General features: G+C 33.1%; 8 protein-coding genes and 2 long non-coding RNA genes across 13 annotated transcripts; 7 read left to right on the plus strand and 3 right to left on the minus strand.

Moving 5' to 3' along the window:
• Window positions 1-7527: 7527 nt before the first annotated feature.
• Window positions 7528-13543, plus strand: LOC107494955 (UDP-glucuronate 4-epimerase 3-like). The gene is made up of 3 exons (XM_021125224.2): window positions 7528-7590; window positions 11963-12513; window positions 12630-13543. Exons 1-3 carry the CDS (start codon window positions 7528-7530, stop codon window positions 13384-13386), a joined length of 1371 nt encoding a protein of 456 aa, XP_020980883.2. The 3' UTR covers window positions 13387-13543.
• A 9898-nt stretch (window positions 13544-23441) lies between these two features.
• On the plus strand, window positions 23442-25341 carry LOC107495081 (uncharacterized). The gene is made up of 2 exons (XM_016116151.3): window positions 23442-24384; window positions 24938-25341. Exons 1-2 carry the CDS (start codon window positions 23570-23572, stop codon window positions 24939-24941), a joined length of 819 nt encoding a protein of 272 aa, XP_015971637.1. The 5' UTR covers window positions 23442-23569; the 3' UTR covers window positions 24942-25341.
• A 528-nt stretch (window positions 25342-25869) lies between these two features.
• Window positions 25870-28417, plus strand: LOC107494954 (B3 domain-containing transcription factor VRN1-like). Its single transcript, XM_016115997.1, has 4 exons — window positions 25870-25977; window positions 26889-27237; window positions 27320-27471; window positions 28154-28417. The coding sequence occupies exons 1-4, from the start codon at window positions 25870-25872 to the stop codon at window positions 28415-28417; spliced, it is 873 nt and encodes a 290-aa protein (XP_015971483.1).
• Window positions 28418-29970: 1553 nt separating this feature from the next.
• Window positions 29971-35556, plus strand: LOC107495090 (uncharacterized). Of its 2 annotated transcripts, none has more exons than XM_016116163.3 (3): window positions 29971-30264; window positions 32655-32725; window positions 35148-35556. In XM_016116163.3, exons 1-3 carry the CDS (start codon window positions 30052-30054, stop codon window positions 35182-35184), a joined length of 321 nt encoding a protein of 106 aa, XP_015971649.1. In that variant the 5' UTR covers window positions 29971-30051; the 3' UTR covers window positions 35185-35556. The 2 variants fall into 2 exon arrangements, with proteins under 2 accessions (XP_015971649.1, XP_015971647.1); XM_016116161.3 differs by having other exon boundaries at window positions 32655-32721; window positions 35127-35556.
• Window positions 35557-36144: 588 nt separating this feature from the next.
• On the minus strand, window positions 36145-37650 carry LOC107495103 (hydroquinone glucosyltransferase-like). Its single transcript, XM_016116187.3, has one exon. It carries the CDS (start codon window positions 37614-37616, stop codon window positions 36189-36191), a length of 1428 nt encoding a protein of 475 aa, XP_015971673.1. The 5' UTR covers window positions 37617-37650; the 3' UTR covers window positions 36145-36188.
• Window positions 37651-58857: 21207 nt separating this feature from the next.
• LOC107494983 (uncharacterized) lies at window positions 58858-60101 on the plus strand. Its single transcript, XR_002364293.2, has 3 exons — window positions 58858-58971; window positions 59191-59226; window positions 60027-60101. It is a non-coding gene; the product is annotated as an uncharacterized LOC107494983 (long non-coding RNA).
• A 9918-nt stretch (window positions 60102-70019) lies between these two features.
• On the minus strand, window positions 70020-72473 carry LOC107495110 (uncharacterized). Of its 3 annotated transcripts, none has more exons than XM_016116198.3 (6): window positions 72267-72473; window positions 72070-72103; window positions 70929-71245; window positions 70690-70848; window positions 70421-70529; window positions 70020-70336 (listed from the first exon to the last, which is right to left on the minus strand). In XM_016116198.3, exons 1-6 carry the CDS (start codon window positions 72345-72347, stop codon window positions 70140-70142), a joined length of 897 nt encoding a protein of 298 aa, XP_015971684.3. In that variant the 5' UTR covers window positions 72348-72473; the 3' UTR covers window positions 70020-70139. The 3 variants fall into 3 exon arrangements, with proteins under 3 accessions (XP_015971684.3, XP_052118598.1, XP_052118597.1); XM_052262638.1 differs by having other exon boundaries at window positions 72057-72103; window positions 72267-72365; XM_052262637.1 differs by lacking the exons at window positions 72070-72103; window positions 72267-72473 and having other exon boundaries at window positions 70929-71773.
• A 2274-nt stretch (window positions 72474-74747) lies between these two features.
• On the plus strand, window positions 74748-76426 carry LOC107494966 (uncharacterized). The gene is made up of 2 exons (XR_002364294.2): window positions 74748-75139; window positions 76000-76426. It is a non-coding gene; the product is annotated as an uncharacterized LOC107494966 (long non-coding RNA).
• A 466-nt stretch (window positions 76427-76892) lies between these two features.
• LOC107494965 (uncharacterized) lies at window positions 76893-78137 on the minus strand. The gene is made up of 2 exons (XM_016116009.3): window positions 77488-78137; window positions 76893-77344 (listed from the first exon to the last, which is right to left on the minus strand). Exons 1-2 carry the CDS (start codon window positions 77659-77661, stop codon window positions 77120-77122), a joined length of 399 nt encoding a protein of 132 aa, XP_015971495.1. The 5' UTR covers window positions 77662-78137; the 3' UTR covers window positions 76893-77119.
• Window positions 78138-96329: 18192 nt separating this feature from the next.
• On the plus strand, window positions 96330-98119 carry LOC107495096 (hydroquinone glucosyltransferase). The gene has a single exon (XM_016116174.3). It carries the CDS (start codon window positions 96439-96441, stop codon window positions 97864-97866), a length of 1428 nt encoding a protein of 475 aa, XP_015971660.1. The 5' UTR covers window positions 96330-96438; the 3' UTR covers window positions 97867-98119.
• Window positions 98120-110141: the final 12022 nt, after the last annotated feature.

Below are 110141 nucleotides of genomic sequence, written 5' to 3' on the forward strand. Positions count from 1 at the left end.
AAAGTTGTATTATTTGATTAAATAATTCAAAAAATATAGTTTTTTTATACATAAAAATGAAAATTAAAATAATGATGATAACAAATATTTTTTAAAATGGTGGTGGAAGGTCAATAGTTTTGGGAAATATTGTGTAAAAATAACAATGGAAGGCTAGTGCCTCTAACAGATGGAATATTGCGTAGAAATAGTGGTGATGACCAGTATTTTCACACAAAAAATAGAAAACATTCTCACAGAGCCAAGAATGAAAATAAATCTTTTTATTTTGAAGTCAATTTTTTTTAGAAAAGTGATAGAATGACTCGAGAATGAGAAGTCATATATTTCTACTTCTTCATAAAGTTGTGAATTAACCTTTTTGAAAAGTTAAAAAAAAATTTTAAATGGTGCCAAACACGCGTATTATGACTTTTTATAATTCAAAAGTAAAAAAAAATAGCTTCTGTTTTCCAAACGAACTTTTTGAACTTGCACTTTGGGACTCGTACTAGTCATTAAGACGCTTTCCGTTCATCAAAATCCTGAAAATGAATCGTTTTATATTTATTAAAAAAAATAAAAACACCCTCCCCTTCTTCTTTCCCAACCCGAGGCTCTTCCATTTTTCCTTCTCCTTCTCCTTTCCCAACTTAAGGTTCTTTCCCTTTTCCTCCTCCTTTCTCTTTTTCTTCTCCTTTTCCTTCATGAAAAGTTGGAGAACTCATGAAGAAATGAAAGAACCAGAAAGCTGTCAAGCCGACCTCTTCGCACTTAAACGACCATAACTTGAGCTACAGAGGTCCAAATGATACGGTTACAGTTGGGTTAGAAAGCTAACATCCGGGGCTTCGAAACGATATAAGATTTGCCATAGTTGCTATAAGTCTGGTGGCGCGCACGCGCATAGTACGCGCACGCGCCGTTGCTGCCACCTAGTCCACTTGAAGCAAAACGTGGCCAGCGATTTTAGAAGCCTTGTGGGCCCAATCCAACTCATTTTCTGATGCTATTTAACCCAAGGAATGAAGAGGGAAACACAAGTTAGTTACCATTAGTCATAGTTTAGTTTTAGAAGTAGTTAGAACTAGTTTCTAGAGAGAGAAGCTCTCACTTCTCTCTAGAATTAGGATTAGGATTAGGTTTAGTTCTTAGATCTAGATTTAGATTCATCTTCTTCTACTTCTATCTTCTCAATTCCTTGTGGTCACATTCATTCTTCTCCTATTCTTTTGGTGTAATCTCTTTTATGTTGTTCCGTTCCTCTTGGCCTAGGTAGAGTAATTAGTGACTCTTGAGCTATCTAATCCTTTTGTTGATTGATAATTAGAAGTTGCTAATTGATTTGAATACCTCTAAAGCTAGTCTTTCCTTTAGGAGTTGATTAGGACTTGAGGAATCAAATTGATTCATCCACTTGACTTTCCTCCATGGTTAGAGGTTGACTAAGTGGGAGCAATGGACAATTTGCCATCACAATTGAGGAGGATAACTAGGATAGGACTTCTAGTTCTCATATCTTGCCAAGAGCTTTGCTAGTTATTCGTTTATTTTCTTTGCCATTTATATTTCTTGTCTAAAATCTTAAAAAACCCCAAATATAACTCACAACCAATAACAAGACACTTTATTGTAAATCCTAGGGAGAACGACCCGAGGTTTAAATACTTCGGTTATTAACTTTAGGGGTTTGTACTTGTGACAAACAAATTTTTGTATGAAAGGATTATTGCTTGGTTTAGAAACTATACTTTACAACGAGATTTCATTAGTGAAATTCTAAACCATCAAAAATCCAATCGTCAATGAGGCCGAAGGGAAAGGACGGGCCAGCGGCGCAGGGTGGTGGCAGTGGTGGCTGGTCTTGTGCGAAGGGGAGGAGAAAAACATTGAGAAGAAGAATAGGAGGAAAAGCGAAGAAGAAGGAGTCGTGGGGTGGCCTCTGGGGTTGCTAGCGGCTGGTAGCTTGGAAAGGAACAACAGAAGAAAACGTCGCAGCGGTTTGGGTTCGACGACGACGCCAGAGTGGTGGCAGCCGACAGCGAGCTTGTGGAGAAAAAGGGGCTGGCTTCGGTGGTCTTATGGGTTGTGCCGGTGGTCCGCAACAAAGAAGCCAAGGAACAAAGAATAAGGGGGAAAGAAGAAAAATAGGAAGGGAAATAGAAGGACCGGAAGGGGAGGCTCTGGTTTTTTTTTAATACAAAACGACATCGTTTTAGTATTTCGATGAATGGAAAGTGTCTTAAGGACTAGTGTGAGTCCCGGAGAGCAAGTTCAAAGAAGAAATTGGATAACTATTAATTTCAGGGATCACTTTGAGGCTCGAATGTAACTTCAGGAACCACTTTGAGGCTTAACTCCAATTTCAGTATTTGAAATAAAAATAATTAAATTAATTTGGATAATATTATAGACAATAACAGTAATAAGAATCCAGCTATCCAAAGTCATACATTACTAACATCATGCAAGAAATATGGGTAGTGTAAGTCAAATATCCCCGAATCAGAGAAACAGAGAATAAATGATATAAATGTCAATCCAAAGTAATAAGTGCTCAACGAATACTCAAAGAACGTATAAAATGGAAACTTTTGAAATAGCTAACACATCATTATCATCTCTGCAACATACGTTATTGACTTAAGTTTCAGAGTGGTATTGTATGTTGTCCACTCGGCTTGGTCTGTGAACAATCAACGTCAGGATCTCGGATTCTCTTCAGTACGTATCCTAAAACAAGTACGAACATTGGTGCTATCTGTAGGGATCCCTAAAATTGTTTCGTAACATGGTTGAACACAAGATGATCCAATTAACCAATAATCCAAATATTTCGCTCAAAGAAACGCTTCATGGGAATGGTCATGAAACCGATCCTAATTCCGTCGAGGATCACCAAGTGCCCCTAGGTTTCGAGCATAACTCTGGGGAACATCGAATCGTCGGCTTGGGACCACAATATTATGACCATGCGATGCAAGAGATGTGCCAGAAAATGCAAGAGATGCGGAAAATACAAAATAAGATGGAGTTAGAGCATAAGTTGGAGGAGCGTTCGTAGTCCCGAAGAACTCGATCTCACAGCCGTACGACCCGAGATCAGCCACGTAGTCGAGAAAGAGTGAGCCTGGAAAGGTTCCAAGGTCACTAGTGTGAGGATGATTACCTTCAAGCTCGGAAAAAATCTCCTTACTATGAAGAAGTGCATGGCGGTCATGACAGGAGAGGGAGGTATAACTCCCAATCTGCCCAATCAAAAAGATACGGACTACTAAACAGGAGTCCGAGCCCTATGTTGGGAATAAATAGTATGACCATAATCTAATCAATCATGTGTCAAATAAATTGTTATTGTTATTATATTAAAATGTTAATTTAATAAGTGGCATTATGCACCTTTAACTCATAACCCAATATTTCTATTCTCAATCCTAGTTCATTAGCCCTTTCAAATGCAATGAATGAATGTGTTGCTCCCAAATCAAATAAAGTATTTAAAATTCTACCAGCTACTTCACAGTTATCTCTGATCAAGGTCTCGGATCTCTTGGCACCTACTGCAGAAGTGGTGTACACTCTCTCTGGCTGCTGCACTCTACCAGTCTCATACTTCTTCTTCTCTGGGCAATTCCAGGCCAAGTGCCCGGGTAATCCGCAGAAGAAACACACTCCCAGTCCTACTCTGCACGGGACCCCTGGGTGATGCTTCCTGCACTTCTGACAGCTTAGATCACTCTGTGACTGCTTTTCAAACATTCTGCCCTGATTAGCATTGTGATTCGGCCTCTTGAAACTGCCTTGACCTTGATTCTGCTGTGGAACAAAACCTCCACGCTTAAAGTTCCTTCCTCTTGGTGCAAAGTTCCTTCCCTGAGCCCTCTAGAATGGCATCCTCAGACTTTTTGCCGCCTTCCTTACACGCTCCTCAGTCACCCTACTCTTATTCACGAGTTCCGAAAACACTATAATCTCCATCGGTGTAACGGAGCTCAGAATATCACTCTGAAGGCCTCCCTCGTACTTAATGCATTTCCATTCAGCGAAATCCTCAGGCGCACCTTGGCAAATGTGAGAAAATCGATACAGTTCTTTGAATCTGTTAGTATACTCAGCATTAGTCATTTGGCCTTATTTTAATTGAAGCAATTCAAGTTCTTTGGCATTTCTGACTGAGTTTGGAAAATACTTTCTATAAAATTTTGTGCGAAACACTTCCCAAGAGATTACAACACCGTTTGGTTGCAGGATACGTCGTGTTTCCTGCCACCAGTACTGGGCCTTGCCTTACAGCTGATACGTCCCGAATTTGACCCATTGCTCCTTGGGAACCTACTGAGCCTGCAGTATCCGCTCCATCGCCTGAATCCAGTTATCCACCTCAGTGGGGTTTGAGGTTCTCCTGAAGGTCAGAAGGTGAACCTTCAGGAAAGAGGCAAGCGTTATTGGACCCTCATTGCCATTATTTCCATTGTTCTCATGGTTCATTTGGTTACCCAGCGCTTCGGCTGTCGCCTGCATAGCCGCAGCCATGTTTCCCAAGGCAACTCTACAGGGTTGTTCCCTGTCAATTCAGGATTAGCATTTTCTATAATACCTCTGTCTTGCTCGCAACCGCTCTGCGAGTCAACATCTGGTTCCTATACACACCAAACAAGTGATATCAAGTTGATCAGTCTCAATATCGCAAGTCCAGTGCTTCAAGTCCCAAATGCATGCTCATGAACGTTTATGCCACATATATCAATCAGATATCCTAATAGCACATAGACACATACACAGAGAATACACAGAAGCATAGTCAGTCCGTCCCTCAGGCTCTACAGGAACGAACTGCTCAGATACCATAATGTAACACCCTACCACATAGAGCTTTACGCTTAAGCCGTAAAATAGAGGTGGTGTGGTATTACGACCTCTAAAATAAAAAGTATATATATAATAATATTGAAAATGATACAGTATACGAGGAGCCTTGAAAAATGGACAAAGCGGAATCGCAAAATAAAATGCAAAATGCTTGGGAAACAAGATTACTTGCGTGCAAAGAAAACTAAGATTCATAAGCATAAATAAACAGAAAGTAGGAATAGATGGTCAAGAATACAAAATAACAAGCTCCTAACTCAGTCTGCGAAGCTAAGGCTGACCGGATAATATTTACATATAAAATATACAACCTTTAACCCATAACGTATGTTTAAAAACCCTAGTTCTCCCCAAAATATCCATTTCGCTGCAGAACTCTAAACGCCTACCGGGGTACCTCTCGACCTACATTTGAAAAACAACAACATAGTATGGGATGAGAACCTGGAGGTTCTCAGTATGGTAAAGGTGCCACGCGCCTAAGATATAAGGTCCTGGGAATGCCAGAGGCAATCCTAGAATGCCGACACTCAGATTTTAAAGCTTAAAGGACTAAAACAGAAACCTATAAACGAGTGGTCTTCTAAGGATATTTAAGCCTAGCTTAAAACTTAACCTTAACACTAAGTCTTTCCACCTTTCCTCCATTCCTCCATCTCCGGTAAATTGGCATAAACATACAAGTAGACAAAGACAAAACACGGGTAGAATACAAGTAATACAGATAGCAAGTATAACAATTAGCATATTATAATCAGTTAGGCATTCCCAATTAGTGCACAACAAGCAAAGCAAATAATATGCATATGATGTATGTCTGTTCTATAGCTGATGAGTCTCATCTGTCAGTTATCAAGCCAACCTGACAAGTCCGGCTTCTAAACCCTGAACTGTCCCCGGTCGCGCATCCCCATGAGTCTATGCATAGCTTTTTCTCTTATCATTCATAATTCATATATATATATATATATATATTTAACTTTATTCAATGGGGGGGTCAACCTTTCCAGGAATTTATAAATGTCCGGTCACCTCTTACGATGTAGGATCAACAGAGTATCGAGTCTCAACATGGAACACGTGGTGACCAGTCACGGTACTTTACCCAGTAAAACTCGTATCTCAGATAATTGAGTGCATAAGCCAATAAATATTCACAATCATTTGCAAACATTGCATATTCATATCATCAAAGTCATAGCACCAAATGCACTCTAAGTATTCACATTTCTTTATATAATTCATCAATTTTCCAACTTTACTTCACCCCAAGTTACCACCATTTCCTAGCTTCATCTTATTACTAGGCTTCCTACTATAATCTAGGGCTAAAAAAAGTAAAAACAGAGGTTTAGAGGCTCAAATTATGTTTTAAAACATAAAAACTCATTCGCAGAAAACAGGGGCATCGCGTATGCAAGCACCTTGCTTGCGTATGCAAGGACTGATTTTTCCTTGCTTGCATACGCATCCCCTTGCTCGCGTACGTGAGATATCCAATCCGAATGGGTATGTCGCGTCGCGTGCAAATGGTTGCGTCCCCTTAAAATCCTTTGCTCGCGTACGCATGCACCACCCCGCGTATGCGAAACGTCCAACCCCAATGGAATGGCTGCGTCGCGTGTTGTGGTCCGTGGTCGCATACGCGAGTTATGCAGAATCAAAAAAATGTTTAAGTTGCAGAATTTCACCTTTTAGGACCAAACATCCGACGCACATAATTTTTTTGTTTGAAAACATTTTCCATCCGTTCTTCAAACGGCGTAAACTTAACGGACCCAATTTTTATATGAAATAAGTTTGAAATAATTTGGGAGTCTAGAAGCCAAATTATAGCTCGTCAAAGTTCGGCCAAAAATCCGTTTTACACAAGACTTTCAAACCTCAATTTTTACCAAAACATGATTTTCACCCAAAAATTCCAAAGTTCTACACAATATTAAAATAATCTAAATTACCTTCTCCACATCCTCATTCTTTCCATAGCATACAACAAATCATTTCAACCACTCCAATCTAACAATCCATATCCAAAATAGCATTAACCATCAATGAAACAATAATAATGATTCATATGCATAACTCTTCACTACAACATCTTCAACCACAAGCATTAACCATCAACCCATTCTCATACTCATTCAACATCCTTCACAAATTTTACTAAGCATTAAGCACAATCAAGCATTCCAACCTATCTTATGGTCATCTAACCTAACTTTTCACAGAACATTATATATTAAATACGAGAAACCTAAACCATACCATGGCCTATTTCCACATATTTTCCAAGGCAACCCACTTAGGCGAAAAGCAAGCCCACAAGCCTTCAACACCACAATTTAGCTTCCCAAGCTTCCAACCAAGCCTCTAATGTTTTCAATTTTGCTTCTTATCACATATATACATATACCTAGGACAACTTTTGCATATACATACCCAAATTTAATCTCCAACACACAAAGTCAAATAATTGAATAGAGTTAATGATCTTTACTATACCCACGGACCAAATGAACCAGGCCCAACAAGTCTCGCAAGCTAAATCGAACCTAAAGAATCCAAATCAACAAAATCTCAACATATATACTCACAATTTTTGAAATTCAAGGGGATAGAGAAACTGGAGTGAGAGTGTGGCATATCTATAAAATTGTTCTGATAATTTCTTAGAGTTCGATGCGGTGGTCGCGTGGCCGCAAACGGTGCGACGATCAGAACTCGGAGCGGAAAGTTATGGAGGTTTGTTTGAATGTTAGGATTGGAACCCTTCTTTTCTCTCCCACTTGGGTTATTTTAGCGTTCTTGTCTGAATGGGAAAGAAGAGGGACATTTTCTTTAAATTTTTTGGGCTTGAAAGGATCGGGCCCAATTCAACCGGTTCAGTCCATTCGACTCAATCTTGGGCCAATTTTTTTAAAATTAGTGTCAAAATTTTTATTTTAATTAGCTCTGTCTTATTTTACTATAAAATTTATATTTCTAATTTTCTTTATTAAAATTTGAATTATTAATTAATTATTCGCTAATTTTACGGGGTTTACACATATCGGGAGATATCGAATTCGATAATAATATTGTTAACTGAACTCTATTTTTAAATTAAAAATATCAATTAATCAAATTAATATATATATATGTTTTGTCGATTTTTAGCAAATCGATAGTGGTTTGATATCTAATGGTCTGGGAGCGAAACCTACTCCTCTGTGCGAGTACCAACTTTTAAAAGTACATCAAAACGTCTCCGATTAGACAAATTATTGAAAATAAAAAACAAGAGAAATTTATGAACTAATAAATAAGATTCAAAAATTAAAGTTTTCAAAGAAAAAAAACTAAGTATATGGCAAATGAAAAAGTTTGTATCAGAATTAGAAAGAAACAATAAAAATGCCTTTAAAGAGATCAAAAGACTATTAAAATCATGTTAAAATGCAAAAGGATAAATTCAAACAAAGGAAATGAAGAACATTTAACAGATAAGATTAATTAGAATGTTAAGTGTACACATAAAATAAATTGAAAGAAATAGGAAGGTGAAAGAAATCCTACAGAAAATATAACTCGAGTGCAAACTCAGGAATTTTCTGAGATGTGAAAGTGCAAGAGTATTATTTTTTGAGTAAAAGTTTCAACCCCCATTCACTAAAATTTCCTAGTATTTATAGGTTAATCTTACATAACTTCCCATTAATTTACAATTAATTACAATTAAATTCGGCATTTCAAATTTGAAATGCAGTCTCTCTTTGTAACCGTTCCCGCCGCGTTATTGTAGGCAGCGTTTGGTTTGAGAGACATAGACACTGAGACATAGACACAGTGGTACACAGTGATACATGTTTGCTGTTTGGTTTGGTGAGACACAGATTTTCGAAGGACACGAGAGGATACGGATGGATACGGAGACATTAAATTTGTGTACCTCCAATTTGGTGAGACATTAAGACACAACTTGTGAGACACTAATTTTTTACTCTTTTACCCTTATTGAAATTTTAAAATTTGTCCTCTTATCTCCCTAAACCTTTCTTTTTTTTCTCTTCCTCTTTTAGATTTTATAACTAAATTTATCTTTCTATTTTTCTTCAAAAAAAAATTATACATTTAATTTTTTATTTATTTAAATTTTGATAACTTTAGTTTTTATTTTTTTCAAAAAAATATATATTTAATATTTGAATGATAATTTAAGATGATATTAGAAGAAATAAAAAATATTAAAAGAAATAAAAATTCAATGGTGATGACATGTAGTGTTTGGGATAATGGATGTACAGTAATAATAGTAAAACTTGTGGTAGAATGAAGGATAATTCAGTCTTTTTAAAATATGTGTCTTGTTCTTTATTTTTACCAAACACAATACATAGACACAAATATTTTCTGTCCATGTCTTTAATGTCTATGTCTTTGTGTCTATGTCTCATCATATACATCAACCAAACGGAGCCTATATTCTCCGTAATCTCCTCGTGCAATAAAAACTATTAACTTCCCATTTCTACAACTAATCGATCAGCTCTTTCGAAAGCTTTGCTCAATTCTTCAAATCGAATCTTCTATTCGATTTGGCTCACTCGATCAACAACACAATCGAAATACACATCAGCACCGATTACCTCCAACTTCAGGTTTACAAGCATATCATTTCGAGAAACCATACTCAACTCATTTCGATTTAACTCCCTGTTATCGAAAAATATTTTTCGATCAACAATATATAATTTTCATTACTTATAAATTACTAGAATTATAATTTTAATTAGGTAAAATATTACATCATAAAAAAATATATATGTAAGAATATGAATTTAATTGAATTTAAATAGTTATAAAATTGTCTCATTTAATAGCCAACACTTAAAACAGAATTTTAAAAGATCTTGGACTTTAACTTTATAGTGATTGTTCTCCCAAAATTTTGTAGCTCGTTCATTACATTAGTATTCCTATTGAAAGTCAACTAATCGACAAAGACTATCTATAATTATGAAGGTTTTATTCGGTGGAGAATTTTAACTAGTAGAAGGCCGAGTGAAATAGTACTAAATAAAGCGTTGTAGAGTGTAACTATCGGAATACTAGCTGGACTCTCTCACTACAAAACTTACTTAGTTTTTCTAAGATCTTATAACTTATTGCATTAGTGTTTTCATTGAGAATCAGTCAACCAAAAAAGATTACCTGTAAAGTATATATTATGAACCTTTTGAGACTAATAGCACTTGAAAAGAGCAAATGTTGTAAAAAAATTAACGAAAATTGTAAAAAATTGAAAAAAAAAAAAACAAAACTTAAGAGAAGAAAAAAAAAAAAAGAAGATTTAAAGATAAGTTGCCGCTTCTCTAGTTACAACTTACAAAACCTAAAAACAAACGTAAAACTAAACTAATGAGTGAATGTCTCTATTTTCTCTGCTTCTTAGCCCTTTTTTCCCCTTTAGCTCAAGCCCTTGAATGGACCAAAGGCACCCAAAAACACTAATTCACGTTCCAAGTTAATGTAATTTGCAATACTTGATCTGCGTATACAAAACACACTCGCATATGCGGTGGTATACTCACTGTTTTATTTGGACAAATGCATATCACTTTTGAAACTCTGTTTCTTAGTTTTCCAATAGCACTAGAACCGTCTAGTTTGGATCTATATAGTTCATATTATGATCCAATTAGTGTATAAAATTCAAGATTTGACAGCATTAGAAATACTCATTACACTAATTTTTTATTGTGAGTTTTCACCTACAATTATTGAGAATTAAAAAATGTGAGCAACATAAAAATTGTAGAGATCAAGTTCTCATTTCTAATGATTCCATGTTTGCTTCAATTCAATTACTATAACTCTTTATGATAGATCACTCTTATTTTAAGTAATACCTTACGTTTCAATATTTTTTATGGGTATATTAAATCGATTATACTCAAATTAAAAGTAAAATCTGTATAATTTATGAATTATCGCAATTACATGAGAGAATACAAAACTAATTTAAATTATACGAAAAGTAAAATAACTTTATTTAAATTAAATAAATGTATATTAAAAAGATGTAAAATAGAGATTAATTTTAGAAATGGCCATTCATGTAAATAATTATTTATTAAAAAGATGTTCTAGGACATGGAAAGGACTATGGTTTTAAATTAGTAAAGACCAATTTATATTTTATATGCCCAAAATAATCTAAACTAAATTATAGTAGTACTAAAACTCCCCAAGATGGCATAGTACATCAATGAAACTATTTCCCCTGAATATATACATTATCAGAAGTTATGTTATGCCCAAACAAAGTGTCACATTTTAATGGTGGAGAAAGAGAGATCCTCTTATGGAAAGGCCTAAAAAAGTTACCATTTACTTAAAGACAGTCATTATTTATTATGCTCTTCTAATTACAAACTTAAACTCTCTTCCCCTCAATGAAAACAACTTTTCTCCCACACATTATTAATTTATTATATCCTCAAATAAAAAGGATAATGCAAACTATTGGAACTCCCAACTTCAAGGCCTTACATCCAATCAATTTAGCTTTATTTTAGATAAAAGAGAAATATTAGACTTCTTTTACTATTGAACTTCCATTTCCAGCAAGCAAACATGTCTTCTTTTTTTCTTTCTTCTTTCTTCCAGGCAAATATCAAAAGGATACACATACAATAATTGGAAACAAAATTTTGTTTTTTTAAATCAAATTATTATAAGCCTTTTGATTCACCACTAACCAAATGCTTCAAACTTTCTTTTTTCTATCTAAGCAATATAGGCAGTCTTTCCAAATTTTTAAATTCTTTGGTTTGAGAAACCATAAACCCAAAAGAGTGGCCTTATAACAACCTTAATTAACAGCCAAGAAACAAGAAGATTTCCATATATAACACTGAGAAAGTTCTCTTTCATTCCTTTGATCCTTTCACCATCCTCACCGTGAACATCATTCCATAATGCCCAAGTATAGTGATACTTAATTTTCTGAAATAACAATGCACTATTTCTGAAACAAACGTGGTAATAAATTCTTAAGGAAAGTGCTCTATCTTCACAATTTGTGAGTAATTCAATTTCATATTCTCTATCATTGTAATAAAAATCGTTGAAGAAAGTTGAGATGGATAGCACCCCGTCCACACCTGGGAAGTTCAAGATGGAGAAAGGTTCATATTTTCATAGGCCTCGGTGGCACACTTCCTTAGCCAAGCTCACATTTTGGTCCTTTGTGTTCTTGGGTCTAATGTTCATCTTCTTCTTTACAACCCCATCAATACCATCACCATCATCGCTTCCTACAGACCATTCACGCAGGTCCCTAAGGACCTATAACAATTTCGGTGCCGCATGGGAGAAGAGGGTTCGTTCTTCTGCAAGAATTAGGTCCCCGAATGGGGTGTCTGTGCTTGTAACTGGTGCTGCAGGTTTTGTTGGAACCCATGTCTCTGCTGCACTCAAACGTAGGGGTGATGGAGTTCTTGGCCTTGACAACTTCAATGATTATTATGATCCCTCGCTAAAACGTGCACGCCAAGCTCTCTTAGAGCGTACTGGGGTCTTCATTGTTGAAGGAGACATTAATGATGTTGACCTTCTCAAGAAACTCTTTGAGATTGTGGCTTTCACCCATGTAATGCATTTAGCTGCTCAAGCTGGTGTCAGGTATTGTTTGTTTTATACCCTAATTAGAGACTTATGTGTTCCTATGAAAAAAGGTATTGTTTTTTGACAACTCTTGAAGCTTTTAGAGAACTAATATGCATCAATATTTGACATAGGTATGCGATGGAAAACCCCGGTTCATATGTTCATAGCAACATTGCAGGTTTTGTGAATTTGCTTGAGGTTTGTAAATCTATGAATCCACAACCTGCTATAGTATGGGCATCTTCAAGCTCAGTATACGGATTGAATACCAAAGTTCCATTTTCCGAAAGGGATAGAACTGACCAACCTGCAAGCTTGTATGCTGCAACTAAGAAAGCAGGTGAAGAAATCGCTCACACATATAATCACATCTATGGACTTTCCTTAACAGGCTTGAGGTTCTTCACTGTTTATGGCCCTTGGGGAAGACCTGATATGGCCTACTTCTTTTTCACAAGGGATATCTTGAAGGGCAAGTCAATTCCGATCTTCGAAGCGGCAAATCATGGAACGGTTGCTAGAGATTTCACTTATATTGATGACATTGTGAGGGGTTGTTTGGGAGCATTGGATACTGCAGAGAAGAGTACTGGTAGTGGAGGGAAGAAAACCGGACCGGCTCAGTTGAGGGTGTTCAATTTAGGGAATACTTCGCCGGTGCCGGTTTCGGAACTTGTGAGCATTTTGGAGAGGCTCTTGAAAGTTAAGGCAGAGAGAAACATAATGAAGTTGCCAAGAAATGGTGATGTTCAGTTTACTCATGCAAACATTAGTTATGCTCAGTCAGAGTTTGGTTATAAACCAAAAACGGATTTGCAGAATGGTTTAAAGAAATTTGTTCAATGGTACATCAATTACTATTCTGATGGCAAGAAGGCTGATCAGTGAATGATTTTGTGGTAGGATCGTAGGAGGGTAAATTTGGGAGAACAATAAACAGTCAACATGCATCTTGAGATATAATTGTTTGATTTTCTATGTGAATTTTTTGACTGATTTTTATTGTAGCCTACTATAATTCTTGTGGTTGTACTTTGGCATTTCTGTTCTGTTGCTTGTTCAATGTGCTCTTCATATGTGACAAAGATGGCTTATGAGGAGGTTCATTGTTTCCTGCATTGAGGAAGTCTTGTTCATGCTTGGAGACTAACTATTGCCTTGGCACCTAGTATCAAATAGGAAGAATCACATTCTTCTCTTTAGTCTTTTCCCTAAATGTAATTATTCTTGCAACATTAGAAAATGTAGCATTCATTGAAAGTGTATATGCTTTTTGTTTGTTGTCACTAGAACAGTATATGCTGATTTCAGGCCATGTAATATTTTGACAAATTTAAATTTTAGTTTACATAAGTTTACAACTTCAGTTTGATTGATATTGAAAATTTTAATATATATATGATGCATATTAGTGGTTTAGAGAATGAGAGTTGAATCTAGGCCTCTTTTAATTTTTCTTGAGTAATCTTAGAATTGAATGGAATTTTTGAATTATGTAGAGTTACTTCGGAAGAAAAGTAGGAGATATTTTTATTTTGTCTCTTGTAAAAAGAAGCATTCAGAACAAAATTGTGTGCAAGTTATATAGCTGTGAAATCTAGCTGGACAGAATAATTAGGAGATTATTTTGTTTTAGAGTAAACAACCAATCCGGTCCCTGTCCAATTTTCATAAGGACAAAGCGATCCCTGTCCCAAAAAAAAGGTACGTCCCGGCCCCTGTCTTTGCATTCCGTGAGACATAGCGGTCCTTATGTGCCTTCCGGCGTTGAAAACAACCGGAATAAGCATACGTGTCACTTAACGGTGATGAGTTGGCTGCCAAGTGTCCTTGAAGTGCCAAGCTGTCAATTAAAAAATGGACAGGGGTCGATCTGTCCCTTTCGAAAAAATAAAAACGCTGTCATTTTGTGTGGGATGGGAAGTTCAAATGCTGCGCTGCTTCACTATCTACTTTGAAAATGTATCACTGCGTTCGACTGTAAACCCTAGAACAGCATGGTTCATAGTGAAGAACATGGGTCGACATCAAATCGGCGAAGTGGGAGAGATGAAAACGAATCAAGTTGGAGTTTGAATGTTACTGGGAGTGTAGGATCAAGGTGGAAGAAGAAGTGGGTTGCCCCAGAGTGTAATTGTGAAATTTATGCAATTTTGTTCATGTCTGGAACCTATATGAATCCAAACAGACTATTCTTTCGATGCCCATATTTCAAGGTAGGTTTATTAACAATTAAAATTTTGTTCACTTTGTTTCTCATTGATGGTCATACTTCAAGGTAGGTTTATCAAGAATTAAAATTATGTTCATTCTGTTTTTCAATAGATTCATAATAAAGAATATTATTTTGTAGACTCCAACACCTCATTGCAAATACTTTTATTGGCTTGATGATTATGTTGCATCATTCAATGAGGATGCTGCGAAGACTCTTTTGTTCGGAGGTTTGAAGCTGAATCAGAATCATAAAGAAGATCATTCTTCTGCAGATGATAACAAAGTTAGGGAGCTAGAGGAAAGATTGGTTGGCTTAGAAATTGATTTGAAGAAAGCTAGATTGAATTTTAGTCAAATTAGATGCAGTAGTGTTGGATGTGTTATGTTGGCATTTGTTACTGGAATTGTAGTTAGAAACCTGTTTAGTGGTGTAGTTTAGAGAGATCAAATGTTACTTCTGGAATACTGTGAAACATGGTGATCTTGGTTGTTAAGTTGGTTAGGGTATGACATTTGTTGCTATTGATCACTTTTGATGAATGAATATAAATATAATTAAGCTGGTTTTGTTTTTATATGTTCGTTTATTCAATTTTAAAGACTGCAGTAGTATACATGATTTTGTAATAAAATAAGGCATTATAAATTTGTTGAACAAAGTAAGAAGTCATCTGTTGAAAATTGAAACTTAAGACATGATACCATAATAATAGAATAAGGGAATCATCATAACAGCCCTTAATAATATAATTATCCAAAAGAGTATTCAACCAACTATATCACTGGTTGCATGTCTTAGCATCTAATTATATAATAACAAAAGCAAGGGCAACACAAGGTCCCTAATCAACATAGTTGTCGTAGCAAGTAATCTGATAACCAAAATAAACAGTGCCCACAAGTTATTGTTCAAATTATCTTTTCTTCCTAGTTCCAAACTTTTAAACTATATCAACTACTCAATTCTTGTCAGGAGGCCTAATCCCTGGAGTGGGGATGAACTTAAAAAGTCTTGATGCAGTTCCTGATGTTGCTGCAGCCATGGTCTCAGCTGATAGTCCTGTTGATACACCTTGGTTCGTTGGAGTAGTGGGTCTCACAATTGGTTGCTTCTCCCTAAAGCATGGTGCAGTGTTGGTGTTGAATTTTGTTGCAGGCTATCATCAGAGAAGATCATAGGAAAGGTCATAATTAAATTAAATAGAGATTACTAATTTAACTTAGGACCATGTTTTACCTCATCTGCTTGGGGTGCAGACTGGGAGACATTAATTTTCTCTCCTTGACCATGGTTCACTGATTGTCCTGTTGCAGATGTTTTGGGAAACTTCTTTTTGTTCTTTTTTGCCTTAGCCTATCATAAATGGTAACTGTTAGGATAACAAATAAAATAGTGTTATGCCAAATAAAGACCCTAAATTAGCATAAACTCACAGCAGTATCTAATGTAGTTTCTTCAGCATTGGCAGTTGACTTGTTCTGTCCTGTTTGCTGAACCTGTTTAATTGTCAAATCACAAGATTGAAACACAAGAAGGCTCAACTAATTAGGACACTTAACTCCTTAACTATATATATAAGACAGTTAGCATATTAAATATATTTTGAAAGTGAGTCATCACTTGTTGGATTATACCTGCTGAGTGTTAGTTTGGCTTGACTCTACAAATTGCAAAGGCACTTTCTTTGTCCTTCTCTCTTTCTTTGTCATAGGTTTCCAATTCGGGTCTTGAGGTGCATTGGTACAAGTCTTGTAGTAGTGTCCTAGCTTACCACACTTAGAGAAAGTGACCTGAAAGGTTTTTCTACATTTGTTTGGATTCATCTCTTTCTCAACCGGGTCTGATCTTCTCTTCATCTTTGGCCTATGAGCAGCTCTTTTGATTGGAGGAGAAAGAGTCTTAGCAGCATCCAATTGTACCCAGTACTCTTCATTATTAACCGATTTGATGCAATGTGAGTATGTAGCTCTTACTGCTTCCATTGTCAGCCACTTATGCACAAAATTTTCAGGCCTAAGGCCCATCTTAGACATGGCTGCCACTGCATGTCTACAAGGCATACCTATAGACATGAATTCAATTTACCACATACAATCAATCCTTTGTAACAAATATACAATTTTACAAGTACAAAATAGTATTCAAAACAAGTTTACCAGTTAGCTACCATAGGTTGCATGTGCATGTTCTTTCTTCAAGATTAACCCTAACCTTGTGATTTCGACAGTGCACTTCAAAAAGAACTCTCTTACTATCTCCAGCCCAGATAGCTTTCCATTTTTGGCTTTTTGGCTTAATGAAGTCGTCCAGTCTTTTTTGCTGCACTGGAGCTAAAGTGCTAACATGTTTCTCTAGCTTCTTTTTGTGTGCTGCCATCTTTCGCATTAGATAACATCTTAAGTCCTCGCACATTGTCAGTATTGGCTTACCCCTGTATGCCACTATCTTAGCGTTCCAAACTTCGCACATATTATTGGTGATATTGTCAACCTTGGGTCCAGGACTAAAAAATGCCTTTGACCAAACAGCTGGATCAAACCTATCAAGATATTCCCAAACTTTTTGTTTGTTGTCACTAGAACAGTTATATATATATATATGATGCATATTAGTGGTTTAGAGAATGAGAGTTGAATCTAGGCCTCTTTTAATTTTTCTTGAGTAATCTTAGAATTGAATGGAATTTTTGAATTATGTAGAGTTACTTTGGAAGAAAAGTAGGAGATATTTTTATTTTGTCTCTTGTAAAAAGAAGCATTCAGAACAAAATTGTGTGCAAGTTATATAGCTGTGAAATCTAGCTGGACAGAATAATTAGGAGATTATTTTGTTTTATCCCTAAGGTATAAAACTAGAAACAGAGAAGAGACGGAGAAGTGACACAACCATATATCCTGGTTCGTCTACTCAGTGTAATGTAGCTTACATCCAGTCTTCATCACAACAATGACGGAATTTCACTATCTTTGAACAAGATTACATTCACCAATTTTTCTAAAATTCTACCCAATCCTATATGGGACAAACTCAACTTCTACCCAAGCCAGATTTGACTAGAAACTCACCTTAACTTTCAATTGCAAAGTGCTCACCCAACTTATAAGAGAATCTTCTCAGGATCATGAAAACAAAACAGAAATACATATAAAAAATTCCTGAAATAAGCATTGGCTTTTTTCCAAGTCTAACTCTCTCTACTTTTTTTCACTCAATGGTTTTTTCTTACATTTCTCACTGTAATGTCTTTTATCATTGAAACAAAGAAAGATTAAACTGAAAAAACATAATATTCAATAAGAACCATAGAAGAGAAGAATAAATAGCTCTGTAAGCTATGAGAACCTAAATTTTGTGCTCTCACTCCTTGAATCAATATCTAACCGTTCACCCCTTTAATACCAGCTGTCAAGGAATTGTTACCTACGGTTCACCATAGATTTTGCGGATGGCATTTATGATAGAATTTCAATAAATAATGAAAGGAGTTGGAGTTGAGAGGGATGTTGTGGAACTGTATTAGGGAAACTACCCGCCACAGGTTTGAACAAAAGATGAATAGACTAAAAAAGAAAAATGAAGAGGCATAGGCATACTTGTGTTGTACATGGGGTGTCACTGTCTTTTTCATTCAAATTAGCCATGTTTTGATTTTGGGATTGAAAAGAACAATTTTATTTGCACGACAACTGTAGCAGAACTAACAGCGAGATACGAACCTGATGATGAAGTTTAAAGTTAGCTTCATAGATTTAGGCAAAATTGCTAATATCTCATAACGTACTCAATTGATCTCCCTATCTAAAGGTCTATGCATGCAGACCATTCACTATTTAGGATAAGGTCTGTTTGCAGCGGGATCTTTCATATGTTTAGGAATTTCTGACTATTGGACTTGGTCAATGTTAAACAAATCTCTTTCCGAGCGTTTAAAGATTGATGATTATCAATCTTATTGATGCCTTGTCATATGTGAATTTCGAGAATACTTGATTGCTTTCTTCAAATTATTACCCGACTAAAACAAAAGTCAGTTGTATGGATATGCAAATTTAGCGTTAAATAGTTATGATTATTTATTAGAATACAAAAAAGCTAAGTGGCTAATGTATATACAGACAAATATCTCAGAAAGTAATAAGGTTAGATGAATAGCTATCACTATTGTAATGGAACATCTACTACATCCAAGGTTACCTTGTTTGAAAAATTAGGACATGTAGATAATGATATAATGAAATTATTTAAGGTTTTCTTAAGATAGATATCAAATTGTTGAAGTTAATTATAATAATTATGTTTTAACTGAATTATGTTAATTATATTTGGTGAGCCCTAATTTGTTGGCTAATCACTAGGATTGATCAATTAAAATTAAATTTGGTCCACCCCATTACAGTATTAATTTTCATAACACTAATTAGCCTTCCTTTTTTTATCAGGCATGACGATGGCACTGAAATTTTTCTTTCAATTCATCTAAACGGAAAGCATGCATTAAGTAAGTTCTAACAAATTAGTTGCACCAATCAACTAATACTATACTTATCGCACTAATGTTAACCGCGGTTACTATCTAGTTGTGTTTCCTCCCATTTATTTACACATCTAATGCACTCCGCCTATAAATAACTTCAGACTTTTATATCGATAGGTAGAAGAATAGATGAAACTTAGGGTGTGGCTGATCAGAAAAAAGATAGCTGCCATGATAACACATTTTTTCTATTTTCCACAAATGATTTGGCTATCCATTGGCACATTAATAAAGAGCATTCACTATTTAGTCTAAGATCATTGTTGATCATGAAATCAAATGTTGAGGCATTCATTGGTCTAATGCTTAGCCAATGTGCAACGAATATCCTGCAAAGATTTTTAAAATCAACATATCACACTGTTGTGAGCTTTCTTATTCTCGATGTTAAAAAACAACACACATCTTGAATCTGGAAAAAATTTGTATATCTGGAAAAATAGAGTCTATTATTATTAGTATACAACAGTAGACTTTATGAAAAAATATTCCAATACAAAGCAACATTGGACAACTGGATAGATAAAGCAACGTTATTTCAGAAAATAATAAAATTATATTAAAACGTAAATGGATAAAAATTACATCACACTCAGGAAATGTTTGTTAACTATAGGAATGGAACTTTTACTACTTTCAAATTGTGCCATGTTGTAAGAAGAAAATTGATAATTAGTTCCTAAAATTATTTAATGGAATTGAAAATTTTATCTTATTTACATGATTTGATCAATTGATTTAGGCATTAGTCTTATTCACTATAATTTGGGTTTATATAAAACTAATGAGGTTTTAACTTGTTAAACTTCAGTGCTAACTGGATTAGGTGTTTTGTTTCTACATATTAGTTAAAATTCATTTGGCATTTATATAGTCATGCAGATCATTTTATATTAGACATGTATCAGGCTCTGTTTGTGCTTTCAAGTATGAAATAAAAACCCTGTTAATGGTAGTATGACGTCTAGATCTTATAAATCTATAGACATTGTTGATAATTCATACTTGCTATTAGTATTGACAAAGTCTTAATTCATGTGTTTAATCCATAACAATAAATATTGTAATACTACCAAAAAATACAAATAATTTGTCCATTAAGACATACATTAATACTCAAAATGTTGGCAGATATAAATTAGTACTGGTTAATACATTATATAACCAAAAGACAAATCATCATGTGTAATATCCCAACTATACTCAGATATTAGTTAGGATTAATTATCATATTCAACGGTTTGCATCTTTTGCCTCTTCTTGTCATCCTTTTAGCTTAACTTGTTAGTAGAGAGTTGAAAATCTTTTTCACTGTCAATGTTTAATGGCACTGCATATTTTACCCATTGGGAGCTCTCCTAGTTGGGATCTTGCACTTGAGGCTTGTGATAGAATCCTTCTCAACATCCTATGGAATACACAAGTGTATATTGTGTTAGTTGATAATAAACCAATTATCTCTAGATGTGCTTGCTTGTGATCATTATAAACTTTATATACACACCACAGAGCATTGGAAATTATTATCAGACTTGAGATTAGCCACAACAACTGAAACATCTATTAAATTGTTGATCCCATTCTCCTACATAGAGGCACACTATAATCCTTCTTAAAAATTGTAGGCAATTTATGAGTTGAATGATTGTTAGTTTATACAACGATAGATATAGAAGATACGTACAATTAAGACATTAGAAGGATTGCTGATGAATTCTGTAGGGCAATTTTTTATCGTCACATATTTTCATAATAGTGTAAACCTGGTCATACTTGTTGGATTTGGCTGTTTTAACATTAATTTTAAAGAGTAACTTCTTGTCCATTATGTAATCAAGGGTTGGGGGATAACCTTCCCTTTTCAAACACTGCAAATTTTAAAGAATGAACAAATCACAATTTGTGTATACGCACAAAAAAAATCCAAAAATTTAATATCTAAAAGGGACATATGCTGAACAAACATCTTCATCTTTGATTTCTTCAGCTTACCTCCCTATAAGCTGTGTTGTTTCCCTATCCCACATTAGCATAGTTATATTTCCTGTTCCATCGTAGGCCATAATTTCAACCTTATACTTATTATAAAATATGTAATACCATTTGTAAAAAAAAAATTCCTCATAATAAATTCTCCTGTTGAATAGTTCAACAGACTAATAAAATAGGGTCAATGCTTTACAATTCATGCAAGTAATTTAATGTTAATTAAACTGCATCTGAAATGTATCTGACCAATAAAATAAAGGCATCCAAATTAACTCTTGTCTCACACCTAAGAGATGCATTGCCATATGTGTGACCACACTTGGAACATTTATATCAATTTTCAATCGGGGTTTCTACTTTCTTTGGACACTTCCTATACAATTTGTAAAACCAATCGTTGTTGTCAATATTGATAGAGATAATGGTTCCACCAATCTTTATGGGACCTTTCTGCATCAAGCTTAGGTAAGTATCAAACCACCATTGTTAAGTTCAGTGAATGCCAAATACACTTAGTTATTAGTAAAAGTGTTAGCTAACTGGACCTCTGTGGAATTGAGTGCGTCCTCTATTGATTTCACTACGACACCAGATTGCACACCATGACCAGAGACCTGACTAATCCTAACCGAATTAGACCTTACACTGCCAAAAAAGCTGCATATTCACTCCATTAAACAACGTTATTAATGGGAACACAACAGAAAAAAAGTGCTTCTTATTGACTATTACACAAACCTATTCTGAAAATCATGTACCTCTTTCATGTCAGGATTAACACGTATTTTAGAGACATCAAAGTGGCTTTGAATCGATACCTTCTTTAAAAACAGAGACAATAAGAATCAGTTTTGTCTAGTAAACATGGCTTTATCACATACCAACTTTAGTAAACAAACCACTTTTACTAATGAAGTGGGTTAGGAATTCTAGCATGTTGATGCATACCATTCCATCGGCTGTGTTTAAAGAACTGCAACACTACTATTAGTGGTTTAATCCTGTCATATTCAAGATGGAGAAGTATGTGGTCGACCATGTCACCAAACAACACACAATCAAAATTGTTGTTACTACGTAACACAACACCCATATTTAAGAGGCTTACTCTAGGTCTGCTATCACAACCATCATATGTTTTGTCTCCTTTCCCTTACTAGTGATTATATCCCTTGGGTCTTTCCCAACAACCTCCTCTAAGATGTCTAACGAACAATGAATGATACCAAATTAGTCACAATTTCGAAGATACTCGAAAGGATGGTTACTATCTAAAGAAACATACAAAGTGGTTGCTCACCCAATAGCTAAGAATCATCAAGCTTTTCAGCAGCAAGAAGTTTTGGGATAGACTTCAAGCAGAAGGGTTCGAGTGAATAACTTGGATTTTCCACACGAACAACAACAGTTCTGTGGAAAAAATCAAAGTCCATCGATTTATTGTTGTTTTAATTTTTTTCATCTTGTCTACAGCTATAAAGTACTTATAGTGTATATTTTAAACTTCTCAAAAAACTCTTCCACTTCTTGAATAAATCTTTGTTGATTGATGCTTGGATCCTTCTTCCTTAGAAAAAAAATTCATTTCCTATAAGAATCTCATTTATCAATTACGAATTGAAATGAAGTAAATAAAGTTAAATAACTTACCTCAATATCTTAAAGCACTATCTCTATGTTATTAACTTCCTTTTGATTGTAATTGTTTAGATTTTTTCATATATGAACAACATGTACCTTAAATTTTCATTCAATCTTCTTGGCATTGACTTCCATTAGCATATCATACTCTTTAGACATTTTTACACAAATTTAAAAAAAATTGGATTGCTCTGTGTTTATTAGTGAGGAAACATTCTGCTATCTTTTATACTATTATTTGAAATCTTTGATTTATATGCATTGAGGAACCGCTAAATTGGTCTATTATTCTACATATTTACTCATTTTATTATGTTTTATTAGGTTATCAGATATTATTTAATTACGAGATATACTTATCTAACAAAAAATGATCCACAAAATCTTTTATTATTGAATATTTTTTTCATATATTTTCTTACTTTTACCTATAAAATAAATAATAATAAATTACACTTTATCTTCTAAAATTAAATTCAAAATTTAAAAAATTCAAATCCCAATTTTTATGTGTTCATCTCATTTTATTGTTATTAATTTCATAACTCAATCACCCACCCCGCAGGGAGCGGGTCTCTTGCTAGTTACATGAGCAAATTACAAAAACTATCGGGGCACTGCCACTTGGTTATTTTCGATCCCTCCCAGGCTCCGACTTCTTTGACCGAAAGCTCGTCAGTTCTGAATCCATGGAAGCCCTTCCCACGGTTCACAACAGCCACCAATCTCTCTGCTCTTCATTTCACTACTCTTCTCCCTCCCCAACACAATCCACCTGTTGTTCTCTCCTTCGCACACCACTTTCTCCGCCATCATCATCATCGCCTCCATCTTCTTCTATCAGAGCCTCTTCTTCCTCTCATTCTAATTCTTTACCGTCACCTCCTTCCCCCGACCCTCCTCAACAAAATTTCCAATACTTAGTTCCCTCCCTCGCGACGGTAACTGCAGCATCTGCGTTTCTGTTTCTAGGGTTTTGTCGAAACGGTTTCGTCAACAGGCCAGTAACACTAACGACCACGCTCTCCTCGATCGAAACAATTCCGGAATCGTTGGATTTGGATGGCAAGAACTATCTTGATGAGATCTTTGGTGGCAAGCCGTACCACGTTCAATCCACTCTGCACTTGAAGCTGAAGGAGAGAATCCCCGTTGTTCATGGCTTCAACAAAGCAAAGACCGATGACGACGATGCCTGGCAAGTACTGAAGGCGCATGTGTTTAGCTGCAGCGAGCAGTTGGAGATGGTGAGGGTTGGATTCGAGGAGATATTGGACAGGGATTTAAGCAAGGCGAGTCAAGATTGTGTTCTTGAGTATCTGGAGAAACTTGACAAGTACATAGGCATGTTGAAGGGTATTAAGTTGGCCATGGAGAAGTGTGAGAGAGAGAATGGAAATGTCAAGTATTATCTTAGGTTGTGGAGCAAGCTCGTTGAGGAAATTAGGGTCTTCGAGGGAAACATGGTTGGTGCTTTGAAGCAGCTCAAGGAACTTGAGCAAGAGTAAGAACAATTTCTTCCAAGGCTCATAGCTATTTACCATTTGTGGTTTTGTGTCCTATTTCAAATGCAAAGTATTGGTTTATTAAATATTAACTATTGTAATTAGAAGCACTAAGCCTCTAGGACTCGTCTTGAGGGATTTGGATAGTACGCATGAGTATCTAGGTTGAAATTTCATAGCCCTAGTTAAGAATTAGAACTGAATTAGAAGCTCTTTGAGTAAGCATGGGCAAGCATATATATATATATATATATAGTTAAGAACTGAATTGATGTACTAGTAATTTGGTCCTAGAGGTTTTATAATGCAGCATCTTGGTGGTTATAATATGCCTTATTACTTTTGCTTTGGGTTTAATTTTGCTTGGATTGTTAAGTTAGTTAATTCAGGCATAGGCTTTTGAGAACTTAGCTTTGCCATAGTTGATGAGATTTGCCAATTATGCATTTCTTGAAATTGGTATGCCTTTATAGATTCAAAATAATTTGCTCCATGTTTCTGATCTTGACATTTTGAGGAGTGTATGAAGCAGATTACTCATTGTTATTGCAGATGATCTGGGACCACTTTTCATAGCTTTTTTCGTTTCTCGGCAACTCGGTTGTGCTGTGACTAGTTGATAGATGAATCATTCCTTACTAGGAACCCTATGAAATCCATGTGGAATTTTTTCGCAATAGAAATCTAGGTGAAGCATTTTTCTGGTTTTTTATTCGCTTGTAATGAAATCTCAAGCACAGAATCAACTTCTGTGTAAGTGAATTTGTCACTTTAATTTCCTATGGATAATAGTGTTTGGAGTTGTGTATTAATTAAATTAGTTAGTTTGTTATTTGGGTCAGTTAGTAGTTTAGTCCTAGCAGGAAGGTTAGTTTTCCATGTAAATATACAGAGTTTCTGGAATGTTGGAATATCAATAAGAGTTTACATTTCTCTCATTCACTATTTTATCTGAATCTCTATTCCTTGATAAATAGCTATATCCTTTTTCTTTTACATTTGTATTGCAGCATTTAACGGCTTTAATCCTTTATGGCCTTATTACAGGTTGTTCAATAGAGTTTAAGTGTACAATATCCATTTATTAGTTGACAATGTTAATATTACTAATCAATTCAGTTTTCAAAACCTTGGAATTAGATAATGGGATTCTATATTCATGATAAATTAATTTCATAATAAACCTCATTGCTGAGATTTTTAATAAATTTTATGAAATTAATATACAAATTGGAAAGTGAAAGACAATATGTAGGTGAAAGTCAAAAACTTGTTTTAAGGCATTATTATATTCAATGACCATATAATGTTATTGCGGTTAATAACATCTAGTTTCTTGTAACTTAATGTTTCAGGAGTTATATTGATTAAATTTTATAACTCGTTACAACTTTAAAGTATCATATACGAAACCCTTTTTCGTTTGATATTTGGGTTACAACTAAGAAGCTTAGATTCATCAATTGTGTTGCTAATAATTCAAAATGGCTTCTAAACTTTACAAAGATGCCTCCAATGGTGATGAGGCAACAACAAAGCCTGTTCACTTCTTCAAGATCCTGCTCCCGAGCACCATTTTAGATGGAAAAATTGTAAGCAAGTCTATTAGGTAGCGTTTGTTTTGAATTATTGAGACAGAGAGACTAAGAAATTGAAACTCAATATCATGTTTGTTGGTTCAAAGACTGATACTAAAATTTCTGTTTGTCTCTAAAATTTCAGTATTTTAGTACTTCCGAAAAGTGAGAATACAGGGGACTAAAATTTTTAGAGATGAAGACTGAAATTTTAATAACATTTTATACCTAAAATACTTTCATTTTAATTAATTAATTTCAATTTTACCCTTTGTACAAATTAAATTAGAATTTCATTTTTGTTTCAATTTCTGTCTCCCACTTTGCACCAAATAGAATATTGAGATTTATTTTGATTTCTGTCTCTTAGTCTCTGTCTTTCAATCTCTGTCACCAAATGCTACATGGGATATTAAAAGAGAAACCAAGCTAATTTACAATTGTTTTTAGACAACATTATTTGATATCGTGCTCAAGTGCCTTATCACATTTTTGTTTTTTTGTTTTTTGTTTTGTTTTTAATCAAAAGTGGCATAATCTAACTTTTCTCTTTAGTTTTTACCTTTCCAATGTAGAACCAACACACTAGAACAGAACACGAACAAAATTATTAAACAATTTTAAATATAATACTACAAATCTTGTGGACGTTAATCTAATATATATAGTTTCTTGTCAAGATCAAATTCTATCAACTTTATACTCACTAGCATAATGCCACATATTCAATTCGTTTTTGACATTTTGCCTGGAATATAACACATTTGTAACTTAATGAAAAACTAGGCTAACCTAGTTTACCAATGTGTATTCCCTATCAAAATGTCAAGTGTTTTTGATAAAGTTATTGATGTATACAATTAAACTTGAGTTTATTAGAACACACTATATGATATATTCATATTTAATTTGAATCTATATGATAGATGATTCCTAGAAAGTTTGTAAGGGAATATGGAGAACGCTTGTCCAACAAAGTTGTTCTTAAGCTTCCAAATGGCACAGAATGGGAGGTATATTTGGAGAAACATGATGGAAGAATTTGGTTACAAAATGGTTGGAAAGAGTTTGTGGAGTATCACTCTCTACGGTTTGGGGATCTATTGGTTTTTAGATTTGATGGAACATCTCATTTTAATGTGTTCATATGTGATATGAGTGCCACGGAAATAGACTACCCCTTCAAGAATAAATATGGTAAAAGGGCCAACACTAGTGATGAGGAACTTCTTCCTCGTAAAACCAAGAGAACAAATGCAAACAACAAAGATGGGGGTACTTCTAATATTCAAGACAATTTAATTCTTAGATGAAATTTTTATAACTTCTTATGTTTAATTTGTTTCTTTTTTTCTAGGTAAGTTGAAGAATCCAAGGGAAGGAAAGATGTCCAATGACTTGCTTTCTAAAACTAAACCATCGGGTTTTGGAAAATTTGAAACTACAGAAGTTGCGAAAAATACTTCCTTCACGGTTATGATAAAACCAAACAGAGGATCATGTTGCATGGTATGTTTAATATTCTATACAGTAAACACTCGAATCAATGACTAAAAAATTTTAGTTTTTTTAAAAAAATTATAGTCGGATTACTCGGATAGATTAGTTCCTTCTTTACTTTCAGTTAAATTTTTAATATGTGTATGGATAAATAAGTTTTAACAAATTTTACTATAAAACAATTACATAAAGAGAAATTTTTGGAGATCAGTAACTTTTAATATTTTTTGCCATCATTTGACCAGCACAAATACTAAATTATTTTTAATAAATAAATTTTATTAATTCATGCATGCAAAATCTGAAAAATATGGACATAAATTATATTGATTCATATATGCAAATTCTGGTAAATATATGTGTAAATTATATACTTTTTATATGCAAAATTTCTGTAAATATATATACAAATTATTGCTGGTCAAGTACGAGTTAAAAATGATAATATTTGCTGGATGGTGACCTAGCATTGCTTTTAGATGAAAATAAATATACTCTAAGACAAAGTAGTCCATTTTCAAAACTGACTTTCAATTTTTTAGAATTTTTAATTTAGAGAATAAAATATTATTGAAAACCAAAGTGTTTGGTTGGAATTTTTTGAGAATGGATTTGGGTGTTTATTCTATAGTATAATAAACGTGTATCTAATCTCATAAACTAAACACAACTAAGTATGCATCTTATGTAGTGGTTACCGAGGGGCTCCTTAAAGGATTATATCAAACCTGGCAAGCAAACTGTTACATTGTTGGTTGGAGAAAGATCTTCAAAGGTTAGGTTGATCTATTACGAAAAACATTCTACCGGTTGCCTTACAGCAGGTTGGACAAGATTTGCAAGGGAATCTGATTTGGAAGTAGGGGATGCATGTTCCTTTGAATTACTAGCTAACCATTCTGAAGACATAGTCATGAAGGTTTCCATTTTTAAGCACTCCACTACTGAGCCATAATTGGGCATCAACCTATGTTTTTATCATGACAAGTACAAATAAATTCTACTCATTTTATCTTATCAAGCATGTGCTTATTATGGACAAAATTTTATACAATGCTAATATTATTTCATTAATTATGTCTTCTAAAATACCTGCAAATGTTTGTCAGTATTTAATTTTGAAATGAATAAGAAATTATTGAATTGAAATACAAAATTACTGAAACCATAACCATAACCATGATCTATATCCTCAAATCTCAAAGTTCTCAAAAATGACACTGAGGAGAATTCTATATGGCTCTCCAGTCTCTTACATTCTTCCTCAGCTCAACTTTGTCATTCGTCTCTTAGATTTGATTGAATTAATGACAAACCATATGAATTAAGTCAGCTTTTGTATCTATTTGTTAAAATCAATTCAAATTGTGTATAATATGATATAATATTATTATTTATTAAATTTAAGATAATATTTATATTATATTTAATTTTTTTAATTTAGATTTTTTGAAATAAATAAAATGATAAAATAAAAAATTAATCATTATTTAATTTATAGCTTTTATTGAGCTCTATTATATTAATTTAAAAGTGATTAATTCCCTCACTTTATTACTTCATAACTCTCTTATTTTAGAGGAATTTGATATTAATTTGTTATAACTTTTTTTAAAAAAAATTTTCATGTATTATTATTTAATAAATATTTTGTAATATAAAATTTATTTATTTATTTATCAACTTAAAATTATTTATATTTTTTAATAATAAATTCTCTTTAAAAAATTGAATAAACTAATCCAATCAAAATTACAATAAATTGGAATTAGATATGATTAAATTGAAAAATAAAGTCAAACAATAATGCAAATTAAAACAAATTATCTACTTTTGATTAGATTGATTTTCTTTCGAAACTAATCTAAACAGCAATATTATGCAAATATCTCACCATCTTTACTAATCATTTTGTATAGAATTAAGTAACATCTAAAATATTCTAATGTACCTATTAATCTATCATTTTATAAATTAAATTTGGATGATAATAAATTTGATTATAGCCAAAATAGCATGCTATATTAAAAAAATGATAATTTTTTCTCTTAAAGTTAACAAAATATCATTTTATAAATTATATATAATAAAAATTATTTAAAAAATTGTTACCAAATCTCTTCTATTTAAAATATTATAAATTTGTTTGTGTTTTTAAGTTGTTAAAAAAAGATTCTTTAATTTTTTTTATTTTTTGATGTGATTGGTTAAATTTTAGTAGTAAAAATAAAGTACTTGAAAAATTAAAAATATTCTTTTTAGAAGTTACAATTTATATTATTTTTTAAAAAGATTTTTTTATTAAAAAAATATTTTTAACGTAATAAATAAAGTAAAAACTCACCTACAGTTCTTTTTATGTGAATTTGCTAGTTGAAAATCTTTTTATATAAAATTTTTAAATATAAAATTATTTTTATTTAAAAAAAAATCTTTTCGCACAAGCTCGGATAAAAGGTAATGGATAAATAAATTGTGTTCTGGTCTAATTTGTCCAAATTTATTTTAAGCACTAATTTGGGAGTTCATTGAAAAGGAAGGCCCTATATGCTATGATGAGTTAGAGAAGCGAGAGAGGGAGTATAATCAATGGAGAACATTGGTAGCGGTGTGGAGTGGACACAATGGCTGTGGGGTGCGGCCACTGCTGCTCAACTCGGATGGGGTCTACGTTCCTACACTCAAGGCTTTACAGGCGATTCTCGCTTCATGCCTGTCAAGGCCTTCGCCGTCGCTTCTCTCTTCGTCGGCAGCGCCGCCTCCGCCTCCGTCCTCATCCTCCGATCTAACGGCATTCACAAGGTACTGCTGTCATGAATTCAAGATTCCTGTTTCTGTAGTAATATGCTGTGGTGGGTAATTTCATATGAATTATGTTGTGAGTTGAAGGTTTGAAGAGGGTTCCGTTGCTTCATGTTGGTTTTGGTTTTTATTTTGTTTATTTATTTATATGCTTTTTGTTGTAAATGTGGTATGTGTGATCATGTAATTTTGCAGAGTGAATTGTGATGGTTTGTAGTTTAGGGGTTTCTTATGATTGCAGAAATATTTCGTGCATAGAAGTAGGGTTTTTGTGTAACTGAATCTGGTTTCAATTGGGTTTCGTTGCTTCAAGACCCGAATAAGTGTGGATGGAAATGTAGTTTTATTAAATAAAACTTGATATGTTTATGTGATTAGGTAATTTGGTCGAGAATGAAGTGTTTGGCTACTTTGAGAACTCATTAGGTGCAGATGGAACTGGTTACGTTAGGCAGGTTAAAATTGAACCGGTTTCTTTGTTATATGGTGTTTGATTCCAAAACTTAAAACTCATTCAAAATTATTATGATCAATGGTTACCGACAATGAACAGTGGTGGTTAGTTGGTGGTGTGCAGTCACTGGTTGATGGAGGTATCATAAAGAGGTAAAATATATTAGAGAGAAATTAGTTTGTTGTAAGAACTAGTTGTAGGCTTAAATTGTTTCAAATGAAAACTAGTTCCATTCATTTGTGATGTTACTAAAGTAACTAAACAATAATTTAGAAAGAGCAAAGCCACAATGTACCTAGCTAGCTGGGTTCTGGTTACCAAATACCCCCTTATGAAATGGGTATGGGTTGTGTTTGAAGAAGGTTGATCAACAAAGAATATTGATATAGCTTAATTTGCAATGAAATGGATGGTATTGCTTGTAAAGTGTATGTGACCAAGATGCATGTGGTTTTGTATAGTGGAAGGAATGGGTATGTGATTCAGTAACTACGAAGAATGAATTGTTAGGGTGGTTTCTTGTTACATGTTTATGGTGATGGTGAGATGCTCTAATTCAAATTACAAAGAATGAGTTGTATTGATATATATATTATCAACTAGGAGATAGAATACATATTCTGTATTAAAATGTCAGAAAAGGGTTTGTTGATTGTAGGTTGAGTTGTGATTGAGTCAAATGTGTTATCAGGTAATCCTGCTGAGTGAAATACGAAACGGGCCTTAGTTTTTGTATATGGCCTTATTGGGTTCTAGACTTCTAGTGATGGAAGAAGCTGTGTTACTCAGGAATTCGAGTTAGCAAATATGATGTTTACAGTTACAGTGGGAGAAACTATGGTGTCAGAGTGTGTGTGCGTCTGTGTTCTTTTTTCCCCTTTATTATTATTATTATTATTTATTTTTTCTGAATATGAGCTTGAATAATTACTGTTACAAGTATTGAATTTGAAAACAATCCCTGACAACAGAGAGAAATTGTTGTGACTTTAGAAAATCTGCTTATATGATTTAGCTATTATACATGTTTGGTCCACTTTTGGCTTTATTAATAATCTTCCATGACATTCTTAGTTATGATATGCATTCTAGCAGCAGCAGCTCTCATCAAATTTATTCATTTTTTAGTGGCATCAGTTGCTAAATTACCAGTAGATGATTTTCAACAAAATCTATAAGAGGTACAAGATACTTTATATTTGCTTGATTGAAAAGACTCTAGAGACAAGTAAATTAATTAAGATTATATTCGATAGATCACTTTTATTATAGAGCTGGCTTGTTGCATTTGTTTCATTGGCCTAATGTTGCACACGACAAAGCTTGGTGCATGATAAAAGATGTGTGGTTGTTTGTTGGTGATTGGTAATCATATCGTTTTTGGTCTCTCTTCTTGTTCTCTAACCATGAATCATAATTGTCCATTAATTATTATAAAAATTTAGATAATCATTTTCTTTTTGAGATAACAATCAAATTGGTCCTCCAGTTTTCTTTTGATAATCAAATTGGTCTCTCATTTTTTAAACTAATCATGCTAGTCCCCCATTTTAAAATGTGAATTAAGTTGGCTAGTTAACGGTTTTAATGTAAAGCTGATGTGGAACGTTAATTGTCAATCTGATATGGCAGGAAAGGCATTCCAATCAGTTACCTAATGGCATGCCATGGTAGATTGGTAACTTAGAGACTAACTTGGTAATTGACGAAAGGACAAATTTGATTTAAGGTTTAAAACTTAGAGACTAACCTGATCAACTTAAAATAGAGGGACCAATTTGTTCATTGAGTGAAAACTGGAGGATCAATTTGATTATTAACTTTTTTTTTCCCACTTAACTGTGGTGCCTGCTTCTTTTAATGCTGGTTTTCAGTAAAATAAAATGTCTTCCTTCATCACGATTATGCCTATGACTCTTCATCACATTGACTATAGGTGGACGACCTCATTGAAGCTGGTGCAAATTTAAGAGCAAAACTTGGGTTGCCTCCACGTAAACAGGATAAGTAAGAATATGGTTCTAGCTTATGTAAAGAAATAATACTTGCAAATTGTTTTTTTTTTTTCGTCTTTTATTGGCAACCTTAATCATGTAGGAGAAGATGAGTATAAACATTGCATAGATGAGATCAAAATATTATTCAGGCATGCCTTAAACTCTTATCATGATTATAGACATAGTTACGATGAGTTTTATATACAGGATTATAATAGTTTTTAGGAAAAAAAATGTAATTAGTCTCTTTAAACATTGAGATAACTAGTAATTTGCCACAAAAAACTTAAAATTTATCTCAATTAGACACTAACAATACTCCATTCTAACAATGGCTCCAACAAACCGTTCCATTTAATTTTGTTAGGTCTAAACAGTGGTCCATGTAGTAAATTCTGAACTCTCCCCTTCGAGCTAGTTAATCAAACAAAAAAGACAGGAAGAGAAAAAATGAAGACCATCGTAACAAGAACACTTGCAAGTGTTCTTTCACACTAAGAAACCATATATGCCGCATAAGAATATTATATTTTGTCTATCTTGTATGCTTCGGAAGAAGAAAATCTACCTACTCCTAGCAGAACCCAACCTATACTGTTCCAAATAGAAATGATGCCTGGGTTTGATTTCAAACCTGGCTTACAAGTGGCTTTCTACTTCTTTCCGTCCCATTTGTCTACTTCGTTACTATTTTCCTTTGCAAAATCCCACCTATTAGCATCTAAGTGGTCTTCTGTTGGGATTTGGGACCCGTGGGGTGACTTGGGTGTATGGGTACAGTTTGGTCACTAAAGGAGGAAGTGAAAATGGATGTGGGTTATATATATTACAATGCATGACAAACTGGTGTGGCGACAAAGAGAGAATAGTTAACAGGAAAGTCAGACAAATATTAGAATAGGATTTGGGGAGAGTAAGCTGTTAGTGTGTGCACATTTTAATATTTTACTGTTTCTTGTATCAATTGACTAATCCCTACTTATTGTCTCGGTTTTATTCATTGGCTTAAGTTGTTTTAATTACTCACGGTTGAAGTCAATTCTCCACCTATATTAAAAATTAGATGTCTTGTTGAAATGATTTCTTCTACATTTATATTTAAGTCGATTTTTAAGACCAACACCCACTGAAGTTCAACTACATTTATTTGGAGAATCTATTATTAGTATTAAAAGATTTTTATTTTTTTATTTTTTAATGTAATAATTTAGATATGACATAATTTTGAAATATAGTAAAAATGTTTCAATGATATCTATTTTTTATATATATCTCAAATTTCAATTCGGGTATAAAGAAAGGAGAGAAGTTATGTCATTCTATGGTGTTTTTGCATCACGAGGTGAACCTTATCAGAAACAAGGAGGGAAGATTATTTAGGGAAGAAAGGTAGAGAAAAAATTAGAGAGAACGAGAGTAGAGGGTAGAGTGCGAGAGAAGAGAATGAGTGCATATTCATTATGAGGTTAAGTTCAATCAGATTACATTGTAGTGATGAGCTAATATACGAGGGAGAGAGTAACCAATTGATGCTGACTTGGTAAGAACTAACTAGTTATAAACTTAGTTACATGTAACAGACTTCACCCTTCTTCGAGCAGCTTCTAGTAGTTCCGCTGACCATAACCCTTTTTGGAATTCTCCGTTATGGTCCAAATTCACTGAATTCTTTCCTATCTTTCAGTTCTCAATGTTCTCATTTCTCAGAATTTTGTAGGATTTTGCACCATTTGTTCTATTCTACTCATAAATTACAAATAAGTTGTACAAATCCTCATTAATCCAATTTATTTTCTTTTTCAATCACTATGATCAAGGTCCTATTATCTTCTTGCACCAATATCAAATGTATTAACATAAGAACAAATTATTGATCCTCTAGTTTGGTCTAGCGAAATGTATTTCTACTAGTATTAATTAAATCCGTGATACTATATGACCAAGTTGATTCAATAGTTTATTGGCACAATAAAAACGAGTAGAAAAAAAAAAGACTTGGTTAAATGTGGTTACAAACATAATTTATTCATGTAACATTTATCTAATTTAATTTGGAAGTTAATTGCATGAATGGCTTGTTTTTTGCATTACCTTTACCTATATATAAATCCACCTTGGTTGGGACCAGGTAGGACTGGTACTCATACTCAGTATTGCACCGTAGAAGCACTGTTCTTGCAAGATAGAGAGGATATCAAAGACTTCTCATTTCTCCAAGAGGATACACAATTAAATTGTATTGTTTTAACTTTTATAAGTTTTATATTAGTACATCAAACATTCTTTGACATGATGCGACATATTTCAATTTTTTTTTTCATTCATAACAAGCTCAGAAGCTTATAAAAGCATTAGTCTTGTTTGTTCATTAGATTTTTATTCCTTATAGGACTTGGTTAAACTTAATAAATATAACATGTTTATTTGGTTAGGTATATGGATGATTCACGACAAAAGGCTAAGTCATGAGATACAACAATTAGTTGGTTAGGATTTCTTCTGGAGGCCATTGAAAAGTTCATGAGGTGATGGTTTTGAACCGTGGAGATTTTGCATCAACAATCATGAGTCGGAAACACACACATTGAATTGATGGACTCAGTCATGTAATTTCCAATTTAATTATATCAATGCTGTTTAATTAGTTATATTGTTAATTGTGTTGAATTGATAACATTAGTTTGTATTTGCATATCAAGTGTAATATATAATTATATATACCAGGCACAGGGAAAAACAGAAAATGTCGTCTGTTTCATCACAATGAATTGCTGCTGTCTTGGCGCATTATCTTGTATCGAATTTTCTGATAAGATTATAAAGAAAAGTAAAATAAAACCACATGTAATAAGTCATTTAAGATTTTTGGGATAAATTTGTCTTTATTCAAGACTAAATTAACTGGTTAACTTGAGCATTCAGACAAAAAAAAATCTTTGGTTGTTCAGAGAGAGGAGACAGAACACATTGTTTTTGTCTTAAGCTAATATTGATATGGATCATTAAGTGACAGCTGAGATGTTCATATAATTAGCCATTGTCATGAGCCACAAAATAATTTATTGAGGTGTTGAATGTTGTCATCTAGTATGCAACCAACTAATAATATATATTTTAAATGTATATTTTATATTTTAATATATATTTTATACTAATTTTAATATATACTTAATATAATTGAAGTAAAAAAAAAGAATAAAGAAAAAAGCCACTATAGCTGGCCCATATTAAATAATGAGAAATATTAAGAAGATAGTAGATTTGGTGATTTATAATCATCAATTAATTATTATTAATATTTTTAATAGTATAAAATTATATCTCATAATATAAAATTAATTTTTTTATTAATTAAATACTGACTAAATTTTAATAAAAATATTGATCCATATACTTAAACAATGTATAACATCCACATCAACCGAACCTTAAAAGGCTTTATTTTTGGGTGACCTTTTTGGGAAAAGGCTTTATTAATTATTATCTTCAATCCCACTAAAATTTTCCCACTTAGTAGCCAAGTGTGACAACGCATGCGTTGAAGAACCAGCATCTTTGTTCACTGCATCAGCAGCATAAGCTTTCAAATCCTCCATTCTTTTGCGCATTGCTTTACCTTCTTCCTGCTCCATTAGACACTTTATCACGTTTGAAACTTCCTCCTTTCCAACAACACCATCTTCTCCAACATTCGGCCTCACCGCCACTTTGAGTCCATCAACTAACAATACAGCATTCATCCTCTGCTCTGCAAAGAGTGGCCATGTGATTATTGGAACTCCCACTTGCACACTTTCCAACACCGAGTTCCAACCACAATGACTCAAAAACCCACCAACTGAATCGTGACTAAGGATTTGTACTTGGGGTGCCCATGATGGCAAAACCAAACCTTTCTCTTTGGTTCTTTCTAGAAACCCACTTGGTAAAAATTTCAAAGGATCCTCGTTCTTTTGGTTGTCTAAGTAAGCAGCACTCGATGAATCACTTGGTGCTCTAAGAACCCATAAAAATCTTTGACCACTCAATTCCAAACCGAAAGCTAGCTCATTGATTGCGCTTTGAGAGAGTGTTCCGCCGCTTCCGAAAGAAACATACAAAACAGAACTATGTGGCTGTTTATCCAACCATCTTAAACACTCTAATTCCTCATCACCATCATTGCTTGATGACCTTTTTTGTGTAATTGGTCCAACATCATAAAAGCTGAAGCAACTTTTCTCCCTTGCAAGTGCTTTCATAGCAGCTGATTCCAATTCCAAGAAGCTGTTGATTATGAATCCGTCTACATTACTGAATCCTTTGGAACGTTCTAGATAGAGTTTGTAAGCATCACTGGATCGATTTTGCATTGGAAATGGAAGATCACGCCCGAAAACTGGTACACAACCGGGTAAATAGATAGGATCTTTTAGGTCTTTGTACTCACCGGTAACTTGCTCATCAAGTTTTGGCAAATGCAAACACAATGAGAGAGCCATAACTGAAGAAGGGAAGTAAATGTAGGACAAGAAATTGAACTCCTTAGCGAATGAAAGTGCTTCGAAGGCGTAAGCATCTGCGATCAAAGCTGCAAGTGGTTCCCTTAAGGTGAGGGATTTAAGGGTGTCACGAATTGATGGGAGAGAGAGGGTAACGGTTTTTTGAATAAGAACTCCAGGGTATGCTCCTTGTGGCAAGTCTTGTTTGTTGATTGGAGGGAGAAGGATGGAGTGAATGTTTGAAGGAAGAGTTTGAAGGTAGGATTTGGTTGAATCTGGGTGTGGCCCAAGTGAGGGAATCATGCAAGTGACATGAAAATTTGGGTGAAGCTCCAAGAATCTTTTGGAGAACTCAAGTATTGGAACTAGGTGGGTTAAGCCAGGACTTGTAATAACAGCTATGCGCATTGTTTTTGCCATCAATTGGATTGTACGAGAAAAGCTATGGTTTTGATTTTGGTTGAGAATTGAGATATGTAAACTATATACGGAAACTTTTCCTTGTAGTAGTTGACTAGTTGTGTCCAACTTCCACGTTGTGAAATGATTTTCAATTAGGATTTTGCTAACTAGTATAAATTCTAAGCGTACTTTTCAAACTATAAAAATAGAAGAATAATTTAATTGAGAAAATTGTTACAACAAGGATAAAAATGGATGCTCATTGACGGTGGATCTGATTTTTTATAATGAAAAAAGTAAATTCTCGTGACAGCACAATTAATATAGTTTAAAAAGTTGAATTTATTTGCTTATAAAAGTATGGACGAGACAAATAGATTTTACACACACAATAACAAAAAACAAATACAATTCCCTCTCTCTTTACTTTTAATACTTCTTTCTATCTTTATATATATATACATTACAACAAATAATATTAATGTATATATATAAATCATTATTGAGCTAATTATATTAATGCTAGAGTCTTCTATTTATACATCTTTATTTTATATTTAATATATCTTTTATTTATTTTACAACACGTTATCAGCACGAGACTCTAATCAAATTTTTAGGAAATCTCAGGTAAAATTTTTTTATTATGTCGAAGCTCTCTCATCTTGAATTCAATGCTCTTGATATATCTGAAAACAATTATTTATCATGGATATTAGATGCTGAAATCCATCTTAATTCAATGGATCTTGGAGATACCATTAAGGCTGAAAATAATGCATCCCAGAAGGATAAAGCCAAAGCCATGATTTTTCTTCATCGTCATCTTGACGAAGGATTGAAAAATGAATATCTCACATTAAAAGATCCCGAAGATCTTTGGAAAGACCTTGAAGAAAGGTATAATTATCAGAAAACGGTGATATTTCCTCAAGCTCGATATGAATTGACGCACTTGCGTTTACAAGATTTTAAATCCATAAATGAATATAATTCTGCAATGTTTCGAATCACCTCACGAATGAAATTATGTGGGAAAAAGATCACTGATCATGATATGTTGGAGAAAACTTTCTCAACCTTCCATGCCTCGAATGTACTCCTGCAGCAGCAGTATCGAGAAAAAGAGTTTAAAAAATATTCTAAATTAATTTATTGCCTTCTTGTTGCTGAACGCAACAATGAGTTGCTATTGAAAAATCATGAAGCGCGCTCAGCTGGCGCCGCCCCATTTCCTGAAGTAAATGCGACAAATTACCCCAGAAGAGGTAAATGGCAAGGTTTTAATAACCAGAAAAATTATGGAAGGAAAAAGAATTATATTCAAAAGAGAGGATCTCACCAGAAGTGGGATAAAGAAAGAAATATCGGGCAGAATAAACCAACAGAGGATAAGTGTTTCCGTTGTGGTGGAAAGGGCCATTGGTCACGTACCTGTCGTACCCCAAGGCACCTAGTCGATCTTTACCAGGCATCTTTGAAAAAGGACGACAAGGAAAAAGAGTCGAATTTCGTTTCAAATGATGCTGAAAATTCCACCACTCATTATGATGTATCTGATTTCTCTGAGAATTCTGAAGGAAATATTGGTCATTTGATCAATGATGGAATAGTTTAATGTGTGAGATTGTTAAGCATTCATGTAAATAAATAATGTAAAGAACGTATTGTTAAGTTTTCTATGTATTTAAGTTTCAAATATGATGTATATAAATAATGAAATATTAATGTTTATAAATTTTAAAATCATTAAATATGTCATGTTTTAAAATAAAATTTTAGTATATGACATTATTTTTATGTGCAGTATTTCTTAGAAAAATAATTCCGATCAAGTATTCAATTCAACTGTACATGCTACTTATTTTATTATTATTTGTCTTTGAAGAGAATGGCAAGGATATGTAATGAAGATATATGCCTTGCGGACAGTGCAAGTTCGCACACTATTCTAAAAAATAATATATATTTTACCCATCTGGTGCCAAAAGAAGAATGTGTTAATACTATTATTGGCTCATGCAATGTGATAGAAGGCTCCGGAAGAGCTATAATTTTGTTTCCTGGAGGAACAAAATTCATAATAAATAATGCACTATTGTCTACCAAGTCTCGAAGAAACTTGTTGAGCTTTAAAGATATTCGCGAAATAGATATCATATTGAAACAATGAATGAGGAAAATCATGAGTATTTATGTATCACAGCTCATGATTTGAATAAAAAGGTTATATTAGAAAAGTTTCCCTCTCTTTCATCTGGGTTATATTATACCAAGATTAGTGCAATTGAATCACATGCCACTGTAAACCAGAAGTTTACTAGCCCAAATGAATTCATAACTTGGCACGACCGATTAGGTCATCTGGGAACAACCATGATGAGGAAAATTATTGAAAACTCTCATGGACATTCACTAAAGAACCAGAAGATTCTTAAATCTAGTGAATTTTGTTGTGCTGCATGTTCTCAGAAAAAGTTAATTTTAAGGCCATCACAAGTAAAGATTAGATTTGAGCCCCCTAAATTTCTGGAAAGGATTCAAGGTGATATATGTGGACCTATTCATCCACCATGTGAATCTTTTAGATATTTTATGGTCCTAATAGACGCATCTTCGAGATGGTCACATGTGTGCTTATTATCTTCTCGCAACATGGCGTTTGCGAGATTACTGGCTCAAATTATTCGATTAAAAGCACAATTTCCAGAAAATCTAATCAAAGCAATTTGTCTTGATAATGCTGGTGAATTTACTTCTCAAGCTTTTGATGCTTATTGTATGGCTAATGGAATGAGTGTTGAACATCCAGTAGCTTATGTTCACACACAAAATGGGTTAGCAGAATCACTTATTAAACGCCTCTAATTAATTGCTAGACCCTTACTTATAAGAACAAATCTCCCAACCTCGGTTTGGGGGCATGCTGTTTTACATGCCGCAGCACTTATTCGTTTGAGGCCAACGAGTTACCATCAGTTCTCTCCTATGCAATTAGCTTTTGGCCAGCAGCCAAATGTTTCCCATTTAAGAATATTTGGGTGTGTGATATATGTTCCCATTGCATCACCTAATCGCACCAAAATAGGACCTCAAAGAAAATTGGGGATATATGTTGGATATGATTCTCCCTCTATAGTGAGATATCTTGAGATACAAACTGGAGATGTATTTAAAGTCTGGTTTGCGGATTGTCATTTTGATGAATCAAAATTTCCAACATTAGGGGGGAGAGAATAAGCTTCCTGAAAAGGAGCTTAACTGGAATGCATCATCGTTGATACATTTAGATCCTCGATCAGGGCAATGTGAACTGGAAGTTCAAAAGATTATACATTTGCAAAGAATAGCAAATGATTTGCCTGATGCATTTTCTGATACAAAGAGGATAACTAAATCTTATATACCAGCAGAAAATACCCCAATTCAAATTGATGTCCCAGTAGGACAAGTAGCCATTGAAGCAAATTCACGCTAGAAGCGTGGCAGGCCTGTTGGTTCCAAAGACAAAAATCCTCGAAAGAGAAAAGAGGTAAATAATATTCCTATTGAAAAAGACATAGTAGAGACACCTGTAGTTGTCCAAAATTCTGATATAGTGTTAACGCCAGAAGACGTTCAGGTACCTGAAAATTGTGAAAATGACGAGATCTCGATAAATTATGTCTTTACAGGAGGAAAATGGGACCGAAATAAGATAACTGTCAATGAAATATTTGCATATAATGTGGCATTGAATATCATGCATGAAAATAAGGATCTTGAGCCAAGATTAGTCGAAGAATGTCGACAAAGGAATGATTGACCAAAATGGAAAGAAACCATGAAGGCTGAATTAGACTCACTTGCAAAACGTGAAGTCTTTGGACCTGTAGTTCGTACACCTGAAGATGTAAAACTTGTTGGATACCGATGGGTATTTGTGAGAAAACGAAATGAGAAAAATGAAGTTGTGCGCTATAAAGCCCGACTTGTGGCACAAGGTTTTTCACAAAGGCCCGGTATAGATTATGAAGAAACGTATTCCCCTGTAGTGGATGCGATAACATCGCGTTATTTGATCAGTTTATCTGCATATCATAAACTGCATATGCATTTAATGGATGTGGTAACAGCCTATTTATACGGCTCATTAGATTGGGATATCTATATGAAAGTCCCTGAAGAACTAAAGATATCTAGACCATTCAATGAATATTCGCAAGGGTTATACTCAGTCAAATTGCAAATATCTTTATATGGTCTAAAGCAATCTGGACGAATGTGGTATAATCGTCTTACTGAGTATCTGGCCAAAAACGGATTCAATAATGATGATATCTGCCCATGTGTTTTCATAAAGAAAACTACATCTGGGTTCATTATAACTGCTGTGTACGTTGATGATTTAAATATCATTGGGACTCCTGAAGATATTCCAACAATTATAAAAACTCTAAAAGAAGAGTTTGAGATGAAAAATCTTGGAAGAACTAAATTTTGTCTCGGCCTGCAGATTGAGCATATAAAAAATGGGATCTTTATTCATCAAACAACATACACAGAAAAGATCTTGAAGAGATTTTATATGGATAAGTCATATCCCTTGAGTACCCCAATGATCGTAAGATCTTTGGATGTGGAGAAGGATCAATTCCATCCTAAAGAAGAAAATGAAGATATCATTGGTCCTAAAGTAGCATATCTTAGTGCCATTGGAGCGCTACTGTATCTTGCTAATAATAAACGACCTGATATATCATTTGCTGTGAATTTACTAGCAAGATATAGTTTCTCTCTAACCAGAAGACATTAGAGTGGAATCAAACAGATCTTTCGATATCTTCATGGAACGGTTGATATGTGATTGTTTTATCCCTATGAATCCAAGTCACAATTAGTTGGCTATGCAGATGTTGGATACTTGTCTGATCCACATAAAGGGAGATCTCAAATAGGACACCTGTTCACATATGGTGGTACAGCTATATCATGGAGGTCCACAAAACAGACGATAGCAGCAACCTCTTCTAATCATGCTGAAATACTAGCGATTCATGAAGCTAGTCGCGAGTATTTTTGGCTAAGGAGCCTGATTCAATATATTCTGTCGTCATGTGGATTGATTGATCATAAGATAGCTCCAACTGTCATGTTTGAAGATAATACAACATGCATTGCTCAACTTAAAGGCGGATACATCAAAGGTGATAGAATAAAATATATTTCTTCCAAATTCTTCTTCTCTCATGATCTTCAAAATCAAGGGACAATTGATGTCCAACAGATCTGCTCAAGTGACAATCTGGCATATTTATTTACAAAGTCACTCACAAAATCCTCTTTTGAAAGATTGGTACATGAGATTGGAATGCGCCGATTTCGAGACATTAAATGATGTCGGCATAAGGGGGAGACTGTACTCTTTTTCCCTTGGTCAGGTTTTTTCCCATTGAGTTTTTCTTGACAAGGTTTTTAATGAGACAGTCCCCATCACAAAGGATATTGTACTCTTTTTTCTTCACTAAGGTTTTTTTTCTCACTGGATTTTTCTTTAGTAAGGTTTTAATGAGGCATATTTCTAAATGAGCATCCAAGGGGGAGTGTTACAACAAGGATAATGATGGATGCTCATTGATGGTGGATCTGATTTCCTATGTTGAAAGAAGCAAATTCTCATGACAGCACAATTAATATAGTTTGAAAAATTGAATTTATTTGCCTATAAAAGCATGGACGAGGCAAATAGATTTTACACACACAGTAACAAAAAATAAATGCAATTCTCTCTTTACTTTTAATACTTCTTTTCATCTTTATATATATATTACAACAAATAATATTAATGTATATATATAAATTATTATTGAACTAATTATATTAATGTTATAGTCTTTTTATTTATACATCTTTATTTTATATTTAATATATCTTTTATTTATTTTACAACAAAAATAATACTCTTAAATTTCTAATAATATAAAGTTAACTTTTTTCTAATTAAGTTAGCAAAACCTTCTTTTCCTCTAAATATTTTTTGTACATGGGGGATACCGTTCATCGAATATAATGCAGATGCGGAATGAGCATCAGGAAACACTCTTTATTCTTTCATTGTTTATTTTATTGAAGAAATTAAACTTTCAAAGAGACAGTTGCGCAATGACGTAGCGCAATGACGTAACGCAATACGCACCTGAGCTGTTTTGATCTTGAATTTTCACAGGCCATGTAAAACAAGCTAGATTGATTTTCTCATCTAATATATTTGACATAAAAAATGCTACATGAATACCCAATATCCACTAAAACATGACTTATTATACTGATAAATTATCAAAAATGCATTCGAATAATTTTATTTTTAACAAAAAAATAAAAAATAATATTTTTTTAAGGACAAACGAAATTTTTATTTAATAAATCATTTATATATTTAAGCTAAAATTTTATAAAAATAATTAGATAATTATTTAAAAAATACATACAAAAAATTGAATAAAAATTTGATCTTTATATTTTTTTTTATTTTTTAAAAGTATTATTAGTTGTTGACAAAAAAATCACAAAAAATATATATTTAGCAAAAAATCATCAAATTTTAAGAATAAAAATATTTCATTTTTTAAACTATATTTACAAAAAATTTAATCAAAATTCAATCTCTAAAGTATTATTTTGAGAAAACATATTTAATGTTGGATATTTTTATTACATTTTAAAATTATTTGAGAATTTTTTTTATACCAAAATTCGAATGCATTTTTATCAACAACAAAATTATTCGAGTACATTTTTGTGATTTATCCTACTGTATATTTTATACATTTATATACATTATTTCATATCTGTTTGATAAAGAGTCATCAAAATAATTAAAAAATATATAGAAAAATATAGGGATTTATACTTATTTAAATTTGAAAAAAAAATAATTAATAATATACTTGTCCTATTACAATTTATAACATTATTTACATAAATATCCTAATTTTATTATTAGTAAATCACACTAAGATCTTGCCAATCAACTATAGTTTAAATGATATAGTCTCTTTATATTCATCTAAAAATTGCAGGTTCGAGTTTCACTCCTAACTTTAGAAAAAAAAATCACACTAAGATCGAATAAATTAAATTTTCATAATTTGTTCTAATTTATTACTAAAATTATTACTAAATAAGATATAAAAAAATTTCAATATCTTGTCTAGTCCCTATTCTTAAAACTAAATACAATCTTTGATGCAATTTAGATGTTATTTAATAAATATGCAATTACTACTGCAATTTACGCGTACTAAAAATGGAATATTTATATAAATAATATTGTAATAGGATAAATATATTATTAAATAATTTTTTTAGTAATAAGTAAATTCCTAAAATATATTAATTTTTTTCATTAACATAATTAAATTTTGCATGGAGGGAAAAACAACAATTGTCTTTTTTTTTTTACTTTTATTCATGTAATATGATTTTTTTAAAGATAGTAAGTTATATTTCATTAGTTATTGAAAAATGAAATACAAAGATGTCCAAAAGTATGATAGCATAATAAAATATGAAAATTTTCCAAAATAATACACGGAAGGTATTCATCTAACGGTGCATGGTCGAAAAAAGAAGAAAAATCTTAAAGAAGAAAGAATGATAGATCAAATTGAATTAAGCTAAGAGTTTGCATAATGGAGATGACGAACTAAACTGGGAGTTCTCTAGATTTCACGGAGCAACTTGACAGAGCTTGCTAGAATGGCAGACGGTATTAAAGTAGAACCTTCAAAATTTAACTGGTTGCGAGTTTTCTAGCAGTTCTAGCAAATGATGGCAAGCAATTGAAGATTACGGTCAGCATTTTTCAACGGGTTAAGCATCTCTGTTGATGCAGTCTACCATGTCCAAAAGTCGTTAGGACTCTGAGGAGGAAGATAGTCACGAAAATAACTCTGAGACCATACGCCTTTAATTTTAGAGCAATCAATCAAACAATGAGTGACTGTTTCTATTGCTTCATGACAGCAGGGGCATATTAGAGATATAGATGGGATGCGGTGATGAATCTGAGCAAGTACCGAAAGCCGGCCATGGAGAGCTTTCTAGATAAATAGCTTAATTTTGTGAGGCAAGTTCAACTTCCATAGATCAATTCACGACTTTTTTTGCTGTATATAATTAGAGCAAAACTCCAAAGGCGGATGGTAAAATAAATAGCCAATTCTGTAACCTGAAAATGTATCATATTACTTGGATTTGTTTAAATCCCATTGCAATTTGTCCCTACTCTGCTGAATTTTAACTGACAAAATTTTGTCTGCAACGTCTTGGAAAAATAATTCTTGAATAAGATTCTAATTCCAATTTCTATCTTCAGTAATTAGATCTTTAACTCTTGGAACCAACTCAGAAATAGCCTGTCTATTTGGCATGTCAGAAATCATTAAAGGATATGGAGGAGGCAGCTAAGGATCCTCAAAGGTTCGGATATTCTCTCTAGTACCCACAGCCCAATTAAGACCTATTTCAATAATCTTTCGACCTTCCAGTATGCTCCTCTATCCCCAAGAAGGTAAGACTCCAATTTCTGTCGTTATAGCATTACCATTGCTAAAGTATTTACCTCTTAGGATTTTGGATAATAGGGAAGTAGGCTGTGTTAAGAATCGCCAAAACTGTTTGCCTAAAAGTGACAGATTTTGGATTATAAGATCTTTAAATCCAAGGCCTCCTTCTCTTCATAGGCGAGTCATACTGTCCCAGCTAATCCAAGCCATCCGCCTTTCAGAATCTTTTTGTCCCCACCAGATCTGAAAAAGTAGAAAGTGAATTTCCAAAATTAATCCATCAAGCAACTTAAAGCAAGACAATGTATAAATAGGAATATCTTCTCCCACTACCTTAAGCAACACCTGTCTACCACCTGACGATAGAAGATTGCGCTTCCACCCTTGGATTCTTTTCTGAACCTTCTCTTTGATCATACTAAAAGAAGTCTTTTTCGATTTAAAGACTGTAGAAGGCAAACCAAGGTATCTATCTTGAGCCCCAATATGATTAATGTTCATAGAGTTAGCCAGTAGTATACGAGTAGTGGAGGGAGTGTTGTGGCTAAAGAATACAGCAGATTTATTAAGATTTACCCTCTGGCCACTGATGCTTTCATAAGAATTCAATAAATGCAGGATGTTTGAACATGCTTCAGGATTAGCTTTACAGAATAAGATGGAATCATCAGCAAAGAGGAGGTGGTTGACCTTGGGACATCGCCTACGTATCTGAAGACCCTGAATTAGTCTGTTTTGTTCTACCTTATGTAGCAAGAAGGAGAGACATTCTGCACAGAAAAGAAAAAGATAGGGAGATAGAGGATCTCCTTGTCAAATACCTCTATTTGGTTTGAAGAAATCATAGGGTTGTCCTTCCACAATGACAGAATAAGAAACATTTGTCACTAATTCTCGAATCCACATGATCCACCGGGAGTCAAAACCAAACTTCACCAATATAAACCAAAGAAAGTGCCATTCCACCCTATCATATGCCTTACGCATATATAATTTTAGCGCCATTTCATTTTTGAGTCCTTTTTTTTTGTTCTTCAAGTAATGCATACACTCATGAGCAATTAGAATATTATCAGAGATTAATCCGCCTTTAATAAAAGCACTCTGCGTAGGGCTAATTAGTCTATTCATCATACCCTGAAGTCTATGTACAAGTACTTTAGAAATAATCTTGTAAAAGACTTAGGATAGGCTTATTGGTCTTACCTGAGTCATATCTTTAACATCAGAAATCTTGGGAATAATACAGATCTGAGTGTGGTTAAAATCCTTCAAAATTCTATCCCCCGAAAAGAAGCTTTTAAATGCTCGAAACACATCACCACTAAGTATGTTTCAGAAGCTTTGAAAAAATTTTGCTGTCATACCATCATCTTCTGGAGCACTTTGAGGATGAATGCTAAATGTTGCACATTTCACTTCTTCCATAGTCACTGGTCTTTGAAGCCTACGGTTCATGTGAGTTGTAACCTTAGGTTCAAAATCAGTAAACAGAAGTTCAGGGTTCTCATGACAAGTGGAGGAGACGATGTCCTTGAAATAAGATTCAGCTACAGAAGCAATATCAGTATTTGAAGTAGCCATTTCACCATCATTGCCAGTTAGTTGCCAAATTTTATTCCTTCGAGTTCCATTTCTAAATTTCTAATGGAAGAAAGCTGTATTTTGATCACTGAATTTGAGCCATTTGACTCTAAACTTATCTTTCCAATAAGATTCCCAAATTTGCAATGCTTTTTCAAGTTTGTCCTTTATTTCTAAAATGATGTCGCTTCTGATGAGCGGATATTTTATACACTTTTTGGCTTCATTCTCATATTATTTTAGTTATGTTTTGCTTAAGTTCTATTATATTTTCATAGGTTTTAGTGTAAAATTCATGTTTTTATATTCTACTTTACGTTTGCGTGTTTTCATATTATTTCAGATAATTTTTGGCTGAAATTGAGAAGTTTTGGCAAAGTCCGATTCAGAGGCAAGGAAAGTATAGCAGATATTGTGAGATTCTGATCTCTATACATTTAAACGTGCATTTCTAGAGCTATAGAGGTCCAAATGACGCGTTCTCAACGATGTTAGAAAGCTACTTCTAGAGCTTTCCAGCAATATGTAATAATCTATACTTTGCTCTGAAAATGAAGGCCCAAAGCTGGCGTTCAACGCCAGTTACCAACCCTATTCCTGGCATTGGACGCCCAAAAGGGAGCAGCTAGCGCCCAAAAAGGAGTCCAAAGTTGGCATCCAACGCCCGAGAGGGAGTACCAACTCGTGGCTTCATCCCAAGCTTAGCCTAAACACTCACCAAGTAGGCCCGAAAAGTGAATTTTCACACTACAAGACTAGTTTATCTTATTTTTGTAAACCCTAGCTATTAGACTAGTATTTAAGGAGGAGATCACCCTGTTTAGGATCTTCTTCCCCCACTTTTACTTTTAAACATTATTGTACAGTGTGAGCAATTGAACCTGTTAGGTTAAGGTTAGGAGCTCTCCTATTTCTTATGGATTAATAATATCATTGTTCTATTTCAACCTATGCTTGATTCTATTCTAAGATGTATCTTCGTTTTTCATCCTAATGAATTGGGAGTGTAACTTGACCGTCATCCCTATTCTACATGGGTTCTTACGAGTCCTTGACGGGATAGTATTGAACCACAAGCTTGATTATACATCTCTTAGACGGCTAATCCACGACTTTGTTGGGAACTTGGAGACATCAGTTCAGCCGAGGTATGGGGCGGTTAGAGCCTTTGTGGTATAGGCTAGAATCATGACGTAGCATTCTCTGATCCGGAAGATCCAACCTTGTCTGTGGCATTTTGAGTAAGATCACCAAGGAAATGGACTGTAGGAGCTTCACCCCCATTCAGATTGCATGACCACTGACTTGGCATTTGATCTGAAGCAGAGGAGATTAATGACCATTGACCTGACATTAATCACTTACAGCCTATCATGGAATGATTATTAGAAGTTAAAGTAGAAAGTGAGAAAAATTGATCCAAAAGGAGGAAGCATCTCCGAAACCTCAACCATTCTCTTATCATTGATTTCACACCTATCCAGTAACACTTTATTTATTCTGTTTTTATGCGCTTTTAACAACAACTATATTTTCTATCTGCCTGACTAAGATCTACAAAATAGACATTGCTTGCTCAATCCGACAATCTCCGTGGGATTCGACCCTCACTCACCTGAGGTATTAGTTGGACGACCCGGTGCACTTGCCGGTCTATCTGTGCGAAACTTTCGGAGTTCAATTTTGCACACCAACTTTTTGGCGCCATTACCGGGGATTGTTCGAGATTGACAAAATACCGGACTATCTTGTTTCTTAGATTAGGTACTTGTTATGGTTTATTTGCTCTTTTATTTGTGTTTCTTGTTTTCTTTGTTAAAAACTTTTCAAAACTTTTTCTTTTCTTTAGTAATCTTTTTCTTTTGTTTGAGTCTTGTGTCACTCTTTAAGTTTGGGGTCTTTTTGAGCCTTTTCTTTTCTTTTCTAAATTTTCGAAAATTAGAGTCTTTGGTTTCAAATTTCTTAAGTTTGGTGTCTTTTTGTGTTTCTTGGTTTTTCTTTCTTTTAGTTTTTCGAAAATTGTTCTTGGTGTTCTTCCTTGTATTCAAAATTGTTCTTGTTATTTTTCTCATTTGATTTTAAAAATTTTAAGTTTGGTGTCTTGTAGTGTTTTTCTTTTAAAATTTTTTAAATTAGTGTCCTTGATCTTCAAAACTTTTAATTTTGGTACCTTTTCTTGGTTTTGGTTGATTTTTCCTTTCTTGATTTTTTGAATATTGTTCTTGTTTTTCTTTCTTGGTGTTCGAATTGTTCTTGGTCCTTTTCTTTGTTTGATCTTAAAATTTTTAAATTTGGTGTCTTTTTGTGTTTGTCCTCCAAAAATTTCGAAAATTTTGTCCTTGGATTTCAAAAAAATTTTAAGTTTGGTGTCTTTTAGTGTTTGCCTTTTTAATTTTTCAAATTTCAAACTTTAAAATAAAATCTTTTCAAATCTTTTTCAAATTTGTATCATATCTTTCTTTTTAAATTTCAAAACTTTCTTTATCTTAAATCTTTTAAACTTGATTTTCAAAAATCTTTAAATTTTTAAATCTTATCTTTCTTAATCTTTTTTAATCTTTTAAACTTTTAGTGTTTGTAACAGCAACATTGGAACCACTATGGATCTAGAGGAAGAGGCACAACCAAGAATAACCTTAGGATCTTATATAACCACCACTCCTGACTTCTATGGAAGCAACATTAGCATACCTCCTATTGGAGTAGCTCATTTTGAGCTCAACCCACAGTTAATCACTCTAGTGCAGCAAAACTGTCAGTTTCAGGGACTTTCACAAGAGGAGCCCACAGAATTTCTTGCTGAATTCCTGCAGATAGCTGACACAGTAAGAACTAGCGCAGTAGACCAGGATGTCTACAGGATATTGCTCTTTCCATTTACTGTAAAAGGTCAAGCAAAGAGGTGGTTGGATACTCAATCCAAATTAAGCTTGAACACATGGAATAAGCAGGTGGAAAAGTTTTTGAATAGATACTTTCCTCCAAGGAAGCTAACCCAGCTAAGACTGGACATTCAAGGCTTTAAACAAGATGATAATGAGTCTCTTTATGAAGCATGGGGGAGGTACAGGATGATGCTACAGAAATGCCCTACTGAAATATTTTCAGAATGGGTAAAGCTAGACATCTTCTATTACGCACTCATAGATATGGCTAAGAGGTCCTTAGACCATTCTGCTGGTGGTTCAATACACATGAAAAAGACAATTGAGAAAGCTCAAGAACTCATTAAGATAGTCGCCAGCAACCAGCATTTATACTCATCTGGTGAGACTTCAATGAAAGGAGAGGTTAAGACAGTGACTACTGTATCTAACCCTCCAGAACAGAATGAGTCTTTAACTCAGCAGCTACACTCCCTTGCACAACAAATGTTGAAATTGCAAGAGATGTTGCAAGAAACCCGAGCCTCTAACAAGAATATAAAGGCACAGTTGAGTCAAGCTAGACAGTACTTGTCTGAACAGATAATAGAAGAGTGTGAAGCTCTTCAATTTAGGAGTACCTTGAACACCCAGCCTTAAAACAGTAAGAGGGAGGGAGAAGAGCTGGCAGAAGCTGAACAAGCTGTAGTTCAAGGCAACCAAGGCGTCCAACGCCCAGAAGGGGGGAGCTAGGGCGTCCAACGCCCAATAGGGGGTAGCCCAGGCGTCCAACGCCTAGAAGGGGACAGCCCAGGCGTCCAATGCCAGTCCAAGGGAGGCCAGACACGTGTAAGTACTGAGAATACCTTTCATAAGCAAGCTGGTAGCCCTTCTATAGGCACCATAGACACTCACCTTGTACCACTCATAGCCCTTGAATACAAGGCCAAGTTATCATACCCTCAAAGACTCTAGAAAGTAGAAAAGGATAGGCAATTTGCCAAATTCTTAGAAGCTTTCAAGAAGCTGGAGATCAAAATCCCCTTTGCAGAGGCTCTTGAAAAAATGCCTTCGTATGCTAAGTTTATGAAGGAAATATTAAATAATAAGAGGGATTAGAGGGAAGTAGAAATAGTGGTGCTTACTCAGGAGTGCAGTGTAGTCATTCAGAGGAACCTTTCTCAGAAATTGCAGAGACCTTCTAACACTCTTCCCAGAGACACATAGTTGAATCCAAGAGAAAAGTGTCTGGCCCTCATTAGTACCAAGGAGGATGAGTCTAAGGTGGTACACACTATTAAGGAACTAGATAAAGAAGAGACTCAAGAAGAGGTTGGAAGCACACTGTTACACACCCCTCTTATGGAAAGAAAGCCTGTAGTATCACACCCTCAGATGCCCCAAAAGGAGACCAAGGACGAGCACTGCTCACAATCCTTGGAAGACTCTAAAAAAATGCAAATCAATATTCTTTTTGCTGAGGTTTTGGAGCAATGGTCTATCTCTACTGGAAGAAAACTCTGTGATGTTGAGAGAGGCGAATTGGTGTTGAGGTTACAGAAGGATTACATGATTATCAAGGGCCTGAAACCTCCACTACCCCCTGACAAAGGAAGTACTTTCATACAGAGTACAATACTGAAGCCTCCTCCCTTGGTGAAAACTCATACAGTTTTTTCAGACATCAAACCTAAGTTTGGTGTTGGGCGGTCACCACCCACCATGAAAGAAGGTCCCAAGAGGAAGATGCATAGGGGATGGAGAAACAATACAACCCCTACCCTAACAAGCAAGAAGAATCAAGCTGATCACACTAAAAGAAAGCTTGTTAGGAGAAATTCAAATCTGAGGGCACTAATCTCCTCCTCTTTGCCATGGATTCATTTTTGTTAACCACTGGAAGAAGAGGAAGAAAGTCAACAATCAAGGAACTTGCCTCCGCTTCCCTCACCTCATATGTCACTTATGCAATTCAGCCGGAATTGTCATAGAAGGAGACATCCCCATTGAGGAGGAAAAGCCCATCACTAAAAGAAGGATGGAGCATGTTAGAGAGCCGGCACATGGACCACAACAAGAGCATGTAGAGCCGCCTCAACAAGAAATTCCTGAGATACCTCAAAGGATGTACTTTTCTCCCCAAAATGATTGGGACCAACTGAGCACTTCTCTAGGAGAACTAAGCTCAAACGTGGAGCAACTGAGGTTGGAACATCAAGACCAAGCCACTATCCTCCATGAAATAAGAGAAGATCAAATAGCTATGAAGGAAGAGCAACAGAGGCAAGGGCGAGACATAGAGGAGCTTAAATGCTCTATTGGACCACTAGAGAGAGTAGTAGCCGCCGTCACTAAGGTGGTCCCATTCCCTTAATCCCCTTTCCAATGTTATTTTTCTGTTATGTTTTATGTTTGTTTCCTATTTCTAGTGCATGATCATCTTCATTTGTGTCTTAAAGCTACGAATTACTCCATATATATCTCACCTTGTTTAAAAGAAAATTTTACTTGAAAAAGAATAGGGAGATACTTGAATTTTGAGTTATATCATAAAAAATAGTTCAATTATCTTGATGTGGTGGCATTGCTTTTACTTTTTGAATGCATAAATAAACAGTGCATATTTGATGTTGGAGTTAAGAATGTTGGCTCTTAAAAGAATGATGAAAAAGGATAAGTATTATTGGTAATCTGAAAAATCCAAAAAAAAAATTGATTCTTGAAGCAAGAAAAAGCAGCAAAAAAAAGAAAAATGCAAAAAAAAGAGAGAAAAAGAAAAAGCCAATAGCTCTTTAAACCAAAAGGCAAGAGCAAAAAGCCAATAGCTCTTTAAACTAAAAGACAAGAGCAAGGGTCTAAGGCTTTGAGCATCAATGGTTAGGAGGGTCAAAAGAAACAAAATCTTGGCCTAAAAAGTTCAAATGAGCTGCTTCCCTAACTACATGCTTGTGGTGTGAAGGTGTCAAGTGAAAAGCTTGAGACTGAGCAGTTAAAATCGTGATCCAAAGCAAAAAGAATGTGCCTAAGAACTTTGGACACCACTGTCTGGGAATTCTAACAAAGCTGAATTACAATCCGAAAGGATTCACCCAGTTAAGTGTCTGTGGCGTTTATGTATCCAGTGGTAATACTGAAAAACAAAGCACTTAGGGTCACGGCCACGACTCAAAAAAAGCTATGTTCAAGAATAAAAAAGAACTAAACTAGGAGATTCAATAGTATCATCTGGATTCTGAGTTCCTAAATATGCCAATTATTCTGAGCTTCAAAGGAAAGTGAGATGTCAAAACTATTCAGAAGTGAATAGTTACTAGTCCCGCTCATCTAATTGAAACTGAGCTTCATTGAAAACTCTGGGATTTATTGTTCCTTCTCTTCTTTTTAATCCTACTTTGTTTTTGGTTGCTTGGGGACAAGCAACAGTTTAAGTTTGGTGTTCTGATGAGCGGATATTTTATACACTTTTTGCCATCATTTTCATATTGCTTTAGTTATGTTTTGCTTAAGTTCTATTATATTTTCATAGGTTTTAGTGAAAATTTCATATTTTTGCATTCTATTTTGAGTTTGCATGTTTTCATATGATTTCAGGTCATTTTTGGCTAAAATTGAGGAGTTTTGGTAAAGTCCGATTCAGAGGCAAGGAAAGTGTAGCAGATGCTGTCAGATTCTGACCTCTGTGCATTCAAACGCGCATTTCTGGAGCTACAGAAATCCAAATGACACGTTCTCAACAGCGTTGGAAATTTAACTTCCAGATATTTTGAGCAATATATAATAGTCTATTCTTTGCTCTGGAAATAAAGGCCTAAAACTGGCGTTCAACGCCAGCTACCGACCCCATTCCTAGTGTTAGACGCCCAAAAGGGAGCAGCTGGCACCCAACGCCCAAAAAGGAGTCCAAAGATGGCGTCCAATGCCCCAGAGGGAGTAGCAACTCTTGGATTCATCCCAAACTCAGCCCAAACACTCACCAAGTGGGCCCGAAAAGTGAATTTTCACACTACAAGACTAGTTTATCTTATTTCTGTAAACCCTATCTATTAGCCTAGTATTTAAGGAGGAGATCACCTTTGTTTAGGATCTTCTTCCCCTACTTTTACTTTCGAACATTATTGTACAGAATGAGCAACTAAACCTCCTAGGTTAAGGTTAGGAGCTCTGCTGATTCTTATAGATTAATAATATCAGTGTCCTATATGCTTGATTCTAGTCTAAGATGTATCTTCGTTTTTCATCCTAATGAATTGGGAGTGTAACTTGACCGTCATCCCTATTCTACATGGGTTCTTACGAGTCCTTGACGGGATAGTATTGAGCCACAAGCTTGATTATACATCTCTTAGACGGCTAATCCACAACTTCGTTGGGGAGTTGGAGACATCAGTTCAGCCGAGGTACGGGGCAATTAGGGCCTTTGTGGTATAGGCTAGAATCGTGAAGCAATATTCTCTGATCCGGAAGATCCGATCTTGTCTGTGGTATTTTGAGCAGGATCACCAAGGAAAATGGACTGCAGGAGCTTCACCCCAGTTCAGATTGGATGACCACTGACCTGGCGTTTGATCTGAAGCAGAGGAGATTAATAACCACTGACCTGGCATTAATCACTTACAGCTTGCCATGGAATGCATCATCATAAGTTAAAGTAGAGAGTGAGAAAAGTTGATCCAAAAAGAGGAAGCATCTCCGAAGCCTCAACCATTTTCTTATCATTGATTTCACACCTATCCATAACACTTTATTTATTCTGATTTTATGCGCTTTTTACAATAACTATATTTTCTATCCGCCTGACTAAGATCTACAAGGTAGCTATTGTTTACTCAATCTGACAATCTCCGTGGGATTCGAGGCTCACTCACCTGAGGTATTACTTGGGCGACCTGGTGCACTTGCCGGTCTATCTGTGTGAAACTTGCGGAGTTCAATTTCGCGCACCAGCCTCCATGAATTCCTGTTAAATGGAGTTCCTCTAATTCAAACTGTAGTAAATCAATTTCCACCTTTGAATTAGATCTGTGTTCTTGCTGCCATCTGACAATCTTATGCTGGCAATGCTTTATTTTTTGAGCTAGGATATACATGGCTGAACCATCAATCTATTCGTGCCAAACCTCTCTAACAATATGCCTTATTTCATCATTGGAACACCATCTTTCTTGGAATTTGAATCGTTGTTTAGATCTCTCAATTCTCGGATTAGAGTCTAAGAGAAGGGGGGAGTGATCTGACCCTGATTCTGATAGTCTAAGAACCGATGCATTGGGATAGAGTTGCTGCCAATCAACTCCTACTAGGAATCGGTCCAGTCTTTCCTATATCAACTCATCACCACTCCGCCTATTAGACCAAGTGAATAGTCTTCCGACCATACCAATATCAATAAGGAAATTATCATCAATAAAACTGTTAAAAGTTTCAATAGAAGAAAGAGATTTAACACCCCCACCTAAAATCACCCATTAACACAACCTTACCATCGAACTGTTAGGTGACTGAAGTTAATTCAGCAAATTGAGCCATTCTATGTTGATCATTTGAACTGAGATATATAAACACCTAGAACACCATAGGGATCATTAGAACCAACTGTCAGAACTAATACCGCAATGAAGAATCTACCATAATATAAAATCTGAACAATACAACCATCCCTCCATGCCATTGCCAAACCCCTAGATAATCTATCCGGATCCACAATAAACCATTTCTTGAAAACCACAAAATCTTAGTTTTTCTTCCACTTGTGGAGATTGATTTTTTGTTTCACAGATAAAACCAACCTCACAGATAAATCCTTTAAGATTGTGAATTGTCAGAGATCTCACCAAACTAATGATAAAATATGATTATTAAGGATAAAGTAGGCTATTTTATGCTTAATCAAGAGCATCAGTTTTATCAAAATTTTACTATCTTCACATTTATTACCAATTTCACTCTAAGAACCTCAATATAAGTCACTTAAGGATTAGGAATTATAATCTTGAAGCTTTAAGGATTTGGTTGGTGATTTTGGACTCCTAGATTGTGATCAAAGTTTGGTATTGAAGTAGCGTTTTAATTCAAAATTGTTTAGCAGGTTTGTCAAAAGATCTTAGGACCCCAACTTGCCAAAACTGATGAAACTTAATGTGTGTTAAGTTGTTGGTGATAGCATGATGAATATCAAGGAAATGAATTTTTTTAATAATTGAAAGAGTAAAGTGTGATCTCTAATTTTTTAAAATTTTAATTTTTTTATATTTTTTTTTAGTCTCACTTATAAAACTAATTGTGAGAAATCACATTTTACTCTCTCAATTGTTAAAAAATTAAGAGGATTCATTTTCAAATATCAATAATTTGAATCGAAATTATGCTTCAAAGTGGTCCATAAAATTACACTCGAGACTCAAAGTAGTCCCTAAAGTTAATAGTTACCCATTTTTGTCCCTAAAATTACACTCCGATACCCAGAGTCGTCCTTCAGGCACATTCCGTCCACCTGACGCCACCAAAAACTGACATGGATTAGTAAACTTTTTTAGTGCAATTTGGTTCCTAAATCAAAATTAAAAACTCTAACCTTCAATTTAAAGATTACTCTCTGCAGTACCCTTCTCTTCTCTCCTCTTTTCTTCTCTTCTCTGCATTACCCCCATTTTAAAAGTGGACTCGAATTTCCAAGAGAGCGCCTTGTAACGCAATTTGAGATGGACAATAGGTATAAGGATTTCTCATTGTTTGATGTTGATAAAGGAAGTAATAATGAAGTAGATGATGCTCACGAAACTTCTATTGGATCAGACTACTAAATGCATTAACAACTGAAATTCACAGATTTGATTCAAAAACTACATATTATTTGGTGTTGTTCCAATGTTTTTTTATCCAATTTCAATACAATTGCTGTTATCAAATGAAATCATAGTCACAATAAAAATCATGTGATTATGGTCCATTGAACAAGAAAAATTAAGCTATTTTTTTTATTAATCAATATATTAAATAAATTAAATTTTAAAATATATTAAAAGAAAACATAACTTTTAAACCTTAATTTACACGAAGCTCATCTCTTCTCACACAGTGTCTCTCTCGCCGCCTCCCTCACTCTCCGACGAGTCCTGGTCGGCACCGTTCTTGTCGACCCCATTTTCGTCGGTGTCATCTCTCCTCCTCGAATCTTTATCCTTGTTTGCCCCCTCGTTGCGTTCTTCGTCTGCTCGTTAAGTCATTGTCGCAGATCGTTGCATTCCTGTCCAGATCCGTCGTTGCTCGCATCACGTCATTCTTTTCTCAGCGCCGCCTCCTGTGTTAAATTTTTCTCCGGTAACAACAGTAGTCTTTCAGTTAAGCAAATTTTTTCCTTCAGTCATGGTACTTTATCTTCGTATCTCTGATTTTGATTTCTCACTATAATTTCAGAGAATTTCTCACTATTTTGATTTTGATTTTGATTTAGTTTTATCTATTAGGATATTTAATTAAGTCTCTCTAATCTGTTATTGTTTATCTATTTCTCTGTCTTTTTGTCTATTATGTGCTTTAATTTCAAATTATTAAATTTGTCACGGATCATTGCATCACCGTTCAGATCCAACGTTGCTCATCGTCCGAATCCTCCAATGAAGCTGACAGGTATATAATTTTTTATTTTGTACTATTTTTATTGTTTTTCGCTTTTGGCACTCTTTTTAAATTATTTGCATTATGAAGACCAAGTAGTATATAATTTCAAATTTTTTGTGTTTATGATTATGTTTTTGTGTTTTTGTGTTTTTTGGTTGAATTGAACTAATAGGTTCACCGTCTTCGTCGAAGCGAAGCCATGGCGTTGGTGAGTTGTTCATTTCTTCTTATAATGTTCATCACTTGCTGATTAATTTGGTTTTAGTTTCAGTATTTTTTTTATTAGACTTTAAGATTAGGGTGTGTTTCTTTGGGGGTTAAATATGAAAATTTACATACAAAATTTATTTATGTTTTGTGCACAATGATTCAACTTATAGCATTCTTTGTTGATTAATAATTAATTGATATAATAAAGGACAAAAAGTTGAGATGCTAGATGGTGTTAACAATAGTTTATAAAGTTAAAACTGGTTTTCTTTATTTAATTCTACATACACATAAAATTAGTTTACCTCCCATTAAAAAAGTATAAAAATTTATGCACCACAAGTTTATTGCTATCGTCCAAAACAAGCAATTTCATCTAAATTTCCTTTATATATAAATTATTTAGTATTTAGTATATTACTAAATTTTCATTTGTCAGATTTTTTATTTGGGGGAAAATGCTCCGGATAAGCTGCTGCATTCAACTTTGCTAAGTTGGAAAATCTCAAAGTCCAGGGTGTTCAATTTCCCAGAAAGATTATGAAGTTAATTGTGAGTTTGTGATTAATAATATTTTATAGGTTATGTTTATGTTTTTTGAATAATAATATTTGTATTCGCTCTTTTTCACATAAAGGAAACTGACTCAGCCTTTTTTTCTATTGGATGAGGTTTAGGGTCTACGCCAAATAATACATATAAAATTTTTCTAAAAATAAATTTTGCACATTTTAACCACTTGTTCTATGTTGTCTTTTCTTATTGATGCAGTGATATTTGACTCTTGCAAGGAGAAAAAAAGAGATGGTAAGTCATATGATGAACATAACTCTACAGACACTATTTACTACTAAAGGCACTTTGTTAAAATATATTATAGATTAGATCAAATAGCATATATACAGTAAATATACATATATGGTTTTCACTAATCTCTTCTGTACCGTGTATACTAATTATAACTAGTGATAGCAATTGTAAGAATTCTTAGCTTTTTAAAAGGAAAAAAGAGAAGAGGGGAAAGGTTTTAAGAAATAGAAAGAAGTATCAGCATCTCTTTTTTTTTTTTCATGCTTATTTTTTTTCTGTGCACCACAAAAACTTGAGTGAAAACAGTATTTGTGGAGCTATTCTATTTGCATATGATTTCATTTACTTTGTTTATTTGTTTTACCTATTTATTTGTTTTTATGATTCCATATGCATTATTTATGATATTCGGTAATATGGTTTCTAATTTTTGAATATATAATTGTTCTAATATTTAAGATTTGAAAATTTAATTTACATTTTGTAAAAGTCTAAAGGGAAGTTAGGCAGTTTAATGCGTCCATTCAAATGGTTATTATAATTGATGTTAGTTCAGAACAATTGAAATTTTTAATTTATGCATGTTAACTATTTTTGAGGAGTAAATGTTTTTGTCTGGCTTCATTTATTCATTTGATTTATTCTTCTCTTGGAATTAGAAGTCAATTTTTTAAGAATTGGTAACTTGCAAGATATTTATTCTCTTAATACTTTTCAATACTTTCATGTATTTAATGAATATTATCTTTTAATGTTTTGTGTTATTTTTCATTTGATCTTAATATATTATTTTACAGCAAAAGCGATTGTCATTATTGCTGGATGATAATCCTGCGATCATAGAAAGACGTGATACTCTTGAAAGAGGCTCGAATTATATTGGAGTATATAATCTGAGATAGATGCAATTATTTAGTCTAAGTAGATATTAAATAGAGTAGAGTTATGTTATCTATGAATTATTTTTACCATGTTTTAGTCTAGATTATGGATTATGAATTTGATATATTTAGAAATTTTTAATATTTTAAATTCTATATTTTTATGTAGCCATTGTGAATGTTTTTGATATTTATTTGAAAAATTGATCTATGTTTGATTCTTTTTTAAATTTGTGGAAATATAATTATTTATGAAAATTAAGTTTTAATAGTGGTAAATGTGAAATTAATAAAAATTTATAATTATAAGATTAGGAATTGTGACCGATTTAACGACTGATTTAGATTTTTAGTTCAGAAATTAGAGAAAGATTTTAAATTTTCAAATAAGGCATCGATGACCAATTTAGCGACCAATTTCATCGGCAACTGATTCAGCGACCAAAAAGTTGGTCGCCATTTAGCGACTTAGTGACGGAAAATTTGGTCACCATTTAGCGACCGATTTAGTGATTGATATTCTTTGGTGAGGATTTTGTGGCCTTGTTCAAAAATTGGTCACTAACGGTTAGCGATCAAAGTTGGTCGCTATTTTCTAATTAGCGACCAAGGTTTTAGGACCACCAGAATCGGTTGCTAAATCGGTCACTATTTCTGTAATTTCTTATAGTGAAGCGAAAAATGCAGGAAGAACATTTTCAAAATACACACATTAATCGATGAAATTATGAAAAGTAAAGGAGAAAATTTTACTGGGTTTGATATTAGGGGACTTGATAGTTAGTATTTGCAGAAAGCATCACTCATCACTTGGAAGAAGGTAGAGAGAAAAATCGAGGGAGAGAAAGAAGAAAACATTTGGGAAATTTCTCTTTGAGAAGAGGAATTGTTTTAGAAAATTAGGAAAGTGAAAGTTAAAGAGGAGTTATTTAATTAATACTCAATGTAGCATTGATTGATACAAAGAGAAGAATCGATAACTTAGCGATTTGCAAGTTGAAAAAAAGTTATTTCTCCTTGCATGAAAGAAATTGAAAGGTTTCTTAGATATTTTTCACACTTAAAAATTAATAAGTAAAAATCATCTATTTTTGATCTCGTAAATTCGGATATTTCCGACAAAATTGTTAAGTCGAGAAATCTTTCCAATCTCTTAAGCTCGTATCCTTGGTACAAAGTACGAACAGATTTATTGTCGTTACTTCTTAGTGGCGTATTTATTTATTCTCGTGAGTAAATTAGAATAGAATAAGAAAAGATGTTAAGGCCACCACCCCAGCTAATGTATTATTCTAACTGAAAGAAAAAGGAAGATTGCTAAAAGCTAAGCAATACAGAACAGCAAGAACAGGTGATGAAGAAAACAAGAACTAGTAGCAAAAGGAAGAAAAAAGAATCTTGAAGAATTAATGGAGTAAATTTTATTGAATGATTGAAGAAAAATGTTTACAGAGTGAAAAGGAATTATATATCTAACCCTAACAAAAACTGATCCCTTTTTGTACATCCACACTTATTAACTATTCTTGAGAAGTATTAACTAATGGGCTGCTATTGATTCATTGGGCTGCAGTGGACTATTACTAGTTAGGCTTATCCTTTTTAGGCTGTTGCTCTCAATACCCCCTCCCCTCAAGCTCAAGTTGCTCCTTGGAACAACTCTGAGCTTGTCTTTGAGCCTCTCATAACTAGTTGCTGACAAAAGTTTTGTTAAAATGTCAGCAACTTGTTCAATTTTAGGAATATGTATACCTTGTAATGACTTTTTGTTGATCTTTTCTCGAACAACTTGAATATCTAACTGAAAATGCTTCATTTTGTCATGTAAGACTGGATTTGCAGTGAGCAAAACAGTGCTTAAATTATCACAAAATATTGATGGAATAGTAGTCAATGCAATCTTCAACTCAGACAGCAAATTCTTCACCCATGTTATCTCTGCTTCACAGGCTGCCAGGCTTCGAAATTCTGCCTCAGTTGAAGATCTACTTATAGTTGTTTGTTTCCTGCAAGACCAAGTAACCAAATTAGTTCCAAAGAAGACACAATAACCCAAAACAGACCTCCGATCCTGTAAATCTGCTGCCCAATCAGAATCAGAAAAACCATACAACCTATAGTCGTTGCATTCGTGTAAGAGCAAACCATATTCTTGTGTTCCTTGAAGGTATCTTAAAATCCTCTTCACAGCCTTCCAGTGAGCAAGTAAAGGGCTGTGCATGAATTGAGAAACCTTTCTCACAGCAAAACTTAGGTAAGGCCTAATGATGGTAACATATTGCAATGTACCTACAACAGATCTGAAGAGTTTCGAATCCTCAAATTGTTCTGAACTTGTAGACAGTAACTATAAAGAGGATATTATAGGAGTAGGCATAGCACTTGCTGTACTCATTCCTAATTTAGGTAGTAGGTCTTTATATATGTTTAGTTTGGGATAAATGAAGCTGTCCAGTTTCAGTTTTATGAACCTCAATACCAAGAAAATAGGATAACTCTCCCAAATCTTTTAGAGTAAAAATCTTGTTTAACTTTTGTACCATAACATCAATTTCATTCGAATCATTACCAGTGATGATAATGTCATCAACATAACATAGAATATAAATGACCTGATGAGAGCCATGTTTGATGAATAAAGATGTATCAAACTTAGTACTAACAAAGCCAAACCTGTTTAGAGTATTACTAAGCTTTAGAAACCATTCTCTCAGAGCCTGCTTGAGGCCATAATGGGCTTTATTTAATTTACACACTAAACTGTTAGAATCATGAGAGAAACCAGTAGGTTGATGCATATATATAGTTTCATGTAAATCACCATTAAAAAAAGCATTATTAAAATCCAATTGTCTTATAAACCAGTTTTTAGATAAAGCTATACTTAACACAATACGAATGGTGGCAGGTCTAATAAAAGGACTAAACACCTGTTCAAAATCAAAGCCTTCAGATTGGTGGAAGTCTTGAGCCACCAATCTGGTTTTGTACTTTTGTACGGTGCCACCGGAAAGCCTTTTTATAGTGAAGACCCATTTCGAGCCAATAATTTTGGCATTTTAAAGTTTTGGCACAAGTGTCCAAGTATGATTTCTGATTAAGGCATCATACTCCTCTTGCATAGCATTTTTCTAATGAGGAATAGCTAATGCAGCACTAGGTGTTTTAGGAGGTGTTTCATGTAAAACGTGTAAATCAACATTACTAATTAAAGTTTTGGGTTTGAAATTTTCGATTTTAGACCTGGTGAGCATGTGATGTTGATTTGGAGGTTTAGAAGATATAAGAGCATCTGCAGATTTAGGAACGAGTGCAGAATTATTATTATTATTATTATTATTATTATTATTATTATTATTATTATTATTATTATTATTATTAGAGTCAATAGGTGGAGGGCAGATTTGCATCCCAGAGACGGGAATATAATGTTGTGTTTTAATATCACAGTGTATGGAATTAGAATTAATAGGAATACTTGGATTATGACTACTAACATCTCTTGGAGTACGATTAGTATACTGAATATTCGAAATAGAAGAACTATGAGATGAAGAGCCTAAAACAGAACCTATACTATGGATAAAATGGTTAAAAGAACTAGATTTATCAAAATCTTTAGAGGAGTCATTCTAATCAGTTTTAACAAATAGTTCCTTGTAAGGAAAGGAGGTTTCATCAAATTGAACATATCTTGCGATATAAAGTTTACCATAAGTGAAAGGCATTTATAGCCTCTTGAGTTTGGGGCATAACCAAGAAAGACACATTTATGAGATCTAAAATCTAACTTTGTTTTGTTGTAAGGCCTCAAAAGAGGAAAACAACTACTACCAAAAACTCTTAGAGAAGTATAATCAGGGACATTGTTAAACAAGGTCTCGTAAGGAGATTTATTGTCCAAAATTGGAGTTGGGATGCGATTAATCAAGTGAGTAGCTGTTAAAACAGCCTCATCCTAGAAAATAAATGGCATAGAGGCTGTAGATAACATGGCAAGACTCATTTCAATGAGGTGCCTATATTTTCGCTCAGCCCTACCATTATCAGACTGAAAAGCTGTTATTTTGTGGTTTGTAATATTCTCCATTTGCTGTTTAAAGTATTTGAAAGCTAACAGAACTTGAGATTTAGAGACAAGTAAAAAAGGAAAAGTATACCGAGAATATACATCAATAAAGGTAATATAATAACGAAATTCTAAGTGTGATACAATGGATACTAGACCCCAAACATCAGAGTAAACAAGTTGGAGAGGTTCATTATAAACAGTAAGTGAGGAATTAAAAGGCAATTTATACATTTTAGCATGCATACAGTTTTCACACACCTCAGGAAACAAAGTATCTTTATTCTTATCCATGTCAATATTACAACTTGATAGAATTGTCAGTACAATTTTTTTGGCTGTGTGGCTAAGTCTTTTCAAAGAAACTTTGGAAGAAAGAAAAGCACAAGGTTGTAAAGAATTTAGAGAAAAATTAGGAACAGTAACATTGAAAAATTTGTAAATGCCACCCTGTCTATGTCCTTAAAGAAGCACTTTGTCAGTTTGCTAGCATTTAACAAAACACACATGAGCATAAAATTAAAAATAAACATCATTATCTTCAGCAAATTTGGAGACACTGATAAGATTTTTAGTGATTTCTGGAGAATAAATTAATTGTTGTAATATGAAATATCTATTAGAATCATAAGCATATAATAAAGAAGTACCAATTTTAGATATATGCAAACTTGAGCCATTCCCAATCTGAACTTGGTCAGGAACTGAGTAATCTGAAGATGTGATAAACAAAGATGAATCAGGAATAATGTGGTGGGAAGCACCAGTATCTGGGTACCACGAGGAGTTAGCAATAGATCTTGGAGCAGCTATGTAGGCAGTAGGATGATGAAAAGATGGAGGGGTGGTGGTGATGTAGTTGTAGTGGTACTCGCTTGTGACAGATTAGAAGAGTTTGGAGAATTGGTGAAGGAGGTAGAAGAGGGAGTCTGAGAATTTTGTGATGGAGGAGGTATATGCTAGTTGAATCTGTTGAAACAATTCCAAGCAATGTGACTAAATCGACCACATACCTAGCATTGTGGCCTATTCTGATTGAAAAAGGATCTGCCTCCTCGTGAAAACCTACCATCTCTACCTCTTCTTCCTCCAAAACCACGACCTGGATTGGAATTGGAAGGAAATGAACTCTGAGAGATATTAGCTTGAATCATAGATGTTGTGGATTTTCAGAATTTATCAAGCATATCATCAAAGGTTAAAATTTGAATTTCAACCTCACAAAGACTAAAAATTTGTCGCTTGGAATTGACAGTGTGAATTAAAACTTGATATTCTTCAGTCAATCCTTCAAAGTGCATCAACATGTTCTTCAATAGTTAAAGGATAGCCTAAAGCTGCTAAAGAATCTACAATCTCCTTAATCTTCAAAAATTATTCAGAAGCTGTTAAACCTTGCTTCTTGATAATCTTTATCTGTGCTTTGAGCTATTTGACACGATATGTGATAGATTCCTCAAAATGTTGTTCAATTCTGCCTCAAATTTCATGACTAAAAGAGCAACCAACCATTTTGGTTTTGAATACATGGTTTTGAATACAGGATCAATAGATGCCAAAAATTAAGACTGGAGATTATAATCATCTTGAAGCCACTGGGTATAAGCTGATGACTTGATTCCATTTTGTTGATCTTCAATCATAGTGAATCTGGGAGGAACACGATATTTATAGAGATGATTTTCCAAAAGTTGACCTCGAACTGTTGCCAATGCTTGTTGTTGCCAAGTTTTGTGATTTCTTTCTCCTAATTTATCACTAATCGGAATAAAGGGTTAGGAGTTGAACAACTGAGGTGGGAAAGAAAAGAAATTGAGATTCGCAAGAAGATTATTGTTATTGTTGGCAGAATTTTCAGGGTTTGAATTGTTGTTGTTATTGGTCCCAGGAGGTGAATTGTTAGATGAATATAGAGATGCATCCATAGTTGAGAAAAACCAGATGCTCATGATACCATGAAAGAAAAAGAAAGATTGCTAAAAGCTAAGTAATACAGAACAGCAAGAACAGGTGATGAAGAAAACAAGAACCAATAGCAAAAGGAAGAAAAAAGAATCTTAAAGAATTAATGGAGTAACTTTTATTGAATGAATGAAGAAAAATGTTTACAGAGTTAAAAGGAATTATATATCCAACCCTAACAAAAATTGATCCCTTTTTGTACATCCACATTTATTAACTATTCTTGAGAAGTATTAACTAATGGGCTGCTATTGATTCATTGGGCTGCAGTGGACTATTACTAGTTAGGCTTATCCTTTTTGGGCTGTTGCTCTCAATACTAACTTTAGTATGTAAGTAACAATATTGGAGATATTCTTTCTTAGGCTTGGTTTGGTAAAGCTTTTTAAAGAGGTGTTTGTGCTTTTTAAAAGCTCAAGCTCCTCATTTTATGTTTGGTAAATAAAAAAGATCATGTGTTGTGCTTGCAGCTTTTAAAAAATTAGGGTACTTTTGAAAGCATCTAAGGTAGAGTTTTTCAAAGTTGGCTTGTGCTTTTCAAAATTTAAAAGTCTAATATAACTTCATATGTTAACTAATTTTCAAATTTAATACTTGCATTTATGTCTATTATAGTATTTTTAAATTTTGAAAGTTATTTTACCAAACACAATTATTGTTGCTTGTGTTTATTGAAAACTATTTTTAATTTAATTTACCAAACATAAATGCCACAACTTTTAAAAAGTCATCTTTTAAAAGTTAGCTTTTATAAACTACTTTTGAAGAGTAAAAGCTTTACCAAACTAAGATTTAATATTATTTTATCCTGATTTCGGTATTAACAATATGATTTAATTAATGTGAAGGTTCTTATAGGCTTTTGTCAAATTTACAAATTAATCTTTATATTTTAAAAGTTTATAATTAAATTTTTATAATTAATAAAAACTTGTAATTAAATTTTTATCATTACAAAAATCTTGAAAGAATGGAATATTATTAGATACAAGTTTATAGATACTTAATTTAAAAATTATAATTAATAAAAATTAGTATTGATCAAAAGAATAAAAATTAAGATAAAGTATTATTTTGATCCTCAATGTTTTGGTTAAGTTCTATTTCGATGTCTAACGTTTTAAATTCTTATTTTAGTCTTAAAAAGTTTTAAATATTATATTTCAGTCTTAAAAAATTTTAAATAGAGTTAATGTTGTCTTATTATTAAGTTTGACATGAACAATTAGAATATTTAAAAATTAATAATGTTTGATTTTAATACGTGAATAAAATTGACCGACTAATAATCACCAATGTAAATATTTTTTCTGTAATTTTTGGAGCGTTGATAATTGATCAATAGAATTTGAGGATTTTTTAATTTACATGTAAGATATTAAAAATAGAAAGTGTTACAAAGAGTTTTTAATTATGTTTCTTTAACATAAGAAAAAAAAATATAACTTAACAGTAATATTGTTAATGTCCACATTACTCATTCCATTAATTATTTACATAAATTTAATAATAGAATAATATAAAATTTGTTTAAAAATTTTTAGAACAAAAATATAATTTTTAAAACATTAAAAAGCAAATTAAAAATTATTGATCCAAACGTTAAAGGCGAAGATAATACTTTGCATAAAAAATAAGTTACGATTCCATATAAGGTAGAAGAATACATTAGTATTAAGTGAATAATTTTTTTTAATAAATTTAATTAAGTTGATCTAATAACATATTGATTCAAAATATTTAAAAAAAAAACAAAAAAAAATCTTATTAAAAACCACTGACATTTAATTGACTCCAGATCGATGATATGATAAAATCATAATGGATATATAAGTATTTGAATAGCAATTAAAACCTAATTTTTTGAGTAGTAATTACATATATTTATAAATTTTGAATTAATTTCTCTCACTTTTTATATAATTTTAAATAATTTTGTATTTTTGTGATTCAACTGTGTAATTAGTAAATTATATGGACTTTGTCTAAAAATAATTGCTTTAATTTTTTTTTTATTGAAATGAGATACATCACAAGGAGTTGTAGTGATCAAAATTTCCAATTCACAATTATTTTAGAAAAATTTTTTTCAAAAAATAGTGCAAAAAATATTCTTAGATACTGTTAATTAAGTCTTGCTTTCTTCACACTAATCGAATTATAATTAACTTGAAGTATAAATATTTAAACTAGGCAATTTTGGTGCCATTAGGCATTAGAAACTAAGACAAAGAGTTTTAAAATAATATATATATGCCTAAAAAATACTGAGAATTATACTTTATGTACAAAGAATTAATAATCAAATTAATCTTTAAAAAATAAAATATTTTTTAAATTTGTTTTTGAAAAATTTTATCAATTAAATTGGTCCTTCAAATATTACGAATTAATCATATTTATCATTCAGTTATTCCATTAACAATTTTTGTCAATAATTAATGATATAAAATATTAATTGGTAACATATATGACACCTAATATCTTCAATTGGACATTGACTAAATATATTTTAAAAATCTATCAATTTAATCATTAGGTATATTGGGAATAGGTGATAAAAAAAAGAATAAATAAGACAAGAATTGAAATTGAATAGAAAAGATAAATTGTAATTGAAATAAAAACAAAAAAGATAAGTTAAAATTAAATACAAAGAGAATCACTTTACTTTATATCAAATTTCTTGATACAACAAAACTCCTCTACCTAACTTGTTGACACCAGAATTGAATGAAAGGGTTCTTCAACCTCCTACCAAATTCCCCGTGTAACAAGAGAGGAACACACTCAACTTCATTTGTTCACATCATAGTTTCATCACGAAATCAAAAAGTGCTTTGGCATTTCTAATCACTCAATATTGTTACTACAATAACTCATGAGATATTTATAACCTCTAATTAGATTAAAACAAAAAAACCTAAAACTCATAAACATAAAATCTAATATAATAATTAAATAAACAAAAATCAAAATACATCGAAATAAACTAATAACTATTGTCACAAAAAAAACTAATAACTATTAAATACTATTTAATCTTTTTATATTACGAACATTTGAAACACGTACCAATAAGGTTCATGTAATTAGAGAAAAGAACTAAATTAATATATTTTCATAAATATATTTAGTCAATATTAAATTAGAATTGTCGTATTATGTACGTTGTCAATTAATATTTTACAACATTAATTATTGACAAATTATTAATAAAGAGATTGAAAGACAAATATAATTAATTTTTAATCTTTGATAAACTAATTTAATTGAAAAATTCAAAATTAAATTTAAAAAATATTTTAATATTTGAACAAGCCAAAAGTATTTATCAAATTGAAATGAAAAGGTGCCAACTTGTTATGTTAGAACCTTGTCTAGATACTAAGTGGAGTTTATTTGAAATAGCTTAGTTATTAAGACTTGAAAACCGTCAATTGCAACTATAAATTAGTGGTAATTCATGTGCTTGTAATAGGAAGTTTCATGTGATGATTATGCTCGTGTATATAAAAATCCTTCTTAATTTTTTTTTAAGAGTTGGTGCATTTGAGAGAAGAGAGATAGCATCATATATGTGAATTGAGTGGTTTTTTTTTTTTTTGGTGACTGAATTGAGTGGTTTGAGCCAATTATTTGTGGTTGTTAAACTTACACTTTTTGAAATTTAAAGGATCTAAATCCCACCTTTTGATCCCAAATACATTTTATTTTTAAAATTTTATTTGGAATTTCAAATAAAATAAGCAACACTAATTAAAACATTTTTATTAGTAACTCTACTAAATGTAAACGAATTAATAAGAATATTAACTTGATTCAATTAATCTTGATTAAGCTGTATTTCTTATCATTTCTTAGTTTATAAAGATAAATTTAGACACAAAATGAAAAGTAATATTTTAAAAGTTTTATACAATTACAAAGTTAGAAACACACTGAAGAAGGTAGAGCAGATTGAAAATAGAGCTAATTACATTGTTTTTGACTTGGTGTCATTGGTTAGAGGGTTTGGTAATATTATAGCTTACACCAGTTTGATCACTATCAGTAAGTACATCAAATTCTCCAGTAACAAATGATTGATCTTTCTTCAAAATAGGGCGTCTAAGCTGTACATATCCACAGTACCCAACTTTATAAACTTTGGCATCTTTTCTGAACGAAGATACAGCCACTTTAATTCCTTCCCCTGCAATAATAGTTCAGCTTGATGGATAAACAAATCTCTCTTAAATGTAAACTATAAGGATTAGGAGAATTAGTTATTCTTTACCATGTGTAACAAACAGCATATTCTCAGCAGGATATTTATCTGCAAGCTCCTTAAATATGCGCTCATATCTATCCCGTGTTTCTTCAAACGACTCTTCCCATTGAGGCAGCTGAAAAATAAATAAACAAATAAATTCAGGTGAAGACTTACATGAACTTGTCTCTATATAAAATTATTAGTTGAGAATCGGAAAGATGATTTTGATATATTTGACTAAATTATTATCTATCGAAAAAATGTATAATTTGTAATTCCTCTTGAGTGTTTACCTCTTTATCCACCCTTTCTGCGTTACTACTCAGTGTCCCTGTTGGGAACATGGCTTCAAGCTGTGTTATATTAAAGCCCCAATTTCCATCATTAGGGGCAACACCGTTACGAAACGCCATCTTGTTCATCATTTCACACAATCCATATTCAACAGACACCTACAATTGTTAACGTAAAGGAGAGAGAATATTAAATTTCACGGTAGAATAAAGAGAGAAAATAGTGAACCATCTCTGACCTTGACTTCCGCGGCATCAACGGTGGAGAGAGCGGAGACGACTTCGGAGGCTGTCTGGACGCAGCGGAGGAAGGGGGAGACAAAGACCCTGTGAATGGGGTATCCGAGAGTGTCTCGGAGACTCCGACCCGTTTGGAATGCCCGAAGGCGACCCGCTTCGAATAGCGGTGGGTCCCAGGGACGGGCGGCCGTGGAGGCCCAGCATGGGTCGAAGTTGTCGAGGCGGTCAGCGTGTCTCATTACGACGACGTTCTGGTATGAAACGGAAGTGTGATCTTGGTTTTGCGTTGATTCCATTGTGTGTGTATACGTAGAAGCTAAAGAAACAGAGAGATATGGACAGAAATCGTAAAATGAAGAAACTGAAACCAAGAAATAAGAAATACGGACAAAGCTCTGTGTTTTCATGTGGCAGCTGTTGGAGTGGAAGTTGCAATGGAATTTCATGTGAATTTTAAAGTGTTTGCGTCAAAACAGAGATTTGTAACAGATTTTGCGCTAGATACCCTATCAAATGCTAGAAGAGAGAAAATAGAGTATAAAAGTAAGTTTAGTATAAAAATGTGTAATTGTTTATTTAGATAAAAAAATTCGCGTTTTCTCTTTCTAATTTGTCATTTTCCACAATTTCTCGAACATTGTTGTTGTTTTTAATTTGCTTTAGCCTTTAAGCAGTAATAACGTTTGATTTGTTCTTTTGTGGTCTTTGCGCGTAATTTCCTTTTACTTAAGTCCAATATAATAAGTACTACAGTAATATATATACTTTTGGTTGACAACCTACGACTAATCTAATCATAAGAATAAATTTATAAGGTGCGTGTGGTTCAAAAATCAATTTTTAAGAATAACTTTATGATAAGTTATTTTTAATATAATAACTCATTTTAATGATTTGTTTAAAAATAGTTTTAGGAATTCACATTAAAAAATTAATTACTATATTTACTTAATAGTTAAAAACATATGAAAAAAATTACATCCAAAAATACCTGAAAATTCTATGCAAATGTGTCAATTCCACACGCACCCTAAGTATATTGCAGTTTTGCTGCTACTTATTGGTTGATTATTTCAAATGTAAGAGTAAATTAAGTGAGAAAAATAAATAAAGATAAAAATAATTACAATTCAACGCAACCTGCTGTGGACAATTTGCTAATCACTTTATGCTCCTGAAACAAAAATAAAAGAAAGTTGTATTAAAACAAGCGTATTACACGAATATCCACAAATGTGGTTCGAAACTTGTTCGCACCAACTCGGCGAAATACTGAGAGTTAAAAAAAAAGAAATAACAAGAACGGTAATTAAAAAATTTTTGAATTCCACACACACCTGGTAGCTTTCTTGCAAATTGGGAAGTGGCTTACACCTTAGATGATGATGAAGAGAGCAAAAGCGAAAGAAGCGAAGCATGACAATAAAGAAAGAAAAGAAGTGCGAAGATAGATTCTTGAGTTGTGAAGCTAAAATGGCGAAGATTGGAGCTGAGAAGGGTGTTGAAACTTGGAATAAGTGAAGTTGCCGAGAAAATAGTGCATGGGTCACGCTATCTTCGTTTCCCTTTCCTTTTGGGATAGTTGGTCGTAAAAGAGTTAAAGTAGTTGACTCCAGCATCACTTCATTGACTTTGACTACTGCCTTGCGCGTAGCTACCACGTTCATTTCAATAGCTATAGCCTATAGCCAATAATTTGAAGTCTTATACTCTTATCTATCTATCTAAAAATAAAAATGAAGTAATCAACTATTAAGGTAATACAAGGTGAATTTGGGATTCTCACGTAATCCTAGAACATAGATTTATCGGATTAGGATTTAGGATACGAGACGGATCTTTTCTTTTGAACTGAACGAATTAAATTTATAAAAGATGAGGTGAAATTGATTATATCTAAATTTTTATTTTTATATAAATGTGTTAAAAATGTTTGTGTAGTCTATTTTTATTTTATATAAAATAAATATTTTGTTCAGTCTCTAACTTTTTGTCTAAAAAATATGTTAGCATTTTAATCATATTAAAACTCTCAATCGACTCTCATTCTAAAAGAGAAGTTAATAACTCGATTCCTGTAACCGATTTTTAAACTAACACATCATATAGGTAATCTATTGCTAACTGATTATAGAAATTGAGTTGTTCAAATCTCTTTTAAGATGAGGACCGATTAGAAGTTTCAATATAATAGGGGTGCAACATATTTCACGGACAAAAAGTTGGGAGTCGAAAAAAATATTTACTCTTTAAAACATTTATCTAATTTTAAACATTATTTATTTTATTCATGTGAATGTCCTAGCAATATTTTTGAACAAAAAGAATGTTAGGTTTTTTAATTGTTTCATAAAATTTGAAAAAAAAAAAACAAAGGGTTGGGCCACAACATATTAGGCTATTATAATTTTTTTTTGTCTATTAGGCTATTATAATTGAGATATATTTTTTTATTGTACATTATTTATTTGTTAATGCAACTAAAAATTCTAGATCTAATTTTTAAAGTATTATAAATTAAAAATTTGAAATTAGAGTGTCAAAATTTTCTGAAATCGATGTACCCACTATCTTTTTGAACAATGTACAATGATTCATACTTAACTTTGACAGCACTTTTTTTTTTCATCTTTTTAATTTTTTGTGAATAATTAAATTTTCTAAGACATATTTAATAGTATAGTCTTAATATAATTATTAGAACTCTTGCATATGAGCTCACATCAAAGAGGAGTGCTACACATACAAGTCTTTTTGACTTACAAGTTTTACAAGTTGTTACATATACGGGCCTTTTAATGCGTTATTCAATCGTTTTCTGTTTTCAAAGCGCTACACTCAAAACGGTTCTTCTTCTTCTTCCTCTTCCTCTTCCTCTTCTTCTTCTTTTTTTTTTTTTCGATTTTCATGGTTTTTGAAATTAAGCTTTGAAACCGTTTTGAAGAAGAAGAAGCAGCAGAAGATGAGGAGAAAGAGAAAGAGTTCTGAATTATGCAACGAATTTTGGGTGTATTTCTTAAATATTTTGGGTGTATTTTCGTAATCCTTTGGGTGTATTTCTATAATTCTTTTGAAGATAATGAAACTTCAGAAATACACCCAAACGATTACAGAAATACACCCAAATGATTACAAAAATACACCAAACGGTTACAGGAATTCACCCAAAACGATTATAGGAATACACTCAAAGGATTACAGAAATACACCCAAAAGATTTAAAAAATACACCCAAAATTTGTTGAAGTACATCTTATGCATAATTCAGAACTCTTTCTCTTTCTCCTTCTCATCTTCTGCTGCTTCTTCTTCTTCAAAAATGATTTCACCATGAAAAATCGAAAAAAAACGAGAAAACAGAGAGAAAAAAACGTAAATAAAGAAGAAGAAGAAGAAGAGGAAGACGAGGAGGAAGAATGTGCAGAAACGAAAGAAAAGAAGAAGAAGAAGAGTAAGAGGAAGAAGAATGTGCAGCAAAAAGAAGAAGAAGGAGAAAGAGAAAGCAAAAAATGAAAGAAAAGAAGAAGAAGAAGACGAAGAAGAAGAAGAATGGTTTGAAGCGCATTTTGAGTTAGTTTTAATTGAACTTGTAAGATTTACAGATTTTAATCGCTTGTATGCGAAGAATAGCTCTATATGAAATTATGTACGTTTCTTCCACGGCAATAATAATGCACCGCGTCCTAGCTCTTCTATAAGTTTTTATTATAATTTTTTGACGGTCAAAAAAGGATCTGTCTTTAATAAGCTCAACTTTTTTGAGCTTTTTTAAAATACATAATAATTAATTTATAAATATAACTCATATGAAAGTTTAATAATAATTATCAATTTTTTATATTTACCACATGTATTTTTAGAATTCATAATAGATAACCCTAATTTATTTTACCTTTAACCTTTGTTGCCTCTCTACCCACTAATCACCACAACCTACTCCACGATTAATCTGTTCTCTTCCGTGCATCAAGCATTCGTTGCCGGTCTCGAGCCCTCACCCGGCGTCAGTATCATCCTCTCTCTCTTTTCAGCCCAGCACCTCATTGTCTCATTCATTCTTAGTATCTCTCTTCTCTCTTCGTGTCGTTCGTCTTCACCCTCAGAGCGGTGGCGTGGGTCTCAGAGAGTCAATATCGTCGTCTGCGCCGGGGTGCTCCGTCTCCCCCTTCATCGTTCCACTTCCAGTGTTCCAATAGATCCTCAACCTCGGGTATGAATTTGCTTGATTTAGCTCCTTTTTTTTATCCTTTTATGTTCTGTTGTATGAATCTGTTTTGTTGAAGTCAATTCATTTCATTCAATTAGTTGCTTTGTTTATTTTGAAATTTTTTGGGTTCTCTTTATGAGGGTTAAAAAATTTTGGTATTTGTTTTTATGATTTTGATTTCAATTTCTGAGTTTATGTTTCTGTTCATGATGTTATATTTTTTATTTGCTATTGCTGTTTGATTTCTGTTCATGATTTCAATTTCTGGGTTTATGTTTCTATTCAATTGTGGTATTTGTTTGTATGATTCTGATTTCAATTTCTGGGTTTATGTTTATGTTCATGATGTTCTATTTTTTATTTGTTATTGCTGTTTGATTTCTATTCATGATTTTAATTTATGGGTTTATGTTTATATTCAATTTTGGTACTTGTTTTTATGAATTTTTCTGAAGCTTAAATTTCAGGGGCAAATGATGATGATGAGACAGAGTTGTGAACCATCCGTTGCATCAATCAAAGAAGAGTTTAAATTCTTTTTTTTTTTTGCTATTTTTATTAATTATGCTTTTGGAAAATGTTTACATCACTCTGAATCTTAACAATTTTAGAACAGTTGAATGAGTTATTCATTTTTTAGTGAATGCACTTACCTTTGGATGATTGTTGTTGCTTAGTGTTTACAGCCAAGAATGCTATTTATTGATGTTAAATTGCTTTATAGGTTGCTAGACTTCATAAAATGAATAATATATAGTTGACTGTACTGCCATTTTAGTGATTTTTGGAATTTTGATTCATCGTGTGGCTTAGTTGGATCTATATCAAAGAATCTTGAATATATATGGTTGATTGTGCCTTAGGTATGGAAAAAGTTGGTGTTGATGGGAAACACAAGCTTGCAGATAAAGGTTTTGTTAGTGTCTTCGAATCACATTTGAGGGAACTTAATGCTCCATTTTATGAGGCTACTCATAAGGCTGGCTGGTTTTTTACTACAAACGAAGCAATCAAGTTATGGCTGCAGTCTAGGTGTTCAACTAAAATAGTTGCTGCTTAGAAACTTAAAGGTTTTTTAGGTGTTCTAACAGTGTCTCCTTCACTATTGATGGTGTTACTTTAGGGAGTCATTTGCCAAGTAGTTTTTATGCATTTTCCTATCCCCTCTGCAGAAATTTTGTACTAGTAGATTAGAAAATTAATACTTTTAAATAAATTTTTGGATTTATTAGAGAAAATCAATGTATTTGAACAATTCATATATTAATTGAAAATACAGATGATAAAGTATTTTAGTGTCAAGAATGAAGTACAAAAGGACTTCTGATTTTAATGCCAAAAGGGGCTTTTGACTTTCTGTTAATAATAATATTTGAGAAGTAATGGACTTAGAACTTGAAATCTTATCTAAAGAAGCTCTCATATATATATATATAAGAAGTCAAAATAAGAATGAATTGTGTGTGATGGCATGCACGTTAAGAAGACCTTCAACCAAAAAATTGACCTAAAGCTCTTTATATAAGGGAGAGAGCTTTTCTTTATTTCATCATGCAGTAAGCACTATGGGAAAGTCTTGTATATCGAGGTTGCAGAAAATGGCTGCCTTCTTTTCCAACTATTCCTGAAGTGTAGAACTATTGAGTTTTTGTAATTTTGGTCAACTATTAAGTTTTGAAAATTTGAATGATTCATTGACACATGTATCAAGTAAAACATACTGAAACCCCTTTTGCAAAAGCTTCTTTGCTTTAATTTTTTTTCCTGGTATCTGTTGGCACTCATGATAATAGTGCAAAGCTTATGTCTCATACACGTAAATTGACCTTGATCAAATTAGATCAAACTATTTACAACACAAAACAGAGTTTCTATTACATAACTTGGAACATTAAATTATGAGTTTCTACTACAAGGTCTCAATTTAAAATCCTTCTGCAAAAGTCACCATTGGGATTCAACCTTCACCTCACTCAATTACTTTCATGTGACTAGCACAGTAGGAGCACCAGAAATTCTCAGGTAAGGTTCATTAGCTGGAATATCACCCATGGAATTTGCTAAAGTCAATGTTTGATTGAAGCCTGACCACTTTAGTTGCATGAATCTACTCTTCTTCCATGGACCAATGTGCAGTTTCTTCTCTTTCAATGACTTTTTGGCAGCTTCACACATAACTCTACGATGGCAATTAAGCATTCTGGCTTCCTGACATAAAGTTCCGGCAAACAAGATACAAGAAGGATGGCCTTAGAAAAAACCAAAATAAGAATCTCTATTTTCCAAACATCAAATAGAATTATATAAAAAATGAAACTTCATTAAAAAAAATTAAAAAAGGGGGCAGGTACCTGTTTGCGATCCCTGAACCTAGGAGCAGACTCATTGAAGTGTGGCCTTGTCCACTGCTTCCTCCACCACCCTTCTCTTCCCCTTTGCCACCGCAGCTGCAACTCCTCCTCCACCACCATCGCCTCCTCCTGATGCTGAAGAGGTTGCTGGGACTCCACTTGCCACCCCAGCATCCCATTGGCAAAAGGCTCAGTCGCAGAGGAGGATGAGCCTTCAACGGCGGGCACCTGCGGGAACTGATGAGGAACAGGATGATGATTATAAAAAGGAGCAACAACGGTGATGTCGTCATTCGTGACGGCAACGTTTTTTTATAGGAAAGCCTCAATGGTCATTTTCTCGAACAGGCGGTGATTAGATTGAGGTGAGTCTCTGTCACAGTGGGTTAGATTCATGTCTTTTCAAACATCATCGACGGTTTTGGGCGGAGGAGGAAGGGACGAAGAAGGATTTGAGGGATGAGAGGTGGTCCTTGTTGTGGTGAGGCACTGCGTCTGAAACAATTCAAAGGAATTTGAATGAAATTGAGAATTTGAGTTGAAACATATGAAGGTATCTGGTGAAGAAGAAGGTTGGGGAAGAAGTGGAGGATAATGGCCAGGAGGAAGAAGGCAACAACCAGTTAAAATTAGGGTTTAGTTCTCAAATTTTACATGGGGAGAATTTTAAAATATCAAAAGATTTGTATCTTTTGATGTAATTTTTAATAAATTTAAATAAATTAAATATAAATTATTAGATCTTTTATAAATCTAATTTAATGTTGTAAATTAAATGATGCATCAGATAAGTTTAAAAGACTTGAGATGATTTTAGACAGATCCGTCAAAAAACCATAAAGGCTCATTCATAATGGAAAAGCAACTAAAGTGGCTAAATTTTCGTATCAGTCTTAGAGTTTTGCAATTTTTATTATTTTAGTCTATTAAATTTAAAACATATTATATTAATCTTTGAAATTTGGTTTTAGATAGATTTTTAAATTATTTTTTGTATTAAATCAATAAATAAAATACTGAGTTAATTTTGATTTATCATGTTAGACATAATTAAATGACATTATTTGAAAAAATAAAAAAAATTAAAACGATTTAAATATCATATAAATTTATTTGTCTTTTTATTTTTATCTTGTCTATGTACTAAAATAAAATAACATCATTTAATTTGTGATAAAAATGATAATTCAAAACCAACTCAATACTTTATTTACTAATTCAGTATTAAATTTTAAATATCAGTATAATAAATTTTAAATTTTAAATACTAAAATAATAAAACTCATACATTAGAAAAATCACTTTAGAAATTTAATCCAACTAAAAGTATTATTTACCTATAAACTTGGATAAACAAAAGCTCCATAATTTTGAATCAAACTCCTCTAAAAAAAATTTGATAAAATAAAAAAACTAAAACTTATTCATGTTTAAATTAAGATAAAAAAAATTCGCACATAAAAGTTGTAAACTTAATACTTATTAATTTTTTATTTTGTCGGTTTACAAAATTTTTGACGAGTTTTTTTTCAGAATTTTTTATTATAAATATGTTGGTCCATGGTCCAAAAGCATAAATCTATGACATTGACATGGAGAAGCGAAGGCGCATAGTTATTATTCCAAGTGCAGCGTTCAGCCATTTTACAAAAAGACTTGTCAACTTCTCTAATGGCTTCTATGTCACTAGGGGTGTCCATGGATCGAATTCGATCTGCATATCCACGGTGTTTATCCGAATCCGATCCGAAAATTGCGGATATGGATCCGATCCGCAAGGCTTTCGCATTGGATCGGATCGGATCCACACACTAATCGGATCGAATTGCGGATTTTGTGTTGGTATCCGCATATTCGATCCGCATATCCGCGTATCCGCAAAATTAAAGAAATAAATAAATCAACTAATAATTATAATATATGTTGTATTATTTTAATTTATTATTTAAGAAAAGTATGTTTAATATTATTTTAAGAGTAAACATATTTAAAAGAATAGAAAAAATGAATTTTATTGATATTTTTTTAATAAAAAATAAGCCTTTAAAACTATTTTTGTGTTTTGCGGATATATTCGATATCCGATCCGATCCGATCCGCAAATGTGCGGATCGGATCCAACCTTAAAAGTTGCGGATATTGGATCCGATCCGATCCGATGATTTTAATGCGGATCGGATCGAATTTTTGGCCATATCCGATCCGATCCGATCCGCGGACACCCCTATATGTCACACTCCTTTTTCCCACAATTATTGGAAATAACGAGTCTCCTTCCGTCAACCATAAACTACACATTCTGTGCCCAGGGCAAGATAGAAACAGCGAATTATATAGAAATTTTCTTCAACTACGTTTCACTAGTGAAGTCATAGTGAATATTTTAAGGGTAAACTTTAATAAAAGTAGAAATTAGGAGAAGAATGCAAACTTTGAAGGATCTCAGAATCAAATTCTAGCTCTATTTGCTGTCCATTTGACGAGAAATTAGGAAAACAGAAAGGTCTAATATATTTTCTTATATTTGTATACACACTGTTTTTCGGCTATTTTCTTAACTTGGTTCATGTTACAAGTTGCTATGATTCTTCGCCTAATTACTTGGAAATGGTAACTTTGATGAAACTTCTCTAAATTAAATTAATTCTTAAGACTTGTTCTTCAAAGTTTATCAATTATAAGAACTTTGGTTTTCATTTTCTTGCATTTGGAAATCCTTAATTAAGAACATTAAAACATATAGGACCCTAAGAAGTACCAGTTTCTTATTCAAGTTTAGCAGATAAAAATTAAAACATAATCTCTTCTAAATATTATTTATTCAAATAGTAAAATTCGAACTATATATTATCTCCTTTATTGTTGCTTGGTGTATTCTTTAGGGATCTCAGAAACTCTATTCAAAATTAAAGATTAAGTCTATATCTCTCTTAGCTAAGACCTCGAAAACAACTTTAAAACTAAATCTAAGTTTTCTACTAAAATCTGAGTCTCTGGACTAATTTCTTTCGCTGCTCACAGGATACAAGTCTCAATCCTAAGACCTGATAAGTTTTTAAAGTTTTTTTTAATTTAAAAAATATATCTAAATATGATTCAAACCATTGATATTCTATCATGCTATCACCAAGAACATAACTCATATTTAGTTTCATCAATTTTGGCAAGTTGGGGTCCTAGGATCTTTTGACGAACCTGCTAAACAATTTTGATTTAAAACGCTACTTCAGTCCCGAACTTTGATCACACTTCTAAGAGTTCAAAATCACCAACCAAATCATTAAAGCTTTAAGATTATAATTTCTAATTGTACACGAAATCGCTGATAGGAGTTGTGAGATGGATCTAAGATTCATCAGTCGAGACAGTGACGAGATTGGATTTTTGGAGTGGCCGAAGTAATACTTGCAAAGATACTTCGACACTCAAGTCAAAATAGATCTAAAAAGTACCTGGCTCGGATGAATTTCTGAGTTAGGATTTTGTCCCCAATGTGATGGCCACAGCATTTTTTGTGAATTTCACAAAGTATGTAATTCATGTCGTCTGACTCTACGCATTTGAGGAGGGACTGGGACAACCCTCGATCTGTATAGTTGCCCTACTACTGTGGTATACTTCGCGACCTCCCATTTTATACGCACTACAGGATTCAAGTTGATTTATGGTGGATTTTTTTCTGGTTTGTGGGGGTTTGAAACCCCCACCAAAAAATTGGTGGGAGTTTTCTAACCCTTCCAAATTTGAGGTACCACGAACTTATTTGTGGCGGTTTTACAGAACCCCAAGACATAATTTAGTGGCGGTTATTTATCTGCTTTGTGGAGGTTTTGATTTGATTTTTTTTTGCAATTTTTTAAAATTTCTGTGGCGATTTAAAATCCTTACAAAAACTAAATTTAAAAAAAAATTGCATCAAACTAAACGGTTACAAACAATTTAAAATTGAAACTAAACATATTTAAAAGTTATAAACTACTATTATTGATTGAAAAAATTACATCAATCAAACTAAAGATTATTTAACTTTAAAAAATTAGTAATTAGTATGAAATGAACAAAAATTTAAACAAATTACATTAATCAAATTGGTATGAAATGACAGCTTAGATCAATTAAATTTACATATTTAAATCAAAATTTTCACTATTTAATGAAAACAATGGCAGAAAACATATACCAAGCTGAAGATGAAACAATGATTGGCAAACAATTTTTTTCAAATTCATTTTCAGTAACCGCATCCTGTCACAGAAAAGCAAATATAATAAAGAATAATTATAGGCAATGCCATATTTTGAAAAAGTGACAATGCAAAACAAGTTGCATATGGTAAAGTGGTAAAATATATAAATTTGCAGCAGCTTGTGTTAAATTACTTTTACTAATTTCTTTAAGCTCTTATTTTCATTTTAAATGTTGTGCAGAATATTCATCCTATAATTAATGCTGCAGCAATGAAGTGTAAAAAATGGGTTAAAAATTAAAGGACTTTGATATATTTCTCATTACTCTAAATTTTAGGGATGGTAGAATCAAAATGAAAAGAAGTCATCCTTTCTGCAGACAACACAAGCTTAGAATATTTAGTTGATGATTCAGACGAGTGCATAAATTGGTAACTTATAGTTTAACAAATGATCTTTTCCACACCTAGTAAAAAGGAACAGTGGCATAAAATCAGTATTATGACAACAAATCTAAAATTTTCATGCTACATTTGCTTCAAATAAAAATGGGGAGAAAAGGTTAAAAAGAATGCATACTTTCGATTGTTACGGCTTGATCTTGATGTAGAAAATCTTCAGATCAGGACATTTCAAACTAACTCCGTTGAGAATTGATAATAAAAAAAATCACATCTACACATGAAATTTAGTACTTATATCAACCAAGTAAAAAATATCCATAATGTTTGAAAAGCCAAAGCATCTAGTGTGTTGCGACAATCGCCATACTATTGTCGCTGAACAAATTCAATCAAGAAAAGGAGAATAGCAAAACAATTAAACGAAAAAGGTGGAGAAAAATTCATAAAGAGATCTGAAGCCAGAGCTCTTGACATAAAATTTGGAATCCTATGAAAGCCCCAAGAATTTAGAAGCCATATCTTCAGCTCTTGACATACTATTTTCTTAAATCACCTTCTTCTTTCCGGTAGAAATAACAAAAATGAGGGGATAATTTGTTTTTTCCAATCAAGGATTAATCATTCACATAAGTAGATAAAATATAATAACAGTTAAAATTTGTTATAATACAAATATATTGCCTTTAGAAAAATAGGAGACAAATTCTTACTATAAATCAAACCAAAATAATCAGTTCAACCAAAAGCAAGATAATATTACAAACCAAAAGAAAAAAAAACCTTTAACGTGTACTATCAACTTAAATATTAATAAGATTTATATAATCACTAACAACTAAACCACCATTATCACTAGTGCCAATCCATTGCCACCATCAATCACAGTAACTATAACATAGTTGGCATGCCAAAAGTAAAATTAGTGTCATTGGAATAAGAATTTTGCTAGTTCAAGATATCTAAAAATGGAATAATATGATGGAATATAATAATGATCCATAATTGAACTTTTGCTATTGTACAAATATCTAGGAATGTCTTAATGGCTTTTCATAACATTTTAAAGCCGGATCCAGCATTGATAATAAAGAGCTTATGAAGAGTCTGCAAGGTCATCTATTTAGCGAACTGTTTTATAATCAGTAAGTTCAATCTTCCATTTAAAAAGGAATTATTAGAGAGACATACATATATACCTCAGAATAGTAACTACTATCGATCTTCTAAATTTCCATAAAAGGTACCTTACTAGCTTTATAATTTGGAATCATTGAAATGATAGAAGCAAGTGAGAAAGTATTCGTATGAAGCTGAACTAAACACAAACTGGAGTTAATAGAGAACTCAAATTCAATACACCTCCCTCACAAACACAGAGATTGTCTAAACAAATTCTGAACGGAAGCGAGTGAAAAAATTTAAGTCCCGAACTAAACAAAAAAAATTAGGAAGAAATTCTCACTGCAATGAGTTGGAACGACATGAGAATCAGTTCCATGAGATCTAATAGCTTCGAACGCAGTTTCAATTGAAGCTTCCAGAGACTCCCGCTCTCTCACCTTCCAGATCTCCTCAGCTAGTGCAATCGCATCCGTGCTGAAACCTCGCTCTGAGTGCTTCAAGCCACTAGAGCAAAAGTAGAACCAGTGGAAGAATCCGTCGTAGAAGATGACGCATAAGCAGAAGATCTAAGCATTACCTCAACGATCTAAATAAAATTATCACTGAAATACTATCCCGAGAGCTCCACGAATTGAGAGGCTCCACGATCACCTCATCCTCCATTCATAACTCCACCAGTGACGTGTTGACGAAGGAGACAATGACAATGACAACAACAACGGCACAGACATGAATGGCGGTGGCGGTGGCAATGACATTGAAATTCTAAGGTTTCAGAGAGATCCTACTCTCTCTCGAAGCCCCGTTATGATTTTTTTGTATGGACTGAGTGAATATTTGTTTGGGTTTGATTATTTTATAATTGATTGGATTAGGAGTATTATAACTGTGGGAGTTCTTGTTAATTATTTAGGGAGTTTTATAATTTGTGACAAATAAAATATATTACGGAAGTTTTTAATAACTCCCATTAAAAAATTACCACAAACAAATAAAAATTTTGTAGTGACGCTTTGCCTCCTTTGGGTCTTCAGGTAGGTTTCAGCCGTTGAGGTACCGGAGGATTAGGAAGGTCCAGGAGTGATGATTCGTCACGGGGAGGTTTACCGAAGCTGAGGTCACAACGAATGGTGTCCTGACGACTTCTTGGATTAGTGATCGGTTCCCAGAGACTGATTTGGTACTTGCTAGCTTAGAGAGCAAATCAGCTCTCATGTTTCATTCTTGGAGAATGTGTCGAACGGTCACTTTATCGAATCTGGCCGTTAGCTCTTTGACCTTGGATAGGTACTGTTGTAACAGAGGGTCCCGTGTTTGGTAGTCCCCATTTATTTGAAAGCTGACCACCTGAGAGTTGCTGCAGACTTCTAGTGTTCTTGCGCCGACCTCTTTGGCCAACGTTAGTTCGGCTAAGAAGGCTTCATATTCTGCTTGATTATTGGAGATTGAAAACTTGTATTGAATGGATTGTTCAATAACGATCACGTTCGTCATTTTCCATGTCGTTTTTTGGGTGACCTTTCATTCTTGATTTCTCGTTGTGATCAGCTCCTAGAGGTCGCCTGGCTTGTGTGTTCTGGCTAGTATCGCTTTTTGGTCACGTCCCAGTCCTCAAGGTTTTGTACTCTTTGATAGAGCTCTTGGATTATCTTCATTGCTTTCTCTCCTAGTCCATCAGGCGTTTGGGATTGAGATGGCGCTCATCTTCTTTTGGCCGCTGCCTATCGGGAGTTGGCTGGAGTGAACGACGCTGGTTATCCTCCCGAGGGTCGGAGGGACACTGCTCCATGGTTCGACGTTGGGTTATTTGGGTCAGATCCATGGTGGTGGCTTGAGGAGTGTTCTTCGAAAATCTCCTTCATTCCGCCAAGACCTAGCGAATCCCCACAGACAGCGTCAATGTACATGAAATCGCTAGTACGGATTGTGAGATGGATTGGAGATTCACCGGTCGAGCCAGTGACGAGATTGGATTTTTGGAGCGGCGGGATATGCATCTAAGAGGTATAGGTGAGGGTTACGGATATGTATCGTACATAAAGGAGCTCTTGACCCCTTTTATATAGTATGAGATAATTATCTTATCTTATCTTATTAGTTAAAATAAAAAAAAGTATTAAAATTTAAATAATGATTAGAAATTTATAGTTAGTGGACCGATTTGAGTCCAGTAACGAAATTGTGATTGTTTCGACGGAGGATTCGAAAACTGAGTACAGAACACTAATCCTTAGTTGATTTAGATGGTGGTTCTCAGACTGAAATTGATATAAATGCGAAGATAATAAAATTTTGATAAAATTGACACTCTCGACTAAGCACAAAATAGCCTAATTTATCCTTAATAATCATATTATATGAATAAAAGTAAAAAATAAAAAGAAAAAAGAAAAAGACAATGATTGTTTTTTCCTCCATGCAGAATCTAATTATGTTAATGAAAAAATTATTTAATAATATATTTATCCTATTACGATATTATTTATATAAATATTCTATTTTTAGTACGAGTAAGTTAGAGTAGTAATTGCATATTTATTAAATAGCATCTAAATGGCATTAAAAATTGTGTTTAATTTTAAGAATAAGATAAAATAAGTTACTAAGAATAAGATAGATATAATAGAGTGGTAATAAATTGAAATAAATTATGAAAATTTAATTTATTTTTATTGGGCTATAAATTCTTGATATCCTGGCAAAGAAAAGTGATAATTATTAAATTCTAAATAATATCAACTAATAATTTATTCAAAAAAAATAGCAACAATAATAATATAATAATAAAAATATAATTATAAAAAATAATAAAAATTATTAAAAAAATAAAAAATAAGTTGTGTTTCTTGTTAATGTTTCTTATATTTTTGTTAGGATAGACACAAAATACACTAATTCAGTGTTTTTATTCATATCTCATTTACTAAACACAATTTTGTGTCTTTATATTTCTGTTTTAGTATTCTGTAAATAAATATAACCAAAGATATGGATTTATTTTTTTGAATAAATTATAAGTTAAGGATTAATTCGTTATGAATTTAAACTCTATTTAAAAAATTATAATTAATCAATGAATTATTATATATAAAATAAAATTTAAATTCTTAATATTTATTTAAACTTAGGAGGGAGTTAATCCAAATTGATTTCAAAGGGAGTGATTTAATAACAAAGAATAAGTTGCAGAAGCATACTGATAGTTATAACAAAACTAATAAATCGCAGTGAGAATTTGTTTCTATAATTTTATACACATCGAGCTTTAAATTTATGCAATTTTTTTTAAAGAAAAATTGCATAAGTTTGTTAATAAATCGCACCGACTTGGGTAAATACTAGTATATATAATAACTAAAATTTTGATTTAATTTTTAAAATATTCGGATATTACGATTTTAAATGAGTCAATTAAATTTATAAAACTTTTATTAAATTTAACGATTTTACGATTTAAATTTTGTTAAGATTTTATTACGTTTTATATATTTAATTTATTTTTTTAATTTTACGTAAAATCTCAATTTTTTATATTTTATTAGTACATCTATTAAATTTCTTAAATACTGGCAGGATTTATTAAAGATTTAAAATATATTAAATCAATTCTTCTTAATATGATTTAGATGTTATTTAATAAAAGTGCAGATCTTAGCGTGATTTACTAATAATAAAATTAGGATATTTATGTAAATAATGTTGTAAATTATAATAGGACAAGTATATTATTAATTATTTTTTTTCAAATTTAAATAAGTAAAAAATTCTATATTTTATTATATATTTTTTTTTATTATTTTGATGACTAATCACCTTATCAAACACTTATGTGAAATAATGTATATAAATGTATAAAATATATAACAGGGTAAATCATAAAAAGAAAATACATTCGAATAGTTTTATCGCGAATAAAAATGTATTTGAATTTTGGTATTGAAAAAAATATTTTTAAATAATTTTAAAATATAATAAAAATATCTAACATTAAATATGTATTCTCAAAATAATATTTTAAAGATTAAATTTTGATATAGTTTTTCGGAAGCATAATTAAAAAAGAAAAAGTATAACGTACAGATATTAATATACATCTATTTTAATCACAAAAATAATGACACGTCATTTTTTTTTAGTGCAATGAGAAATAAATTCACAAAATATTAAGTAACTTAAAGCTTCACATAAGCCAATTATCATTGCTAGCTTATAGAGTTGCATACATAATAATAATCATTTTTTTTCGTTTTTTTTTTGTGTCGAAAGAGTAGAATCATAATAGCTAAATAACATTAAATACTACTTGAGAGCTAATAAAAAATATTAAATTTGTTGTACCCAAAATCAAGTGTATATTAATAACTTAATATTGGCTTGTTCACAATTGTCGTGCTATTTGTTGTATTAATTTTTTTTGCTTTGATATAACTTAAATAATTGTTTTGAAGATAATTTGAAGATTATTTTTGAGGAAAGAAAAAAAATTTGTTTTCTCTCATCAGGATTTAACAAAAAAAATTAGTTTTTTTATCTTCATAAAGTAAATAAATTCAAATATTCAATTTTAATTTGAACATCTTAAATAATTTTAATTTTTTTATTTAGATATGCATAGCACACTTTTGTCATATATTTAACAAATATTAAATTTATATTCTCGTAAGAAAAATAAATACAAAAAAGTATGAGTTTTTATGCAAATAGTGATAATAAAAAAAATTAAAACTATAATTTATATCTAGAGATAAAAATACAAAAATTAATATTTTAATTTTTAACTGGTATTTAAATGTATAATTTTATTTGACACAAAATTATTGATTAAATATTTATTATGAAAATAATAATTTTTTTTGGAATAATTTGGCTTCATTTTGTAATAATCAATCATATTTATATTTTTTAATAGTTGAATTGCTCTTTTAGTATTAATCAATATTAAAAATGGTAAATATTTTTTGGTTAAAATTTATAGTTAATAGTGCATTGTAAATGATAATTTTTATAAAATAGTGTTACAAAATGTTATTTTATCAAGTATTTTAAACTAAACAATTATTCAAATAACTAAAAAATTTAAGAATATTAGATATTATTATTGCGTCAAGTATTTTTAAACTAAACTTAATCACTAATAGAATAAGTACAAAAATTCAATAATTTTGTTTATGAACTACACATAAAAATCCGAGATTTAACTTCAAAATATTATCAAAGGTATGAATTTCTAAAAGATGTGTTTAGTAATTAAAAGAATTCAAAAATATTATAAAAATGTGTTGTTTAAAAAATATTCTAATTAAATATTTATCATTTTAATTCTAATATTTTATTCTTTATTTTGTAAAATCTCTTTTAGTTTTGTAAGAGAATTTTTTTAGTTATTTTAAAAATATTTTAATTTATGATTCTTTTGACTAAAATAATCGATATGGTATTTTAGTATTTTAAAACTTCAATTCAAATTTTTAATTTATAATTCAATAAAAAATCACGATATTTTTATCTTTTTAAATTAAAATTTAATTTTAATGCACTGATAATGTAAAATATTTTATATAATCGTTCATATATTCTTTTTTTCAATGACTATTCATACTATTAAAGTTATTAAAGTAAAACGTAGTTATTTTTTCTAACATGTTGCTATATAATTAGATGCATGCATAAAACTATTTTACAGTGACAGTATGATGGAAGGAAAGAGAAATGGGGCAGCTGGCATAACAACTCAACTAGCAATATGGAAGCAACAAATTTTCCGAAAATGACAACAAATACATAGGAAGAAAGGCACCAAGGGGATGGCATGGAAGTTGTGAGCTCTGACCCTCTCACCCTCTGAAATTATCCTTCTCTGTTAATTCTCACTATTGGCCATTTTGACTAATATCCCTTCCTTCTCTGCTGCAAGAAGCTCTCCCTTCCTCAACTCTACTTCTCAATTCTGTTATCTGTTAGGTGAATTGGTTCATTTTTTTCCTAGTTGTTGAACCTTTGTACTACCCTCGTACTCCCTTCATTCAAATTAAGTGTCGAATTGCCTGCATAGTTATATCAACTGGTCCTTTCATTTTGCTTTCATTTTCATGGCCGACAATACTCTGATGCAAACAATGCAACCCGCTATCAACAAACTCTCTGAATGCTCCGAGGTCCATCAGGAGCAACTTGCTGCCATCAATCAATCCCTGGCTTTACTTCAGGCTCATGCCGCTCAACGTGCTGAGGGGTCGGTGTCAGCAAATCAACCCCACTCGATCTTTGCACCCCACGACACGTGAAGCTTGAGTTTTTCCGTTTCTCCGGTGGCGATGATGTGCTCCAGTGGATCTATCGTTTCTTCAAGATCCACGACATCCTGTAGGACCAGAAGGTTGACCTCGCCGCCGTGAGCCTGGAAGGTAAGGCTCTGTCCTGGTTTCAATTGCTCAAAAGAACAAGCCCAATCCAAGATTGGTTTACCTTATCCACCGCGATGCAGATCCAATTCGGCCCATCCCAGTTCGACAATCCCCGCGAGGATTTGCTGAAGTTGAAACAATCTTCCACCTTCACCACATACTTCGACACCTTCACCGATCTGGCCGCAAGGGCATACAGTATGGATGATGCTCTTCTTCTTGACTGCTTTGTTGGTGGGTTACACCCAGATCTAAAACGCGAAGTCAAATCGCGTTCACCGAATTCATTGCTACAGGCGGTCGCCCTGGCCAAGTTATTCGACGAGAAGTTCTTTCCAACCTCATCCAGATCTCGAACCCCAACCATGCCTTTCCTGTCCCACCCCCAAAACGCCCCCTTTTCACTTCGGCAAGCAAAACCCACGCGGACACCCCAACCCCAACCCCACGCACGCCTTCAGCACCCCCGCTCCTCCCAACCCCGCCCAAATCAAACCCCCTCTGTAAACTCTCCCTCGCTGAGATTCAATTTCGCCGTGACAAGGGTTTGTGCTTTACTTGCGACGAACAATTCTCCCCCTCCCACAAATGCTGTTCCAAACACTACTTCATCATCCAGTCAGTGGAGGAACTCCCACCGGACCAAGACTCGCCGGAGGAGCCCCTTAGCCCACCCATTTCCACCCCTGATCAGGATTCCACCACTGAGGAACCTCACCACTTATCCTTTAATGCTCTGTCAGGAGTACCCTCTAGGAAGTCGATTCAGTTCACGGGCTCTATTGCAGGGAAACAACTTCGGATTCTCATGGATGGCGGCAGTTTTGACAACTTCATCCACCCTGACCTCTCAACTATGCTTGCTCTCCCCATCTTTCCAGCCCCAAAATTTGCAGTGGAGGTCGGCAACGGCGCCTTACTACACTGTGAAGGTGAAGTACGCAATGTTTCAGTCACCATCCAGGGTCATACTCTCTCTATTTCAACCTTTGTGCTGCCAATTGCTTCAAAGGAGTTGGTTTTGGGTGACAGTTGGTTAGAGACACTGGATATTCACTTGGTCAACTATAAAGATAAATTCATCACATTCTTGGTTGGGGATCGATTGGTCACTCTGCAAGGCGAGAAGTGGCAAGGTCCAACCCAGGCTCACTTTAGCCAATTCCGGTGTCTCCTCTCGATGTCTGCTATTGCTGAATTATACACTCTTCAAGCCCAGCCACCCGAGACCCCTGTTCTGGCCCCCATTGGATTTTCCCTCCACCATGCCGCCTGAACTGGCCTCACTTCTAACCGACTTCGCTATAGTGTTTTAGATCCCGCACGGCCTCCCGCCACCGCATACCTATGACCATAGTATCACCCTATTTCCCAACTCCTCCCCGGTGAAGGTGTGCCCATACCAGTATCCACATAGCCAAAAAGCCGAGATTGAACGTATTGTGGCTGAGTTGGTGTCGGAAGGCGTGGTGCAGCCCAACACCAGCCCTTTTTCGTCCCCAATCTTGTTAGTTAAGAAGAAAGACGGGACATGACATTTTTGTATGGACTATCGGGCTCTCAACGCTGTGACCGTAAAAGACTCTTTTCCCATGCCAACCGTCGACGAGCTCTTTGGAGCGCAATTCTTCTCCAAATTGGACCTCCGATCAGGCTATCACCAAATCAGGGTCCGTGAAGATGATCGTCATAAGACTGCCTTCCGGACACACCAGGGATTATACGAATGGCTGGTAATGCCATACGGGTTATCTAATGCACCAGCGACCTTCCAAAACCTCATGAATTCCATTTTTGCGGTGGTCCTAAGGAAGTTTGTGCTAGTCTTCTTCGATGATATACTCGCCTATAGTCTTGATTGGGATTCTCATTTGCAACACTTGAAGCATGTCTTGTCCATTCTTCAGGAGAACACCCTCTTCGCTAAGTTGTCAAAATGTTCCTTTGGGCAGCAGAGCATTGATTACTTGGGACATGTAGTATCCAGACATGGTGTCCACGTGGATGGTTCAAAGGTCACAGCTATCAGGGAGTTGCCTGTGCTGACCTCGGTGAAGCAACTTCGTGCATTCTTGGACCTTGCTAGTTACTATAGAAAGTTCATCCGCCAGTTTGCTACCTTGGCTGCGGCACTCACAGACTTACTGAAGAAGGACGCCTTCACTTGGTCTATGGCCACCAACGATGCCTTCATCAACCTTAAATATGCACTTACAACAGCGCCGGTGCTGGTCCTACCGAATTTCTCGAAACCCTTTGTGCTGGAAACTGATGCTTCGGGGACCGGAATTGGTGCAATCCTCAGCCAAGACAACCACCCTATTGTATTTTTCTCCCAAAAACTCCCTACCTCCAACCAAAACTGGTTAGCTTACGCTCGGAAGATGCATGCCATCATTTCGGCTGTGGCCAAGTTCCGCCACTACCTTCTCGGCAATAGGTTTATTATCTGAACAGATCATAAAAGCTTGCAGGAGCTGCAACAACAGACCATTCAAGCCCCAGAGCAACAACGGTAGATGTCGAAGCTGTTGGGCTATAATTTTTCAATTGAATATAAGAAAGCGTCCGAGAATCAGGGAGCAGATGGCTTATCCCACGCCTTTATGTCTCTGACTACTATGGAGAGTGAGCTGATGGCTCAAATCCAACAGGGCCTCAAGGATTTCGATCCCAAATCGAAATTATCTGAGTCAGCGGCATCCTCAGACCGGTTGCACAACATGCAAGGGCTCTGGTATTGGGACAATCGCATTATCATCCTAGCCGAGTCTCCATTGGTGAAACACATTTTGCGGCACTTCCACGATTCACCGTTAGGTGGACATGCGGGTATTCAGAAAACCTTGGCTAGAATTGCAAGTCAATTCTTTTGGAAACACATGGCCACTTCTATCAAGGAATACATCTCATCTTGTGCCATTTGCCAACAGACAAAGTACTCCACCCGTCCACCCCCCAGGCCGCTTAGTGCCACTCCCCATTCCTTCCCATGTGTGGCAATATATCTCCATGGACTTTATTACCGATCTTCCCTCTTCTCATGGCTTTGCGACAATCATGGTGGTGGTCGATCGTCTCTCTAAATTTTCTCATTTCATTCCCCTCCCATCAGACTTCTCAGCTTCTAAGGTCGCTGATGCTTTCATCAAGCACATCATTAGCATCCATGGGGTTCCCCAGTCCATCGTCTCCGACCGAGACAAGGTATTTACTTGCAAATTCTGGGAACACTTGTGCAATGCACAGGGCATCAAGTTAGCTCGAAGCTCAACCTAGCATCCGCAAACTGATGGCCAGATCGAGGTCCTCAATAGATGTCTCGAGATGTATTTACACTGCTATACTCAGCAGAACCCGAAGGCTTGGTGTAATTTACTGCCTTGGGCGGCATTTAGTTATAATACCGCAATCCACTCAACTACAGGTATATCTCCATACAAGGCCCTATTCGGGAGAGATCCCCCTCCTCTTATTCGTTACAATGTTGAGGCCACGGACCCACCAGTGGTACAAGAACTCCTCCAGCAGCGTGACCATATACTAATAACCCTTCGGAGCCATTTACAACTAACACAAGCTCGCATGAAACTGAACGCTGAGAAGAAGCGCAGCGAATTAGAGTTTCAAGCCGGTGATTTGGTGTATGTGAAGCTCCAACCATATCAACATCAATCGGTGGCGTTGCGCAGGAATAAAAAACTTAGCATGCGCTATTTTGGCCCATTTCCAGTGATCGCAAAAATTGGTAAAGTTGCATACAAGTTGCAGCTCCCAGCAACTGCTAAAATCTACCCAGTCTTCTACGTGTCATTGCTTAAGAAGTGTACCGGCAGACCCCAGAATCCAGCATCCCTTCACCGTTGTTGCTGGATGGCCAGAGCCTTGAATTGCAGCCTCAACTGGTCTTAGGTCACCGTATGGTCAAGAAGGATAACCGCTGGCATGAAGAGGTATTGATCAAGTGGAAAGCTTTGCCTGTGGAGGATGCTACTTGGAAAGTTTATGAAGATATGAAGCAGCTACACCCCAACTTCGACCTTGAGGACAAGGTCAATTTGAACGGGACTGTTGATAGAAGGAAAGAGAAATGGGGCAGCTGGCATTACAACTCAACTAGCAATATGGAAGCAACAAACTTTTCGGAAATGACAACAAATCTATAGGAAGAAAGGCACCAAGAGAATGGCATGGAAGTTGTAAGCTCTGACCCTCTCACCCTCTGAAATTGCCATTCTCTGTTAATTCTCACTATTAGCCATTTTGACTAATATCCCCTTTTTCTCTGCTGCAGGAAGCTCTCCCTTCCTCAACTCTACTTCTCAATTCTGTTATTTATTAGGTGAATTGGTTCATTTTTTTTCTAGTTGTTGAACCTTTGTACTACTCTCATACTCCCTTCGTACTCCCTTTATTCAAATTAAGTGTCAAATTGCCTGCATAGTTATATCACAGTATTAAAATAAAATTATTTAAATTCATGCTAAATGACATTTTAGTCTCTTAGAACAAACTCTATCTTTATTTTAGTATTCTTAAAAGTTGGATTATAATTTCTAATATAATTAGATAACCTTAATTTTAAAGGGTTAATTTTAATGTTTGTAAGATTAATCTTAAAATATTATTTTAATTCTTTTAGAAATAAATAAAATATTATTTTAATATTTTTAATATTAAATTTAAATTCACAATTGCTAATACAATCAATCAACCTCAGTTAATCATATAAGAATAATTTAATATTTTTTAAATTAATGCTTAAAAGGATATTTAGTCCTTTAAGAATAAACTAAAATGTATTTTAGTTTTTTTAAAATCAATCTTCAAAAATTGTTTTGTTCTTTAAAGTATTAATTATAAAAGTATTTTAATCTTTTTAAAAATTAAAATTTAAAATTTTTATAGGTATATTTTTTAAATTAAGTTTGTTGTGTAAAATTAAAAAATATTAGTGATTTTAATTTTTTTTTGTATAAAAATTGTATAAATGATATATTAATAAAAATGACATTGTTGATTGTTATTATCAATCTTATTTATTTGTTATTAGTTATTCTAAAATGTTAAAATTTACATCTTTGATATTATATATACGTGAGTAGTTGACATAAATATTTTCATCTGTTATATTTACTTTAGATAAAATATTGTGTCATCTTTTTTGTTATCTATTAGAAAATAGATAATGAGTTTATGTGAATTATAATGGCTAATTTAAATTAATTACCAGGTGTTGTTATATATGTGATTAAAATAAAATATCTGTATATATATATACAGATTTATATTTATACCGTAGTATTGTCTTTAAAAAAATAAAATATTTTTATTTTTAAAATTTAATAATTTTTTATTATAAAAATATAAAGATCAAATTTTTATTTAATTTTGTGTGTATATTTTTTAAATAATTATTTAATTATTTTTATAAAATTTTGAATTAAATACATAATAAATTTATCAAATAAAAAATTTGTTTGTCCTTTACAAAACAAAAAAATAATATTAATTTTTTGTATTTTTGCCAGCAATACATGTGTTAGTTGAAATTTGGTATTCATCTAGCATTTTTTTTATGTCAAATATATTAGATGACAAAATCAATCTAGCTTGTTTTACGTGGCCTGTGAATATTTAAGATCAAAACAGCTCAGGTGCGTCCTGCGTTACGTCATTGCGCAACTGCCTCTTCGAAAGTTAATTTCTTCATTTTAAAATAAAATAAACAATGAAAGAATAAAGAGAAGACTCCATAATGTTTCCTGATGGCTGATGCTCATTCCGCATCTGCATTATATTCAATGAACGGTATCCCCACGTACAAAAGATATTTAGAGGAAAAGAAGGTTTTGCTAACTTAATTAAAAAAAAGTGAACTTTATATTATTATGGCGGCTAAAGCATTGTTTTTGTTTTTAATATTTGGGATAAATTTTATTTTAATTTTAGTTTAATTATTTTGTTAGTTTTTATAATTTTATAAAATTTTAAGTTAGATTTTTGTATTTTTTTTAATTGAGTTCTTGCACTATTTTTTTTAATTGGGTTCTTATATTTTTTTAATTGGGTTTTTGTACTAATTTTTTTTAATTGGATCCTTATAAAAAAGCCAATTACTGTTAAGAGGGACCTAATTAAAAAAATTGGTACAGAAACCTAATTAAAAAAAAGTATAGAGATCTAATTAAAAATTTTACAAAATTATAGAAATCAACAGAATAATTAAACCTTTAATTTTTAATATTTTAAATAGTTTTATTTTTATCTCAAAATATTTAAAATAATATCAATATTATCTCACAGTAACACTTAACGAAATTAATATACTGTTAATAATATTTTTGTGAAAGTTACGTTTATTCAATATTTTTTTCTATTTTTATTCTCTCAATAAGTTTAAATTCTATTTTTTTTATTTTTTTATTTTTTTTTAAATTCCTCTTGAAAAATTAATAGCGTAAAAAGGAGAAGAAAAAAAATAAAAGAATAAAGTTGGAACTTATTGAAAGAATAAAAGTAAAAAAAAATTGAATAAATTTAGTCTTAACAAAAATATTATTTTAAATATTTTGGAATAAAAATAAAATCATTAAAACATTATCAACCAAAATAAAATTCACTTTAAAAGGTTGGGACTAGTACAGAACTTTACCCTATTATTGAAAAGTATGCTTAGAATTTATACTAGTTAGCAAACTCCTAATTGAAACTCATTTCACAACGTGGAAGTTGGACACAACTAGTCAACTACTACAGGTAAAAATGTTCCCTATATAGTTTACATATCTCAACCAAAATCAAAACCATAGCTTTTCTCGTACAATCCAATTGATGGCAAAAACAACGCGCATAGCTTTTGTTACCAGTCCTGGCTTGACCCACCTAGTTCCAATACTTGAGTTCTCCAAAAGATTCTTGGAGCTTCACCCAAATTTTCATGTCACTTGCATGATTCCCTCACTTGGGCCACACCCAGATTCAACCAAATCCTACCTTCAAACTCTTCCTTCAAACATTCACTCCGTCCTTCTCCCTCCAATCAACAAACAAGACTTGCCCCAAGGAGCATACCCTGGAGTTCTTATCCAAAAAACCGTTACCCTCTCTCTCCCATCAATTCGTGACACCCTTAAATCCCTCACCTTAAGGGAACCACTTGCAGCTTTGATCGCAGATGCTTTCGCCTTCGAAGCACTTTCATTCGCTAAGGAGTTCAATTTCTTGTCCTACATTTACTTCCCTTCTTCAGTTATGGTTCTTTCATTGTCTTTGCATTTGCCAAAACTTGATGAGCAAGTTACCGGTGAGTACAAAGACCTAAAAGATCCTATCTATTTACCCGGTTGTGTACCAGTTTTCGGGAGAGATCTTCCATCTCCAACGCAAAATCGATCCACTGATGCTTACAAACTCTATCTAGAACGTTGCAAAGGATCGAGTATTGCAAATGGATTCATAATCAATAGCTTCTTGGAATTGGAATCAGCTGCTATGAAAGCACTTGCAAAGGAGAAAAGTTGCTTCAGCTTTTATGATGTTGGACCAATTACACAAAAAAGGTCATCAAGCAATGATGGTGATGAGGAATTAGAGTGTTTAAGATGGTTGGATAAACAGCCACATAGTTCTGTTTTGTATGTTTCTTTCGGAAGCGGCGGAACACTCTCTCAAAGCGCAATCAATGAGCTAGCTTTCGGTTTGGAATTGAGTGGTCAAAGATTTTTATGGGTTCTTAGAGCACCAAGTGATTCATCGAGTGCTGCTTACTTAGACAACCAAAAGAACGAGGATCCTTTGAAATTTTTACCAAGTGGGTTTCTAGAAAGAACCAAAGAGAAAGGTTTGGTTTTGCCATCATGGGCACCCCAAGTACAAATCCTTAGTCACGATTCAGTTGGTGGGTTTTTGAGTCATTGTGGTTGGAACTCGGTGTTGGAAAGTGTGCAAGTGGGAGTTCCAATAATCACATGGCCACTCTTTGCAGAGCAGAGGATGAATGCTGTATTGTTAGTTGATGGACTCAAAGTGGCGGTGAGGCCGAATGTTGGAGAAGATGGTGTTGTTGAAAAGGAGGAAGTTTCAAAGGTGATAAAGTCTCTAATGGAGCAGGAAGAAGGTAAAGCAATGCGCAAAAGAATGGAGGATTTGAAAGCTTATGCTGCTGATGCAGTGAACAAAGATGCTGGTTCTTCAACGCATGCGTTGTCACAATTGGCTAGTGAGTGGGAAAATTTTAGTGGGATTGGAGATAATAATTAATAAAGCCTTTTTCTTTTTTTTTTGGTCAATACACTACTCACACACCCACACTTTGAGGATTTCTTAAACCTCATCCCAGTCTCAGCTGGGGTTTGAACTTGGTGCAGCAATTAATAAAGCCTTTTGAGCTTCGGTTGGTGTGCATGTTATACATTGTTTAATATGGGCCAGCTATGGTGGTTTTTCTCTCTCTTGTTTTTTCTTGGTATTGGACTGATATTGAAGTCAGTAATAAAATTTCTAGTTTGTTTGACACGTTGCACACATAAGTCAAATTTGTTTTCAAGTTAAATTGTTCGTCATTCCGATTACTAGAAAAAAAAATTGTTCCTCAGTCCTCATTTGTTTGTCTTTTTATGTTTTACACTCTACTTCAATTATATTGAAACCCAATAAGAAAATGTTGAAACTCACTATTTAAAAAAGTTAAATGTGATAGAAAATTCACAAAATATACAAAAATTTAAAGGAAAAAAAAATATAATTTTGGAGAGAAATGAGTTTTAATTAAAAAAAAAACTTAAAATTAAGCTCATAGTAAATGTTTCATCTTTTGTTTCTTACTTCCTAGTCTATTTTTTTTAGTTATTGTAGTAGCAAAATTGAGTAATTAAAAATGTTAAAGCACTTTTTGGTTTTGTGATAGAACCATTGTATAGACAAGTAAAGTTGAGTGAGTCTCTCTCTTATTGCATGGAAAATTGGGCAGGAGGTTGAGGAATTATTTCGATTTAATTTCTAAACTATGATATGAACAAGTTAGGTAGAGGAATTCATTTCTTGTTACATTAAGAAATTAGATAAAAAATATAATGATTATCTTTGTATTCAATTTTAATCTATCTTTTTTTTGCTTCTATTTCAATTACAATTTATCTTTTCTATTGATCAATTTCAATTCTTGTTTTATTTATCTTTTTTTTATTACCTATTCCTAATATACCTAGTGACTAAATTGATAAATTTTCAAAATATATTTGATCAATGTCTAATTGAAGATATTAGATTTTATATATGCTATCAATTAATATTGAGTAAAGTATCATTTTTGTCCCCAACGTTTGGGGTAAGTCCCAAAGTTGTCCATAACGTTTCAATCGTCCTATTTAAGTCCTTAACGTTTCAAAACTGACTCAATGTTATCCTGCCGTTAGGGATCCGTTAACAGAATTGACGGCGGGACAAAATTGAGATGATTTTGAAAACGTTAGGGACTTAAATAGAACGAAAACGTTGGGGACAAAAATAATACGCATAGAAATAAATTTTAATTTTATCCTTAAATAATATTAATTTTTTACTATACATAGTATTCAAATATTTTTTAATCACATCTAAGTAAATTATACTTAATCATATTACTTTCATTTTAAATAAATTAATTTTTTTTTATAATTTTACTCTTAAAGATTTTTAGTTATCATGAAATGTTTGTAGAATGATTAGTATATAAACTTGTAGAAAAGAAAAAAATAATATATATACAATAAAATATAAATTATACATTTTGTCTCTAATGTATCAAAATTTTTTAAAATTATAAAAAAAATAAATTTATTTAAAATGAAAACAATGTGATTAACTGTAATTTATTTACATGTAATTAAAAAATAATTGAATACTATGTACAGTAAAAAATTAATATTATTGAAAGATAAAATTAAATTAAGATTTATTTTTATGTATCGTTTTTTCCTAACGTTTTCGTCCTATTTAAATCACTAACGTTTCAAAATCGTCTCAATTTTATCTCGCCGTCAATTCTGTTAATAAATTTATTTAAAATGAAAGTAATGTGATTAAGTGTAATTTATTTAGATGTAATTAAAAAATAATTAAATACTATGTACCGTAAAAAATTAATATTATTAAAAGATAAAATTAAATTAAAATTTATTTTTATATATCGTTTTTGTCCCTAACGTTTTCGTCCTATTTAAGTCACTAACGTTTCAAAATCGTCTCAATTTTGTCCCGCCGTCAATTCTGTTAACAGATCCCTAACGACAGGATAACATTGAGTCAATTTTGAAACGTTAGAGACTTAAATAGGACACTTGAAACGTAGGGTCAACTTTGAGACTTACCCCAAACGTTAGCGACAAAAACGATACTTTACTCGTTAATATTTTATATCATTAATTATTGAAAGAAATTGTTAATAAAATAATTGAAAAATAAATATAATTAATTCATAATATTTAAAGAATTAATTTAATTGATAAATTTTTTTAAAAATAAATTTAAAAACTATCTTATTTTTTAAGAATTAATTTGTCTATTAAATTTTTATCCGTATAATATAATTCTCAGTATTTTGTTAGGCATATTTATATTATTTTAAAATTTTCTGTCTTAGTTTCTAATGGCACCAAAATTGCCTAGTTTAAATATTTATAGTTCAATTTATGGTTCAATTAGTGTAAAGAAATCAAGACTTAACTTACAATATCTAAGAATGTTTTTTGTAAATCACTACAACTCCTTGTGATGCATCTTCCATTTCAATAAAAAAAAAAAAATTAAACCAATTATTCTTAGACAAAATCCATACAATTTACTAATACATCAGAAAAATAAAAAATCAACTAAAATTATATAAAAAGTGAGAGAAATTAATTCAAAATTTAACATATATATGCGATCGATTACTACTTAAAAAATTAGATTCTATTTGTTATTCAAATACTGATATATCTATTATGATTTTCTCATATCATCAACCTGGAGTCAATTAAATATTGTCAGTAGTTTTTAATAGGATTTTCTTTTGTTTCTAAAAATATTTTGAATCAATATGTTATTAGATCAAGTTGATTAAATTTATTAAAAAAAAATTATTCACTTAATACTACTGCATTCTTCCGCCTTCATATAAAATGGTAATTTAATTTTTAGGATGAAATACTATTTTAGTATTTAACGTTTAGACTAATTTTTAATTTAATTTGTAATATTTTAAAAGTCATAATTTTTGTCTTAAAAAATTTTAAATGAGTTTAATATTATTTTATCATTAAATTTATGTAAAAAGGTAATAAAATGAGTGATGTGGACGTTAATAACATTATTATTAAATCATATTTTTTTGTATTAAAAAAAACATAATTAAAACCTTCTTGTAACACTTTCTCTTTTCAATATCTCTCATGTAAAAAATCTCTAAATTCTATCGATGAATTATCAACGTTCCAAAAATCACAAAAAAAATTTACGTTAATAATTATTAGTCGGTCCATTTTATTTATATACTGAAATTAAACATTATTAACTTTTAAATATTCTAATTGTTCGTGTCAAATTTAATAGTAGAATAACATTAACTTTATTTAAAACTTTTTAAGATTGAAATATAACGTGTAAAATTTTTTAGGACTAAAATAAGAGTTTAAAATGTTAGGCATCTAATTAGAACTTGATCAAAATATTGAGGATCAAAATATTTTAGGATCAAAATAATACTTTATCCTAATTTTTATTTTGTTGGTCAATATTAATTTTTATTAATTATAATTTTTAAATTAAATATCTATAAACTTGTATCTAAGAATATTCCATTTTTTCAAGATTTTTGTAATGATAAAAATTTAATTATAAGTTTTTATTAATTATAAAAACTTAATTATAAATTTTTAAAATATAAAGATTAATTTGTAAATTTGACAAGACTTTATAAGAACCTTCACATTAATTAAATCATATTTTTAATACCGAAATCGGGGATAAAATAATACTAAGAAAGAATATCTCTAATATTGTTACTTACATCATAAAGTTAGAACAATCTATTAGTTGGGGTGATGGCCTTGACATCTTTTTTTATTCTGTTCTAATTCACTCACGGAAATAAATAAATATGCTACTAAGAAGTAATGACAATGAATCTGTTCGTACCTTGTACCGAGGATACGAGCTTAAGAAATTGGAAATGTTAGGGATCTTAATTCACGTAAAGTTAAAATTAGATTAAAAAGACAATATGTAAGACATTCCAAAACTTAAGAAAATAGTATTTTTGGTGTAGAATTTGTATCGTCTTTTATTGCTAAACTCCTTTTTTATTTAGGATAATGGCTTTTTGAATGTTTACTTACTACTTTCAATGCTTTAATTCGACAATTTTGTGTAATCATTGTTTCATTAGTCTTGATAACATATCTATTTGTTAGTAACGTGAGATTCTGTTTTTACTATAATATTGAACGATTGATCTAGTTTAAAACAATGTTTCAACTTAGGTTTTTTTACTTATCGACTTTTTCGAAAATATCCGAATTTATGGGATTAGAAATAGATAATTTTTACTTATTAATTTTTAAGCGTGAAAAAAAATCTCTAAAAAACCTTTAAGTTTTCTTCATCCAAGAAGTAACTTTTTTCGATTTGTGAACTGTAAACTACCATTTGTACCCACGAAAGTTGAAAATGCTGACATATCTATTCATAGAAAAAAGAAATTACCATTTGTACCCATGAAAAATAATTTTTACAAGCAAAATTATCCAAACCCTAAAAAATTAAATAAAATCCCTAAACTACCCCTCTCTCCACCACTACCACTATCATCTCCTCCCCCCTCCTCTCTCTCTCAATCTCGATGGAAACGGTGTGGGTGCCATGGCCATCGAAGTTCCTGGGAGAACGGTACTCAAGAGTGTCATTCAACTTGCTGTTGGTGGCCTCGTAGCCGGCGGAGAAGTAGCGAGCCCCAATAATCTTTCGGTTGCACAAGGCGGCGGGGAAGTCCCTTCCAGCGACGCAGCTGCCAGCTTGATCGAGATCATCTTTGGAAGGGAAAGCGCGAGAAACAAGGCCCAACTGCTTAGCCTCAGAACCGGAAAACCGGCGAGCTGTCAATTTTCAACTGCTACCATCATCCCCCCATCTCTCTCTTTGCATCACATGAACACTCTCCGATCTAATCTCCATTTCTTTGTCGCAAACCACCTCTGCCACAAACCACCTCATTGCCACTCCTTCATCACCATAACCTTCACCTTTGGAGGAATCAAAATCAACCCAGAGAGGAATTTGAAATGGATGACGATGGGTGAGAGTCAAAATTGGATATTGGTTTCAACTGAATCTGAAGGAGGGAACAAAACATTGAAAAGGGTGTCATGGAGAAAGCTAATAGAAATAGGGCGAAAAAGAACACAGATCCAAGGTGAGAAGAGAGTGAGGAGAGAGGATCAAATCTGAACAATCAAACACAGAAGTCTCATGTATTTGGATTAACTTTTTCTGGGAGAAAAGAAAAATGGTGAAAGAGACAGAAAGAGAGAGAGAGCTCACTGCGATTTTGGTTCGCAAGGAGACTGCGGTGGTGGCGGCTGGCGCGGTGGCCCGTCAGGGGCACTGGTTCGGTGATGAGGAGAAGGTAACCCCGGTAGGTGAGGGTGGTCGGCGGTGAAAAGAGGAGAAGGGGCACTGTTGTTGTTGTTGTTGCTGCTGCATGTGAAGAAGATGATGATGGAGGTATAATAGTGGTGGTGATGATGGTAGTGATAAAGGAAATGAGATAGTGGTGAGATTTGAGATTAGAAAGGAAAAGGGGGGTGGTGGCTGGGTGAAGAGAGTTAGGGTTAGAAAGGTGATTGGGTGAAGGAGATGGTGTGATGGTGAAGATAAGGGTAATTTAGGGATTTTAGGTAATTTTTTAGGGTTTGGATAATTTTGCTTGTAAAAATTATTTTTCATGGGTACAAATAGTAATTTCTTTTTTCTATGGGTAGATATATCAGCATTTTCAACTTTCGTGAGTACAAATGGTAGTTTACTCGTCAAGTTATTGATTTTTCTCTCCTCATGAATCAATTCTATAATAAAGTATTATTTAAATAACTCCTTTTTTAACTTTAACGTTCTTATTTTTTTAAAACAATTCCTCTTCTCAAAGAGAAACTTCTCGAAGGTTTTCTTCTTCCTCTCTCTCGATTTTCCTCTTTACTTTCTTTCCAGTGACGAATGATGGTTTCTATAAATACTAACAGTCAAGTTCTCTAACAACAAATTAAATAAAGTTTTCTCTTTTACTTTTCATAATTTCAACCATTGATGTGTGTATTTTAAAAATGTTCTTTCTGAATTTTTTGCTTTTCACTGTCATATGTATTTTTTTATGGTTCTGATTCTTTTACTTTTATACTTGCTATGAGCATAATAAGAGTATCACTATTTTAGTTCCAATCACTATTTTAGTTTTCAATAAGAAAATGTTGAAACTCACTATTTTAAAAAGTTAAATATGACAAAAAATTCACAAAATATGCAAAAATTTAAAGAAAAAAATTATAATTTTAGAGAGAAATGAGTTTTTAATAAAAAAAAATTTAAAATTAAGCTAATGGTAAATGTTTCATCCTTTGCTTCCTACTTCCTAGTCCATTTTTCATTCAGTTTCAACTACAAATCTTAGACAAAGAAGTCTAAAAATACGAGTTCATTTACCAAATTAATCAAGCACGTGAAACACAATTCACAAGTGCGAGTTCAGGTCGTCATGCGAAACCTCAAGTAAGTCGAATTTTGGGTTAATAATTAAATAATTAAATTAGTCTATAAAAAATAAGACATTCTTTAAATTTAATCTTAAAAGACTTTTTTTACTCAAATCAATTTATCAAATATTAAAAATTAATTATATTTGTTCTTCAGTCTTTTTATTAACAATTTTCGTCAACAATTAATGTTATAGAATGCTAATTGACAATGTACATAATACTTGACAATTCTGATTGAATATTAACTAAATATGTTTATAAAAATCCATTAATTTAGTTTTTTTTTCCAATTACATAAACCTTATTGATATGTGCTTCAAATATTATTCGTGATATGAAGAGATTAAATATTATTTAATAGTTATTAGTTTATTTTGATGTTTTTTTTATTTTTGTTTATTTAATTATTAGATTGGCCTTTATGTTTGTGGATTTTAGGGGTTTTTTTAACCTAATAAGAGGTTATAAATACCTCCTTAGCTATTATAATAGCAATATTGAGTGATTAGAAATGTTAAAGTACTTTTTGGTTTTTGTGATAAAACCATTGTATGGACAAGTAAGGTTGAGTGAATCCCTCTCTTATTGCACAGAGAATTGGGTAGAAGGTTGAGGAATCATTTCGATTCAATTCCCAAACTATGATGTGAACAAGTTAGGTAGAGGAGTCCATTTCTTGTTACATTAAGAAATTAGATAGAAAATAGAGTGATTCTCTGTGTATTCAATTTCAACCTATCTTTTTTTTTGTTTCTATTTCAATTGTAATTTATCTTTTCTATTCAATTTCAATTCTTATCTTATTTATCTTTTTTTTATCACCTATTCCTAATATATCTTGAAAAGAATAATAACAACTCAGCTCCAAGAAACAAGAATTGATTCATTAAAATTTAGTTACTATCTAATAGCATTTTTTATTTTGTCTGTTACTAAACTTTAGCTATAAAGTAGCAGTACATTGTTCTCTCTAAACTACAAACTTAATTGAATATACAAACCATATACTCAGTCTATGTCACTCTCTTTTTCTCTGTTCCTGATTTACTTTTTCTCTGGTGAACCTTCATTGCTTGGTTCTTTATCCTACTCATTCTTCTTAATATTCTTGACATGGTATCTAGAGCCCTTAGATTACAAGCATGGCTATGATCCTGTCTAATACTTCTACAACCAAATATCTTCTACCGGTGATTGCTGATAAACTTGATGACAATAATTTTGTTACATGAAAACAAGCTGCGATTGTTACGATTGAAAGTCAGAGTCTTAAAGGTCATTTCAAGAAGGAAAACATACCCACTCAAATTGTTGTTTTTGGAGATGCTACAAAGCTATCACAAACTGAATCTGAAACTTATAAGGAGTGAAAGCTCTAAGATAAGTCACTGATTACATGGCTTCTAGCTTTAATATCAACAAGCTTCAAGAACAAAGTTGTACACTGTAAGTACTTCTATCAAATGTGGGATACCATCATTGAATATTTTACTGCATCGTCTAGAGCAAGAATTCAAACTCTTCGATTTCAATTGAGATCAGTAAGGCTTACAACTATAGTTGCGGATTATCTCTCCAACATTCGTCAAATTGTAGATTCTCTAATTGCTTTAGATTCTCCATTCTCTCAAGATGAACATATTCAAACAATTCTTGATGGAGTCACTGATATCAAGAATTTATTGATACTGTTATGGAAAAAATGGGCAAATTTACAGTGGTTGAAACAGAATCTTATTTCATAGTGATGGTTTCAGTGGCTAAGAGAAGGGGGTTGAATCTTAGCCCCCTTTTTTTTATAGATTACACTTTCTGGTCTTTGAGGAGACTTTTCTGTTTTTGTCTCATCCCTAGCCACGAGACTTTTATTTTTGTCTCGTCATTTGGCACGAGATATTTTTGGTTTTTGCTCCTGGACAATAGAAACAGAAATGGAGTAGAAGAGAAAGAAAATTACACCCAGATATATCCTGGTTTAGTTGCTAAGTGCAATGCAGCCTACATCCAGTCTCCATCACAACAATGATGAAATTTCACTATAATTAACCTGATTACAAACTGTAAAGTGCTAACCCAACTTACAAGGGGATTCCCATAGAATCATGAAACACAACACAGATGTACAAAGGAGCTCTAAGGACATCTATGGTTTTTTCTTTTAATTTTGCACTCTCTGCCTTTTTCCGATCTATGGCTTTTTCATACAAACCTCACTGTTTGCCTTTTTCCATGAGACTCAAGACATGACAAAATTAAACAAAAAATACTAAACAGAATACATTGAAGGAGAAAAAAATCTGTAAGCTTAGGTAGTTTTGAGACTTCTGTGCCTTGCACTCTCAAACTTTCTCCTTGCTTCAAACCGTGACTGTTCACCCCTTTTATAGAGAAGAGAAGCCTTCACAGTTGAAACCAAAAACCAAGTTTAACTTCTTTTCCTTCACACATAACCAAAAACCAAGCATTGGATCACTTAGCATGGATCATAGTTGGGCTTTGGAGCAATGAGATTCATTCTGGCCCAATTAATATCACAACCATTCAGCCATATAATATAGGAAACATTAAGCAAGGCTGATTGCAAGTTTTGATTTTGGGCTTGCAACAAATCTTTTATTTTCGGCCCAAACAAAGTCTGCATCACAAAATTATTAATTAACATATGTTAAATGAAAATCAAATTAATAATTTTGTAATTAAACATTTTAATAATGTTCGTTCATCATCAAAATTAAATTAGAGTTTTCCAAACTCATCAATCTCCCCATTGATGACAAACATTATTAAAATTGAAATAGAAAGAAATTTAAAGATTGAGTAAAGAATACTCCCTTTGAATTTGAATTTCTTCCCCTTTCTAAATGTCACATGGCTCCCCCTTAATGTATGCTTATTTTACCAAGGGAAACACTAACCTGTAACATTTTAATCAAGCCTCAAATAACAATGTTATTTAGCATATTTATTTCATGATGCTAAATGCTTGATTTATGAGTAGAATTGAATGATATACAAAACTCATTTGTTATCAATAATTTAATTTTCTGCTCAAACATACCATAATCAATCAAAATCTGTTTTTGACAAAAGACTTGCCGTTCAAATTAGGTAAAAAATATTTTCCAATAAATCAGAGCAATCTTGGTAGGAAAAATATTTTTCAAGCACGATATAATCTTTTCAAACACAGCAACTTTCATCATTACGAACTAAAGGAACTGCCAAAAATAAATCTAACATAAATCATTTTATCAAGGTAAGTCAAATGTATTATAAACACAGTAAACACACATTTTACCAAGATAAACATTAAATAATGGAAGCCATCGAGATAAACCTGAATGCATTATTAAACATCATAAACCAAATGCATTATCAGACATCATAAACCAAATGCATTATTAGCATGCATTATCAATCATTAACAGAGGTGATCATGAACTCTCAAAGAGAATTTCATCCTCTATTTTCTAGTTTCAATTTTCAGAAATTTATTCTCCCCCTTTTGTCATCAAAGGGGCACCTGCAAAACAAATCTTGACAAAAGAAACAGAATATGCAAAATATTACTCCAAAAGATTCAAAGTATCACAAGGTTATGGTACTAACAGTATCCAACCTAACAAAACAGAGTATCAAATTGAGCCTAAAAGTGCCAATATCAAAGAAAACAGTAATTAATCATCAGAGAGATTAAAATCAGAGTCTTCAGCCCCTTCTTCGCTATCTATGCCCAGATCCTTCTCCAAGTTTTCCAGCATTAGATCCACTCTATCTTTACATCTCCCCCAAGCCCTTTCATTCTCATAGGCTAGCTTGCGAGTCGCCCTATGAGATTGCACCATTAGCTTAAACATATTGGAGAATTCAGTGAGAATTTCTCTCATTGATTCGGTTGCTTTGGAGGATTCAGGCTGACTTTCAAAGTCGCTATCCATTGGCATTGATTTCTTACCCTTGGTTCCTTTAGCAGCTCCGCCTCCTTTGATCATAGAGACTTTGTTCTCTACATCCTCATTTGTGAAATCTACCTTAAAGTACTGATAAACCACTATTTTATGGTTTACAATGTGTTTAATTATGTGGTTTTATCATGGTCTTTACCCACTTATTCATATAATTAGCATGTATTTATATTTCCTTCCTAAAGTTATTACATGATTGAAAACTTACTTCCTGGAGTCCTTTAATTAGGTATTTTAATTCCCCTTTATTCCATTCGATGCCGTGATCTATGTGTTAAGTGTTTCAGGCTTTATAGGGCATGAATGAGTGGGAGATTAGGAAGGAAGCTTGCAAAAATAGAAGGAATACAAGAAATTGAGGAGATGACCAGCGAGAAGTGACGCGTACGCGTCAGCGACGCGACCGCGTGGAAGAGAGGAATTCGCAGTGACGCGGCCGCATGAGTGACGCGAATGCACGGATTGGAAAAGCAAAAGCGACACGGAGGCATGGACGACGAGCCCGCATGGAAAAGAAAAGCGCCGAACGACGCGTTCGCGTGAATGACGCGTCCGCTTGACGTGCGCGATCTGCAGAATTTCAAAAGTTGCTGGCAGAGTTTCTGGGCTGGATTTCAACCCAGTTTTCGGCACAGAATTACAGACTAGAGTCAGGGAACATGCAGAAACGAAAGACAACAATTTATTCTGCACAATTTTTAGTTTTAGATCTGGATTTACTCCCCCCTAGGTTTTTATCACTTGACATTCATAATTAGGATTTTTGAGAAGATTTTGGCTTTAGCTTTTGAGAAGAGTCTACCTCCGGTACTAGTCATCTTATTTTATTTTGTTATTTACTTTTTATATTTATTCTTCCATATTTTTAATCCCTCTAGAGTTGACTTTGGCTTATTTTTACAAGTTATTAATATAGACTATTTTTATTTTCAATTAATCCTTTTATTATTATTTATCATGTCTTCTTTTATTTTCACTATTAATTCTGTGAATTTTATAATTATGATGAGTGAGTAGTTTCATGACTTGATTGGGGATGATTGAAAGGAACCCTTGAGTTAAACTACTCAGGAGAGAAATTATAATTGGGTTTATTATTGAATCACCCTCTATTCATTAACTCTATTCCTTCCCAAGGGAGAGGATTAGGACTTATGACTAGAAACCAATTTCCAAATTGCTTGACTTTCCTTTACCTAGTAAGGGTTAACTAAGCAGAGTAACTTCCAATTATCAATTAATCTTGAGAGTACTTTTTTTCTGTGATTTCAGGTATTTTCTGGCTGAAATTGAGGGACCTGAGCAAAAATCTGATTCAGAAGCTGAAAAGGAGTGCAGATGCTGTTGGATTCTGACCTCCCTGCACTCGAAGTGGATTTTCTGGAGCTACAGAAACCCAATTGGCGCGTTCTCAACTGCGTTGGAAAGTAGACATCCTGGGCTTTCCAACAATGTATAATAGTTCATACTTTGCCCGAGATTTGATGGCCCAAACAGGCATTCCAAGTCAGCTCAAGAATTCTGACGTAAAACGCCGGAACTGGCACAATAATGGGAGTTAAACGCCCAAACTGGCACAAAATCTGGCGTTTAATTCCAAGAAAAGTCTCTACACGAAAATGCTTCAATGCTCAGCCCAAGCACACACCAAGTGGGCCCGAAAGTGAATTTTTATGTCATTTACTCATATTTGTAAACCCTAAGCTACTAGTTCTCTATAAGTAGGACCTTTTGCTATTGTATTTTCATCTTTTGATCATGTTTTTATGATTGAACCCTCTATGGGAGGCTGGCCATTCGGCCATGT

This window comes from Arachis duranensis, chromosome 6 (assembly GCF_000817695.3).
Source record: "Arachis duranensis cultivar V14167 chromosome 6, aradu.V14167.gnm2.J7QH, whole genome shotgun sequence".
In the NCBI taxonomy this organism is placed as follows: Eukaryota; Viridiplantae; Streptophyta; class Magnoliopsida; order Fabales; family Fabaceae; genus Arachis; species Arachis duranensis.

What these genes read in the sequence shown, in the direction of transcription:
- LOC107494955 (XM_021125224.2), top strand. Translation starts at nt 7,528, where the DNA reads ATGCGGTGGTCGCGTGGCCGCAAACGGTGCGACGATCAGAACTCGGAG. An exon ending in CGGAGCGGAAAGTTATGGAG is followed by an intron (nt 7,591 to 11,962) that starts GTTTGTTTGAAT and finishes AAATCGTTGAAG; the next exon opens with AAAGTTGAGATGGATAGCAC. An exon ending in GCTGCTCAAGCTGGTGTCAG is followed by an intron (nt 12,514 to 12,629) that starts GTATTGTTTGTT and finishes TATTTGACATAG; the next exon opens with GTATGCGATGGAAAACCCCG.
- LOC107495081 (XM_016116151.3), top strand. Translation starts at nt 23,570, where the DNA reads ATGGAAGCCCTTCCCACGGTTCACAACAGCCACCAATCTCTCTGCTCT.
- LOC107494954 (XM_016115997.1), top strand. Translation starts at nt 25,870, where the DNA reads ATGGCTTCTAAACTTTACAAAGATGCCTCCAATGGTGATGAGGCAACA. An exon ending in CCATTTTAGATGGAAAAATT is followed by an intron (nt 25,978 to 26,888) that starts GTAAGCAAGTCT and finishes TCTATATGATAG; the next exon opens with ATGATTCCTAGAAAGTTTGT. An exon ending in TGCAAACAACAAAGATGGGG is followed by an intron (nt 27,238 to 27,319) that starts GTACTTCTAATA and finishes CTTTTTTTCTAG; the next exon opens with GTAAGTTGAAGAATCCAAGG.
- LOC107495090 (XM_016116161.3), top strand. Translation starts at nt 30,052, where the DNA reads ATGGAGAACATTGGTAGCGGTGTGGAGTGGACACAATGGCTGTGGGGT. An exon ending in GATCTAACGGCATTCACAAG is followed by an intron (nt 30,265 to 32,654) that starts GTACTGCTGTCA and finishes CATTGACTATAG; the next exon opens with GTGGACGACCTCATTGAAGC. An exon ending in GTTGCCTCCACGTAAACAGG is followed by an intron (nt 32,722 to 35,126) that starts ATAAGTAAGAAT and finishes AACTTAATAAAT; the next exon opens with ATAACATGTTTATTTGGTTA.
- LOC107495103 (XM_016116187.3), bottom strand. Translation starts at nt 37,616, where the DNA reads ATGGCAAAAACAATGCGCATAGCTGTTATTACAAGTCCTGGCTTAACC.
- LOC107495110 (XM_052262637.1), bottom strand. Translation starts at nt 71,375, where the DNA reads ATGAAATTCCATTGCAACTTCCACTCCAACAGCTGCCACATGAAAACA. An exon ending in TTGATGCCGCGGAAGTCAAG is followed by an intron (nt 70,849 to 70,928) that starts GTCAGAGATGGT and finishes TAACAATTGTAG; the next exon opens with GTGTCTGTTGAATATGGATT. An exon ending in CAGAAAGGGTGGATAAAGAG is followed by an intron (nt 70,530 to 70,689) that starts GTAAACACTCAA and finishes TTTATTTTTCAG; the next exon opens with CTGCCTCAATGGGAAGAGTC.
- LOC107494965 (XM_016116009.3), bottom strand. Translation starts at nt 77,661, where the DNA reads ATGCTGGGGTGGCAAGTGGAGTCCCAGCAACCTCTTCAGCATCAGGAG. An exon ending in GGTTCAGGGATCGCAAACAG is followed by an intron (nt 77,345 to 77,487) that starts GTACCTGCCCCC and finishes ACTTTATGTCAG; the next exon opens with GAAGCCAGAATGCTTAATTG.
- LOC107495096 (XM_016116174.3), top strand. Translation starts at nt 96,439, where the DNA reads ATGGCAAAAACAACGCGCATAGCTTTTGTTACCAGTCCTGGCTTGACC.